This window comes from Netta rufina, assembly GCF_964035555.1.
Source record: "Netta rufina genome assembly, chromosome: 26".
Lineage (NCBI taxonomy): Eukaryota > Metazoa > Chordata > Aves > Anseriformes > Anatidae > Netta > Netta rufina.
The window spans coordinates 4,863,331-4,971,564 of record NC_140150.1 but is presented as its reverse complement, the minus strand read 5'-3'; the positions used below and the strand labels follow the sequence as shown (position 1 = coordinate 4,971,564).

Below are 108,234 nucleotides of genomic sequence, written 5' to 3'. Positions count from 1 at the left end.
CCTCTGGATTTGCAGCCGTAAAACAGAGCGAGATGAGGAGCTGCGAGCGGGCAAACCGCGGGGGCTGCGGCGGCTGTCACCGAGCAAACGCTCTGCAGCGGGGGCCATCGCTCAGGAAAAACCCAATGCTCACTGATGGGATGAGGTGGGGGATTCCTGGGGGCTCCCCGGACCCCTGGGCAGAGGTGTCGGGGATAATTCCCAGCCGACAGGCATTAAGGATTTGACGTGGTGGAGCATCGCTCGCTTTTACGCCGAGATCAAGGCTGGGCAGGCTCTGGGAGAAGCAGAATTGTCCCACTTGGTGCGGGGGAACTGAGGCTGAGGCTTTGCACAGGTTTGGGGGGGGCTCAGCCGGTCCCTGCTCTTTGCCCACTTAAATCTCTGCTGCATTTTGTCCTGGCAAAATAAAATAAAATAATTTCCTTCTGCCCCGTAGCTGCGTTCCTGCAGGCACAGCTCCCCAGGACATGCATCCTGCAGGAGAGCCCCTTCTGCACGGCGATCATCATGGGCTGGCAGCGACTCCCCGGGCTCTCTGCCGTCTCTCTCTCTGTTTTTTAAACATTGCAAAACAACTTAAATGAGGCATCCGGGCTTGCTTACAGAAGGAATTGGGAATCCCTTCTATTTATCTATCCAGGAGCCTGACAGGCGGGGTTGCTCGGAGCGCCCCCAGCCTGGGGCACAGCGGGATTTCCCCCCTCTGCACAGGGTGCCCAGGCTGGCAGGGGGTGCAAATATACCCCATGTAGGGCTGAGGATCGTGTCCTTGATGCTAGAGACCACGAGGGGCAGGAAAATGGGGGTAGCAAGGGGAAAATCTGCCCTCAGTGTTGTATTGAGAGGTGGCTCGCCATAAATCCCTCGCTCTCCTCTCCCGGTGCCCGTGCCCGTCCCAGCAGCATCCCCCCCGCGTCCCGCTGGGGCCCCTCCACCCCTTTCCCCACAGATGCCTCCACGCTGAAGCAGCAGAGGAGCTCGGAGCTCCTGCTGGGTGCGAAAACGCTTTAAAAATATAACATTTAGAGGCGTTCTCCCATCTGCGCGCAGCTAATATGTGTCTCTCGTGATAGGTGTGCTGGTCCTGGAGCCTCCGCACTGTGCAAATGAAGCCGCTCGCGGGGACCTCGCCGGGCGCGGGGGAAGAGGTGCAGGGACGTGCCCAGGGGCGTGCGGCGCGGCAGCGGCACAGGAGGGGCTGCCGGCAGAGCCCCCCGGCTCACAGGTAGGGGCACCGGGGGCTAGCGGGTGCCAGCGGGGCCACCATGGGGCTGGCAGAGCCGGCTGGTGGCACCGGGCGCCGTTTGGGCGCAGCAGAAATTATTATTATTGTCTTTTTCTTGCTAATCCTGGGGACTGACTTGCAGGGAATAGCTCCACTGAGCCCTGTCCGGAGCCTGGAGCAAGTTTTGGGGGTGCAAACCCCTTTTCTAGCTGCACGCTGGGCTCTTGCATGAGCTCTTTGCACAGCAGCCCCTTAATTTCCACGTGTGGGTGCTCCAGCGTCCCTGGCCCCACCGAGCAGGGATGCTACAGAGCTGCCGCACCTCCTTGCACCCAGGACAGGATTTTGGGGAGCGTGCGCTCATGCTGAAGCCCTCTGTCCCCACGGCGGTGACACGAGATGACTCCTGGGGGCCCTGCCAGCAGCTGCGTGTGCCGCTGTGCTTGCGAAGAGGCCAGCTTGGCAGCCGGGGCGCAATAAATGTGCTGAGGAGGAGCGCGGCCGCGGGCCGGTGACTCAGAGCTGGCTGCGAGCGGCTTCGGCAGCTCCTCTGCAGCGGCTGCGGGAGCAGAGGGACAGGGGGAGGCTGCGCCCGTGCCGGGGCCAGCGGGGACGGAGCGGGCTGGGGAGGATGCTCGGGAAGGAGCCAGGTCTGGGGCAGCGTGGGGGTGGGATGTCGGCTCTCCCTCTGGAGTTTTTTGGGGGTTTAGTGGAGTTTCTTTGGGGTTTACTCGGGCTCCTCTCCGCAGGGAGCAGCAGGCAGAGCCGGCCGGGCTCCCCGCGTCTCCGGATGAAGGTAAGGGCAGCGGGGATGGGGGGAGAGGGGTTGTTTCATGCACCCTCCTGAGCAGCATCGCGTGAGTTTGGGAAGGGGGCCCCTCTCCCTGCATCTCAATGCCCCCTCCAGCTTGGGGAGCATGAAGGGGTCCCCTGAAGCTGCTCCTGAGTGCTGGGGATATCCTTAAAAATGTGGAGGTGTTTTGGGGGACACCTGCCAGCCTGTGCCTGCTGGGAAACTCCTGGAGTTTTTGTTTTTTTGGGGGGCTCTGCCACCCCGCTGCCACCACCCTCTCTGTCCCCAGGGAGGATGAGCAGTCCCCAGGGACACCCAGACGGGGTCGTGGCCGGGAGCAAGCAGAGCACGGAGCGCGTCAGCGAGGTGAGAGGGACGGGAGGGTGCCGGGTTCGGGCCCCCGGAGCCACGCGGTGATGCTCTTTTTGGGATGCCGTCCAGCACCAGGAGGGGGTTGCTCCGACAGCACCCTTGTCCCCCTCCGCAGGAGCCAGGCAAGGACAGGCAGGAGCTGGCCGTGCGCACCGGGGACAGTGACGGCACCGAGGAAGGTGAGTCCCCGTCCAGGTCCTGGGCTGGGTCCCCTCGTGGTGGGGCTTGAAGTGTCTGGGGTGTTGGGGTCCGATGGGTTTTCGCTCCCATGGTGGAGACCCGGGGACTGGTTTGGGGGATGTGAAACCCTGCTGGTGCTGGGGGAGGGATCGGGACGTTCTCACGCTGGGACAGGAGGGCAGAGGGAAGAGGAGAAGCAGACCAAAGCCTCCACGAGCGGTCTCTCCAGCGGTGTCACTGCCTCCCCGCAGATGCAGAAACCCTGGAGGAGCCGCTGCTGAGCTTCCCCGGTGAGCTCCCGGTGCTGGAGAGACTGGGCCTGCAGAGGTAAAAGGGGCGAGCACCGGCATCGCTGCTGGGGGGCTGCAGGACGGGGGGGGGGGGTCCTGGGGCACGGCGTGCTCCGGGGATGGGGCTTCCCATGGCACGAGAGCCGCTCTGCAGGCAGGGGTCCCAATTCTGGAGGTGGCCAGCATCCAAGGGAGCAGCCCAAGCGTGTTTTCGGCGTGCAGCCCCCTGGTGCCACCACCCCTGACAGCACTTCTCTTTTTGCAGCGTGGCTTTGACGGAGCAGGACGTGGAGGTGAGGGCTGCTGGGGGCCGGGGGTGGGCTGGGGAACGGGGACAGGGGACAAGGGACAGGGGACGGATGCCGTGTGCCCGGCCCTGGCACCGCAGTCCCTTGGCAGTCGCTGCACGAGTCTCTTTCGTGGTGACGCTGTTGGCACTCGGAGGCAGCCGCATTTCCGTGGCGAGACGAGCCCGACCTCTGCGCGCCCGCAGTCCTGCAAAGCGCTCTGCAGCTCGCCCTCAGCCAGGGAGGCAGCAGAAGCCACGTTAATAAAACTAATTGGCCTGCGAGTGCCAGGGCTTGAGGCAGGCTCTGCTGTCCGGCGTGTTGGCTGCGAGGGCTGGCATCTGCCTGGCACGCTCCTGCCAGCAGGGTTTGGGATTCCCACGCATTATCAGCTGCCTGGAGCTGTGTCTCAGGCCCATAGCATCTCCTGGGGGCTGCCCCCTGCGTGCAGCAGCTTAATGAGTGCTGGGGAAAAGCAAGTGCTAATTGCCCTCAGCACCAGCCCTGTTTGGTGACATGCTAAAGGGGGCTGGCTGTGCCATGGGGACAATGGTCCGTGGCCTTCCTGTTGTCCCATGTCCCACCTGTGTGCCCTCCTGCCCCCCAGGCAGCCTTTGCCCACCTTGCCCTGGCTTTTCGCTGCGACGTCTTCACCCTGCGGCAACGGGTGCAGGTGGAGAAGCGGGCACGGGATGCGGCGGAGGAAAACATCCAGGAGGAGCTGGGGCAGTGCCGGGCTGCCCTGGAGGTAGGCAGCACCGGGGCAGGCTGGCATCCGCTGGGGACCTCCAGCTCCGGAGGGGTTTGGAGGACTGGAAACCTCGTCTCCAGCAGCCCCCATCCTCCCCCTGTCCCCCCGCAGAGGCTGGGCGCATCCTGCTCGGACGCGGGCTGCAAGGAGACGCTGGAGCAGCTGCAGCACAGCCTGGCCGTGCTGGCGGCCGCCGTGGAGCGGGCAACGAGCGCTGCGGAGAAACTGGGGGCCGTTCATCAGGTCAGTGATCACCCAGGGTGGGGTGGAGGGTGCTGGGGACGCACCGCTGGGCTTGCTGGGGTCTGTCCGTGCTCCTCCTGCTGCTGGTGTGGGAATCTTGCTTGTGAACGCTGGGGTGCAAGGGATCTGCCCGCCCTTGGGTGTGTGTAAGGGATCGGTTTGCACCGCTGTCGGCCCCCGGGGGTGGTGGGGACACCGGGGGGCTGTAGGGACAGAGGAGCTGGGACCTGATGGCCCGTGCCGCCCGGCTGCAGGAGGCGCGGATGAGCCGAGCGGCGGAGGTGATGGTCCAGCACGTGGAGAACCTGAAGCGGCACCACCTGCGGGAGCACGCCGAGCTGGAGGAGATGAAGCGCCTGATCCAGCAAAACTCCCGCAACCGGCAGCTGGCCGAGACCCAGGGTGAGGTGGGCTGCGGGGTTTGGTCCTGAGCCCCTCGGGTGCGTGGTCTGGGGACGGGGGCGGGTGACAGCTGGGGCCGCAGCCGCCCGACCCGATGACAAGCACGAGGGGCCCCGTAACGGCAGCCACGGAGTGGGAGCAGCTGCTGGTGGCCGCAGAGCTGTCAGCCCGCGGCTCAGCGGGGAATGCAGGGCGGGGGGGGCACACAAAGGACGCTCTGTCCCCAGCCCCCGGCCCTGCAAACCCCACGCACGCTCCGAGCGAGGTCTCCCCAGCGAGGGCACCCCTGGGACTCGTGCCAGGCATGGGGCACGGGGCCCTGCTCGCCTTCAATTGGGGGGACGTTTGCATTTTCCTGCACATTAGCCCCCATTTTTATTTTTATTTTTGTATTTTGGAGGCAATCTAAGACTTCTTTCCCTTGCTCCCAGATGACACGGAGCCACGGTTGAGGCCTCACCCCCTGATGCGATCCTTCCAGCAGGTAACCGGGCGAAGCAGCCCCTCCGCCAGCCCCCAGCCATCGTCCCCGTGCCCTGCCACCGTCCCTCACCCGGCTGTCCCCGCGCACCCGCCACCCCCCCGGGCAGCACCACCCTTCCCAGCCGCTTGCTGCGGGCGAGGTCTGCTAGAAACACCGGGGATGGGGGCAAAAATTAGGGGCGGCCACGGGGGAGATGGTGTCCGGGGTGTCTCAGGCAGGTCCCTCTGCATTGCAGGGCTTGGCTGGCAGGAGGCCGTTCTCTAGCACCAGCTCGAATTCGGCACTGGTTCCCCTCCAGCTCAAGAGGTAGGGGAGCGCTCGGGGAGGGGTCAGGCAGCCCCGGTGGCACGGCTCGAAGCAGCAAGGACAGGCACGATGCTCTTGGCTTTGCCCTTCCCTCTCCTCACCGGCTTCCCCCCGTAGCAGCAGGGCTGGTGGGAGGCTGGCAGGATCCTTCCTCCTCCTCCTCCTCTTCCTCCTCGTCCTCCTCGGTGCCCCCTTGCCCGTGGTGGGGAGGTGGGAGAAGGGGCTGGGGGGCGCGGGGAGGGGGCGTGATGCTGACCGCAGCCCCTCGCTTCCCCGCAGGCATCTGCCCGCCGCAGAGTCAGCATCGCCGTCATCCCCAAGCAGCTCTTGGTAAGGACCCGCACAGCACAGCGGGGACAGGAGGGGGCTGAGCCCCCACCACAGGGCTCGGTGCCATCGGGGGGCTGCTCAAAATCCCCCCTTTTTGTGCCCAGCCAGGTGCCAGCACGGACGGCCGAGCGTCCCCCGCCAGCGAGCCGGAGGGGCCCCAGCGTCCGGCCAGCACCCAGAGGTACCCACACTGCGTGGTGAGGGGACCGTGGCCCCGTCTGCCACCGTCCCACGGGGGACAGCACAGCCTCCTGCCTTCTCCCTCCCCAGGAGCGAGCTGGAGCCACCGGGCCGGGGCAGCACCGTGAGCGGGGAGCCGGCAGCTGGGGCGGATGGCAAGGACACGAGCGCAGGGGGCGAGGAGCCGGAGCAGCTTGGGCTGATGTGAGCGCACCCCGCGTCCTCCCTGCAGCCTTTGGGGGGGGGCTCTGTGGTCCCAAAGTGGTCGGCATGTAGGGATGGAGCTGGGGGGCTTGGGGACGGAGAGCAGGGATGGTTCGTGGCTGCCTCATCTCGCCCCTGCCTCAGTTTCCCCGTGCGTTGCAGGTCACCTGCACCCTCCCCAGCCTCGTTTCGTTTGGGGTTTGCAAAAGGGCCCCTCATCCCTGCTGGGGCCGCTTTAGGGTGACGAGCGTCCCCTGTCACCTTCTCCCCAGGTCCAAGGGGTCCCCGGCGGAGCTGTGGCGGCCGTGGCTCTTCCTCCCGCAGCACTACTGGGTTCTGTTCTGGCTGCTTCTCCTCAGTGTCGCCTTCCTCCTCCTCCTCCGCGTCCTGGAGCTGCAGCGGCTGCAGCCCGCGGCGTCGCCCAAGGCCTAGCTGCAGCGGGGGGGAGGCGGCTGGGGGGCACCCGCTCTCCATCACTGCTCCTGCCCCCCGCCACGAAACACAGAGACCCTAGAGAAATAAAATCGGAGGCAGAATCGGGGAGTTTTTGGATGGAGCAGGGGGCGATGCCCGGTGCTAGGAGCTGAGGGGGGCTGGAGCCAGCTTGCGGGCATGAAGCTGCAGCAGCCCCCAGCCCTGCCAGGAGGTTCCTCGTTCTCACGCCACGCTGAGGGCTATGGGGATGTGCCCACGTGTCCCCTTTTCCCTGGGGACACAAAGCAGGCTGCCTGGGGCCAGCAGGTTGGCATTAGAGCTGTGTCCCTGCTGTGCCATTGCGGTGGCACACCCTTGCTCCCTGGGGGCACTCATCACCAAGGGCTGCTGCTGCTCTCCTCCTCCCCACGTTTTGGGGGCCGCCACCACCTCCGTCCCTGTCCCCAGCCCCGGCGTGGGCACTCCAGGGGCACTGCAGAGCAGCCGTCGCTGTGTGCCTCTGCTTCTTCTGCCACCGTGATCAAAAGCGAGTGCTGCTTCCCAGCAAGTTCCCCCCGGGGGAAAGAAACCCGCGCCTGGAAGGAGCCGAGGAGCGGCGAGCCGTGTTCGTAGCGCCAGGAAGGGCTTGCAAACAGAGGGAGCTGTTTCCGACAGCTCCCGTGCCTGGGAAAAGTGCCCAGCTTTCCGCAGCCGCCCCATTTCCGTGTCCGCCCCGGCCTCTCGCGCCTCCGAGCCGCGGGTGGGCTCCGCAGTGCCTGCACCCGGGGGATTTGCACGGGGTTGGGGGGCTCGAAACACCCCAGTCTGGTTACGGGGAGGCTGTGGGTGAGGGTCCTGCACCAGGACCCCCGTGAGGACACCCCAAAGGGCTGTGGGGAGGAGGGATGGAGGTGTTGGGCCGGCTGTCCCGCGTCCCCGTGGCCGCAGGCAGCGCCGCGAGTGACTCACAGGTTGCCGACGTAGCCCCGGCTCCGTGTGCCAGCTCGCCCCGTGTCCCTGAGTCACCGCAGCCTCGTGGCAGGTTGTCACCCTGCGTCACCGCCCCGCGAGCCCCTTCACCCAGCTGCTTGCCCCAGTATGGGGCAAGCGGCCAGCAGCACCCCGAGGAGGCCACCGCTGGACAAATCCCCCAAAACACCCGGCCAGGAGCAACCTTCGGTGACCCAGCGGTTCCACCCTCTGCCCCAAGGTACGGTCACCCCCCTGGGATCCTTTGCCCAAGGTGGAAAATTTGTCCCCAAAGTTTCCCCGAGGGCAGCAGCGCTCGGGGATGCGGGGGGGCTCGTTTGGGGACGGGGCTGAGCGCATCCCCCTGCGCGGAGCAGGACCTGGTTCCCAGGCTCTATTTCTGGGGGCAGGAGGGAAGTAGGGGATGGGAAGCGAAACGGTGTGTTTCAGCGGCGGAATCTTGTGTTTTGCTTTGCCAAAAGGCTGCTTTCTCAGCCCAGAAGTCAAAAACGCGGCAGGGGTCGCGCTGCGCATCCCTGCGCCAGCGCGGGGCTGGGACCCCCAGGCTGGGGAGGGGAGGGAGGAAGAGGAGGAGGAGGAAGGAGGAAGGAGCTCCGGCGCTGCAGCCTCCGCAGCTGCACTCAAAACCCACGCTTGCAGCTAAAAATAAATAATTAATAGTAAAAAAAGAAAAAAAAAAAAAAAAAAAAAAGCAGCAGCACAAAGCCGGGCAGCCCCCGCGGCCGCCCTGCCCCTCCTCTCCTCGGCTGGGCTGTTCCCAGCGCCGCCTTCCAGCAGCCCGGACCCGCGGTGGGGAGGGGGAGGAAGAGGAGGAGGAGGAGGAAGAGGCCAGGGAAGCGGGAGGAGAGAGGAGGGGACGGGGCAGCCCCTTCCTGCCCGCCCCCGGCCCCGTGTTTTGTTTTTTTTTTGCCTCAGTTTCCCCGAGCGCGGAGTCCTGGAGGTGAGTGGGGAGGGGACGGGCAGAGCATCCCCGGGGGAGGAGGGGAGGGGAGCACCCCAATGTCCCCTTCCCAAGGGACATCCCGGACACTAGCATCGCTCTGCCAGTTGCTGAACCCCCGAGGGGTGATTTTGGGGTGGGGGTGCGCACTTGGGGGGTGCACCAGCAGCGGTCCCCAGGGTGCCTTGTGGGGCTGCTCGGTGGCGGTGGGAGCGCTTTGTGTCCCCCCGAGGGGTCTCCATGAAGCCCCTCTGAGTGTCCCCAGGGGCAGCAGGGTCCCCCCCAGTCCTCGTTTGCAGCCCCTCGGCTCTGCCACCACGGGGCAGAGAGCAAAGGGAGCAGCCCCCCCCCTCCTGGACCCTTCCCCAGTAGCACCAGTGCTCCCAGCACCGAGCAGGAAGAGCTTTGCAAAGGGACAGGGGCTTCCCCTATCCCAGGAGGATGCTCCGTGTGAGCCTCTGCTCCATCTCCCTCCACCCCGTTGTGTCCCCATCCCTGGTGGTCCCAGCCCCAATTTTTGGGGTGCAGAGCCCCCGGGCTTCACGAGCCCGCCGTCCCCCCAAGGCACAGCTGCTGCTGCTCCGCAGGCAGAGCATCCCCAGCAGCAGGAGGCCGGAGCAGAGGCCGGGCTGAGTTATTTTTGCCCAGCCCAAGCGAGAGGCTTCCCGGAAACGTCTGTCGGTGCGAAACTGCGTCAAGGAGAGGGACAGAGCTGTCCCCGTACCCTTGGCCGCGGTCAGATGGCCCCACGGGGACAGCTGGGGCTGGAGATGAAGGAGAAGCAGGAGGAGGAGGAAAGAGACACCAGGGCTGGCTGCTCGCTGACTTCCTCCCGAGCACGGCTCGGCTGCAGGAGGCTCCTTCTGCGCGCTCCGAGGGGGTGGCGCTGAGCGGGGGGACGAAGGCGAGCCCCTGGCACCGAGCAGCTCAAAGGCTGGGGGAGTGACACCCCCGGAGCCACGTCTGACGGGGCTGGGCTGTGGTTTTGGGGATCCCCTGCAAAGGACGGTGCCAAAATGCCCCGAGAAGGGCGTGCTTCTGCTGGTGGTGGCCACAGGAGCCGCAGCTGGGACCTGCCCGTGGTTGGTACCCTGGGGATTTTGGTACCTTGGGGATTTCGGTACCCCAGGCTTTCAGCACGAGCTTCCCAGGGATTTTTTTTTTGCAGCAGCCAGCCCCTCGCTGTGACCAGTGATGGGTTTGTCCCCGTCCTTCACCCTTCTCCCAGCAGCTGCACCCCGGGGAACGAGGGGGGCTCGGGCACTGCTGCAGTGCCCGGAGCTGCCACGAGCCAAGGGTTCGGCCAGGACGTGCCCACACACCCACCGACCCGGCCCCAGCTGGAGCAGCCGCCTGATTTTTCTCCTTCCTGCAAGGATTAAAGCAGGGCCAGATAAGGGCTGGCTTCTGGGCGTTGGCTGGGGCCATCTCCCTGCCCGAAGGCATGCCGGGGAGGAGGGCGCTGCTCCCCCTGAGCACGGTGACGGGGATGGGAAGAGCACTGCCCGCTGCCTTTACCCCTTCCAGCAGCAGTGCGATGGGACCAGTTGCCAAAACCAGCAGTTTGGCGTCCCTTCCGGCAGCAGTGCAATGCCCCAAAACCAGGATTTGGGGCTGCCCCATTGCGTGGTCCCGAGAGCTGCTCCATCCCACCCATGGCATTTTTGGTCGACCTTGAGACCCTGGAAGGACCTTCCCGAGGTCCAGGCTGGGCTGAGCAGCCTGACCCTGGGCTCTCCGGGCTGGATCCCAAACCCAGAGCAGCCCGGTCCGTGCTGGGAGCCCGCTCACCAGCGAGGGGAGAGGCCCAGCTGCAAGGGAATCTGCTGCTGCTGCTGGAAACCCTCCCAGCCCGCATTAGCTCACCGCGGCCCCGTGTCCTTTCCCACCCTCTTTCCATGTGCCTGGAGGACACGTCTGGTTTGCTGGCAGCCCAGAAACCCCACAGCAGCTTCCCTGCCTTTTCCTAGCGGGAGAGGACAAGGTGGGGGGGTGACCCCGTAAGCGAAGCGGGGCACCCCTGCTGTGGGGTTGCTCCGTGTGCCCCGGCCCCCGGTGACGTCCCCGAGGGCTGCGTTTCTGCAGCCGCCCCAACCGGAGCCACCACGAGCTGAGTCAGGGCTGGCTGCAACCCCCACCTCCTCCCTCTGCCTCGCCGGGGCGGTTTTGAAGGCAGAAATGCAAAAAGCAGTCACACTGGGGCGTGGGGAGAGCAGAGCTGGGGGGCAGCAGGCTCAGCACCGTGCCCCCCTCCCCGGTTGGCACCAGCCCCTGCGGGCTGCAGGCTCGTTCTTTGCAGCAGATCTGCAGGAGCTGAGTATCCGGGGAGGTTTCTGCCCTTGCTTGAAATTATCGTGGGGGGGGTTCAGGCATGCCAGAGGGGACGCGGAGCGCCAGCCCGAGCATCGCTTCCGTTGGAAACTCGGCGTAACACAAGGCTGCTTGTTCTGCCTCCTCCGGGCTTCCTCGCCGAGCCCAAAGCGCCGGGGCTGGAAAAGTTCCTTGGCACGGGGAGCTCCCGTCCCGGGGGGGAACCGAGGGGTGGAAATGGAAGGGGTGCTCCCAGCGTGGGTGCTTTATGGCCCCCATCCTGCCCCGTGCCTGCGGCGGTGTGAGCTCCCCGGGGAAAAGCCGCAGCGCCCGGAACAGCCTCCTGGGGAGGAGGAGGGAAGGAAGCTGTGGGCTGGCGTGCCTGCCTGCTCCGGTCAGGTTGGCAGCGCTGCCTCAGTTTCCCCAGGTTTTTCTGCTCCTTATTTCCCCCTGGCACCGTGCGGGGGATGCTCAGAAACCCGCCCCCGCTGCCACGAACGCGTGGCTTGTGCCCTTCGTCCCCGCGCCGCCACCCTGGGGACCCGTGGGCACCTGCTCCAGCCCAGCTGGCTGCTTCGTCCTTGTGTCTGCCCAGGCAGGAAGAGGTTAAAATGCTGAGGTTTCCTGTTTGTGATGCTCGGGAGGTGCACAACCACTTTGCGTCCTCTGAGGCACTGCTGGAAAGAGACCGGGCTTGAAACCCAGCCGGAATTCGGGCTCTCCAGCGCCAAAACGCCTCTCCCTGCCCTGCCGAAGGCAGCGCGGCTCGGCTGCGGCGTCCTTCCCCCCTCCGGCACCTCGCTGCAGAGCCGTGGGGCCGGCCGCTGCCTTCGGGGAGCTCCACGTGAGGGCAAAGCTCAATGGTTCAAAGGTAGGAGCGCGGCGGCTCCTGGGCGAGACTTTTCACCGGGCTGCTCCTCCTCGCTGCCTTGGCCGGCTGCTCTGCGGGGCTGGGGAGGTTTTTCCCAGCCCCGGGGTTTGGCGAGGATTTCCCAGCCCCCGGGGTTTGGGGCTGGCTGGAGAGGGCAAAGCTTCGTGCTGCGGGCTGTGCCAGGACAAGGTGGCACGGGATGGTGCTCGGCTTGCGGTGGCACCGGGGTTTGGGGACGGCGCCGGGCGCTTGGAGGCTGCAGGGAGCGCACGGGGAGAAGCTGGGCACGGGGAGGGTCTGGGGGATGCTCTGCACCCCGGCTCTCGCAGAGAAGATGACTGCTGGGGCCATCGGTGCCGTGGTTTGCTTATTTTTTATTTCCCCCCCCCTCGTTGCTTCCTCCCTGCTCGTCTCTGCGTGCCTCGAGGCTGGCAGCTTCCGCCCCGCCGGGGCAGCAGAGGCGGAGGTGGGCGCGAATCTCCCCTCGCTGCTTTGCAAAACCCATCCTGCTCCTTCCTGCCCCGTGGGTGCTGAGCAGCCGGGCTTTGCTGCTTTTTGGGGCAGCTGCTAAACTGGGGCCCTGCGGTTTGTCCTGGCAGCCGGGGCCCCCTTTGACTGCCCCGTTGTGAGGAGGAAGGAAGCGGCCTCGTTGCTCCAAACGTCCCCGCTCTGCTCTCGCTCGCTGCAGGTACACGCAGCACAGAGGAAGCCGCTCGCCACCCGCAGCCGTCCCCGTCCCCTCCCCTGACGTCGCCCGCTGCAGGGTGACACCGTGGCTCGCTGGGTGCAGCACCCAGAGGAGGCTGAGCCAGGCGTTGTCAGAAAGAGGACAGATTTTGGCGTCCCCCTCACCCAAATCGCCGCGGGGTCCGCGACGGCTGCAGCACCCGCTGGGAAACCTCACGCCGAGACACCAGGTCCTGCAGCATCCCCGGGAAGGATGGGGGCTCAGGGGGTCCCCTGCTTGTCCCCACTGTCCCTGCTGTCCCTGCTTACCCCCGCTGTCCCACCAGGCTGCCAGCTGAGGCAGGATGAGCGTGCCGGACGGCGAGCCGGCCAACCCGGCCCATGCCCTGTTCGAGAGCTTCCTGCGGGCCGGGCAGTGCCAGGAGGTGCTGAGCTGCTTCGAGGAGCTGTGCCAGCAGCTGGGGCTGCAGGGCAGCGGGCTGCAGCTCTACCACGGCCTCAAGGCTGGCCTCAACTACTGGAGTGCCAAGGCCCTGTGGAGCAAGCTGGATAAGAAAGCCGGGCACAAGGACTACGACCAAGGCACGGCGTGCGCCAACACCAAGGTACCGCTGGCCGTGGGGTGTGGGTTTGGGTCCCTCCGTGCCCTGTGCCACGTCCCTGGGGTGAGGGCATCCACTGGGACGTCCTCACTCGCACACTGAGGATGCGGGATGTGCCCTTTGGGGTGCTGCTGGGGCTGTTCATTAGCCCTGCTGCCTCTCCATGGCGTGAAGGGGCCAAGGGACATGCCGAGCCCTTAGGGTGCCAGCACCGGGTGTCCCCCTGGGGCTGGGGATTCCCCTCCTGCCCTTCCAAGGGCTGACAGCTTTTGTCCCTGCTGTCACCTCCCGGTTGGCGGCACTTCAAACTTCAGAGCCCGATGCTGGTGAAAATTTCCCCGTTCCTCATCTGCTGCAGAGGGGAAGCGTGGGCGCCTTATCTCGGCCAGCACTGAATTGCTGCCGTTGCAAATCGCCACCGTGCAAAGGTTCAGCCGGGGGGGGGGGGGGGGGGGGCGGGAGGTTCACCCCGCAGGGCCCCCACTTTGCAAGGAGCAGCACCGGGGAGCAAGGAAAGGGAGCGGGGAGGGCCGGATCCTGCACTGGGACGGGGAAGGGGGGAGATGCTGAGCCCCGAGATTTGCCCCCATCCCACCGCCCGTCCCCTCCGCAGTGCCTGGTGGTGGGGGCAGGCCCCTGCGGGCTGCGGGTGGCCATCGAGCTGGCGCTGCTGGGCGCGCGCGTGGTGCTGGTGGAGAAGCGCGACGCCTTCTCCCGCAACAACGTCCTGCACCTCTGGCCCTTCACCATCCACGACCTGCGGGCGCTGGGGGCCAAGAAGTTTTACGGGCGCTTCTGCACCGGCACGCTGGATCACATCAGTGAGTCGGGTGCTGGGGGCTCCCTGGGGACCGGGGTGGGGGACACGCGGATGTGGGCGCAGCTCCCGGTGCTTTCTGTCCCCCCCGCAGGCATCCGTCAGCTGCAGCTCATCCTGCTGAAGGTGGCCCTGCTGCTGGGCGTGGAGGTGCACATCAACGTGCAGTTCAAGGACCTCCTGCCCCCCGCCAGCAGGGGGGACGACCAGGGTAAGGCACCGGTGCCGTCCCCGGGGACAAGGACAGGGCTGCGGCGGTGGCTCTGAGCCCTCCGGGGAGGGGACTAGGCGCAAATGGTGCCCCCAAAAGCCCAGCCCCACGCCGTGACCCCCCCCTATCCGCAGGCGGCTGGCGGGCTGTGCTGCAGCCCAGCTCCTCTCCCCTCAGCCACTACGAGTTCGACGTCCTCATCTCGGCCGGCGGCGGCAAGTTCGTCCCCGAGGGTTTCAAGAGGAAGGAGACGCGGGGGAAGGTGGCCATCGGCATCACCACCAACTTCGTCAACCGCCACAGCCGGGCCGAGGTGGAGGTGTCGGAGATCAGCGGCGTGGCGCGGATCTACAACCAGAAGTTCTTCCAAAACCTCTACAACAAAACAGGTCGGTGGGCCCCGAGCGGTGACAGAGGGCCTGGGGGTTCCCATTTATCCCCTGGTGCACCCAGGATGTCCCCCCCGGGGTGGGATGCGTGTCCCCGCACGGTGCCCCCACGCAGGGGACGCTTGGTGGCCCCACGCGGCTCCGCTCAGCCCCTTCCCCATCGGCAGGTATCGACCTGGAAAACATCGTCTACTACAAGGACGACACTCACTACTTCGTCATGACGGCCAAGAAGCAGAGCCTGCTCAAGAAGGGGGTCATCCTGCAGGTGAGGCGGGCAGGATCCGGCCCCAGGAGCTGCCCGTCCCCCTGGGCTGGGGGACAAACGCCACCGCCCGCAGCCTGGCCGCATTCACCCCGTCCCCATCCCCGTCCCCGCAGGACAAACCGGACATCGAGAGCCTCCTGGCCGACGAGAACGTGAACCGGGACGCCCTCCTCAGCTACGCCAAGGAAGCCGCCAACTTCTCCACCAACTACCGCCTGCCCGAGCTGGAGTTCGCCCTCAACCACCGGGCCCTGCCCGACGTCAACATGTTCGACTTCACCTGCATGACCCGCTCCGAGAACGCGGCGCTGGTGCGGGAGCACAACGGGGCGCGCCTGCTGCTGGGGCTGGTGGGCGACTGCTTGGTGGAGGTGAGGGCCGTGCCTCAGTTTCCCCTTTCCCAGCGAGGGCTGCCTGATGCGTTTATTGCATTGTGTTCCCCATCCCTGAGTGCTTCTCGCCCCCGTCCCCACGGGCACGCTCCCCAACAGCGGAAGCATTTGGGGTGCCCGGTAGCGGGACGCTTTGGTGGGGACGGGGTCGTCCCTTCTGCATCCCCACCGGAGATTTTCGGGGTGGAGGAGCAGCCCGGCTCCTCCCCAGACGTGACTGCATCGGTGGCAACGTCTGGCTGCAGCCGTGGGGCTGGGGAGGAGACGTCTGTCCGTCCGCTCCCCGCGCGTCTCGCTGTCTCTCCCCGCTTTCATCTCCGGCCAAGCCCGGCAGCTCCGCGCCTCCTCCCAGCCGCCCCGACCGGCTGCGTGGCTCCAGCCCCGTCCCTTTCTCCAGCCCCATCCCTCTCTCACCTTTTTCTCCGCAGCCCTTCTGGCCTCTGGGCACCGGTGTGGCCAGGGGCTTCCTGGCCGCCTTCGACGCGGCGTGGATGGTGCGGCGGTGGGCAGCCGGGACGCCCCCGCTGGAGGTGCTGGCCGAGAGGTGAGAGCCCCCCCCCAGCCTGGCTGGGCTGATCCCAAATCAGGATTTCTGTCTCCTCGGTGGGGTGGCCAAAAAGGGGCCGTGTCCCCGCGGTGGCACCCAGCGCTGTTCCCTCACGCCCAGGGAAAGCATCTACCAGCACCTTTCGCAAACCTCCCCGGACAACACCAACAAGAACGTCAGCCAGTACAGCATCGACCCCGCCACGCGCTACCCCAACATCAACCTGCACGCCATCAAAGCCAACCAGGTACCCGGCCCCGAGCTTTTTTTTGGGGTGCAGAGCCCCGGGTCTCTGCTTCCCAGCCCCGCTCAGGCACAGAGGAATCGGCCATCCTGCTTAGCCCCCATCGAGGGCTGGGTGACACCGGGTGACACCGATTTGTGAGGTCCCCTGTCCCCCAGGAGTGTCAGGCTGAGGCTGCAGGTCCCCAGGGAGCGTAACGCATTTCCTGTTGGGGATGCAGGTGGTGCTGGGAGCTGGGGGGGGTCTGGGTGTCCCCCTCACCAAGGCCACCTCCCGGCACGGTGCCAACATCTTGGTGCGGTTGGTGACCTGCGTGTCCCCGCTGGCAGGTCCGGGACCTCTACCTCGTGGGCACGGTGGAGGTGGACCACAAGAAGAGGAGAGACAAGCGGCTCAGCACCGGTAGGAGCGATCGGTCCTGCCCCAGCCCCTCCCCGCCACCAGGACCCCCCTGGCAGCCCACGGCGGAGCGGCTCCTGCCCTGATTCCCCTCCCTGTCCTCCTCCTCTCGTGCCGGAGCCCTGGCTGGTGCCCAGCCACCCGCTGCGCTCCTCCCAGCACCGCCCGCGTCTCCATCCTGGTGGCACCACTCGTATCCGTCCCTTCTACCCCCGTGGGGACACGGCCCCCCCGCTGCCTTCTCCAACAGCAGGAGGTGTCCCCTTCCTTCTGGTGCCGAGCCATGGAACACCCACGGGTGCTTCACCAACCCACTCCTTGGGCTTTGGGGTGGCGAGGTTGCACGGGGGCGGTCCCCGGGGGGCTGCATTTAAAGCTGAGGGAGGGGGGCTTTGCGGAGGGGGTGTCCCCGGGGTGGGATGGGGACGCGTGTGCTGCCTCCCCAGCTGTCTCCGGAGACGCCTACGAGGAGCTGCTGCGGTGGTGCCAGGCCAGCACGGCCGGGTACCGCGGCGTGGAGGTCACCGACTTCACCAGCTCCTGGACCAGCGGCTTGGCTCTCTGCGCCCTCGTCCACCGATTCCGCCCCGACCTGGTGTGAGTGCCCGGCCCCCGGGACCCCCGACCTGCAGAGCCCACCCTGACGGCGCCCACCCTCCCCGCAGGGATTTCCACGCCGTGGACCCCCAGGATCCCGTCGGGATCCACCAGCTGATGCTGGACACGGCGGAGCAGGAGCTGGGCATCCAACCCGTCCTCTCCAGCACCGAAATGGCCTTGATGGCGGAGCCCGACCGCCTGGGGCTCATCACCTACCTCAGCCAGTTCTATGAAGCCTTCAAACCTTCTCCAGGTGAGGGATTTCGGGGGGGTTTATCCCACCCTCAGCCCCCCCCGGGGCCGGCTGGGTGCTGCCCGCTGTCAGGGTGCGTCCCCAGCACGTCCCCTCTGCGCAGCGTCGGCGGAGGTCAGCAAGAAGCCGATGTCCCCGCGCGGCACAAGGGGCGCCATCCTCTTCCTCAGCAAGCTGCAGAAGAGCCGCACTCTGACCCACAAACGTGCCCAGGTGAGCACCCCAGCACCCCCCAGCCCCTCGTGGCACCCCACGGCCGTGCCCCCCCAGCTCCGAGCCCCCCGTTTGTGTCGGCAGGAGAGCGCACAGAAGGACCCCGAAGCCAAAAAGATCCACAGGGACGCCGAGGTGGGTCCGCACCGCGCACCACGAGGGATGCTCTGGGGGGTGCAACCCACGGGGGGGCAACGGGTGCTGACCCCCCCACCTTGGCACGCTCTTAGGTGGACGCAGCACTGGACGGAGACCCTCTGGATGGTGACCACAGCCAGCCACCAGCCGCCACCGCGGACCCTGTGCAGGTTGGTCCTCGCTTTGCCCCGGGGAGGGGACCCTCGGGGTGGGCACGGGGGGGGTGGTGGCACCGCGGCTCCTCCTGCACATGGGCACGAGCCAAGGGCTGGGACCGGCGCTGCGCAAGCGGCCGCCCACGGGCTGACTGCTCCTCCCAGCGAGTTTCCTGACCCAACTGGTTTTCCGGAGCCGAGTCCTGCCGCTCCCTGCGTGGTGCCAGCAGCGAGCAGAGAGCGGGGCAAAACCCCATGCCCCCCTCCCCGGCGCCCGCAAAGCCCCGGGGCCGGGTGGGTGCCGTCACCCCGTGCCCCCACAACCCTCCCTCTCCTTCTGCAGCCGCCGTCCCGTGGGGAGAGCAGCGACGCCTGCTACTTCTGTGGCCGGCGCGTCTACATCCTGGAGAGGGCCAGCGCCGAGGGGCACTTCTTCCACCGCGGCTGCTTCCAGTGCTGGCAGTGCGGGGCCACGCTGCGCCTGGGCGACTACGCCTTCCACGAGGAGGACGGTGAGCAGGGCTTGGGGACGGGGTTCTTGGGATGAGGTGCTGGGGACGGGTGGCTTTCTGCTCTGCAATCTCTTTGCTCGCTCGTCACACGCTCGTGCCCCCGCTCCAGGTCATTTTTACTGCTTGCTTCACGACCCCAACGCCCCCGGTATGGATATGCCCCCCAGTGAGCCCCCGGTGCTGCCCGATGGGGTAAGTAGCCGTAAATCCCCATAGGTGAAATCGGGTCCCAGAAATTTTGGAGGGGCGTGGCTGCTCGTTCTGGCCCCACGGTGCACCACCCCTGGCTTTGCCCTAGGATGTCAATGCCAACCCCACGTTTTCGGACGCTGAGAGCCCCTGTGCGTCCCCTGAGGGCGAGGAGGTGCTCGGGTCCCCACAGTCCCCGCTGGCAACCCCAGAGCTGGGGGAAGAACCCGGGGCGGAGGAGGATGCTGCGGACACCGGAGAGGTGGAGGAGCGGGAGGTGGCACCCTCGGGGCCGGACGATGTCCCGGAGGAGGACGAGGGTCCCGGCGCAGAGCCCCAACGGGAGGCAGAGGAGGCTGAGGAGGGAGGAGGCAGGAGGAAGATCGTCCTCTCGCCCCTGGAGAAGCTCAGCCTGTCCACGCTGAGCCTCACCGGGGATGCTGAGGCTGAGGCGCCCCCAAAACCAGCCCGGCTGCGGCTGCAAGCGGCGCCCGAGGCCCTGCCTGCCCTGTGGCCGGGGCTGGCTGCCTGGCAGGAGGAGGAGGAGGAGGACCACGAGGTGGACATGGAGGAAGGTGGGTGGCTGCCTGCTGGGATCTCTGGGGCCCTCCTGCACCCTGCCATGCCCCACTGCTGCCGCGCGGCCTAAAACAGCTCTTATTTTTGGGGGGGTGCAGATTCAGAGGAGAGTGACAGCGAGGAAGAGGAGGAGGAGGAGGGGGCAGAGGAGGAAGAAGGCCTGGACCTGGGCACCATAGGGGAGTCTGTGAGTGCTGTCCCCAAACAGCGGTGACCCCACTGGGCTCTCACTGGCCTGATGCCGAGGTTTTGGGGCCGGCCCTGCCTGACCCCCTGCATCCCTTTGCAGTGCCCGATCCTCGGGGACCTGAAGTACGCCACCTGCAAGCGCACGCTGCCCCGCCGGGTGCGGGAGGCACAGATGAAGCGGTTCTGCAAAGCACAGGTAGCCCTGATGGGCTGAGCCGGGTCCCCATCCCATCCCCATCCCCATCCCATCCCCATCCCATACACTGGGAAGCCCCGGACCACGTCCGAGCGCTGCTCTCCCCTCGCAGGCCATCCAGAGGCGGCTGGAGGAGATCGAAGTGACCTTCCGCGAGCTGGAGCAGCAAGGCATCAAGCTGGAGAAGTTCCTCCGGGATGAGGGAGGTAAGGACAGGGTGCCGGGCCCCCCGTGGTGCCCAAGGTTGGGGTCTGCACCCCACTCATCCCCCCCTTGCTGCCCCACAGGCAGCCCGGCCGACCAGAAGACGCAGTGGATGAACCAGCTGCTGTACCTGGTGCAGAAGAAGAACAGCCTCATGTCCGAGGAGTCAGACCTCATGATTGCGTAAGGCCGAGGGAGATAAAGGCTGCCTGGGACCCCCCCCCCCAAATCCCCGACCCCATGCCCAGAACCCCCCCACCCTTCCCTCCCCGCAGGGTACAGGAGCTGAAGCTGGAGGAGCAGCAGTGGCAGCTGGACCAGAAGCTGCGCTGGTACATGGAAAAGGAGGGTAAGCGCCCGTGCGGGATGGGGGGGGAGCGGGGCCAGGCTTGGGACCCCCCCCACCTCGGCCCCACTGCAGCCCCCTGCTCCCGCAGAAGCCCTGAAGACAGCCGAAGACTGCGTGGCCGAGAAGGAGACCCTGGCGCAGCTGCTGGACGTGGTGAACAAGCGCAACGCCCTCATCCAGATGCAGGAGGAGAAGCGGCTCAGCGAGCTGCACGCCTGACCGACCCCCCGGCTCCTCCCGGGGGGGCACGAGCAGACCCCCCCCGGCCGACCACCGCCCTGAGCTGCCTCGCGGGCAGCTGCTGCCGTGGCAAAGCCAGGTCCCCGCTTGCCAAAAGCTGCTGCGGAGGGGCCAGACCCGCTGGTGGATGCAGGCGGGGGTGGCACCGAGGAGCACCCCCCGGCTCTGGGGCGCGGAGAGGGCGTCCCCGCGTGCGGCTGGAGCGCCTTCGCCTTGCGCTTGCTTGGAAATGGAATTTGCAGGGGGCATGAAACGCGTGGGCTGCAGTGGCTCTGCACAGAGCTTGCTAGAGGAGAAAAAAAAAAAAAAAAACAACAAAAAACAACAAACAAAACAAAACATGGGTTATTGGGGTCTCGCCCGGCGCTGGAGATCCCATGGATGTGACCCCTGCGAGGAGGACGCTGCCCAGACCCAGCCAGTGGCGTCGGAAGCTTTTGGTCCTGCAGAGCCCCTCGTGCTCGAGCTGTGTTGCTGCTTCAGGACAGGCTGTGCCTGGTCCCAGCGGGTGAGGGGTCCCCAGCGGCACCCAGCCTGCCCTGTGCCTTGGCCCTCCCGGGCCCCAAAGGACTTCGCTCCCAGCAGTGAGGACGTGACCACGGCCACCACAGGGAGAGCTCAGCGGAGGTGCCAGGTGTGGAGGGGCAGCATCAGGAGCAGCCCTGGGAAGCCACCAGAGGACATCCATCCCATCCCGGGACATCCATCCCAATGTGGAACATCCATCCCGTCCCAGGATATCCATCCCAACCAGGGACATCCATCCCAGCTCAGGTCATCCACCTCAACCTGGGACGTCCATCCCAACCTCGAACATCCATCCCAACCCAGGACATCCCTCCTGACCCAGGACATCCATCCCAGCCCGACACATCTGGCTCTACAATTGGGACCAGCAACGGCCAGAGCGGGCTGAGCGCACAGCATCTCTGCTTTTGGGTGCCGCCGTCCCCATCCCCTGCAGGAAACCAGGGTCACAAACCTCCACGTGACTTTAGGGGGACGGGGACATTTAACCAGCTGCTCTCCCGGTGGATTTTGCCCAGGGCTGGCACCAGGTGCGTGTGACACAGAGGACAAGAGCCGCTGGTGGCTGTTTCCTCCTTGCCCCTTTGGGGCTCTTCCTGCTTGCCGATGCCAAAGTGCCCTTCGCACCGATCTCTCGGACCTTTAAGGAGTCTCCAGGTGCTGCAGGGCCGTTCCCCCTGCTGACACGGTGCTTTCTGCAGTCCCCGGCTGTGTTGGGCTGTCATAGGGGTGCTGGGCGCGGGCTCCTCCGTGGCTGCCCTCACCCAAAGGTTCCTCCTGTGCCCCCACACCTTCCCGGCTGCATTTCGTTTGGCCCTGCTGCAAGCCCCCTCCCTTTGAATAAAGCCTCCCAGACGCGGCCCTAGGGCTCAAACACCGCCTTTATTTTCTCTATGACTCAAATCCGGCTGCTGGGGTGGCCCAAAGCTCTCAGGGGGAGCCCCTGGGGCTGTCCTGGGCAGGGGGAGGCCGAGGTGCTCGCACACCCCGGGGTGTCCATCCAGACAGAAAGGGCATATTAAAAAAGATAATTAAAGCCTGCCTCCACCGTGGTTCCCACGGGGGCAAACCTTTTGTCCCAAAACCTTAATTCCACCCCAGAAGGCGGCTGTGGAACCCGCGCTACTGAGCCTGCCGCAGCACTGCTCACCAAAATCCCAAAGTCAAGGAGAAAAAGGGGCCTGAGCCGGGTCAGGATGGGGCCGGGGATGAATCCCCCCAAGCCCCCGGTCAGGAGCGTCCGGGGCGCTCCTGCAGCACCCCCAGCGCCATCCGCATCTGCTCCTCGGTGCCCTGCAGCATCTTCACCTCGATGGTGTGGAAGAGGTGGAGGCCGGTGGCGAGGAGGAGGACGCCGAGGGCGAGGAAGGCCAGCAGGGCGAAGGACAGCTTGGGGAAGGGCTGCCCCTCCGCCAGCCCCGCCAGGGCGCCCAGCGCGGCCACGGCCTGCAGCAGCAGCAGCAGCAGGGCCAGCAGGGCCATCCTGCCCGAGGAGTAGCGCTGCCGCCGCGCCGCCTGCAGCCCCACGCGCACCTCGGTCCGCGCCTCGCTCAGCACCTCCACCAGCGCCGGCACTGCGGGGACAAGGCGGGGGGGCTCAGTGAAGCGGCACCCCCCCCTCCCTACCCTTTTTTCTCCCCATCCCCGCGCCCCTCCGCCAGCTCCCTCCCCGAAAGGGGACGCGCTGGGAAGAGGAAGCATCCCCAAAATTTCCTCTCCGTCTTTCACCAGGATCCCCCAAAAAGGGGGGTGCTGGGGGGGTGCCCCCCTCCTTACCGGCCGTGCTGGGGGTGACACCCGCTGCCTGCCCCGTCCTCTGGACGTGCAGCGTTGCCATCACGGCCTCGTGGTCCGAGTAGGGGATATCCATGCCCGGGGCTGTCCCCGTGGTGGTCTGCAGCTCCTCGCACCTCACCGTGAAGCCGGAGCCAGCCTGGGCAGGGACACAGCGGGGTCAGGAGGTGTCCCCCTCCATAACCCCCCCATCCCAGCCCTGGGGGGTCCTCATCACCTTGTAGAGGATGTAGTCGATGCGGATGCCCAGCGGGAAGGGCTGCAGCTCTGAATTGACGGTGAAGCAGTTGTTGGGGATCAGGGTGCAGCCGTCCTCGCAGCCCTGCGAGCAAGCACCATGTCCCGGCATGGCCCAGGACCCCCCCGGACGTGGGGGTGTCCCTCGAGCCCCCCGCTCAGCCCGTGCCGCTCACCTCGAAGTGCTTGGTCTCGGTGAAGGCGTCCCGCAGCCCCGTCCAGCAGCGCAGCAGCCGGATGCCCACGTCTTGGGGGTGCATGTTCAGGTCCCCCCCCAGCAGCACCACGTCAGCCGCCTTCGCCGTGTGCCTGCAGGGACGGCACTGGCTCAGCCTCCCCCGCCACACCCCGGGAGAGGGGTGGGGGGAAACTGGGACCCCCCCCGGTACCCCCCAGCCACAGTCCATGGCCGCTCACCGGATGAACTGCAGCAGCTCCCAGGCTTGCACCACGCGGTGCGGCAGGTAGGCGTCCTTCTCCCGGCAGTACTCGGCGTGCAGCTGCCAAAAACAGGGGGGCAAAGGGGCCGTGACCTCCCTCTGCAGCTCCAGGGCTCCCTGCAACCCACCCGGCCCCTTTGGGGGTCTCTCAAATCCCGTGGCTGCTGGCTGACCCCACCAAAAGGACCCCCACCCCATTGCACAGCCTGGCTTTTGGGACGCAGCCCCCCCACCCTAGGCAATATCTCATTAAATTGCCGCAGGGAGGGGACAGCAAAGGCCACGTGGCCACTCGTGTCCCCCACACCGAGGTGCTCACGTGGGTGACGTAGACGTTGAAGACGATCCCGGAGATGTTAATGACGGCGAGCCCCACGGACTTGCCGCAGAACCAGTCCCCGTGCTGGAGCTGGAAAAAGGGAAGGGGAGAGACGGGGTCCAGCGCGGCTCCGTGGGGTCCTGGGGGTGCCGCGTGCCCCCCACCCCACTCACCATGTAGGGGTAACCGTTGAGCGAGTACTGGTAGAGCAGCGTGTCCAGGATGGGGAACTTGGAGAAGATGCAGAGCCCGCTGCCGATGACACCGCTGCGGGACGGGGGGTGCAGTGAGCATGCGCCCCCTCCCCATATCTCCCTCCCTCTACCCTGGGGTCCGCCGTGCGTCCCCATGCGCCGCGCTCCCCGGTGCCACGGGGCCAGGACACCAACAGCACCCACACCGTGGGCTCTCCATGGGTTAAACCCCCCCCGGCACAGCCCTGGGGACACCCGGGGGGGAAAAAGGGGAGCAGCCTGGCCCCCCTCACCTGCGAAAATAATGGGAGAAGGGGCAGCAGCCTCCCAGCTTCGCCTTCAGGTCGCTGTAGTCCTGCTCGCTCCATACCTGCGGGACAGCGGCACGGGCGGAGGACGGGAGCCCCTGGGCTCACGGGGCTGAGACCGGGCGCGCTCAGCTCACGCGTGGCCTCACCTCCTGCAGGAGCACCAGGTCGAAGCCCTCCTGGCACAGCCTGTCCCCGATGAGCCGGATTCGCTCCTGGCGCCGCTTGCTCAGGTAGCGGATGGCCCTGGTGGAGAGGGGCAGGCGGTGACAGCTCGGGGGGGTTGGGGAGGGTTTGGGGCACGTGGGGACACAGAATGAGGGGGGAGAGGGTGCTGGTAATGATACGGGGCAGGAGGCAGCTGGGGGGAAAGGGAGGGTAGGGAGAAAGGGCCTTGTGGGGACATGGGGACAAGAGGGGCGTGCAGGGAGCCTGCTTGGGGACAGATTTTCCTGCCTGCAAGGTGAAGATGCCCACCCCCAGATGGAGTGGAAATGGGGGGCCCTTTCCTGGTGGGAGAAGGGGGAGTGTAAGTGGGGAGTGAGGACAAGGAGCACTGCCCAGCCGAGCACCTCACAGCCTTTTGGGGCTGAGAGAGCGGTGCGAACCCGAAATAAAGGGGGCAGGCAGGTAGCCCCATGGCCAGGCCCCCATCCCTTGGGGTGGCTGTCCCCGTCTCTGTCCCCGCATCCCCGGCGGACTCTGGACTCACCAGCAGTTGAGGTCGAAGACGCGGAGGCGCAGCGCGGGGTCCCCCTCCATCGCTCAGCGGGGCTCGGCCGGGCGGCACCAGGCAGAGGGGGGGTCCTGCAGGGAGCAGCCTTGGGGTGACGGCGCCCCGAGAGCCGGGGAAGCCGCGCTGCGGTGGCGGAGGGGCCGAGGCAAAGGCCGTGAGGGAGGAGCAGACGGGGTGCCCAGCCTCATCCACACCCTCCCCTCCACTGGGCCTATCCTGAACCCCAGATTCATCCCCGGTGACCTCTCCATCCCGAGAACAGGGACAGCGTGGGCACAGGGCCAGGGAAGGGGTGCAGGCACCCAAACCCTCCGGTCCTGAGCTCACTGCACACACTTTAACCCTGCCACAAAGCACAGCTGCGAGGCAGGGCCCCCCCCACCCTTCCCAGCTCCTATCTCCAGGACCCAGACCCTGAACCGGACCCAACCTCGCTCCTCCACCGATCGCCTCCTGGGGAGGTTTCAAAAGTGCAAAAAGCAAACCCGGGGACACGGCTGGATGTGAGCGCTCCAACCGCCTGTCCCGGGGGGGCTGCCACGGGACCCCATGGCCACGACCTGTCCCGAGTGGGCCCCCCCCCCAAAAAAAAAAAGGGACCCCTTGGCCACGGCTCCGCTTTGCCTTTCCCTGGCCAAAAGCTCCCCACGAAGCCCCCGGGAAGGTGAGAGCAGCAGCTCCGTGCTCCTGCCCCGATGCCTGCAGCGGGGCTGAGCCCCCCCGAGGACCATCCCCAGCCCCCCAAGGACCATCCCCAGCCCCCTGAGTACCATCCCCAGCCCGGGGGGAGAGGGGTGGGTTTTGCTTCGCGGGGGGAGCGCAGAAGGGCCGGGGCGCGGAGATGGAGCGGAGCTGGGAAGGGGGCACGGAGCAGGGCGCGGAGCAACAGGGGGGGCGCGGAGCCGGGTGCGGGGCGAGGAACCGGGAGCGGAGCCGGGTGCGGAACCGGGGGCTGGGAGAGGAACCGGGAACGGGGCGCGGAGCAACAGGGGGAGCGCGGAGCCGGGAGCAGGGCGCAGAGCTGGAAACAGGACGAGAAGCAACAGGGGGAGCGCGGAGCCTTGGAGAGGGCCCGGAGCCGGGTGCGGAGCCGGGAGCGGAGCCGGGTGCGGAACCGGGAGGTGGGAGCGGAACCGGGAGCAGGGCGCAGAGCTGGAAACGGGGCGAGGAGCAACAGGGGGAGCGCGGAGCCGGGTGCGGGGCGAGGAACCGGGAGCCGGGCGCGGGGCGCGGAGCAACAGGCGGGGTGCGGGGTGCGGAGCGGGGCCGGGGGGGTGCGGAGCGGGTCCGGGGGGGGAGCAGCTCGGGACCGGACCTGGCCGGGGCCGGCAGCCGCAGGACTACGAGTCCCGACGGGCAGCGCCGCGGGAAGGGGAGGGAGGGAAGGAAGCGGCCGGGGCGGTGCGCGGGGCTGTGGGGAGGGGCAGGGAGCGGGGAGGGTGAGGGGGGGGAGCTCCGGGACCTGGGGGGGGGCAGCCCCGAGACCCCCGCTCCGCGGCCGGCCTGGGGCTGGGGGTAGCGGGGTCCCGCAGCCGGGGGCTGGGGTCCCCCCCTCGGGAGGCACCGGGCAGAAATAAATCCCTGGGGGGGGGTGTGGGGGGGTGATGGCGTGAGGGGCGGTTTGGTGTGGAAAAAGAGAAGTGGTGGAGTGTTAAAGGGCGTCCTCAGGGCCCCCTCCTTCTGGGGCTGGGGGTAGGATGAAGCCAAGGGGTTGCGGGAAAGGGTTTAGGAAGGAGGTCGCACTGGGAGCGTGGGTTCAGCCCTCCAGCACCTGATGGGCAAGGCTGCGACCACCCAAAATACGGGTCTGTGACCCCAGCGAGGGATCTGGGCTCCCCTTGACCCCGATCTTGGGGGTTAAGGCAGGGGAGTGTGGCTGTAGGGGAAGGCAAACCCAGCAGGCACCCAAACAACCGAGCAAACCCATGGCAAACCCAGCAGGCACCACCCAAAGAACCAAGCAAACCCCTAGCAAACCCAGCAGGCACCCATCCTACCGAGCAAACCCATGGCCAGTGCTGCAAACCACTGCCAAAATCTGTAGGATGTGCCCCAGAGCCCGGAGCTGGGGCTGTCACCCACCCCTCATGGCCCCTGCTGCCAGAGCAAACCACAAGAAATGAGGAGAAAAAAAAAAAAAAAAAAAATCACACCCCCAAAAAACCACCCCAAACCCAAAAACCAGGAACTTCAGAACCGCTTGAGCCAACCCATGAACAAATAATTTTAATGGTTTTTCAGCAGACTGCAGTTTTCTTGGAGCTCCACAGTCTCCTCTCTCTGAAGTTGGACAGATACAGTAAACACAACAAATATATGATACAACCCATCACAGCTGGATTAAAAAAAAAAATACACAAAAAATATAATACATAAAAAAATGGATTTTTTTTTTTTTTAAACATTGTGGACTGACACAGCTCTAAAAATGGTGATCGTAACCCTGGTAAGCTTTACAAAGTCTTTTAAAAAAATAAAACAGTACTTCATGTGAAATTCATAAATACACTGGAGGAGAACGGAGGGGGTCGGGGAAGGGGCGAGAAAAGTGGCTCTGGGGTCGTGGCTGAATCCCACCCGGGGCCGGGGGCCTGCGTGGGCGTCCGCGTGTGCGTGGGCTGGGGGGGGGCTGGAGGGAAGGAGGGAGGCACAAACCGGTCCAGTTAACCAAGAGCTTCGTCCCCTGGGGGGGGGGGGGGGCAGAGGCAAGAGGCAGGGCAGGCGTGTGTGTGGTGGCGGGGAGGTTTGGAGCTTTAATTCCCAGAGTTTTAGATCGGTGAGAAAGGAAAGGAAAGAAGAAAAAAAAAAAAAAAAAAAAGAAAAGGAAAAAACAAAAAACAGACAAAACCAGGAAACAACAAACAAACATGCTACATATGAGAACGCAGCTGGGCGGCGCAGCCTTGGGATGGGTAGGGGGGGCTGTGGCTTTCCCCATTTTTCCTTTTTTTTTTTTTTCTTCAAGCAGGACATGGGCATGGGGGTGGCTTCTCCTGGCGGCGAGGTCAAAGTCCCCACGCCTTGGGGGACACGTGGAGCTGTCCCCGCGGGGCTGCAAGGCCGATTCCTGAGCTCTCTGCGCTGTTCCTGCCCCTCCGCGCCCGGCACCATCGCACCCCAACACCCCCCCTGGCTCCCCAGCCCCTGCTCCCGCATCCCAAATCCCTCCTGCCATCCCGCAGCACCTGGCTCTGCACCTCCCGCTGCCTTCGCTCCCCCTCCGGCACCAAGGCCAGGGCCAAATTGTCACCTCCTTCGGGTCCCTGTCCCCTGCCACCCTGCTCCGCGCCACCTCTGCCGCTCTGCATCCTTCCCGGGGATGCTCTTGCAGCCGCCGCCGCAGGACCGGGCACGCTGCATTGGGTTATTTTGGGGCTGCAGCCCCAAAAATGCTGCAGAAATACCCAGTCCCGTGTCCCTCGTGTCCTCTGTCCCCGCTCTGTCCCCTCTGCCCCGACCTCTGCCTGCTCACAGCTCTGCACCACGCGCTCCTCCCTGCCCAAGCCAACACCCGGCCGCTCTCTGCGGGCTGCCAGGAAAAGCCGACACCAGAATTGTCAACACAGAAAACAGGCAAAAAAGGGCAAAAAAAAAAAAAAAGGGAAATTTACATATGCAAAGTAAATCAGGCAAATCCACTGCACTGTTCTCGTTACACCTCAGCAAGCTACACCAGGGGTGCTTGGCACTGGCAAAGCCCCCAAGCGTAATCCCTGAAAGCGCAAGCACAGCCCGGGGCTCCCACTGCCACGCACGAACCCGGCCGCACTCTGCAGGGACCCCACGTGAGTGTGGTGACCCCAAACCTTCCCCGTGCCTGCCTGAGCCACGTAATTTTGCCGTATGGCTCCGACCCAGTGAGCTCGGCTCTGCCACCTCCTCTGGCCACCGGCTCCGGGGACAGGCAGGGAGCAGGTCCCCGGCACCGCGGAGCAGCACAGGAGGGACAGATCCCGATTCCAAGCACGGTGTCTTTTTAAAAAGTATTAAAAAGCACTTTAATTAAAAAAAAAAAAAAGGAAAAAAAAAAAAGAGCCATAAAAAATTGCTTTGCGTCATCGATGCCCTCCCACTCCAACACCACCAGACGGGGTCGGACGAGGAGCACCCTCCTTGGGGTGAGGGACCCGAGACGCAGCTTCTCCCATCCCTCCTTTTTAAGGCACCCAAGGGTGCCGCTTCCTGGGATGCAGCAGCAGCAGCACCCCCCCTCCGCAGCCCCTCTCCTGCCCTGCTCCTACCTGCTCCCACCTCGGCACTTCTGCCCTGGCCTTGCAGGGACGTCCCCACGTCCCCGCCGCCACCCCCAGCGCCGGGCTCTGCCACGCCGCAGCCACGCCGCTGCCCTGGGGACGATGCCGAGGGGCTGGTGCCACCGCGTCCTGGCCGAGCCACCGTGCTCCTCCTGCCCACTCGGGATCGGGGGGGGGGTCATCCTCCACTCCGACGTCCCACTGGGGGCGGCACGGCACGGTGCTGGCCTTCATCGGTGCCACCGAGGGCTGCTCTGTCCCCTTCCATCACCGGACATGGGTTCCTTTCTCCCTACGGTTCCTTTCTCATTCTTCTTTTTTGTTTTTTTATTTATTAAAAAAAAAAAAAAAAAAGGAACTGTTCCTAAGTAGAAAACATCTGCGATCGCAAGTCAGTCTTTTTTGGCTATTGTTTTTCTTCCTCCTCCTCCTCCTCCTCCTTCTCTCTTCAAATGACTTCTCACGAGGCCGGGGGGCACGGGCGGCGTTTCTGCACGGCCCCCCCTCCCCGCGCCCCTCGTGCCCCCGCCCGTCCCAGAGGGCCCCTAGTCCTTCACCAACTTGTACACGTGGTGCTGGGCGCCGTGCTCGCTGGTGGAGACCTCGAAAACAAAGGCTATGCAGAGCAAGGTTTCCTGGGTATCCCTGTTCGTAACAACCTGCGGCAAAGCAGAGAGCGCAGTCAGGAGAGAGCCCAAGGAGGGGGGTTGCTTTTATGTAGGGGGGGGGATTGCATAGGTTCAGGCACAGCCACTTCGTTTGCACCAAATTCACGCTAAATTTGCACTCTGTTCCTCAAGGGGCTGCACAGAACAGGCACAACCGCTTTATTTGCGCCACCCAAAATCTTCCTACCCCTTATTTAGGAGGGTGAGCGCGTGGGCTTGGTCTCAGCCACTTTTTACATCATTGACACCATCAGGATTTGCTCCCTGCAGTTTGGAGGGGAGGGGGGGGACACGGCCTCAGGCACAGGCACTCGGTTTGCACCGTGCGGATTTGCTGCCTGTAGGTCGGGTGGGTTGGGGACGCACAACTCCAGGCACTGCTTTCATTGTGCCACCAAAAATTCACTTCCCATTCTTTGGGAGGTTGCACGGGCTCCAGCCCAGCTGCTTTAACTACACCATGGAAATTTTGGTACCTATTATTCAGGGGAGGCATTGCATGGCCTCAATCCCAGCTGCTGCACTTGTGCGGTCAATACAAAGTGCCCTGGGCAGGGGACCCCTGGTTTGATCTGAGGGGGATGCGGGCAGGTACCTGCAGGATGGTGAAATTCTCCAGGACGCTGTTCATCATGTACTTCTCCGGGAGGTGCTTGAGTTTGTGGATGAAGTTGATCATGTACTCGCACATGGGGGACCGGTGGATGCGGTAGACGAACCGCCCGTTCTCCAGCCGCGCGTACTCCGTCTGCGGGGACAGCCAGGGCGTCAAAATTGGGGAGATGAGGGCAGTGGCCAACAGGGACATCGTGGGGATGGCCCAGGATGGTGCTCATGGGCCAGGGATGAAAGAACCACAGCCCGGGGTGGTACCCTCATGTCCTACACCCCGTCCAGGGGGTTTGCCCATCCCATCCCCATCCTGAGCCAGGACCTGCGGCGGGGACCCCGCTCCCACCCCGTCCCGCAGGACTCACCTCCACCTTCTCCACGACCTGCTTCCCGAAGGAGCACACCTTGGTGGAGACCGTGATGGTCATGTTCTCCGCGCTGCTGTACTGGCTGCTCACACCGTAGAAAGTCCCCGGCCCGTCCTGGATGGTGCTGTTCAGATCCGCCTGGGGGGGAAGCACGCGGGGAGCTGTCAGGAGCCAGCGCTCCCTTGGGGACGGGGACATCGGCTTCAGGAGCCTCTCGGGACGCTCGCCAGCTCCTGAAAGCAGGCAGAGCCCGAACCCAAGCTCGAAAACCGGATCGTACCCAAAACTTGACGAGGAAGAAGGAGTTCTGGGGGCCGCGCTCGTAGAGCTCCTTGAGGCCGCCTTTCTTCTCGGGGAACTTGTCGTAGATCTGGCGGATGTCCACGGCCTCCAGCAGCGGGTCGCTGTACGAGGGGTTCGTCTGGCCGATGTGCACGAAGAGGTGTTTGCTGTACTGTAGGGGGACCAAAATAAACCGGGGGGGGGGGGGGGTCAGCCCAAAAGCGAGGCGCCACCGAGGACGGGCACGGCCAGCCCCGAGCCAGCCGAGCGAGCCTTTTGGGTGGCCCGAGGGGGTCGGGGTGGGGGGCACGGTTACCGTTTCGGCGTCCCGTGGCACCTCCATGAAGGCGGAGTACTCGAGGAGCCGGAGCTTGGCGGAGGCGATGGTGCGGTCCTGCCAGACCGGCACGGCCGAGGCGGCTGGTGGGAGCGGAGCCAAGGGCTCGTAACCTGGGGGGGGGGCACCCGGAGCAAGGGGGAGGGGGGCAGCGTCAGCTGGGGAGAGCCCCCCCCACCCTGAGCTGCGGGGGGATCCGATTCCCTCGCCGTGCCCCCCCCCACCCTCCAAAATCTCCTGGGATGGCCCCGTGGGGATGCTGCACCCCCGTAGGATGGGGTAAGTGGGGATGGGGTCCCCGTCACCGGGGGGGGGGGGTTTGGTTGGGTTTAAATCCCAGGTTTTCACCCCTGTGGGGCTGGGATGAGGACCCTGGGGGGGGTGGCATAGGACACAGGGCTGGGAGAGGGGGGGCCCCGGAGCTGTTTTGGGGTGCGAAGCACGGCGAGGACGGCACTTACTGGCTAGTGATGGAGGCATGGGTGGCTGGATGGGGTAAGCTGGTTGTGCAAACGGTTTAATGCTGCGAAACGAAGCAGGTCGTTAGCGTAACGAGGCCGGGGGCCCTTTTGTCAAGGTGTGTGGGGGGGGTGGGCGCTGCCCGGGGTGGGGGCTCCTACTTACTCCTGAGAGGGTCCAGGCTGTCCTGGGATCGGCCCACTCCAAAACTGGAACAGCAGAGGGAACAGTCAGCGGCTTCTGACCCCCCCCCAAGTCCCACACCGAGCCCCCAGAGACCCCCAGGAGCCTGGTGGGACCCCCCCCAAGTCCATACATGGGGTCTGATCCCCCTCCCACCCCCCCCAGCCTGGGGTCCGCGGAGCCTTCCTCACCCTGGGGGCAGCAGAGAAGACGGCCTGAGGAAGAGGAGGGGGGGGGCTGAGCTTGTTCTGCAGGACGCTGGCCGACACGATCTGCGCCGAGGACATGGAAGCCATGCTCTGCAGAGCCTTATCCTTCGAGACCTGGTCCTGGGGGGGGGACACAGAGGGGAGACGGGGGTGACACAGAGCCCCAAGCAGGCTGGGACCCCCCCCCCTCCCCAAGCAGGGTTTGCAAAGCGAGGGATCAGGGGTGAATGCCCCAAATACCCCCCCCAAAATACAGCCGTGTTCATTAATGCCATCATCTTGCACGTGTCCCCTCTGTGCGGGACCCACCAGGTCCCCAAGCTGTCCCTCCCCCACCCCCCCAGGGGGCACCAAGGGTGTAGCAAGGGGTGGGGGGCACAAGGTGACGGGGCGATAAAGGCAAAGCAACCAGCACAAACTTACCAAGTTCATGGCCTGTCCACAAAAGAAAGGAAAAGAAATGGTTAGAGCCTGGGCGTGCACCCCCTGAGCCGTGTAACCCCCCCCCCCAGATTGTCACCGCAGCCTGGGCTGGGGACAGAGCCCCCCCGACCCATCCTTTTGGAGGGGGACACCGATGTCCACAGCTTGGCCCTGCTGGGATCGGGGTGTCCGAGCCCCGATATTTTGGGGGCTCAGCACGGCCGCTGTGCGCAGCAAGCCAGACCCACGCCTTTGCGGGCTTCCCAACGAGCTGCACAGCCCAACCCTCAAAAAGAAAAAAAATTAAAAAAAAGAAATCCGTAAAGGAACCCATTTTTTTCCTTTTTTTTTTTTTTTTGTTTGTTTTTGGTTTTGTTTTTGTTTTTTCCTTTTTTTTTTTTTGTTTTTGTTTTTTTCCCCTTTTGCTCTGGAGGGCAGGAGCTGAGGGCACCGCGGTGCCGCCCAGGTCCCGCGGGCTCAGCCTTTGCTCCCTCCACCTCTCCCGGCTCACGGAGCCACCACCGCCGGGTGATTTGGTGATTTGTGTTCACCCTGGGCACGGCAGGGCTGCGGCTGCGAGGTCGATAGCTCCCCACTTATCCCCCAGCCAGAGCAGCCCCCGGAGCCTCTCTGCTGCTCCTGCACCCCCCCGCTGTGTTGTGCAGCAAGAAAAGCCTTTTTTTATTATTATTACCCATTGCAAAGGCTTCTGCTGTAGCTAACCCTGCCTGGCCCATCTCCCTGCAGCCCCTCCTGGGGTCTGGTTTTGACAAACAAGCCCCGAGCAGCAGCCCCGAAAGGTTTGGGGTGCCCTCTCCTGGCTTCTCCCAGCACACAGCCGGGGTTTGGGGCCCTCCCGGCACTGGGGTCTGCCACAACCTGCCCTGCACTTTCAGGGGGCACAGCCTGGTGGTCCTCGAACCCTCAGGGGCCAAAACCCCAGGGTAAGCTCAGGACATGTCCCAGGCTGCCAGCTGGTGCCCTGCACCAAGAGGTGCCCCGTCCCAAAAAGGTGGTGACACTTTGGGGACTGAGCGAGCCTTGCCCAGAGGTGCTGGGAGCGAACCCCGTGGGCTTGGTGCCGAAAGCTTTCGGGCCCCAAAATCCTCTGGAAGGTGAAAGGAGGAAAATCCCTCCTGGATCTGGCCCAGGGACCGGCAGGGGGGAGATGCTCCCCGGTTTAACGGTGCAGGGATTAAATCCGGAGCATCCCAGGCTGTGCAAAGGGGACGTCCCCAAAGGGGGGCAGCCCATGGGGACCACGCCGTCCCCCGCTTCACACCGTGTACACCAGGACGGGATCCAACCCCAGAAGGGCTCCGTCCTTGGGGCACGGCCCCGATCCTGCCCGTGCCAGCCGTGCCCACCTCCCACCCGCCATCCCCACCCTCCCCACCACCACCACGAGGAACGGTGGAAACGGTTACGGAAAGGTTAGTCGGGCTGCAGTTAGAAGGAAGGAAGGAAAAGAGAAGCCAACCAGAGGAGCGGGCGATCCAGATTTTCCTTGCTCGGCTCCCTTGGCCCCTGGAACCATGGGGCTGGCCCGGGACCACCCGGGGGGGGCAACATGCCTGCACCTCGGCACGTGCTGCAGCGTGAGCAGGCAGCCTGCAGGGACCTGGGGACATTGCTGCTTCTGTGATCCCCTGGCATGGGACATCCCCTGGCACGATCCCAGCGGGACCACGCTTGTGACCAGCCCGGCTCCGGGGGTCCCATTTTAATTTTGCTTTACTGTGCTGGCTGCGCTGGGCTGGGTCCTTTTCCTCCTGGGAGAAGCCTGGCTGGCCCAAAGGAGGAGGGCAGCGCTTGTGCATCGCCGGGGGAGGTTTAATCCTCCCCTTCCACGTGGCTGGGTCCGGGTCTGAGCAAAAAGAGGGGTTTTCCCCCCAAAATTCACTGCTCTGAGGGAGAGAAAAGGGCTCCGGGCACCTCGACCGGCCCTTCCAGCTGCACTTTCCTCGGGGCACCCCAAAGCGATGCCGCTACAAAACCACCGGGTTCCAGGAGCGAAGGGAGGGGGGAAAGAAAAAAAAAGCCATCCAAAGGAGAGAAAGCAGCACACCAGAGAGCGGAGAGCGTTAGTGGTCAGCGGCCAGGCGGGGAAGCGGGCGCGTACCTTCAGCTTGGACTGAATCTCCCGAGATTTCCGCCGGGCAAGAACCTGCAAGTGGCTAGAGACCTGCAGAGAGAGAGCAGGAGAGGGGAACAGCAGAGCCGTCAACCAGAGGAAAAGAAGAGGAAGGAGAGGGGCTGCCCATGCTCAGAGAGACACCGCCGGGAACACCTGGGCACGGGCGCCAACGTACCTTGATGCCAACCTGGTACTCCCGCACCTTCTTCCGAGCTAGAACCTGGATGTGGCTGGACACCTAGGGCCCGCCACGCCGTTCGGAAAGGAAAACACAGAGAGCGTGAAGACATGACCCCGAAAAGTGTGCCGCCGCCGTCCCAGGGGGAAAGGACGTGCGGAAAAGAGGGGGCGCGGGGCTGCCCCCGGGTGCTCCTGGAGATGCCGATGCTCCTGCGGCGGGGAGAGCTAGAGAGGGAGGAAAAATTGGGGGGACCGCGGGACGCTGCGCTGGATGCTGCCGGTGCTGCTCGGAACGAAGCCTGTGGGCTGCTGGGGGGGGTCCCGAAAAGACAGCCCCCTCCCCGGTGTGAGTGCAGGGGCTTTTCTTGCAGACAGCCCTGAGGGTGCTCGCTGGGTGCCCCCGTAGGGTGCCTCAAGTGTCCCCGAGGGGGATGTGGCACGGAGAGGCTGGTTCCCAGAGCTCCAGGTGGGAAAGGCGAGGAGAAATTTGTTTTGTCCAGAGCCCTGTGAGTGTGCAGGGTCCGGACAAAGGGGCTGAGCTGCTGACAGCCGCCCCCCGGGGTGCATGGCCCTGCCCCAGCTCTGTGCCCACCAGGCACCAGGGCTCATTTTGGCACGTTCCCTCTCCCAGCAGGCTGCACAAGGCACAGGAGGGGACGCCACCACCACATGTGCTGTCCCCTGTGCTTGGGCACGTGTGCGTGGCCCAGAACACCAGTTTTGCCCTGTGCTCCATCCTTCCCCCCATGGAGAGGGTCCAGGTGGAACAAGAGAACAGAGGACGTAAGGACCGTGGCCGGACCCTGGTCCCTCTCCTTCCAGCAGCAGCCCTGGAGGAGTTTTTCCCCGCAGCACCTGGGGTACAGGTATGCCCATCCCATATGGGGACGGTGGCACGGGGTAGTCCCAGCACGAGTGACCCCAAAACACCCCAAACCCATCCATACCCCTGTGTGGGAGATCTCCTGCTCCCCAGTGTCCCCTCGGGGACAGCCACTGAGCCCACCAGGACACACGGCACGGCCACGGCGGGCAGGAACGAACCACTGGACGTGTTACAAGCGGATGCACCTCTTGGAGGGCTCCAGTGCCATGCAGCTAAAAGGGGGGGGGACCACAACGTCCTCCCCGACCCACTGGCATCCCTGCCTGCGTGCTGCCAGCCCCGGGTGCTGGCACATCAGGGCAGCGAGCTCTGTGTCACCCCGGGCTGCCCGAAACCAGCACGGCACAGCCTGTCCCCTGGCTGCGATGAGGACAGCTCGGTCTCAGCCCGGGGCTTTTGGGGGTGCCGTCCCCACAGGGTGTGCCACGAGGGGCACGCAGCAAGGTGGGGACGGCCTCTGGATCCAGGTGGAAAAGCAGAGGGAGGCGCACGCCGACGGACGCACAGGCTGCTGCGATGGAGCTGCAGCTCCTTACGGAGAGCACGGAGCCGAACCAGCACGAGGAGGAGGAGGAGGAGGAGGAGGAGGAGGCGAGGACGGCGCCCCCGGGAAGGGCGGCACGGCACAGCCGGATCCCGCCGGGCTCACCGGGCACCCCCCATCCCGATCCCCTACCCCAAAAGAAAAGCAGAGCCGTGGTCTCACCTGCTTCCTCGTCCGTGTCTTCCCCGTCCGCAGCTTGATGTAGCGGGCGATCAGTTCGTTGCGACCTGCCGGGGGAGCGCAGCCGTCAGCGTGGGGAGACAGCGGGGACGGGGGGGGACAAGGGGACAGCAGGGGACAAGGGGACAGCCCCAGGGGACCCGATGGCACCGGTCCTTAACGAGGCCGGTCCTTAATGAGGGAGGCTCTGCCGGGAGATGGCGCTGCCTCGACGGCTGGCTGGCTCCAGGGGACACCAGGGTGGCCCCAAGGGGACATGGGGGCGGCCGCCCCCCAGCCAAAGCACGGGGACCCCCCTCTTTTAGCCCCTACCCTCAGGGCTCAGCAGCACCGTGGGGCAGGGACTAGGGGTTCAGCGGGGGGTGGCAGCCACCAGGGACCCCCCCCACTGCTGTGCCCCCAACACCGGTGGCCAAGGACCCCCCAAAAATCTGACTGCAGCGGGGGAGCCAGCCAAGCCCCCTCCCGCAGCCCTTCCCACGGGGGTCCTGGGGTCCCCCCCCCCGGCTCCCCGCTTCCCCCCACAAGCGCTCGCGAGCCATGCTGGCCTTTCCACCAGTATTTCCTAATGTCCTGGGCTTAATTCGAAGCAGAAGTGCTTTTGCGCCACATTTTACGGGCCAGCTGTGGCCAATCTACGTTCAAACGTCAGAGCAGCTGGGAGCTTTCTTCTCCCAGCCCCGTCCCCGTCCCCCCGCCGCCTCGCCCCCCGCGCACGGGGGCGGGCAGGCACGCCAGATTTATTTTAATGGACCAGATGGTCGTGGTTGGAACTTGTCGAAATGCCCTTGGAGCGGGTTTCGACTTTAAAAAAAAAAAAAAAAAAGAGCACTCTTTAAAATTAAATAAATAAATAAATAAAAAATAACCCCCACCCCGGGCGTCCCCTCCCAGCCCCGCAGCAACTGGGCGCTCCGAGGAGGGGGGGGGGACGCGGGGGGAGCGACAGGGCCAGGTGCTGCGGGGACGGCTGCGCCTCGGGGTGCCCGCAGCGGGCAGGGGGTGGTGGCCGGGGGCCACCATGGGTCCCCTGGCAACGTGGGCACACCGAATGCAGCCGGCGAGGTGTCCCCTCGTTCCGTCCTGTCCCCTCGTAGCACCCATGGGTGCCCCGGTGCCACCCCGCAGCAGCCCCGAAGCACCAAGGTGCCCCGGCGTGTTGTCACCCAGCCTCGGCTGCGGTGTGAGTATCACCGTTTGGGCCGCCTTTTAATTAGCCAGCAGCTCCTAACGAACCACCTGGGCTTGCTCGCTCTCGCTTGCCGAAACCTCAGCGTGGATGGAGCCGCGGCCCCGCGCCCGCCCCGGGCACCCCGCGCCCAGCCCTGCCTTGCCCTGGTCAGCACCCAAGGGTGCCCGGGTGACGTGACGCCCTGTAGTGGGGCGCTGCCCGGCCCTGGCTGCGGGGAGATGCGGTGCTGGAGCACGGGTACGCCTTCCCCGAGCACCTCGGCGTCTCCCTGCTCCCGAATCCCATCCCCATGCTCAGCCCTTGGGAAATAAATCTGGGAAATGAAACCCGGCTGCGATTACGCACCCGAGCGGGGCAGCACCCTGTGCCCAGCACCCTGTGCCCAGCACCGGGCATCTCCCCACACCTCTCCCCGCACCCATCCCCGCCTCACCCCGCATCCCGGCACCACCCAGGGCCGGCTGCACCCTGCAGCACCCATCCGGGTGCCCACGGCCGTCCCAGTCCCCCCGTGATGATTCACCCGGGGCCGTGCCATTCCCTCGGCGAGGGCACGTCCTCCTCCATATTACCACATTCCCCGAATTCCTCTCCCCTGACACCACCACGTGAACCAGTTGGACGGCCCTGTTAAAAATAACCCAGTGGGACACGACGGCGGCCGACGAGCGGCGCGAGCAGCGTGCCCGGCCCGGCCCCGCGGCTCCCACCTGCTCCTGGGGCACGCGTGCGTCGCTCGCCCCAACCCTACGGGACGCTGGCACCCACCAGGCCCTGGATGTAGGGTGCTGGGCGCAGGGTGAAGCCACCCATCTCCGGCTCCAAGCTCTTTGGGTGCTGCCAAGGGGCTCCCCAAAATATCGCTCCCATCCGGGTGCCTCGCGCGGGGATGTGCAGCCCCCAAAAGAACCCCAGCGCCCTCCCCGGGGTTTTGGGGTTTTGCCAGCCCCGATTCGGGTCGGACCCTGCTTTCCACCCCCACGTTGCTTGCAGGAGAAGGGCCCCCTGCCGTGCCCCACCAGGGCTCAGCTCGGCCCCCCGGGGGTCCCCAGCCCCTGCGCAGCCCCGGGAGGAGGTGGGGAGGCTTTTGGGCGCTGCGGAGGGCTCTGGGGGGGGGGGATGAAAGGCGGCGGGGGCTGCTGCCTCTTTAAGCAGCTGCCAGATGTCTCCAAAAGGCTGGAAAAACCGGTCTGCGCCCGGGCGTGCTGCGCGGGGCCAGGCTCCCGGCGGCACTTCAGCTATTCCTGGAGAAATCCAAAAAATGCGCCCGCGCGGGAAGCCCTGCGCTCCCCTCGGCCGCCAGCCCCGGCCGGGGGCCCCGGCAAATGGGGTGGCACGGGTGGGTGGCGCGGGGATGGGGGTGGCTGCGGTGTGTCCCGGGCACCACAGCGTCGCACACGGACCCCCAGATCTGCCCGTCCCTCTCTGCTGTGTGTGGGTGACGGCGGTGACACCGGTGGCTTTGGGTTGGAGGTCAGGGGTGGAGGCACCGGTGCCGTGGAGATGGCACCGAGGTCACCGGTCCTGGGGGTGACAGCACCGGAGGAGGAGGAATCCCTGCTGAGGCAGGGATGGGGACACCGTGGCACCTTCCTCCTCGGTGTCACCAGGCGCCCCTGCCCGCATCACCTGCCGCCAGGACAGAGGCGTTTGGGGGGACCCCAGAAAATCCATCAACCCCATTTCACCAACGGTGGCACCGAAACCAGAACCGGGAGCTCGGGGCGGGCCGGTGACCCCGGCCACGCTTCTTTTGGGGTGCTCCCCGCCGCCGGGCTGCGGTCGGGGAAGGTTTGGGGAGCGGTGCGGAGGGGCGCGGGAGGGAGCCGTGCCCGCTCCCTGCCTCACGGCTTCGGCTCCACCAAACCTGTCGGTCCGGCACGGCCGAGAGAGGGAGGGCGCGGGAGGGAGAGCCGGCACGCAGGGAGGGGACGGCCCCGGCACCGCCAAGGGGACACGGGTCACCGCCGCCCGCCCTGCTCCCAGCAGCTTGGGGAGGCGCTTTTGGGGTCGGGGGAGCTCCCCAGACGTGGTTTCGGGGCAGGAGGCTTCGCTTCAGCCCCGGTTTGTAACTCCAAGCCCGGCGCCGGGTGCCGTCCTGTCCCCAATACTCACCGTACATCTTGCCCTCATCCGAGAGGATGATTTTCCGCCGGCCGCAGGGGGGGTAGATCGCCAGCGCCTCCTGGAAGCTCTGCTCGATGTCCGGACTCCACACCCCCTCGGCATCATTGTCCAGACTCTTGTCCATGCCGTCCTGGCCATCTTCCCGCCCCTCCCCGGGGCTGCCGCTGGCGTTCCAGCTGTTGGACGCTATGGTGCTGGCTGCTCTGGGCTCCGACCCCGAGCCCCCACGGACACGCGACAACCTGCGGGGACAGAGGGACACCCGTTAGACCCTGCTACCCCTGCTCCTGGGTGCCGGAGGTGCGGGTGACAGCGTGGCCCCACGTACGGCCCCGCTGCCCGCTCGGTGCCTGCTTGCACCCGGGGAGCTGGGAGCGCACCCCGGTGCCGAGCACGCGATGCCAAGTGGTGTGCCCCGAGAGCACGGCTGCACCACGAGCACCCCAAATTTTAGTGGGGCCGAGCCACCGAGCAAGCACCCTGAATAAGATTTGGGGAGGGGGCAGCCCGGACAGCACGCTGTCTGCACGAGGCGCTCGGGCACACGGTGCCACCTCGGGACGGGACAGCAGCAGCCCTACAGCCCCCAACGCCGTGCCAGCACCCCGAGGCTCTCCAGCCCCTAAAAACCCCGCTCTGTCGCACCCCGCTGAAGGCAGGGCAGCGACTCCACGGGCTTCCCCAGCCTGTTTTGAGCCACGTTAATAGGAACCAGGCGGCCAGACCCCTCCGGCAGCCCGACCCCTGCCACCGGGGCACCTCTCCGGAGCGTCCCCCACCCCGAGGATGCTGCGGGGGCTGCCGGGGGAGCCCTCACCCCCCCTCCGGGCCGGCTCCCAAGCGGGGTTTTGCAATAACACGTTCGGTGGGGAGCGAGAGGTGTCTCCCTGCGCCGCGCTTCCCGGACGGGCTGGGAGTGTGCAAAGGTCTCCAGCGCAGACATCTCCTTTTAAAGGAACTGCAGCAACCCGCTGGCTCGAGCAGCGCGCTGCGAGGCTGGTTTGTGTTGTGCGGTTGGGTGTTTTTTTTTTTTTTTTTTTAAATAAAAAAAAATAATTTATTTATTTCCCCCCCCCCCCTTTCTCCCCCCCCCCCACCCCTCCACCTCCTTCCCCTCCTCTCCTCTCCCCCCCCCCCCCCCCCCCCAGCCCCAAAGCCCAAACGCCACCCTCGGTGTGATGTCAGCCCCCTCTGGTCCCCGCCGCCCGCCCCTGCCCGCTCCCCCCCTGTCCTCCCCCCCCCCCGCCCGGGCGCTCCCCCTCTTGCCGAGCAGTGTGGCCAAATAAGGAGAACTGGATTTGTAGGATGGAGCCAGCGAGCCCGGGGAGGGATGGCGGCAGCGGTGCCGGACGGCCCCCAGCGCCCCCCGTGCCCCCCACCGTGAAGCCCCGGGAGCCCTGAGGGCCAAGGGGGGGGGGTTGAGAAACCAGCGGGGCAAAACGGGGTGGGAGACGGAGAGCTGGGGGGGGGCACACATGGGGATGGGCCCCCCCCACCCTGTGCCCACCCTGTGCGTGCAGTGGGGTCGCAGCGGGTGCTGCTGGGGGCTGCGGCTCCCCCTCCTCAGCCTGATAAACCCCACAGCACCACGACCCCACAGCCATGTAGGGGCCTGAGACCCCCCCACACTATCATAACACCCCCCCACAGCAGCCTGGGACCCCCCCAAGCCCCACGGCACCCCGATAGCCCCCAGCTGCCCTGCGGCAGCCCAGGAGCCCCCAGCCTCGAGACCCCCCCCCAGCAGCTCGGGAGCCCGCAGCCCCGTGGGGTTGGGCTCAGCTGAGCCCCCCAGGGGAAAGCCCTAAGAATGGGTGTGGGGGGGCTTCACAGGGACCCCCAGATCTCCCCCCTGTACTGTCACAGGGAATTATAGGGTCGGTGGCACCACTGCAAGCCAAGTGACAAGTGACACGGCCACCGTCCCCAAGTGTCACACACACGGGGGGTGCTGGCCCCTGCCCGCCGCACACACCGGCCCCTTCCCAAGGGCTCTCAGCCCCCCCAGCCCTCCCAAATCCCTCCCACCCCACTGCCTCCCCCCCCTCCCCAGCAGGGAAATCCCTTTTTCAGGGAAGCAGGGGAAAAACAGGGCCCTGGAGAGGAGGGAGGGCGAAGCCGGGGCCCCGGCCAAGGTGCGAGGAAGCAGCTCCTCCTCCTCCTCCTCCTCCTCTTTCTCCTCCTCCTCCTCCTCCTCCACCGAACCTGCTTTTTGCCAGGCCAAGAAATTTTATTTCCTGGAGGGAGGGTGCAGGCAAGTCACAGCTTTGACGTAAGGGGCGCGGGGCCGAGCGCAGCGCTCCACCCAGCCTTACAAAACAGCAACAAGAGGAGCAATTAGGAAACCAGCACGGCTGGACCGAGGTACCGGCCTGCCCGACCTGATCCAGGCAGGGAGGGGACCGGACCTGCCGGAAAAATCCTTATCATCCTCTCCTTCCCTCCGGCTTCTCCCCAGGCCAGCGACGGAGCCCCCTCCCCTGGGGCGCGGGGACCCCCGGCACGGATGCGCCCCGGAGGGCGAAGCCCCGCAGGCGGCTTTTGTGGGGTGCCACGTCCTGCCCCCAAAGGTGCTGGCCAGCAAGGAGAAGGGGAGCGCAGCCCTGGGGTCCCCGAGAAGGGGGAGCGGGATGGGTGCAGGGGAGGATGCGGCCGGGGCAGCTCCTGCCCTTATCTCCCGGAGAGGCCAAGGTTACGCCGGGAGATGGAGGCGGCGTTCCCACGGGCTGTGCGCTCGCCCCGAACTCGGCCCCGCTGTGGATCAAGGCTGGCCAAGGTGGTGGGGGGCTGCAGGGAGGTGCTCGGGGCTGGGGAGCCCGGAAAGGCTACGAGGAACCCCTACAAAAGCCTGCTTTGGCCAGGGAGGAAGGATGCTTGGGTCAGGGGAAGGGAGAGGTGTGGATGCGGTGTGGTGCCCAGGTGAGGAGCGGGGCCCTGTAGGGCACAGCGGGGCTGGGACCAGCAGAGCCAGATGTGGTAGGGGCTGTGGGGATGGGGATGGGGATGGTGCTGCTCAGAGCCCCCAGGCGTGGGGTGGCACCTCGTCCCCAGCAGTGGCACCGAGCTGGGGGACGCCGCGTGCCCTCCTCCCCAGCGTGCCGGGTCCCAAAAGCGCTGCCCCATCCTGCAGGCCGTGCATCACCCCAACCCCGTGTTGTACGGGGTGGAAAGCCAAGAATTGGGGTCTGCTCCACGCAGAGGAGCCACATCCCATTACCCGCATTGCCCAGCCACCTGTCACACCACTGAGCCTGGCCAGAGGCAGGAGCTGTCCCGTGTTGACCAGCGTGACGCCACGGGACCAACGCCTTGCCCCAGCTGTCCCTGCCTTCCTGGTGGCACCAGGGTGGCCCCGATGCAGGTGGCAGCGTCGCCCCCACCCTGGCTGCAACCTCCGGGCTGCTGCTCTCTGCCCCTTTGCAAATCGGGGTGCAGGTGGCTTTGGCCACCACATCCTCCCTGACTCACCGGGGACGCACAGCACGGCCACCGGTGCCAGCACCCACTGCCCAGGGGGGGGACACTTGGGCACAGCAGCCCCGAGCTCCCCCCTTTACCCAGGGCTTCCCTGACCCCATGGGGAGCAGCACCAGGACCCCAAGGGTTGGGGACACTTAGGGATGGGGGTGAGCAGAACCAGCAAAAAGAGGGATCCGGCCGCCACCCCGCTCCCCGCCTGCCTTCCCGCACGGGGGCCCCGAGGCGAGCCAGCCCTGCCGGCCCCCCCCCTTGCTTGGACCCCGTGGCGAAAGGATAAAAGTTCAGCAACAAGCCCGGGCAGGCGGCGGGGCCGGGCGCAGCCTCTCACCTGCACAAGCAACCGCTCCGGCACCGCCGCCCCGCTGGGGGACGGGAAAGGGGGGACGGCACCAAGACGGGGCCACCGCCGTCGGTGGCACGCGGGAGGCACCCGCACCCCGGTGCTGAGCATCCAGCCCCCACCTTGGGCTGTGCAACCTGTCCCGGCTCGGCCCCGCTCTGAAACTGGGGCAGGATCAGTGCGCCGTGCCCCGAGGAGGACGCTGGGGGTGCCGAGAGGGGCCGCCCCGTTGCACCGGCTCTGCAAGACCCCAAGCGAATAAACCCCGAAGCGGAGCCTCGCGGGCGGCCCCACGCACTGCAGGAGCAGGCTGGGGGGCTGGCGGGAGGACGCAGTTTGTAGGCACACCAAAATCATTCCTGCTGTGCTCCTTATGACCCCGCTGCCACCTCTGCCACCCCCCTGTGACAAGGCCCTACCTGGAGGGGACCCCAACAAGGCCACGATGCACACGGGAAGACGCTTCCCAGTCTGCCCGTGACCCCGTGCCGTGCACCAAGCCCGAGCATGACCCTACAGCAGGATTGTTTTTGGCACCAGCCAAGAACCCGACCTGGCCTTTGCAGGAGCCGGGGGTCCCAAGCTCCCTCGGGGACCACCCCGCACCCTGCCAAAACCCCCTGAGGGCACGGCACAGCACTGCCTTCACCTCGCTCCTCTTCCAAGCAGCTCCGGGGCTGTGCCGAGGAATTCCCCTGCTTGGGGAAGAACGGCCTGCCCCCTCCCACCTGGGGCCTCACCGGTCACTGCGGGGCCACCTCGTCCCCCAAGGGACACCGAGACCCCGGCCAGCCTCCCCCCGGCACGGGCTGGGGGCCGGGGAGGCAGCCGAGCCCCCGGTGCTCCCCGCGGGACGGCCTGACTAATTTCCTTTCCTCTATCGCTTCCTGTCCCTTCCGGCTTGGCGGGCGGCTCAGGAAGCAATCGGAGCGGGGAAACCGCAGGAGGCCACGTGGCAGCGTCCCACCGGGGTCGGCGGCGCTGCCGGGGGGCACGGGGGTGCCCGCTGCTCCCCGACCCCAGCCCCGAAACCTCGCGGCCGCTTCGCGCCCAGCAGCGCGAGGCTGAGGGATGCTCAGCGCCCCGGTCCCGGAGCGGGAGGCTCTCCAGAGGGCAAAGGACGGGGGAACCCGAGTGATTTGGCCCTAGAAAATTAGGGCACGGAGCAGGGACAGGAGGTGAGCAAAGCCCGGGGCAGTCCCAGCCCCACCGGGCGAGGTGCTCCCTGCTAACGGCGCAAGCGGGCGTGCGAACAAACCCCTCCATCTCCTCCTCTTCCTCGGGCCCCGGCAGAGCTGGTTTTTGGGACCCGGGCTGGTTTTGCTCAAGGCTCTTGGGGCCGGGACGTCAGGGCAGGGGACAGACGGACACCTTACCCCGGCTTCCCTCCCTGGCCCAATTACCTCCCGCCCTGCCCAGCCGGGGCGTTTCACCCAGCAGCGCATAAATAGAAAGCTTTTACGGCATTAATTGCTCTCTGTGTTATGAAACGAGCTGGAGGGAAATAACAGGGTTGGAGCTGCCTGCTACGGACAGGCCATCATGACGGCCACCCCATGACCCCCCCCCCAGCACCGGGTGGCCCAGGGGCACGGCCAGCAGCATGGCACGGCCCCCACACGTGCTCGAATTCGCTTTGCTCCTGCACCAAAATATTCCCATCCCGGGACCAACCTCATGTTGGGCCCCCTGGGACCCCCAGCTCGCCCTTAAGGGGAAACCAAACCCCACCATGGGCAAGGGAGAGCCGCAGGAGCCAGAGCAGGGATGGTGTCCCTCTGTCTGGGTGGGACAGACATCCCGGGGACCCTACAAACCCGTGGCCATACCCCTGAGAGGAGAAACACCTCCGCGGAGCAGTTCTGGGTGCTGCCGACCCCATTGCCCGGCCACCGCAGCAGGGGCGAACGTCTTCCTGGGGCCAGCGGCTGCCAGGCGAGGAGGAGGAAGAGGAGGAGGAGGAAGGCTGCAGTGGATTTCACACCCACCCCCGGCCCCGGCCGCCTCCGCCCCCGCGAAACCCAACCCTGCCCGGGAGCAGCTGCGCCCGCTGCCTGCGCCGGCACCGCCAGAGCCCGGGGCGCCCGCGGCCGGGGGCGAGCGGCACCGCGCTGCCCCACCGAGAGGGGTGCCAGGGTTCACAGCAAGGGGGGGGGGGCGTCAAGAGCTGATCCTCCCCCCCAAAAAATAAAAAAAAAAGCACATGGGGGGAAGCCTGCAAGGCCACGGGTATTTTTGCAGCCCTTCCTGCCCCGATCCCAAAGGTTGGTGCCATCAGGGCCGGGGTGTTCCCGTCCCGGCGGAGACGCGGAGATGGCTCCGGCTGCCCGCGTCTGGGGCAAAACGTGACACGGAAATGGCACTGGGTTGTTGTCGCCCTGCGAGGAGGCGCGTTCCCCTGCCCTCCCGAAGCGAGTTTATTTAGCTTGGGAGAGCCGACAAGCCGAGGCCACGCAGAAGCTGCATGGCGCAGGCTGCGCTGGCGATTTCTTCCCAGAGAGGGGTATTCAGGGATAGCAGCGTTTTACTGCTCGCTGCTTGCCAGTAAACAAACTGGGCAAGCAAAGCATCCTCCTGCACACCCGTGGCAGCGCATCGCCCTCTCCCCAGCACCTCTCGACGCTGCCTGGGCCCCCTGGGACCAAGCCCCCCCCCAAGCAGCCCCGGGGCAGGGCAAGCCGGGGAGCGGTGCGTGGGGACCGAGTGCTCCCAGTGCCACAGCAGCAGCCTCTCGGCGCTGAAAATGGGCAAAGCAACTCCCGCTCCTGCAGATTGTAAAATTGCTCTGGAATCCTTGGGGAGGAAAGTTGCTAAAAATACACGAAGGCGGTATTATTAGTAAAAGAAGGAGCTCCAGAGAGGAGCGTTGGCCCAATGGCTCCGGGGAGCCCGGCGCAGCGCGCTCAGCCCCCGGCACGCCGACACACAGACGTCGGAGCAGGACCCTGACTCTCTGCGATGCCACCCAGGCGAGGCTACAACGGGGCACAACAGCCACACTGCACAGCAGCCAGAGCCCAAACTCATGCCAAAGCTGAGCACAGGCGTTGGTGAGCACCAAAAGCGTGCACCAAGCGTGCGCCCTGCCCAGCTCGCGTGCCGACACTCGGGGCTGCTCCGGCAGGGGAGACACCTCATGGGGAGAAAACGGGGTCCTGCCCAGGAGCTTCGCTTTGCAGCGGGGACCACGGAGCACCCCAGGTCCTCCTGGTACTGGAACTCACAAGGTTTGCTTCGCGCGGGGGCTCGTGCGGCTGCGTGCGGGCGCCGCGGCGTTGCCTCCGCCTGGGGAAGGCAGGAGCTGGCAGGCGCTGGGGGAGGGCGGGCGAGGGAGCTGGCATGGGAACGGCAGCCCATCCTCCACGCACGCCGCGTCTGTAAACTTTGAACATCTTCCGGAGAGAAGTTAGTGGCTATTGTGAACAGCTGGATCTAATTTTATGAGGAGTGAGGAGGAGACAGTCGTGGGGAAATAATAAGGCTTGGCGCTCCCAGGCGAGGAGCCCCGAGCCTGGCCAGCCCTCCTGCCTCCTCCCGCCTCGCCACAGGGAAACTGAGGCACGGAGCTGCCAGGGCTCGGAGGGTCCTGGATAAGCAGGAGCACTGCCCCCGGACCCCCAGCCTCTCCAGCAGCTCGTGCCCGAGGGGCAAAGCCGGGCTGGCAGCACGGGGCCACCCGGGGTCCTCCCGGCGCCCGCTCTCCGCCGAGGTTGCTCGCGGGCATCGCGTCGCGAGACGTCCCCGCTGCCCGGCGCTTCCCGCGAGGCTCTGCCCAGCGCCTAAAATTAGATCCAGCCCTGCTGTCACCGTCCCGTCCCCCAGCCCCGAGACGAGGGGAGCGAGCTGCCAGCTCCGCGTTGCGTCCGTTCTCCCGGCAGCGAGGGCGCAGGGGAAAAGCCAGCGCTCTCCACCGCTCGCACCTCGCTCACCGGCCCCGGCGAGCAAACATTACAGGGCGAGCTGCAGCCATCGTGTGCTGAAGTCACCTTCTTGGCCTCAGGCTCTTAAGAGGATGGCTGAGGATTAGCAGCAGGTTGGCTTTAGCCAGACGGGGCCCAGCGCTTCGCAGGACGCACCCAGAGCCCGCTGCGGGGGTGGCCATGGGGCCGTGCTGGTCCCAGTACGGTGCAGGGACAGCACTGGGGACATTGGAGCAGCGCATCCGTTCACAAGCCGGTGAGGGGCCGGGCTCCATCCATGTCTACACCACCGGGGGGGACATGCTCCATGGGCATCCACGTTTCTCCAAACCCTTTAGGATCAGCGCAGGGCAAGGGGACGGGACAGCAGGGCTCGTGGCCTGTCCCCTCCGCCAGGCTCAGCTATCCACACTCCTCACAACACCCTACAACGCCCTATACGGGGCCACGCTCGCACCCAGCACCTCACCACCCTCTGCTCCGGGTGCACGAGCAACAGTCAAACACCCAAAGGCCGCCTCTGAGCGCACGGGAGCCGCTGCTCCCATTTCCCAGACGGGTAAAACCGCGGCCCGGGGAGCCCCAGCGACCTGTCCGAACCCGCACCACATCGCCGCGTGCCCGCTGCAGGCTGGTGCGGGGCACGGCCCCGACTGCTCACCCCATCATTACCTTCCCTCCCTCCTTCCCTCCCTCCGTCCGAAAAAAACATTTCATAAGACGACACGTGACGGTGGCAACAGCGAACGCCCACACACTTCAGGTGCCTGCCCCAACCACAACACAGGTGCCTGGGCTCGGCCGGCCGCGACTCCAGCACGCTCCCGACGCGCCTGACCCGGGCACCGACCCCAAACACCTCCTCGGATGTTGGTGGCAGAAAAACCCCAGGATAAAAGCTCCCCCCCCCAAACACTATTTACCAGCAGCGGTGCCGACAACGGGGCCGTTCTGTGCAGCCCCACCAGCCCCTTCCAGCCTTGCAACCGTTGTCAAAGTTTTGTTAAAAGAGAGGAAAGCTCCTGGAGATGGCAGCTTTTTGGACAGCATCTGTCCCGCCTGTTGCTTGTATGGCCATAGGGGTGCCAAACCCACAAAGAGCTCTTGCCACGAAACTTTGGGAAGGGTTTCGGGAAGGGTTTCGGGAAGGCTTTCGCAGCCCATTCCCTGACATTCACCTCTAGCCCCACTCCCACCGAAGGAAGAAAAGGCAATAAGGCAGAAACCCCCATTTTTCCCCGAAATACAGCCCAACGTCTCTCCCCGTCCCAGCACCCCCGAGCTCACCTCACGCCGGCCTCAATTGGGTGCGTTTGACGGGAGCAGCGCGGTTCCTCGATTTTTTAACGCATTAATTACAGCTGATTGCCACGGCCACCCCCACCTCCCGAGAGCACCGCTGCGCCCTGCGTGCGCACAGCGCCGGGTAACGCTCCTGCCCTTTGGCCACGGCCCCGGCACCCTCCTGCCGGTGGTGAGCAGGGGGTTAAACGGCGATTAAAGAAGATGCCGTTTCCGGTATCGTGATAAATACTGCCCGTGTGTCATGGGAAACGCTAGCGAGTCCCTTTTATTGTGGGCTGCTGATGAGTTCGGACGGGGTTTGGCGAGGCAGGGCCGGGATACGGCAGCGGGAGGGTTTGGATGAGCCCTGAAAGGCCGTGGCTGATCCAAGCAGACCCCTCGCTCCCAGCCGAGGGTCCTCGAGGCACCCAAAGCGCCCGGGTGCCGTTACGCAACGTGGCTCGAGCCCGGCTGCTCGCAAAGGGTTATTTTGGTTGGAAGAGCCGGTGCCGTGCCAGCCGCGCGCCCGCCACGGGGACGAGCGCAGCCCTGAGCCATGCCCGAGGTCCCCCGAGGTCCCCCTGTGTCACCCAGGAAGGGGTGGCCACGCACCAGCAGCCCTGTCCCTGCTGTCACCAGCGGGGAGCCCAGAAAGGGTGAATCCCTGCTGCAGACCCAAACAGGGGCCAAATCCAGCGCTTTCTCCCCAAGGGACACTCGTGCCTGTCCCCTCCAGCGGGGAAGTGACGGGGACACTGCGGCCAACACCTGCCTGCGAGCAGGGTCCCGGCCCCACCACCCCCTGGTGACCTTGGGGGGGCTCCCCCCAACCATCCTCTTTTCCTCCCACCCCACGGCGAAACCGCCCCAAGAACCACCCCAAAACCCAGGTGCCAGGAAAAGCTTTGGGGCCACCAAAGTGCCCACAGTGCTCGGGGTGGGGGACACCAACCTGCCCGAGCCCCCCCAATTCGCTTCACTGCCACAGCCCAGCTGTCCCCCAGCAGCACCCCAAAACCACAGGGGGGGTGCCGGGGCCCCCCGGGCAGCGCCAAAGCCCTGACTCACGGCGCGCACGTACCCGCGCGGGGTAAAGCGATAGGAGGAGAGAGGACGCCGGAGCCCAAAAATACCCCGGCGCGCCTGACACAGGAGATTATCACTTCGACGGTGGGACGGTCGCCTGGCCCGGCTCGCCCCGGCCCCCCGCAAAGAGCCAAAAAATCCCCAAACCTTCCCCTCGTCCTTTGCCAAGCAGCCAACGGAGACCGGGGGCTGCAGGGCACCCGCTGCTCCAGCAGAGCCACTGGTGTCATTCCCAGCTGGTTTCTCCCCAAAAATATCTTTTTTTTTTTTTAATTTTCCCTTGTTTTCCTCCCCTCTCCAGCCACTCTGGTCCGAACGTGTTGCCCACAGCCCGGTTTCGGGGGGCGGAGGCAGGCGGCACTGCCGGGCTGGGCGTTATTTTTCCTCGGAGGGGATACAAGGGGGGGAAAAAAAAAAAAAAAAAAAAAAAAACACCACCAAAAAAAAAACAACACAACCGAGGGAGGGTGTAAAAATAAAATAATAATAATAATAAAGATGACACACAGCTGAAAATTATACATCTAATTGCTGACTCGTTAGCAATGCGCCCATATGACGAGGCACAAAGTGTTTAGCATACAGTCAGCGCCTGGTCATCCCCTACATGCGTGTGACACACATGGAGCGTGACACGGTGGTGGCCCCGCGACCCCGCCGAGCTGCCCGGGGCTCGGGGTGGGCATCGCGGCCTCGACGCCGGCCGCCCTTTATATAACGTACGGGGCCGCAGCGCGCACAAGGCCTCTTTGTAACCCTATAGCCCGCGCCCCGGAGATGCGCGGCGCAAAGGGGGATTACCAAAAAAAAAAAAGAATATATATATATATAATAATAAATGAATATATTATTTTAGAAGCGTAGAATCACGGCTCCCGGTTGGAAAAGATGAGTGGGGGCCAGGGGGGTGCTGAGCGCTGCCAGGCCTGGAGGGGGTCTGGGGCTGGAAAGTTTTTGGAGAGGGGGGGACGTGAAATGAGGCAGCGGAGAGGGTTTGGGGTGGGGGCACCCTGGGGACAGCCCCGGCACCCAAGGCAAGGCTGACCGCAGGGTTTTGGGGTGGCTTTGGTTAGTGTTTAGGGGGGGTCCCGGTGCTGAACGGGGGTCCCGGAGCTGAGTGGGGGCCCCGGGGGGGGCGAGGAGGGGCAGGGCCGGGGGGGGCGCACGGAGCAGCCCCGGGGGCTGAGGCCCGGGTGGGATGAGGGGGGCGCAGCGGGGGCTGCCGGGGCCCCACGTCCCGAGCCGAGCGGAGCCGTGCCCCCCCCACAGAGCCCCCCCGGCACCCCGCGGGGCTGCCAAGGCTCGGTGCTGCCGGGGGGAGGAAGAGGAGGAGGAGGAGGAGGAGGAGGAGGAGGAGGAGGAGGAAGGGGGCTGGGAGCCCCCGCCCGGGGCGCTTACCTGCTCCGTGCTTCGGAGGGCTGGGCCGGCCGCGGGTGCCGGGACCGGGACCAGGATCGGGAGCAGGATCAGAACCGGGACCGGGACCGGGTCCGGGACCGGGATCGGGACCGGGATCGGGCCGGGGGAGGGCGGCGGGGCTGCGGGAGCGCTGCTGGCCCCGGAGTCCGCGCACGGAGCCAGGCGCAGGGACGGGAAAGTTTCTGCAAGGGAGGAGCAGAAAGTTGGGAGGCAATCAGGAGGCGGCGGGGCAGGGCCGACCCTCCGCCCTCCTCCTCCTCCTCCTCCTCCTCCTCCTTCTCCTTCTCCTCCTCCTCCTCCTCCTCCTTCCTCCCTGCCCGGCCTCCGGCCTCGGGGAGGCAGCGGCGAGGCCCGCCGGGGGTCGGGGCACCGAGGGGAGAGGGGAGGCTGGGGGGGAACGGGGCTCGTTCCCCTCCGCAGGGAGTTTGTGAGCAAAGGGCAGCCCGGCCCCGGCCCCGGCAGCGCCCTCTAGGAGCCTTCATCCACCTCCTCTTCCTCCTCCTCCTCCTCTTCCTCCCGTCCTTACCCCCCCCCGCCCTCCTGCCGGGGGTCCCCCGCTCGCCTTGGTGGCTTGCGGCACAGCTTTTGTCGCCCACCCTGCACACCTTCGTGTCCCCCTGCACCTCCTCGTCCTCCTGGGCTCACCTTCATCCTCCTCCCTCAGGCCTTCATCCCGCCCCGCACACCTTCATCTGCACACCTGCATCACCCGGTGCACGCCTTCATCACCCTCTGCACACCTTCATCACCCTCCTCATACCTTCATCACCCTCTGCACACCTTCATCACCCTCCTCACATCTTCATCACCCTCTGCACACCTTCATCATCCTCCTCACACCTTCATCATCCTCCTCACACCTCCACCACCCTCATGCCCTACCTCACACCTTCACCCCCTCCTCATCCCCATCCCCTCACCCCCTTCCAAACCCCTCCACGTCCCCACGCAGCCCCCCACGAGCCCCCCCCCCGGCTCCCCCCAGTACCCGGGCGGGGATCTCAGCCCAGGCTGTGATTTCCCAAGGGACCCCAGCCAGCAGCGGGGCCGCGGTCACTTCCTACGAGCGAGCCGATGGGTGGTAACGCGCTAAGCCGCAGCCGGCTGATTGCATGCGAGGCCCTGGCCGTGGCCCAGCCCCGCTGCCGGGAGCCGTGGCCCCAATTTGGGCAGCAAGAGGCACAAAACCCCGGCTCCACAGCGCAGAGGGTCTGGCACGTGCCCAGGACGCGGCCACGTTGGGTTGTGCCATGGTGGGATGCACGCAGAGGTGAATCGGGGAGCGGGATCCTCCCGGCGCTCCGCTCGGGGCAGGGATGCTCTTTGCATCCCATCCCTTTCAAAACCATATTTTTCTAATTTTCGTGCCGAACTGGGTTGTAGTCAAGCGTTTCGGGACGAGACAGCCAACGCTGCATCCTGCAAGGCGACCATCTCCGGAGCATCCAGCACATTCAGCAATCGGGGATGATTAATAAAGCCGTATCGCATTCTTCCACCCTTGGCCTGGTGCTAACTGTAAGAATCTGGACCAAAAACTGCAACAAAATGGCTGCTATTCTCCAAGGGCCGTTCTGAGCACTCGTTACTCATCCCTTACTTGGGCAAAAATGACATTGACTGCTCCTGGAGATGACAGACTTAATTGAGTTCAATAGGAGTTTAGGCTGAGTAAGGCATGAGCAAACAAGCGTGCATTAGCCCATGAATAAAAGCCTGATCTGCAAATGTTTAGGAACACATGTAACTCTGCGCAGGGGAGTAACAATGGGGTTACCGCTGCGCCGAGCTCCAAGTGCGTGCAGAAAGCGTCTGCGGGACCGGGCTTCGGCGCGGCGGCGGCGATCCAAGCGCCTGCCATGCTGGGCTGAGCTCCTTCTGGAGCGTGGCAATCCCAGCCCCGCTCTGGCTTTGGGTGTTTTTTGTTTTTTTTTTTTTTTTCAGCCCTGCCGATTAGGATTTTTATTTGTTCCTCCTTCAGAAGTTCATAATCCTGGTTTCTGCTATTCTTTGTCCACTGGTGGGAACAGCGACTTCCTTTCCCGAATTATAATATAAAAGAGCTGCGAGCAGCAATGCCATAAATAATATTTTCTTATGGCCAGAACATCCAAGTCTAGGCAACACACCAAGAACAGCTACAACATTGTAAAACTCCGACACTTCTCCAGAATGGATTCACTAATTAAAAAATGATTCCTTTCTAAAAGCAGTTGAAAAATACTGGCTTCCCCAGCACTGCCTGTCGGTTGCTGTGCCGAGCAGGAGCCCGTCCTGCAAACCCGCAGCTCAGCCCGGCTTATCAGGCACGAGCCTGCCTTCCCACGTGAAAAACATCATGGAAATGAATTTGCAGGAGGGGGGAGCGGAGAGAAAAACACACGTCCCAGTTGCTTCTTTAATTAATTAATGTATCACCACTTCAAAGCGCGGACCAAAAGCCCCGGAGGTTGAGCGCTGCTGTCTGCCGGGCAGGGCACGTGCTGGGAACCCAAGGGCTCTGGCCCTTAAATTTTGGGGTGAGGAGTTTCCGTGTGTTGGGCTCCCCTCTGGTCCCACTGGGATGCTCACATCCCGGGCTGGCATCCCTCCTTTTATCAGAGCAGGATGGGGAATGCCTGGCCACTGCCTGTGGCACTGTGGTGATGTGTGTCCTCGGTGGGATGCTCAACATCGAACTGGGACATTTTTCCCCCTCTTTTCCTGATAATCTTCTCTGCAAAAATAAAATGCATTTCCTGGGCTGGCTCCCGGGAAGAACTCATGTGCTTCATGGGGTTAAATCCAGCCCCGCACCACCAGCCTAACTCCAGCCCCCGAAATTGAAGCTGGAGCAGCCTCAAAGTCTCCGCCTCAGGGTAAAGCTCATCCCCTGGGATTGAGAAAATCCTTTCTCCGAGGAAGATGCACACTTTGGCCTCCCCTGAAGTTGATAAGGCTCCTTCTTCTTTCCCCCTTTTTTTTTTGCTTTTTTTTTTTTGATCTTTTCTTGCAGCGAGCATTCCTTTCACACCCACGCACACATCCTCATCCTCACCCATTGGTCTGCCGGCACATCCGTCACACTTTCCGTCGGCCAAAGTAGATACACATTTCTTGTGCTTCAATTCCTCATCTCCTCTGGTGTTAACAGCCAGCGCAAACAAAGGGCCCGAATATCCATCGCCCTATTAAATTGTTTTCATTTGTTCCTTGTGCTGCAGTTGGTTTGGGTTAGGAGGATTTGTGTGAGCGATTTGGGGTAGGCGGCTGGCGCTGTAATTGCTGTAGGCTGTGCGCCTTCCTTGCACATCGCCTCCGAAGGTGCTCGTTTTGGGACGCGGTGGCATCGCGCCTCACACCCTCTGCAGCTTCGGGCTCCCTTTGGCTGCTTCTGCGGGGCTGCAGGCTGGGATTTTTTTTTGGGGTGCAAGTCATAATGGAAAAAAAACAAACAGGGGTGTTTTAAGGGAGAAGCTCTCAGGGGATGAGTGGTGCTCCCGGGTGGGCGCGCGTTGGGATTTGGAGACCTCCTGGAGCCCTTCAAGCTGAACCCCGCTCCCTGGCTGCATTTTGGCTTTTCGGCTTCCACCGGTGCACAGGAAACGGAGACAAGTGCGGGTGGAGGCAGCCCTCACCCGTCAGCCGATCGTGTCCCAATTTCAAACAGATGTGTGGTTCCCGGCTGGATTTGGGCAGAAAGCTCTCGCTTTCCCCCACATTTGCCGGCCATACCTAGCCAGGAGACGCTGGCCTTAAACCCCAGCGGCTGTTTCTCCTCTCGCTCCCAGGGCCTTGCCGTGTGGGTAAGGGATAAAATCCCGCACAGGCACATGGACAGCCCCATCTGCCCCCCGTGCAATCATCGGATGAATCACGGAGCCCAAATCTGTGCGGCTTTGGGGAAAAAATGGGCTCCTTCTGCAAAGCCACCATGGCAGATGTTGGCCAGCGGTGTGGCTGCTGCCCTGGTCCCTTGTCACCTCCCCACAGTGCTGGCATTGACGGGGGTGTGCAGGGAGCCTGTCCCACCCTGGGTTTGCTTGGTGGCACCCAGGGAAGGAGTCCTCCAGTCCCCGTGCCACTGCGATGGAGGGACGCAGCACAGGGGGTACAATCCTGCACCGCTCCCCGCATCTGGGGTTTTCTCCAACCCACGTTTGCATCGCACCAGGTGTGGGGTCCAGCACGGGCCCAGCACTGCCACTTTCTGCCCCCAGCCCCTTGTGGGGACGGGAGCATGGGGACAATGGGCTCGTGGGGACAACGGGAGCACAGGGACAATGGGAGCATGGGGACAATGGGAGGACAGGGACAGGCTCAGGCCATGGCGGTGTTGCGACACTGCCCAGTGAGGACGAGCACCCCTCTTGCACAACCACGGCTGTCTCATCTGCTTCCTGCTCCTCTGCCAGGCCGCTCCAGTCACCTTTTGTGGCACTTTGGGGGCTCAGAGCACGCCCAGGATTGGGGAGGACCCATCTGCACCCAGGCAAGGGGACCCCAGCTTGTATCAGCATCCCTGGGGAGCAGTCTGTGAGACGAGCAGGGGAGAGAAGCATCATTGGGGTGGCCTTTTGGGACACGCTGATAGGTCCCGGTGCTTCTCATCACTGAAATCATGGATTTAGGACCCTCCATGCAGCCAGATCCTCACCCACCAAAGCTGGGGCGGTGCTAGAAAACAGGGCATGAGCTGCCCTGCTCCCCCCATGCCACCCTTCTCCAGCATCTCCCCTTGCTCAGCACCCATTTACAACCCAGGGGCCCGAGTCACGGGGTGGCACCCCCGCTTTGTCACCTCCGGGGACACACAGAGATGGAGCGGGGGCTCTGCGGGACCGGTCCCCATGCAGCAGCGTGGCTCAGAGCTGCACCACACCTCGTGAATCACCCGATGCTTCTGCCTGCGACCGCGCTTTTCCCTTCAAGCTCTGCTCCTGGGGGCACCGGCTGCCCCTCCGGCACGTGCCCACCCTGCAGGGGCCAGGCTGCTCCCTGGGGACCCAAATCCCACAGGGCTCATGGGCACCCCCACAGCTTGCAGGGACACTGCACTTCTGGGCACATCACAGCCACTTGTGCCAGAGAAAGTGGTGAAAATTGGGGGTTTTGTGCCCATAAGGCACTGAGCAGTGGCGTGCACAGCAGAGGAGCAAACAAAGGGGTGCTGGGGGGCTGGCCCCTGCTGCTGGGCTGGGCTGGGGGCTCCTTGCCCCCCAGCAGTGTTGCACCCACTTGTAGTGCTTAAATGAAATGTTAAATAAAATCCTGGTCCTGGAGGTGGTGGGCGCTGGGGGTGCCGTGGGGTGACCTTGGGCAGAGCCTGGCCACGCGCCCGCAGGGGGACGAGGAACCACCCCAAACCAAAGGACACCACCAACCCCCCCTTCTTGTTTAAAGAACACGCTACAAAATACAAAACAGACCAAAAAAAAAAAAAAAAAAAGAAAAGAGGGATGAGTTTCCAGGATTCGAGTCCAAGAAACGTCTCAAAGGGATGAAATCGGGATCACAGGCAGCCTCATCTGCTAAATATACCCCGGGCTTGACTCTGCCTCCTGCCCGGGACCCGCAGCCGGCCCCGGGCGAGCCGGGGATCGGGCGGCTGAAGTTGGGTGAGCGAAAAATGGGGAGCGAGGGGGCGCAGGGGGATGGGGGGGAGGCGCGGGGGCTACTCGCAGGCCAGCTTCCCGTCGAAGCTGGAGAGGGCGATGGCGAAGGCCTGCAGGGCGCACAGCGGGTAGTTGTAGTCCATGGTGAAGGCGTCGTCGGCCACGCGCCCGAACTGCATCACGATGTAGTCGGCTGTGGGATAGAGGGGAAGGGCGCGTGGGGTGGGAGGGGGACGGCTCCTGCGCCCCCTCACTGCGCCCCCGTCCCTTTTCCAAGGGGATTTAAAGAGCGGCGTGGCAAAGCAGCCACCCTGCGCCCAGCTCCTGCGCCCTGTTGCAGCAAAATTTATCAAAACCCAGTATTTTCCCACTGTATGATCCAGCAGGGTATAGCGGGGACGTGGCACCCCTCAGCCCCCCCCAGCGCCCCTTCCCCATGTAGCCAGAGCCCGCGGAGGGGCGCGGATCCCTCAAACCCCCGTGGGACGCCCGTGGCGTGGCCGCTGCTGTCACCGGAGCGCGGGTGACAGGAAATCTGTAAAAATAACCGGGGGCCCCCGGCAGGTTTTTTCTGTCCTGTAACCCAACACCCCGGGTGCCGATGGCTTCTGACTGTGCTGGACAGGTGACGAGCGGCCGCGGCCGGCTGCTCGCACCGGGGCTGAGCTCTGCCCCATGGCAGGACCCTCACCGTGGGGCTGCATCCCGTGGGGTGCGGGGTTTGGGGGTGCTGTGGGGTTTAGGGGTGCAAACCCACCCCAGAGCCACGGCCGGGCCCTGCATCGGTGATCGCGGACACCCCAAGGGACTGTCCCCGAGGTGCCACGTGCCCCAGGGGTGTACATATCGGCCATGTGGGGTGCATGCTGGAGGGGGGGGGTGCTTGGGGTGCCCTCGTGGCGTGGCACTGGGCTCAGCACCCTGCAGGATGGGTCCCTGCCCTAATCTGCCCGGCAACAGGTGACACGCGCGCTCCCTCTGCCGGACGCAAGCAGGGCCCCCAGAGCAGCCCCGCGAGACAAAAAATAAATAAATAAAAATGCAGCAAAAAGAGCGCTTGCAGGGGTGCCGGGACCCCAGCCAAGATCAGCCCCCGAGCCGCCCCCGGCTTACGGTCGCTGCCGTGCACAATCTGGAAGTTTTTAACGGAGGCGTGGGTGACGCGGCCGTGGAAGTTGAGGACGTAGGACTGGGTCTCGTCGTTCCACACCGGCGCCTTGTTGTGCAGCTCGATCACGTTGTCCATGTTCTTGTTCTGCCACCTCATGAGGAGCCCGTCGTTGTCCTGGGGAGGGCGAGGGGGGAGATGGCAAAGGGGAGGTGTCCCCCGGAGCACCCCGGAGCACCCCGGAGCCCTGCCACCCCCGTGGTATTCCCAGCGGGATGCCCCATCCCTGGGTGCTCCCCGACACGCTGCCCCATGGCAGGGCCCTGCTGGGAAAAGGGAGACAGCCCGGAGAAAAATATATGGACACTGACACTCATCTCCGCCTCCCAGAGGGGCGCCTTCAACTTTAGGAACGCCTCAAAGTCTTTCTGTCTTGCCCCAAACTGGGTAAAAACCCAAGATAATCCCCAACAAATCCAGCCTTTGGGGGAGGTCTGGCCCCATCCCTGTTTGGCCCTTGGCTGCTCCGACTTACGTTTCGGGGCCGGATGGGCACCCTCTCGTTATCCGAGTTCATCCCAGGGATGATGACCGTCATCTTGCGGGGCCCTTTGAACCCCAGGACGTTCGTCTCCTGCAAGAGAAGCCCCGGCCATAAAACCAGCGACCACCGTGGGCTGCAGCCCCTCCCCAGCATCCAGCCTGAGGGCTCGGGGCCGGATCCAGCCTACCCCACAGGTCCACAGCCCCCCCCCGGGGCGATGCCCTGAATGCCCCATTTGGGGCCCCCTGGGGTCCCTGCTTACGTAAACCACGGCCGAGAGCTCCTGCCGCACGTTGGACCAGTCGGCGTTGGCCCTGTCTGGGTTGGCCCCGTTGTCGAACACGGTGAACTTCGTCCCCATCAGGTTGGACCTGCAGCACCGGCACAGGACGTGACCACAGCCGGTCCCACCAATTCCCCACCTTTGTTCCCCCCCTCCCGCTGGCCACTTTCTGGCCCGGGCACCCTCTCCTCAGTGCAATGCTCGTGTAGGGTTGGGGTGCTCAGATCCTGGGGGGATGAACCACCCACCCCGCAGCATCCCTGCACCCCTCCAGCCCAGCCCAGCATTGCTCCGACCTCAAAACCCGCCAACCCCTCCTGCTTCCCCCATCCAGCCCCGAGCACGAAGGCTGCAGCGCAACCAGCACCCAGCCTTGATCCCTTTATCTCCATTGTCCCCATTTCAGGGCACCCGTCCCCCAAAACCGGGGGGTGGGCTCGGAGGCGCTGCGGCACGGCGCCGGCGGCTCGGCGGTGCAGCGGGCCGGGGCTTGCCGCGCTCGCCGGCGCTTCTGCTCGCCTCGAGCTGCCCCACGGGAGGAACCGGCCCAGCCTGTTCCCCCTCCCTGCCCCCCGACACTCCTCAGGTCACAGCCAACAGCGGCAAACACCGAAATTCAGCCAGCCGAAGCCTTCCTCCCGCACGCCAAACCCACTCCCGGCCCACAGCCGGCACGGGGAGAAAAATAGGGGTGCCGGCAAAACGGGGTGCCCGCCTCACCTCAGCTTCCCGATGAAGTTCTCGCCGCCTCGCGACAGGTCCGTGGGGTCGATGGAGATGAGGTAGTTGGAGGTTTTGCTCTTCTTGCGCTTCCTCCCGGCGAGGAGGAAGACCTGGGAGGACGGCGGGGCCGGGGCAGTGCCATCGCCATTGCCCCGCCGTGCCCTTTGCGCAAGGTTTTGCGAAACAAAACCTTGTTTGGGGACACGGCCGCGACCTTGCGCAATGTCCCCGCAGCCAAGACGAGCCCCAAAACACCGCCGGTGTCCCAGCCGGGGCTGTCATTAGTGTGACCATGGCTCCTAGCCACCGCGGGGCATTCACCAACGTGGGACATTTCCCAGGAGGAACGACAGGGATAGGAACACGCAGGAGCAGCGGGACGTGCACCAGCATCCACCCCAAATCACCAGGGTGCTCCCAGGGTGGGTGCAGAGCCCCGTGCTTTCCGCCCCCCCGCCCTGTCTCACCTTCTTGTCGTTATCCAAGTGCAGGTAATAGGTGGGGTACAGCCCCCGGTCCATGCCCTTCTTGTCCCGCGTCACCCGGCACTTGATGGTCACCCCCTGCGGAGCCGGGCGCAGCACGAACTCCTCCAGGTTGTCCACCTCGATGACGGGTGACGGCGGCCTCTCCTCCTTCTGTTGCAAGGCCAAACCGGAGCCCTTTGAGCTCGTTTCCTCGTGCACAGCACCCAGGGGGCTTCCCGGAGAGCCCTCGAGCCCTGCCCATGCCATGTGCCACCACCTCCTCTCCTAGATGACAGCTCCTCAATCCCAAAATCCCCCCGTGATGTGGCACCGCTTTGGGGACAGCACGGATGTCCCTGCTGCTCTCCAGACCCGCTGCCCACCCCAGGGGATGCTCCAAGCCCCCCCAACCTCCCCGCAGGGAAAATCCCCACACCTCTTTTTTTTATTTTTTCCCTCCCATACCTTCTTGGATTTCTTCCCTTTGCCCTTCTTGTTGGAATTTTTCTGCGGTGACTCCAGGGTCTCCTCCTCGCTGTCAGCTGCTTTGGGGGGAGCTGTGAGCAGAACGGGGCAGGAGCACGGAGGGAACCCCGACACCATTGGTAACAAGCCCCCGATAGCCAGGGGTGCCCTGTGACCCCGAGAGCCCTTCCAGCCTCACTACCTCCCTCTCAGAGCTGACTCTCACCTTTCTTTCTGGTTTTCTTCTCCTTGGGGGGGTCCCCGCCGGTCTGGAAGAGGGACACGGGGTTTTTCTTCTTCTCCGACCTGATGGGTTTGGTGCTGGAGTCGGAGTCGTCCTCCTCATCGCTGCCGGTGGCGGCTGGGGGACACGGGGACACCGTTACGTGGCGTGGGTGCTGCTGGCCAAGGGTGCCACCTGGGGGCAGTGGGGCTGCCCACCCCCCTCACCGGTACCTTTCTTCTTGCTTTTCTTCTCCTTCTTCTCCCCGTTCACCTGGAACATGGCCGTCGGCTCCTTCTTGGTGCTCTTGGAGGGTTTGGCTTTGCCATCGGGGTCACTCTTGTCTCCTGGAGGGATGGACAGGGAAGGGGACAGAGGACAGGGAAGAAGGGGTGAGCAATGGAGACGATATATGGGGAGGGGGCGATGGCCCAGAGCCCCCTGCCCCCTGAGCCTCCTGGGACAGCGATGGGGACAGGGCTCGAGCAAGTGACAACGGAGCTGGGCTGGAGCCACCCCCTGCTCGCTCACCCTTCGCCTTCAGCTTCTTCTCCCGTCCTTCACCCGCGGGGGGCTCTTTGGGCACCTTCTTCTTGAGCTTTTTCGGCGGATCTTTGTCCTCCACCTCCTCTTCCTCCTCCTCCTCATCCTCCGAGTCCTCGGCCGGCTCTGCCCAGCGGGGTCACAACGGCGTTGGCGATGGGACGGTTTCGCCGGGAGCAGGTCCCCGCAGCCCCCAATTTTTCCAGCAGGGACCGTCCCCCCCCCAAGCACCGGCTGCCGTGGGCACGGTCCCGGCCGTGGGTGGTGGCGGGGGCGCGCACGGCCACACCGCCCCCTCGTGGCTGCAGCCGCGGGGCGCACACGCGCGACGCGGGGGCGCGCGTGGGGCCGGGGATTGGGGGTCCTCGTCCTCCTCCCCGCGCCTTTAGAGGATTTGGGGGACAAAAAGCACCCCAGGGGCGTGCAGAGCCGCTGCAGACGCACCCCATGGGTGGTGGGGATGGGTGCTGCCCGCCGTGTCCCCCCCCCTCACCTTGCTGCTTCTTCGGGCCCTTGGCCACGCGGGAGCGGGGTGCCGGGCTCTCCTTCTTCTTTCGGGGCTCCCGGGTGGCTTTGGGGCAGCGATCCTTGTCGCTCTCCTCCTCCCCTTTCTCCTCTTTCTTCTTCCTCAGCTTCTTCACCCCTGGGCATTTCAAGCAACCCCGTGATGGAGAGCGCCGTGGCTGGGGGGCCTGGCGTGTCCCAGGGCAAATGGCAAAGCCCCCACACGTCCCCCAGTTTCAGGGGGACTGGGGCTGGCAGGGGGACCCCCAGGCTGCCTCATTTACCCTGTGCCGGGGCAGGGGGCTCCTCTGCACCCCCCGACTCGCCCGGCTTCTTCACCCGCAGCCGCCGGGGCTTGACTTCGGGTGCAGACTCCGGTGTGGGCTCCTGCCGCTTCTTCTTCAGCTTCTGCCCTCATTGATGGTGCTGCCGAGACGAGATCACCCCAGGGTGAAATCCCTGCTCTTACAGCAGCCGGAGCCCTTTCTGAAATGCCCCAGATGTGGGCATTTTGTGGGAGCAGGGGTGCCCGAAATGTGGGCAGGGGAGCAGGGATGCGCTCACCCCATCCAATGGCGCCTTACCGTGGGGCAGCCCCGCGGAGGGAAAGCAGAGGGAGGAAAACCAAGAGGGCTGTTAGCACACAGACAGGAGAGAGGTGACACCGGGATGTGCCAGCCCAGGGGACGAGGGACATGATGCTGGCATTACCATGGGGATATGGGGTGGCTTTGTATGGGGAGCCACCTCCCCCCGTCATCTCCTGGGGACAGGGGACACCCTGGGGGACCCCAGCTGGGACAAGGGGCATGGGGACAGGCGGCACAGCTCCGTGCCCCTGTCTCCTCTCACCCACACAAAAGGTGCCCGTGGAAACCTGGCTGTGGGTACGGAGCCCTGGGGCCGTGGGGAGGGCTGGGGGATGTCAGAGCCTCAAGGATCGAGGTCAGTGAGGAGCGAGGCGGGAGGAAGCGGGGGATTAGAGGCAGCACACCTAATCCCCTTTAACCTGGGCTATAAATAACGCTGATTTACCCAATACAGAGCATGTGGTGCAGCGCCGAGCTGCGGGCAGGGGACGTTTGGGGAGTAGGTGCCAGCTCCGCGCCCCCAGAAGGTGCAGCAGTGCTGGTTGCATCAGGGTCCCCACCCCAAACAGGGCTTTTCCCCCCTTGCCAGGGTTTTGCTGCTGGTTGGGTCCCTCCTGGGCAGAGCCCCCAGTGCAGCAGCACCGCAGGGGGGTTGCAAAGGGCCGGATCCAGCCCCCAGCACCAACATTTTGCCTTCTCCTAACGTGCATCCCCAGGGGACTCCTGGTGGGGCTGGAAACCCCAGGTCTTTCTATCCTCAGCTTGCTGCCCACGAATAGCTCCTTCACCCCTTTAATCCCTTAAGCAGCGCGGGAGACCGGCCCTTTGCTTCGTTACTTAACGAAGCCCTTTGAGGAGGGGCTGCCAATTAAAGCAGGCTGATTACATCTCTGCGAGACCCCCCTCTGCGGGGGGCTGACCCCCGGGGGCTGTGCCGAAATGCAGCCCCCCCCAGAGCAGAGGGAGCGGCTGTCGGGGTCACAGCCCCTGGAAAGTGAGTCACCGCTGACAGCTCAGCCGAAAGGCTTAATGAAAGCACTAATTAGGAACAAAGAGCCCACCTCATGGGCCCTGCGGAGTGATGGAGAAGGGCTTTGGAAGGATGCATGAGGGAGTGGGGGGTCCCAAATTTCGGCCCCCAGTTGGGGCTGAGCACCCCGAGGGAGGACCTGATCCCATCCTGGTGTGGGGTTGGGGGCTGGGGGTGTCCCCGTCCTCAGTCCCTGGGGAAAGCCAGGACCTGGGGGGGGGTGGGGAAGGATTCATCCTCACCTGCTTTGGCTTCTGCTGCTGGGGGCTCCCCGACTCCTCGCTGGGGCTGTGGGGGCAGAGGAAGGAAAGGGGTGAGGGCTTTCCCCAGCTCTGGGGGGTTTGGGGGAGAACTGAACCCTACACAGCTTCCCCGGGGGGGCGAGAGCCTCCTGCTGGGGCCGGATCCTGCTCAGGTGAGAGCTGGAAGGTGGGGGAGGGGGGGGGGAGCCTCCCCTGAAACCCTCCCAAAATGCTGCTGTTTCCTCGGAGCTTCATCCCATTTTGGCCATGCCAATACATCCAGTGCCACCAAAAATAAATATTTGAGCCTTTTCCTTCCCCAAACCTTCCTATTTTTTAAAAGGACACAGCGAGGAGGAGGAGGAGCGGGGTGCGTGTGCCAGTATTTTGGGTCTCACGTCTCGGCTCCACTCATTTTGTTTTGTGACATTGAAACCTTTCCATCACTTCTGCATCAGAACGGGTTGAAATGGCCATTTTTGGTGGTGCTGAGTCAAAAGGCACCCCACTTTTCCAAAGCAGCTGCCCCCATCCTGACCAGGTCGAGCTCATCCCTCCCCGCCAGGCAGCACAGGACGGGGTCTGCCTCTGCCAAGGCTGACAGCAACGAGGTTAATTTGGCAAAATCCGCCCTAATTAACTCCTTCCCTCTACAAGCCATCGAGCATCCTCACACCCACCCTCAGAACAATGAACCTAAACCAGAATATCACCCCACAATTAAATAGGAAAAAAAGGAGCCGGAGCAGGCGAAGCGCACGGGGGGAGCGCATCGCACCCCGAGGACCTCATCCTGCCCGGCCCCGCTCACCTTTCGGCCGCCCAGACCTCTCGTAGGATCTCCGTCTGCAGTGGCATGGCCCCGACCTGCTCCCCAAAAGCAGCCCCCGCAGTCGCTACCGGCCCGGGGCCGGCTCCATGGGCTCAGCACCGCGGGCTCAGCCCCACGCCGGTTCCGCCAGCCCCACGCCACCACGGAGGACGAGCGAGTGGAGGATGCGATTAACTTTTTCTTTCTCTTGCAACTGGGTAATAGGATTTCAGGGGCTGCCGGCCAGCCCCGTGGGGAGAGGCAGAGCGCGGCAGCTGTCGCGGTAATCCCAGAAAACAGGGAGCCCGTGGGAGTGGGGCATAAAGCAGACCCTGAGGGGCTTTTAGGGTGCATGGTTCCACCCGGTACCGGCTGTGGGAGCCCTGCAGGGCAGGCTCCATAGCTTCCCAGGGGATGCCACCTCTTCTTTTTAGGGATACTTCCCTTTTTTCCACCTCCAAATGGCATCTTGGTGTCACAACGAGGGGAGTTGGGTTGGTTGCACGATGCGTGTGTGGGGGAAGCCCATGCAGGGGCGATGCCGGGGGGGGTCCTCTGCATGCCCTAGGGTGGTGCTGGTCCCTGCTCTGCTCCGAGCCGTGGCCCTGTGCTGGTCAATCTCTGCTCCAAGCCCTGGTCCCACTGGGTGAGGGGACCCAGCCCCTGCGCGATGCTGCTCCTGTGTTGCCTCCCCGCTCCCCCCAGCCCACTTCCCCCTGCCAGGGCTGCCTGCAGGTTCTCCCTGGTTGAATGCTGGACAAAACAAAGCTGCACAAATCCCTGCTGGGCTCAGCCTGGCCTTGCCCAGCCATGCACACGCCAAACCCCATCTCAGCCTCCCTTCCCAGCCCAGGCCCACTAGATGGCATTTAAACACCGTGCGCCCAGCAAAGGGCGTCCTCGACGCACCCTGAGCCACGGAGAGGGACAGACAGCGAGACCCTCGCCTTGCAGAGCAAGCAGCAAGGCTCTGAAAAGCCTAAAAAGCTGCTCTGGGTGAATAATTGTCTCCCATTTCTGCTGAAGAGAACAGCAGCCCCTCTCTGCGTCGCTGCTCGGGTTTATTTGCAGCTCGTGCACGGCGCTCGGAGCTGCATGAAACCAGCACCAGGGGTTTCGATGCCTTGGGTGTGAAATGCTCCCAGTAACCTCCCAACTGTCCTCGTCTGCCCACCTTCAATTTTCTCTTAAAAGGAGGAGAAAAGTACGAAGCCTCGAGAAGCCAGCTGAAATAAAAACATGCTTAAAAATAGGGGGGAAAAGCCCAGAAACGGCAAGTTTCCACAGAGCAAGCCAGGGGTGTTTCATAAGGAAAACATGGCTTGGGCTGACCCAAAATGGCTTTTTTTTTTGCACTGCTTTCATAAATAAAAGCCAGTTCTTTGCAGAGCCCCTGCTTCCAGCACTCCTAGCAGCAGCCTTTCCTCCCCAGCACCCACCCTGCGTGCCACCGATGCATCCTGCAGCTCCAGCCCCGAATCTCCCAAATGAAAAAGGCCTCAGGATAAAGCTGCCCAGGAAAAGCAGCCCTGCTGAGATCCCAAACAACACCCCCTGTAAAACGGGGGACACCGATAATTCCCTAAGGAATAGAGCCACCACTAGAGCTGGTGCATCCCCACCCGTCACCCCCACGGCTGCTCACGGCAGGATGGAGAAAAGAGGAGCCTTTTTTTTTTCCATTTTTTTTTTTCTTTTCAGTTCTTTATTTTCAAGCTTCAAAAGGGGTATTACAAAGAACAGACAGTAAAAATAAAAAACAAAACCAAAAAAACTGAAGGCTGTTCTCCAAAGGTGGTGACAGCACCCAACAGGCTGGAGGAAGGCGACGGGCGAGGTCGCAGCAGCAGCACCGGCACGGGGTGCTCACCGACGAGCCCGCGGTACCGGCTCAGTGACAACACCTATCTCGCTTCCTGCCCCTCGAGGTGCCAACCTGCTGCTTCTCTTTTTCACCTGGGCCCCAGCTAAGCGATAAAACCCCCGTTTAAAAATCTGAGCCCACTGCCGGCTGCGATTCAGGCACCTGCGAGCAGCAGCGCTGGAAAACCCTTTTTTCACCCTCCAGTGAAATAAAACACAGCCTCTTAAAATAAAAATAAATTCCCCCAATGAAACAGTGCTTTGAAGCCGAACTGTAAATCCCTAAGCAGAGGGGTCACCACGGATGAGAAACGCCTCCGCAGCCGCAGGAGGGGGAATCGCCTCCCCCGAGGGACAGGAGGTGGCCGGCACGCAGGAGGCTTTCGTTCTCGTGCTGCAACACCCTCGGACACGTGCAGGGGACCAACAGGAGAAGCCTGAACCCACCCTGACAGAAAACTCAGCGAGCACAGGGGGCCAGGGTGCCAGGTCCCTGTTGCAGCTCCCCTCCCAGCCCTGGGGCGAGGAGGAGGAGGAGGATGAAGGCAGCGCAGGAGGAGGCTGCTCTGCCTCTGCCGGTGCCGGAGGACTCGGTCGCATCCTGCCGAAGCGCTCCCACGTCCCAGCTCGTCTCGGAGGACGCAGGCCGTGGCACAGCCAGCCGACACCAAGTCCAGCAAGCTGTGAGGAGCTGTCTGCGCAAACCTCCCGGGAGCCAAGAGCTTCCACTTTTATTTATTTTTCCCCCCTCCTTTGGAAAGCTGTTTGTTCCGCTTGCGGTGGTCCCACGCCGTCCCGCTGCTCGCGCCCAGCCGTGAGCGTGCCCGCGGCAGCAGGACTGGGTTTGTTTTTCTTTGCGAGGCGCTTTTGCTTCCACGATCACACAAACTGTAACAAGCTTTACAAGAAAACACTGGCGAGTCCTTGAGTCCTGGCAAAAACCGTTCTCTGTGCAGGCTGAGGGCAGGAGGCTCTCCCTTCCTCCTGCCCCTCCATCATACGTGGCCTTCGGCCTCTTTGCCTTCAGCACCGGCCGTTTCCAGCCCCTGTGCACAAGTCGCTTTCTCTGCCTCTTTTTCTACCCCGGTTTTGCTAGCCGCTTCCTGCAAAAAAGCAAAGGAACCACAGAGAGTCAGGAATGAGGTGAAATGATGAGCAGCCGGCGGCAGCGATGCCAGGGCTCGGAGGTGAGGCTGAGCCCAGCAGGGCAGAAGAGACCCCCCTTGGACCCCAGCCGCCTGCTTTCCTGGCTCGGCTGCTCGTGGAGGTGAGACCTCGTCTGTCCCAGCTCTGGGTGAGCCTTTGGGAAGGATGGGAGCTGCCCCGATGCTGCAGGGCACTGGCACAGCGAGCCCAGACAGACAGACACGGTGCCACAAGGAGAGGAGGTGGTGCCCTCGGAGGGGAGACAGAGGGCTGAGCTACAGCTGCAGCCCCTACACTGGGCTATACAGCTACAGCCCCATCTATGAGCTACAGCTGCAGCCATTACACAGGGATATAGAGCTGCAAACCCATATATAAGCTGCAGCTGCAGCCCCTGCACTGGGCTATATGGCTGCAGCCTATAAACAAGCTATAGCTGCAGCCCATATACATACTGTGTGTGCAGCCCATAAACTGGGCTATAGCTGTAGCCTATATATGAGCTATACCTGCTGCCCATACACTGGGCAGCCCATATATAAGCTACATCTGCACTCCATACATGAGCTACAGCTGCAACTCATAGACAAGCTATAGCTGCAGCCCATACACAAGCTATAGCTACAGCCCATATAAGAGCTATAGCTGCAGCCCATATATAAGATGCAGCCCACAGCACGAGGCCCCTGACAGCCCGCAGCCCCATAGGCAGGACTGCTCCCTGCCCGCAGCACTCACTTATTCCACCGCCTCACTTTCAGGCACCGGTTCAGAAGAGATTATACTAAAAATTACCCGTACAGAGTGTTTGCAAAGCTGTGTCCTCTCCCGTTACAGTACACCGTGCATCGGTTTTTGTTTGGAGGAATTTTGGATTAGAGCCTGTTACGCGAAAGCGATCTCTTGTACGAGCAGAGGAGCAGGGCGTTGGGTTACAAGATTCAGGAAATCCATACTATCATGTCTCAAAATACCCTTGGCCTTGCCAGGGGGTGGATGACATTTCACTTCACCCAGGCCGCCAGTGGCCAGGAGGTCATCAACGGCCAGCGGCTACGGCCGGCGGAGCGATGTCCAAACACCAAACCTGTCATCAGCTGTCGAGAGCCCACACCATAAATGCTTTTACTGACAACCTGACAGCAGCCTCTGCGTCCTCTGCTGACCAAGAACCAACCAGCTCCTTCCCACCCAGGCTCTATCAGCTGGAGGCCGTGCTCCCAAACCTCAGCATCCTCAACCCGATGTCCAATTTCCTCCGTTTTAACCCTTCTTTTCTCCCCACGAGCCTGCTGAGCATCCCTCAACGTGGCCAAATCGGGGCGCCCGGCCGCTTGTGCAGCACCAACCTTCGCGTCCCTCTCCGCAAACTTGGTGAACATGTTGGCGTATATCCTCCTGTCCCGCTCGTTGTGCTCCTTCGTCTTCTTCTGGCAGACGGAGATCTGCGACCTGGCGGCCTTGTTCTGCGGGTTCACTTCCAGCACTTTCTGAAAGTCACATTTTGCCAGCTCGAACTCGTTCATCAGCAGCCTGGCCTCGCCCCGCCTGTACAAGCCCTTCTCGTTGTCCTGGTCCAGCCCCAGCGCCTGGAAGGACAGAGTTCGCCAGAGCCCAGCACCTCCTCGGGGCACACACATCCACAGCATGGCCACAGCTACCACGTGCACCAACGTGGCTTCACGCCTCGTGTCACCACGAGCAGAGGTGCAGAACCTTCCCCTGCCTGCAAATGCCATCAGCTCCTTGCAAGGGAAGATGCTCCCCAGAAGCAGCTCCCTCATTTTGCAGCACCAGTGCTGTGTGGGCACTGCTCGTGCAGCCCCGTGCCCTCCTGGTTTAGGTTTGCTCAATGGGTGGCTTTCAAAGACCTCCTTAAGCTCAAAGCCTCACTAAAAGTGCTCAAATTAGGACAAAGGAGAAGGCTCCGAGTCTCCAGAGCATCCTGCTCTGCAAGAATTCACCTGTTTCCATAACCAGTTGGCAGCTATACATGTATAATTTATATACTTTATATACTTTTATGTAATTTTTACTGATATATTTTAGCTGATTAAAATATCTCCTTGCACAAGACCCCGCTGCGGGTGGCAGGGTCAGCAGGAGAGAAGCCCCCACAGAGCTGGAATCACGCAGGAACGCTGCACGTGGACCCGAGGATCTCCTTCGGATTAAACAGGTTTTTGTCTCCCTGCTTCCTGTTATTTTATGAAAGCTTCATGTCCCAGACACGTCTCACGGGCGACTTACCATCCTGCTTAAGGCAGCCAGCCTTACGTGATTAAGAACCTTAGGCAAGCTCGTTAAATGCAAGCCCTTTATCGAAGAATTAATAATTTCCTGACACAGACGCATGCAAAGGGCGCAGGAGGCACGGTGGGGATGCCAACAACGCGCTGCTGTTTGCAAACTGCTGCTTGCACACGGACAAATTCGATACGGGGGGGGGAAGAGTAAAAGCAAACCCGCGGCCCCGCACCTTGTCACAGCACTCGACGGCCTTGGTGTACTCGCGCAGCTTCAGGTAGCACATGGCCAGGTTGAGGAAGGCAGCCAGCAGGAAGGAATCGGAGGCTTTCGACTCCTTCTCGGACAAGCCGTACTCCATTTCCAGCCAGGACACGATCTTCCCGTACTGGATCACCGCCTGCAGGTATTTTCCTTCCTGGGATGGAGCAAAGAGGGAACCTGAGCTGGGGAGGCAGAGGATCTGTGCCCGAAATCACCGAGGGCAGGGAAGGGGCGGGCAGGGGCTGCACCTCCCATGGAGCTCATCATTTATATGGGGAGAGGGACGGGGAAAGTTTGGGGGCACATTTCTGACATTTACACCCCTTCAGGGGTGCCTCTGGATGTCCAGGATTTGCTCCGAGCTCCCCGCTCGCGTTTGGGTGTCACCACGCTCACAAACCTTGAAGTACATCGTCCCCTTCTCCTTGACGATGGCAGCCTGCTCCAGCTTCTCTTTGGTGTCCATCTCCCACGACTCTTTGGCCTGCAAAGAAACGCTCAGAGCCACGGCCGTGGGGCACAGCACCCACCAGCACGCCGGGATGGAGGCACCGCGCACCTCCAAACGCCGGCCCCACCGGCACGCACACCCTTGGAGAGTGGTGAAGCGAGGGAAATGAATGGGATGCTGCAAGCCAGGTGGATCCACGAGGCTTTCTGGGGTTTCTTTTTAATGAGTGGAGCTTGTCAGGGTGGTGTTGCATAGGGCAGAGGTGGCTGCTTGTTAAGTTTGAGGGGCTGGGTGAAAGGGAAGAGGAAAATAGTTGTGGCACATGTGGGGTGCGTGCCCGGAGTGCAGAGGACCCCTTTGCACCAGGTAAATCACTGCTGGGTGTGGGATTTCCCCTGAGCCCAGTGTTACGGCACAGTCCGTCCACTGCAGTTCATCCACTGCAACCTCACAGGATGAAAAATCCCAGCATAAAAATAAAATAAAGCCCCAAAATATTAAATAAAAAAAAAAGTGGGTAGGAAGAGACCTCCTCAGCAGAGAGGGCAAGCAGAGGGTCCTGCCACCATCCCCTGCTCCAGCTGGGGCTGGGGACCCAGCAGCACCTGCCCCGTCCCAGTGGCACCTCCTGTGCTGTCCCCATGTCCCTGTCCCTGTCCCCAGCCCCTGTGTGCAGCCCCCCCAGTGATCACCCCGGCCCTGGCTGCCCCGGCTGGCTGGTGGGACACAAAACTTTTCTCTTTTTTTTTTTTCTTTTTTTTTTTTTTTTTTTCTGTGCAGCCCAAGGAGGGAAAAAAAAAAAAAAAGTACAAAAGGAACAAGCCTAGGAACAAATAAGAGAACCAGCCTTGGACCCCGGCCAGAAAAATAAAACAAACCAACACACAAGAACAAATTAAGAACACAGCGATCCTTTGCTGACGTCTCTGCTTCAGCAGGGGCCGCGGCGCAGCCACGCCAGGGACAAAGGGTGAATGCTGCAAGAGGAGCAGCTCCCGGGCACCCCGGGGCCAGTCCTGCCCTCACCTTCTCAAAGTTTTTAAGCGTGACCTCGTACACCAGCTCCGCGTTCGCCTGGATGCCGTACTTGGGCTTCCCTGCCTCGCCGAAGCCGTACCTGGAAGGGCAGAAATGGGGAGAGATCAGAGGGGCTGCGCTGGGGGGCACCCAGGGGACAACGGGCACACGTTGTCCTCAGCCCCATGCGCCCTCCACTGCCTGCATCCCTCTCCTCTCCAGATATCCTCCTTGATGAACCGGCACCTTTAAAATGCAGGTGGAAAAGCCACCTAAAAGGAGCCCCTAAAGAGCCCCCAAAGAGCCCTGCTGTGTGTGGGGCTGCGCAAAGGTTCCCCAAGGGAGCTCAGGTGTACCCAAAGGCTTCCATTGGGAGCACTTTTTGATGGGAGAAACTGGCTTTGTACGTGTTTTTTAGGGTCTTAATTAGGGTTAGGGTTGTTAGGGTTTGGAGAGAAGTCCCTAAATCCTCATTTTGGCAGGCTTTGGCCATGAACACGCACCCGAGGTGCTCGCTCTGCTTTCACATCTAGCTCTACACTCACTAACATTTTTGTGTGATACAGCAGCAAAGATGTGCTGCTTTCTATGTGCATTACACACGTGGGACCATCCTCTCCAGATGCACCCGGGGGCCATCACCTCTGTTTTTTTTCTACACCTCTCCCTACTTGTGCAGGAAAAAAGCCCTGCTGAATCTTTCCTTCCAGCCACGGGAGCTGGATGCAGCCCCTGCCACCTCACCTGCTTTTAAAACCGTCTCCAAATTCCTGCCTGCGTGCCACTCGCCCCTCTGGCTGGCCCTGCTGGCGATGCTAACCCGAGCCTCTCCTGGAAGAGCCCTCCTGCCGTGCTTGCTGTCTTCCACCAAGGCTAAAGCAGCCGCAGAGGTCGGAAAAGCTTCAAGCCGAGCTCCTGCGCCCCTTACCGTGGCCCGAGGTAGAGGACGCAGTGCTCTCCCCGCTGCATCTTCTCCAGCGCTTTGTCGATGCCGATGGGGATGTCGTGGTCCTCCCCTTCGCCCACCACGAACTTCACGTCCTTGCAGTCGAAGCGGGTGCCACCGCAGAAGCCCTCCAGGTGAACTGCAGGGCAGAGCGAGCCCCATGTGCTGCAGGCAGCTGGTGCCGTGCAGGACCCGAATCCCCGGCTCCCCCCAAAAAAAGCCTTTCCCAAAGGATTTTGCCCATCGGCGGCGCTGGCTGCCTTAGGGAGCTGCTTTTAGCAGGGCTGGGGGCAAATCTGTCAGGTAACCACACGTTCCTCAAGCTCCCAAAATCCAGCAAAAGCCCCCGGTCGAGCTGGAGCCCTGGAAGCAGCGGGAGGATGCTGGAGCACGGGGGGCACCGCCTGACAGCCGAATGAGCCCCCGGGGGACAGAGAGGGGCAGGAGGGCTCAGGAAGGAGCACGGCTAACGAAGCAAGGCAGCCGTATCTTGTCTAAGCAAGGAGCAGACAACAGATAAACATAATGACTAATATGTTCCCCTCGTGCGCCGCTGCGCGAGTCAGCCTTACTGGAACTGGATATTGCTCCTGGCACGCCGCCACGCGGAGTTTATCACGGCGATTACAAGCCTCCTATACAGCGCCATACCCTTGCCTTATACCTCAAAAACAAGGCCGTGTTCTCCTGCCTCTAAGAACTGCAAGTACAAGATAAACATTTTTTTTTTTTTAATTTTTTTTTTTTTTTTTTAATCTTCAACCAATGGCCGCGCTGTTCCAGCCCGGGGAGCTGGCAGAGGCGCAGCCGGAGCGGACAGCGGGTACCTGGCACATTCGCCACCTGGTGCTCCTGGCGTGATTTCCACGGCGAGATTGTTCTTTACTGATTTGATCCCGAGGACGCTGCACGCCTGGGCGGGGGGCACCGCGTGTTCTTTGCCCTCCCAAGTGCACGCGAGCGCGCAAGCAAATGTAAAGTAAAAGGGATTTCATAAGAAACTCCTACCTACCACAGAAAATCCCAAAAAAAAAAGCTTCTAAGAGGAGAGAAATCACAGCAGGCAATAACGCTGTCAGAACTGCTTAAAGAATCTGCAACCGTTTGGGCTGGTGTTGGCAGCCCCCAGGGTGGGAAAGACCCACACCGGACAGCCACGAGCTCCTTTGCACGCTGCAGAGCTGAAGCAGGAAGGGTTTCTCGTGCCCATATAAATGCTGGCAAAATGGGGAGAGACCCTGGGAAAGCAAACAACCCTGTGCCCAGCTGGTGATGGTCTGCTTTCCATCCTGCACCTTGGTGGTGCAGCGTTCGGTGATGCCTCTGCCCTTCAAACGTGGTGCTGCAGATCAGGGAACGAGTTTCCCTTAAACCTCTTGCAGGGAATGCCCCAAACGGCAAAGGGCGAGCCACCGAGGGACCCAAAGGTGACCTGGTGGCTGCAGGATGGATCCTGAGCTACTGAAGGGTGCAGAGCACCTGGCTCTGGATGTCACGGGGAGGTGAGCACCAGCACCAGCATGAACACGAGCAGCTCCAGCACTCAGGTGCTAAACTCTGCTCGTCACTGATGTGCCTGCAGGGCCATCCCATAACATCACCGGAGGATGCTCTCCTCTGCAGCCTGCCTGTGTAACGCCAGGTCCCCGGCACAGCACGGCACAGGGGTGGCAGAGGATGCTCGCTCCCTGCAGCACGCCGGGACGCATCCTGCATCCCTCAGGGGCGCACAGCAGCGAGGGGACACATGCTGCACGCTCTCAGCCAGCTCAGGACAAGGAGCACAGCCACGACTTTCAGCAACCTGCCACCGGGCTTCAAGACTACGTGGAAAACCCTCCAGCAAACCCACCTCCGGGGCTAACCCCTGCTTCATCTCCTTAGGTGCAGGAAAACGGGACATCCAGCCCAAAACGGGCATCCCCATGGCACCATGCCACCCCCCTGCCATCCAGGTGCCTTTTCTGGTGAGCCTGAGCCGTGCCCACCGCCTGGCCCCAAAACGAGCACCCACCCACATCTCCCCAGGGTCACCCCATCACCAGCGGGACGCGGCAGCACCCCCACGAGCCCGCTGCTTACAACAGGCTGCCGGGGAGGATGCGAGCTCCCAGCCCTTGCTCGGAGGGTTAAAAAAAAAAAAAAAAAGAAAAACAAAAGCTTTCCTTCCATTTTAATCACACGGAAAGCAACGGGGAGATCTCTGCGCTGGTTTCCAGGAGCGTTTGGGCGCTGTGTGCAGCAGGTCAGCTGGCTGCGGCTGCTCTTGGATTACGGGGAGAAAAGCCCCCGCTGGGCCGCCGCACATCCCTTCGGCTGCCGCGCTGACTTATTGTTCTCCCGGTGCCTGCAGCGATTTTGTTTTTGAAGAGCTCAGAACACAGTGTACCGAGCGCGGCTGGCACACGAACTTGATGTGCTGACAGCAATTTGTACTCAGATTAAAATGGAGAAGAGGAGGGGGGGAGGATGGAGGGGGGGGGGGGGGAAAGGTTGTAACAAAAGCTGGAATGCGGGATTTCGGCTGCAGCCCGCGTTTTAGGAATCGGAACCGCGAATTGCGGTCTGTACAACTCAAAACCTATATAAAAAAAAACGCCTGCAAAACTCCAGCCAGGGGATGCTCACCCCGGTAATCACACGTTTTTGGCCAACCTGGTTATGGTGGCGACGCCGGGCACCTCGGGGCTACTCCCAGAGCTGACACAGGGTTTTGGGGGGAGCGAGGCGAGGGGCAGCCCCGCACGGAGGCGGCTGGGCTCACAAAACCCAGGGCTGCTCCTCGGGGTCCCACCTTTGGTGCCAGGAGCAAAGCTCCGAGGTAAATAGCGCTGCATTTGTGGGAGAAAAAAAAAAGACAAATAAAGCCTATTTGCACCCCAAAATGCTTCCCAGGTTGTTTTTGCTGCTCCTTTCTCAGTGAGACACATTTAGGGGTCTGTGACCCCTGGTGTGCGGGGAGGCAAACGAGTTACACACCGCTCAGAGCATCGCAGCGGCACCACCACTGGGACCAGCCCAGAGCTCCCCATCTCTGCCCTGCACGAGCAGTGCCCGTTTCACGAGGCTGCCTCCGAGGGCACTCAGCTCGAGTATTTGCACTGTGCGTGTGCGCCCCCAGCTCTCCGTGCTCGCTTAGAACCAAGCATTCACTTGAAATAGGTTGGGAACAAGCGGGCTTTGGGGCGGCGGGCACCCCAGGGGAGCCCTCCCCAAGAAGCCACCTCTGTGTCCTTTGGGAGAAACCACTTGCTGTGATTTCCCTCTCCCTGCCTCCAACCTGCTCCAAATTATCGCGCCACCGTTGCGTTTGCCAACAGCTCAACACGAAGGAAAAAGGAGGAACACTCCCCGGGCACGCCGCTGCCCGCCACGTGCTCGCCCCCAGCAGCCTCTTTAGATAAAAAAATAAATAAAGAAAGAAAAACAGCACTAAAAAGGCAGGTGGGAATTGGGCTGGTTTCAATTATATTTAGCCTGTCTCTTCGGTTAACCTTGGAGACGGTGAAGCCAGCCTGAAACCCTACTCCAAGCCGGGTCCGGCGACGACATCGAGCATGTGACGGGCGGAGAGATCAGTGTGGGACAAGAAAATCTCCTTAAAAAACCCTGGGAGAAGAACTGGCCGTTTCAGGCAGGGAGTTTTATGAGTTCAGATCCAATTTCTCCTTCGCTAATGGAAGTTAATTGGACCCTCTTTAGCGAACAGGAGCTCTGAAATGGGGAGAAGAAACTGGATGCCTTCTGTACCGCGTGGTAGCTCTAAATCTATGGCCGAGTTGTTCTTAGGAGGAGAGAGAAAAAAAAAACCTGGCTCTCACCGCCTAGGTGAAATGTTTGCTCCAGAAACGTGCCCAGAATTACTGCGTCCTGCTCTTGGAGAAGGCTCTGGGAGCAAGGAGCTGCATGGGATGAGCTCCTCGTCACCCAGCCGGCTCCCGATGTGGGTTCAGAGCACAGCTGGCTCCACAAACCCCTTGCATTAATTCATCCCCTCTGTCAGCGGTGACCAGAAGCCTGCAACCGTCCCCTGGCCACATGGGAAGGAAAAGGCAAGGCTCCGTGCCGCGGCAGATGCGATAGAAAGCCCCAAACCAACGATCAGCATCACAAGGAGCCCAGGGGAACTGCTGAAAAATTCCCACCAGGAGGCAGAGCCTGGGTTTTTCAGCATCCCCCACACTGGCCCTGGACGCAGCCACTCAGGCAGGGACGCAGGAGGGGTAAATGTGCAAAAAGGAAGGGTCTGACCCCAAAACCCTATGGGGCTTCACCCTCCCCGGCAGCCTCGCAGGCCCATGTTTGTCCTACGGCAGAAAGGACCGGGAAAAACAGAGCGCGGGTTGTCCTCGCCCGGCCGCTCCATCACCAGCTGGCTGCTCCCGCGCCTCGAGGTTTTCCAGTAAAACCCTCGGAGCCAGCAGCCCTGGAACGGCAGCCGCGGGCCGTGCCAAGGGCAGCTCCTCGGAGCTCACCAAAACCCCAAAAGTTAACCGCTGCCCTCCCTGCTCGGCCAGAGCCCGGCGGCGTGCGGCTCTGCCCGCGGAGCCCGCTACTCACTTTCCACCGTGGCGCCTTCGTTGGGGTTGGAGTAGCCTTCCCCTTTCCTCTTGATCCTCCGGATTATCCCCCCGTCCTCAAACAGGTCCTCGCCTTTGAAATCGAGCAGCTCGACCTGAAGAATTAAAGGGAAGGTAGGCAGAGCTGGGGGTGGAGGGGAAGGAGAGGAGAAAAACAACGGGGAAGCCACAAAGCAGCAGTTCAGCCCCGAGCCGGGGAGCCAAGCAAACTAATTCTCCGCTCAGCTGACGAGCAGAAGTTGCCCATAAAAGCCAGCTCCAAAGCCACAGCATAATACACCCGATTTATTAGGAATTGGGCCACGGCCAGCACCTGAAGCCCAACACAAAGTAACAGTAAAAGGGAGTTCAGGAATCCTGCAGGCAAGGAGGCAACCGGGGCTGGAAGGTGCGAGGGGGACGGCTCCCCAGGCAGCGCGGGAGCAGCGCCGGGGAGGGATTTTTCAGCCCAGGGAGGCATTTCCGAGCTGTTTTCCCCTTTTCGCCTGCCTTTTTAAAGCAGGGCTCTGCTCGCTCTCCCCGCGGGGCTGCTCCCCGGCCGCAGCCTCTCCGGCTCAGACACACATTTCTGAGAAAACACTGGCACCGGTTCCTGGAGCGGAGGGACACGTTTCAGGAATCCAAGCTGTTTTGTGCTTTTTTTTTTTTTTTTTTTTTTTTTTTTTTTTTTTTTTAGGAGCTGGCTGGCAAGGCAGAAGGCAGCGAGCGAGCTGTCCCGCGGCAGCCCGGCCCCGTACTTGCCTCGAAGAAGAGGGTGGCGTTGGAGGGGATTTTGGGGGCGCTGCCGGCGGCCCCGTAGGCGTATTCCGGCTTGCACAGCAAGTAGCACACCTCGCCCTTCTTCATGGTAGCCACCCCGATGTCCCACGCCTTGATCACCTGGCCTGGGAGAGAGGCAGACATCACACACAAAACCCCAAACCCAAAAAAAACAATAAGGGAGGCACACCCCAAAAAAATAACACCGTGCTGGTGCTGTCCCTTAGCGCCATGGGAGCGGGGACCCCGTCCCCTTACCCTTGCCCAGGCTGAAGACGAAGGGCTCGTTCCGATCGCGGCTGGAGTCGAACTTTTTGCCATTAGCCAGCTTGCCTTTGTAGTGCACGTACACCTTGTCCCCGATCATCGGAGACTCGTCATCGTTGCCCGGCCTCTTAATGATCTAAGGGAGGGAAAGCACCCATGAGAACGGAGCCACGGAGACCTCAGGCTGCATAAACACCCATATATTAAATAAATACATTATATTATATATTACAGTACATGTTTATACATAAACACACGCCCCAAAGGTGCCTTAAGACATGGGGAGGTCGGGGGGGAACCATCCCTTTGCCCCTTCCACCATCCCCTACAAGCCAGCCCCACACAGAGCCGCGTTCAGCCCGCGGTGCGGAGGTGTCAGCACCAACGGGGAGCGATCCCAAATTCCCCGTGCTTTCAGCCCGTGCAGATTTCACTCGCAGGGGTGTGTCGTTTCACTACTCGCTTCTTGTCAACACTTTTTTTTTTTTTTTTTATATTGCTACAGCCTGGAACAAGCAGTTCCCAAGCTGAGGATGGAGGCAGGGGAGGATGCTATTATTAGAGGAAGGTCCTATTCAGCTGGAGAAGCGCAAGTGCTGGTGAGCAGAACTATCCAGAAACGGCCCTGAATATGAAAAGAGGGGCTGTGGAGCAGACTGGATGACCTAAGTAATGCGCTCTTTCTAATGTCTGTGAGTCACACACAAAAATGCTTTGTGGATTTGCAGCTAATAATCCGATTAGAAGCACAATCGCAGTGAAAATTCATCGAGCGGGCTGAATCTGCGCCGCGCTCTCCGGCTCCGTGAGCCACGCTCGCCCCTTCGTCACTCCCCGCGGCACTGATGCTCGTCCCCTCGTGCCACGAGGTGCCCCGAGGGCTGTGGTGGCCGTGGGACCCCGCTCACCTTCAGCACGCCGCGGTCCTGAGCGGGCGTGATGTCCTCCCCGCGCTCGGCCAGGGCGGCCGCCTGCACCTCCCCTTCGGGCTTGGTGGCCTCGTCGGTCGTCATCGTCCCCGGGCTGGAGCAGCAGAGCTGGGGAGAGAGCGGGCAGGAGGCAGGGGAAAGGGTTAAAAGCTCGAGAGCCCTGGTTCTGCTGGCCCTGCAGGAAGTTTAGAGAACATCTCAAGCATGCAGAGCGGAAAATCCCTTCCCAGGGGCCACCCAGGCTCAGCGCCGCCGAACCACCACCACGAGCACACGCAGCCCCGTGCCGTGTCCCCGGCGTCCTGCCCGGCAGCGGGGACAGCCACGGGGATGCTCTCACCTCGCTGAGCCCCCCGGGTCATTGCCACACCTCTCCCGGTGCCGCAGGGACTCCCCCGGCAAGAGTTGTACCAAAAACCTGTGCCAGCAGGTGAGCACGTGCTGGCCGATGGATTCCTGGCACGCAGGGACTCATCCCCGTACCCAACCTCTGGGACCTCCCGCGACGATGCTGGCCCCAGTGGGAGGCTGGATTTCACCCCAGGGAGCACCGAGAGCCACCAAAGGGACGTCAGCACAGGGCTGCTGCTTGAAGGCTGCTTTGGGGCAGCGGTGATGCCAGGAGAGACCCCGATGCTCAGGGGCGAGCAGCAAAGCCCCCTGGGCACACGCCGAGGTGCCCAGCTACGTTGGCTTAGAAGCGTTTGCACCAGCCCAGCATTGTGCTCCAAAGCCATGACACATCGATGAGGATTATTTTCCACGAGGAATTACTCGCTGTTTCGTCAGAGGCTGCATTATTCTTAAATCAACAGCTCGACCACAGGCACGCCTCGTTTCCTCTCGCTCACCAAGAACACCCAAAAAAGTGCTGAGGCTACGCGTCGCCGCGGGGTCTCTCCCCAGGCGGGAAGACCTCCGGGCACAGCACGCAGCTCTAAAAACTACACAAAACCCACCACCGAAAGAATCCCAAAAATTTGCAGAAAGTCCCTAAGAAACGGCTTTTTTGGGGCAAAGCACTGCCCAAAACAAGAGCCATGTGGGAGAGGCGCTGGCCACAGCCGGTGCACGATGCGAGGTACGGGGATGTGCCCGCTCTGGTGGCCAGGAACGCTTTGCTGACACACAGCATGAGCAGCACACGAGGATGATTATTCTTTTTTTTTCCTTTAAAACGGGTGTGGAGCCACTCGTGGGAGTCTGTGGTGGCTGTTTGCACGGGGAAGTGTCACGAGGATGCAATGCAAGGCCGGGGCGGGTGAAGCCCGTGCATCCTGGCACCCCCTGGCCGAACGCTGCCTGGTGAGAAAGGAATGGCCTCAAGTTGGGGAAAAAAATATTTCCTGATGATTTCCTTCGGATCGTTGGACTTGTTTTGGTAGCCACACCGCTGCGCAAGACGTAATCAAGGAAACATGTGACACAGAATTAGAAAGCAATGGTTTTTGAGACATAAAACAGATCTATTAAAGTCCCTATCGTTGCGAAACTTTCCCACAGCCCTTGGTGTGGAAGCTGATGGTAAGCAGCAGGAGAAATCGTCCGTTCGGGGTTTCATAAACAGAAAAGAAAGGATGCTTTCAGCTCCAAGGGCAGCTAAGTCAGGCTGTAAGAATAATTGCACTCCTTGCACCCAGCGCTGGGAGGGACGAGCCGAATTCCAGCCTCCCCTCGGCGCAGGAAGCCAGCGAGACACAAAGGGCTCTGCGTGGAAGCTGCAAACAGGAGCGAGGGAACTGCTTGGGGCCATGCCCAACTACAACAAGCTTCGGGGTAACGTTTAATGAGACTCCGAGATTCTGGGTCCAAAAGCACCGATTTTGTGCTATTTCCAGCGGATTTGGGAACCGCCGCGACTCGGCGCCGCCAGGATTCAGCCTCCCACGAGCATCCCGTGCGGCACAACCAAAGCTGGATGCTGCATGGCTCAGGGAACCCCTTTTTGCAGATAATTATGCCCAGGAGGAGCCCGAAAGCGGGGTGCTCGCCCAAGCAGAGGCACCTCTCAGCACACAACCTCCCAAGGGCCACGAAGCGTCACCGCGGGGATGGGGAAGCCGGCTCCGGAGATGCCAGCTCCACATCGCCGGTTGCTAAATCCCACCGAGAGACATCTAAAAATACACCACCCGCATCCTCCTCGTTATTTTTCGACGTAAGCAATTAGTGCAGTCATCCAGGGCAAGCATCCAACGCAAGGCAGGGGGAGAAGGTCTGCGTCAGCAGCGGTTGGGAGGGACGGAGCCCACAAGAGATGCTGTCCACGTTGTGAAAGAGCTCGAAGAGCCTTCGCCTACCCCCCCCCAAAAAAAAAAACACAGCCGCAGTCGCAGGGAAAAGACCGCTCTGCTCCCGCTCCTCTCCAGCTCGGAGCAGCCTTTCGGAGGCACAAGTGCAGCCGGGGGAGAGCTGGAGGGAATCCAAACTTCCCATTAATTTCAAACAAACAGCCGGAGGAAATGTGCCGCTCGCTGGGCTTGGCGCATGCCCGCGGGCGCGGGGAGCGGGGGCTCAGTGGCACCTCGCTCGCCATGCCCCAGCCGGACGTTTCTCCTCGTGGAAGCCAAGCGTGAAGGCAGGGAATTAATTACCCAGCGCAAAAGCTCAGCGTTTCTGACAGAGCTACCCCAAGCACGGCCCTCTCTCCCGTCGCTCCATTAGCCACGACGGTGCCGCGAGGTTAATGGTGTTTAATTAAAGCAAACGAACCCCTGCAGCGGGGCGCGAGCGTGCGTGTGGAGACTTCAGCACCTCGGCTCCGGCGCCGTGGTCCACCAAGGATGTGCCCGGCCAGCGATGCTCAAAGAGCAGGCAAATGGCATCTGGTGGGCACCACGGGAAGGGGGTCACAGGGATCCACACTGTGACCTGAGCCTACATCAGGGCACTTCTGCACACTGCAGCTCCGAAAAAAAGTCCTATGCGAACCCCAAAACAGCTCCAGAGCCCCTGTCCCAGCTCTGAGCACAGCACTGGGACACCCACAGACGCCGGCCCTTGAAACCAGCCCCCCCAAACCCTTTTTCCCTGGTGCTGCAGAGTGGCAGAGCCATTTCTGAGCTCTAAAAGCAGAGGGTTTGTTTGGGTTTTTAACTTGCTTTTGGTCAGCCGCTGCTGTACCAGCTGACCTGATAAACAGCTCCGCTGATAAATCTTTACTTGAAGAGCTTGACCAAACAAGTTTTAAAACCAAGATAAATCCAGAGGCTTCAGCATCCGGATGCAACCTCTACTTAAACGCTAATTAACGTGAAATACACTAACGAGCTTCTGGCAGAACAAGAGGAAGCAAGGATGCTCACAGGCTGGGGACACCCCGCACATGAGGATGCCCAAAGTGAGTCAGGAGGAGCTGCCGCCCACACAAAACCCTCGAGCTGCTCAGAAGCAGAGCTGCTGCCCCCTCCTCATCCCCACGCTCTCGTTGTTTCCCCATCAACACGAGCAGGGGAAGCATCGGCCGGGGCCCAGCTCCATGCTGCTCCCCAGGGAGCGCAGCCGACGGCACCCATGGGCACATCAGCACCGCCAGCAGCCCTCACCGGCATTATTTCAGCTGCTGCTTCACAAAAAATGCATTTTTTACTGTATATTTAAGAGCAAGCATAACAAAAGTGTTTTGTTTTTTTTCTTTCCTTTTAAGCTCTGCATGGTTGGGGGTGCCTTCACCCCTAGGTGCTGGCCGCCTTCGCTCCCCTGCAGCACCGCTCATGCGCTCGCCAAACAGCCCGCGACGGTCGGAGGAAGCATCCTGAAGAAACTCCCTTGAACAAAAACCCCACAGCACCAAATCAACGCCCCAGGAGAATGGGCAGGACACCAGCGCTGCCCCGCACCGAAATCCACCCCGTAAAAACAAGCCCTTTGGTTTCACAACCCCCTCTCCGCACAGCTGCCGCTATCATCCAGCCTGAAGAAAAAGGAGAAAAAAATCAGAGCGGGGAATGGGACGCAGATGTCTGACCCGGGGCTGAGGACAGGCAGGTATCCCACGTGCTCGAGTTTCACAAAACCCTGCTGCGCGACCATCCCGGGCCACAGTTCCTAGAAATCGGCATTCCGGGAACTTTTCAGCTGCAAAAGTCAAAACTTCGCCCCGCAGATCTCCCCCACGGGTGGGTGAGAGCCCGGCTCGTGGGGTCCCAGCTTGGCACGGGGCGACGGGAACCGGTGTCCCGAGCAGCTGGGAAGGAGAGGGGGGGGGGAAATAATAAAAAATAATAAAAATAATAAAACCAAACCCCACGCTTCACTCTAAAAGAGGATTTCGCAAGAAGGGAGAAGTGAGGCTGTGGTTTTAAGCCCCGGGCACATCCCAGCCGTGTCGGACCCTGCCCTAGGGCGCACGGGGTCGCATGTGTTGCTGTCACCAAACCCATCCCCACGATGGGGACCCAGGGGCAGCTCCCCCTGCCCCGAGCACCCCAGGTGCAGGCTGCAGAGCGTGGGCACAGCACGGAGCCGCCGAGCACAACGCTCTCCTGCAGTGACCGAAGGGCTGGTTTCGCTCACTGCTCCCATCCCGCGCCATTCGGCATCTCAGCATCAGTTTAGGAAAAAAGGAGAAAAAAAAATACGCCTCTGTTCTCTCCAACTTTTTTATTGCCCGTTGCTGAAAGTCACGGCGTGGCTCAGCAGAATGGAAAAACGAGCACTGAGCGTCCCGGGGTTTGTTTTTTAAGACCCGCTCAGCCCAGAGTGCTTTCGCTTCCACGCCACCGCGCCGTGGCTGCAAGTTTCGGATTGCAACACTTGCTTCAAAATGCAAGGGTCAGGCTGGGAACCAGCAGCAACAGCCCCGGGGCTGTCCCCGTCCCTGTCCCCGTCCCCAGCGCACCGGTGCAGGGCGAGGAAGGACGACCCCAGCTGGAGCATCTCCTCACCACTTCACCGCGGCGTCGCCTCCCTGCGATGGGGAAAAGGCTTTCCTCTAAGAAAACAAATACTGAGCAAAATGTTTATGTGCGGCAGGAAGGAAATAAAAAACCAGCAATTTTTCCCAGGTGAGAGGCTCCAAGACACCTGCAACCGAGACCGAGCAAGAGACCGAGCAACCAACAACGGGGCCGGCACCCGATGCCATTTGGGATTGTTTCGGGGTGAGCAGCGGGATCAGACAGGAGCCCGGCTCCCCGCACAGTGAGCCGGCCGTTCGGAGGGATGGATGAGCCCAGCCGGCCTCAAACGTGACGAAGAGGAACCTCCAGGGCCCTGCTGCTTCGTTAGCCGCTTGTTCCGAGATCCGCCCAGCTTCCCACGAAGGCACACCGCGTCCTTCCCCAAACCACCGCAGGCTCAGAGGCAGCTCCGAAGAAACCTCGGCTCAGCCCCGGCACGGTCCCAGGGCAGCCACCACATCCCCTCCACCTGGGGCTCTGCCTCCCTGCCTCGCTCTTAAATCACAAATCTGCCCGGATTCGGGACCGTTTCGCACATCGCTGCTTTCGAAATGTGTCACCGCTTCAATTAAAAATTCACTTTTTTTTTTTTTTTTTTTTTTTTTAACCCTAGCCACTTCACTTCCCCCACCCTTTTTTTTTTAATTTTTATTTTTCATTATTTTTTTTAAATCAGCGGCCCGAGCAAACCTCCCGGGGGCCACGTTGTGCAAGGAGCGAGCAGCGCGGGGAGCCGGGCATGGCAACTTTTTCTTGCGAGGAAAAACAAAACACAAACAGAGGCGCTGCCGCCGCCGCCGCCGCGCACGCACCCTGCTGAACCGTCCCCGCGGAGCGCGCGGGGTGAGCCATGACTCACGGTGGACTGAAGCGAACTCGAACTCGGTGTACTGCCGCTGTGAGCTCACAGCCCGCGGGTGGCATTAACTCCTTCTGTCCCCGAGGCTGTGGGGACATCCCGGCTCGGGGACACCCCCCGGTTCTGTCTCGCGGGGAGAGCAGGCGGCTCCCTGCGCCCCGAGTGTGCCCCCTGTTCCTGCTGCCACCTCCCAGTGCCACCAGCCCCACGTCCCCTATTGCCACCAGCCCTATGTCCCCCATTGCCACCTCCCAGTGCCACCAGCCTCTTTTTCCCCGGTGCCACCTCTCAGTGCCACCAGCCCCATGTCCCCACTGTCACCTCCCACTACCACCAGTTCCATGTCCCCCAGTGCCACCAGCCCCATGTCCCCACTGTCACCTCCCACTACCACCAGCCTCTTTTTCCTCAGTGCCACCTCCCAGTGCCACCAGCTCCATGTGCCCCATTGACACCTCCCAGTGCCACCAGCTCCATGTGTCCCATTGCCACCTCTCAATGCCACCAGCCCCATGTCCCTGCTGTCACCTCCCAGTGCCACCAGCCCCATATCCCCAGGGCCACCAGCCCCATGTCCCTGCTGTCACCTCCCAGTGCCACCAGCCCCATATCCCCAGGGCCACCAGCCCCATGTCCCTGCTGCTAACTCCCAGTGCCACCAGCCCCATGTTCCCACTGCCACCTTCCAGTGCCACCAGTCCCATGTCCCCCAGTGCCACCTCCCCCATATCCCCCATTACCTACTCCCACTACCACCAGTTCCACGTCCCCCATTGCCACCTCCCAGTGCCACCAGCCCCATGTTCCCACTGCCACCTCCCAGTGCCACCAGCCCATGTCCCTGCTGTCACCTCCCAGTGCCACCAGCCCATGTCCCCCAGTGCCACAAGCATCATGTCCCCCATTGCCACCTTGCAGTGCCACCAGCTCCATGTCCCTGCTGCCATCTCCCAGTGCCACCAGTCCCGTATCCCCCATTACCTACTCCCACTACCACCAGTTCCACGTCCCCCATTGCCACCTCCCAGTGCCACCAGCCCCATGTTCCCACTGCCACCTCCCAGTGCCACCAGCTCCACATCCTCCAGTACCACCAGCCCCGTGTCCCCCAGTGCCACCAGTCCCCCAGAGGGAGCTGCTCCCTCCCCTCCCGCACACCGGGGGGATTTGGGAGCGCGGCACCAGGCGGCTTTTAGGCGACGAAGAGCGCAGGGAGGGGGGGAAGGGAACTGCTGCACGCGGCTAACTCGCGCCCGATGGCATGTGTTCCTCTCACACTCGCTTCATCATTTCGCCTCGCTAATATTTTTCAGCTTCTGAAGTGGTTTCAGCGAGGATCCAGCTCATAACTGATTTTTTTTTTTTTCCTGTTTCAGACATAAGAGGCTGCCCTCGAGCCTGGGGTGCAGCGGGAGGAACAAGTGAGCAGGATGGCTCGCTACCCTTCGCCCCCTGCCAGAACAAATATTTCGGCAGAAAAGGGTTTGTTTCCCCCCCCCCCCCCCTTTTGCTGCAGCTTACAGTGTGATATAAACCCGTTAAAACCACTCTGGCTGCTCGGCTGGCTATCCAGCAAGGCACCGTAACCAGCGGACACGCTGCCCCCGAGGAGATCCTGCATTTTTTTTGCAATCCATCATTTTTCCAGGTCGCCTCCAAGAGAGATCTTGCACAGACCGAGCTCGGCTGCCGCAGCCCTGAACATCCCGGAGCCACACGCAGTGCCCAGCCCTGGAGCCCAAACACCCTGAGCTCCGACACCAAGTGCAAAAACACAAGAAAACACCGCCAGAACCTTTTTTTTTTTCCTCTTTTTCCCTTCCTTTACTCCAGAAGACAAACATATAGTGGCGAAAGCAAAAGCCCATAAACATTTACGGGCTGTCGGCCTTCAAAGGGAGGAGATTCCCAGGGCTGGAGGCAATCGGGAGCTTTGCACGTGGATACATCTCGCCCTCGGAGCCCTCGTGCCCTCGGTGCTGGCACGCTTTGGGGATGGCCACCGGCACCGACCCCGCTCACCGGGACAAATCCTGAGCGAGGCACGGAGCAGGGCTGCAAGGCACCGTGCCCCAGCCCCCTGCTTGCTACATCTGGGTGGGGGACACGACTTCAGACGGTGACTTTTTAAAATATATATTAAAAAAATTGATATAGATAGGTATTAAAATGGATATTAAAATATACCTATTAGAATATATCGATTACAATATATATTAAATGCATTAAAATATCTAGGACACATTTATTCAAATATATGTTGAATATATATTGAGATGGATTAAAATATATATTGAAATCTATGTTAAAAGTATCATTTAAAGCCATGGAGTTATGGATCCGGGCTGACACCACCCTGCGGCGGAGGCTGGCGCGGGGCGAGCCCGGTGGCGGTGGCACGGGGCCGGTGGCGGTGCGAGGGGAAGGCGATCTCCTGCAGCTCTCCTAAGGCAGCATTATGTAACGGGGGGGGGGAGGAAAAAAAAAAAGCACTGCTTCCCAGCAGGTTACATAAACCGTCCTGAAAAAGTGAGAAAGCTCTCGCCAGCCCGCTGCCCGCTGCTTGGCACCCGCTCCCCGCTGCGCTGCCATCGGGAGGGAGCCGGCAGCCTCCTCTCGCCGGGTTTCCTCCCAGCCCAGGGAGAAGAAAAAAAAGAATATTAATAGAAAAAAAAAACATATATGTAACAGATTTGCTTCTGTCTGCATGTCAAAACAGCAGCCACGCCTATGGGTAAGGAGGAGCCGAGCTGCCAGACCTGGGTGGGATTTTCTGGTGCCTCCGAGCTGCTCCGGCCACCAGCCCCGGTCCCCACGGGGTGACAGCACCCGTGCCACCGCCGGGCAAGGAGGAACTCGTATTAATTTAACACGGGGTAAGCAAGAAACTTCTTGTTTTTTGCCAGTTCTGCTCCAATGTCGTGTTTTCTCCAGGATAAATGCAGCTATCAGACTTGGATTCTCAATTCGTAAAAGCATCGAACGAAAAAGCCTCGAAAAGCCTCGACAAATACATTTATTTTCGGCCAGGTGAGCCTCAACCACAGCAACCCCCCGCAGTGACAAAAACTCTGTGTTAATTTATTAATTACTCCTCATCCTCAGCAGCCTTTTGAGAGCACGGGTGTGAAACCCAAGCGGGCTGACCCTACATCGAGGGTCCTGCACGCCTGCAGGGGGGATAAAACCCAACCTCTGCCTGCAGCCGCCCCGGGTGGGCACAAATCAGTGCTGGGGAGGATGCACAACATTTTTTGGAAAATAATTTCCAAGTTTATTATCGTGTCCCGTTTGCAAGACTGCAAGCTGGAGACCCCCACCGAGCCCAGCACAACGCCCTGAGCACCAAGTACCCCTGCACACAGCCTCTGGCTCGCTCCGAAATCGCAGCCCCGCTCCAAGGGGGCTTGCTCGGAGAGGGCAGGGAAACGCCACCAGTGGTGACCCCAAGCAGCCCAGTGCAGATAAAGGAAGGTGGCACGGGGAAGGCAGCCAGGATGGCTCACAGATGGTGTAAGATGCGGGGTGTTGGTCCCCCAGGAGTGATTTCTGGGGGCTGGTGCCCCCCCGACACCGCAGGGCCAAGAGGAGCGCGCGCGTGCCGGCGGCATGTGCGAGCCGCACGCTGCTCGAGAGACCAAGCCAGAAACATCACCGCTTGCAAGCGAGGAGAGGCGGTGCTTCCCAGAGCTGCCCTTATTTAATTAACCGATTAAATTTAACCGAAAGCCCCAAATACTTGGAATGGGAATCCTTCTAACGAGGCTTATTTCCTAAGAGCGGCGCTGCTATTTCCGAACACGGAGCATCGCAGGCACGAGAGGGTTGAACTGCCACCTCTCTCCATCCCACCCCCGTGCTGCCAACGGTTCCTTTACAGCCGTGTTCCCAATTTTCTAATAAAGCCACCCAAAAAAAATCAGGAATACTTACTGCAGCCACCACCACTGGTTCTGGAGAAAGCCCGTCGGCCCCACGACAAACAAGTTACGTTAACTCATGCACTACAGCACTCAAGGCCATTTCTTTACACCCACTAACATGCAGCATTAAAAAAAATAATAATAAAAAAAAGAGAGAGAAAGCTAATAATTCATTATTTCCCTGTGACACGGATGAAATGGTGGGGCTCCTTCCTGAGCTACGAGCACCCAGAGCCAGGAGAGGTTGTGGTGCCGTGGTTTGAAGACCACCTTGCATGCTATCCCCAATTTTGGGGATTTCAGACCAGCTTGCACATTATCCCCAATTTTTGGGGACTTCAGGCCATGCCCGCTCTGTCCCGGGGAGGTGTCCGAGCCTTTTCCCAGAGCAGATTAAAGAATAACACGCTGCCTTGCGTGAGCGCCAGGGATGCTTTTGAAACGTGTTTACCCGGCTCCGCTCCTCCTGCACCCCGGGACCACCCCCAGGGCTGTGCATTGGGGGGGGGGGGGTGAGGTTCAGGGGTAATTAGCTGGGAAGGTAACGAACGAGGTGACATCAGCACAGCCCACCAGAGCTCCTGGCCTCCAGGCCCTCCGCCAGCACCCACCGCACCATTTGGGTGAAAATGTTGGGAAAAGCCAATGCCGTGCCCCCCCCCCCCCCGCTGTTAATTAACCCCTGGTCCTTAACGAGGAGCAGCGGGAGCACCGTGCATCAGGAGGTGCAGGCTACTAATTAACACCCAGCTAATTACCTGCTGGGGATGCTCTCCAACGACAAGGCCGGGGGCTGCCTCTCCAGAACCCCCCCGTGCCAGCAAGGAAAGGTTGGGGTTGGGAATTGTCCTTGGGGACCGCCAGGTCCCTCCGGCACCGGGTCCCATGCTGCAGCCACCGCCGAAGGCCACCACCAAGGCCACCATGGGGGCCACCACGGATGCCACCACCGAGGCCACCTCCTTGTCCTTCCTCCCTGCCCCTCTCCTTCAGCCTCGTCGCCTTCCCAGCCCCGACCCGCGCCACCACGTGCGCTCTTCCCTCCTCGTGAGCTCCGGACGATGCGCAACTCCTCCGCGGGTACCCGCTCTCCTCCTGCCACCGCGCGTCTCCTCCTCGCCGCTCCTCCATCGGGCTCATCGGGGCCTGGGGAGCGTCCCCAAAACCACATCCCGGGGCTCTAAAATGCTCAGCCCCGAGCGAGCCGGTGGTGCTCAGCGCCGGGGGGCTCCGGGTTAACCCTTGCGAGCGGCGGCCGTCATTTCCTCCGCGCCGCCGGTGGCTGCGTGCCCCCGGATGGCGTTAGCCCATAAATAGGTCACCGCCTTGGAAATAAAACCCAGGCACTGCGAACGGCAGCCTTCGACGTGTCAGCCCCGCGTCCAAGCGCAGACGCCACCGTTGGGTCAAAACGCCATCAATTCGGGAAAGGTCTGATAAAAGCCAGATATTTCGGCACCTAGCGGATCTCCCGACGGGCTCCCCCGGTTGTGGGGCAGGGACGGGGATGGAGGCACCCGGCTTCGGGCAGTTTCAAGGAAGGAGCAATTTGCATTTCCAACTTGTTTTTTTTTTTTTTTTTTCTTTAACTTGCCATCCGTTTGCAGCCCGGATTCGGTGCCCCAGCGATGCCCCAACCGCTTCGACGGCCCCTTAGAGAGGGAGACGGCTCCAGCACCACCCACAACACCCCCGAGTGCCAGCTCTGGGGTTTTTCCTTCCCTCTTTGATCCATCCCACTCATCGAGCAGAAGGAAACCCCAAAACCGAGGTGCCCCAGCCACAGGGCTCTGTGCCGGGGACCCCAAATCGCCTGCGGAGCTGGGGCCACCCGTTGAGCCCCCAAATCCTCCCCCCGGGCTGAGCACAACGAGCTCCGGTTTGGGCACGGCGAGCTTACCTGAGGATGTGCTTTGGGTGGAAAAAATCTAAAAATAAAGCTCTGGGAGAGCTCCGTGCCCATGGAAGGGGGGGAGAGGGAGCTCAACGGGATGCCACGTTTGTGGGGACTGCTGTCCCTGCCCCAAAGGGAGCCCCAAAAGGGCTGCAGGGGGGACACCGGAGGGAACCCAAAAGGGAGCCCCAAGGCAGAGGGAATCCCAAAGGGAGCCCCAAGGGGAACTGCAGAGAGAACCCCAAAGGGAACTGCAGAGGGAGCCCCAGAGGGACCCCAAAGGGACGCCAGAGGGGACCCCAAAGGCAGCCCCAGAGGGAACCCCAATGGGAACCGCAAAAGGAACCCCAAAGGAGACCCCAAATCCAACCCCAAATCCCTCCCCCCACCCCGGGGGCACACTCTTGGGGGCTGCCCCCTCCCCATCCACATTTGGGGCCAGCCCAGCCCCAGCCGCACCCCCAACGCCCCCCAGCACCCCCTCCCGCGTGGGCTCCCGCGGATTTCCACGCAAAAAAAATAATATAAAAATAAATAAAAAACGGGGAAACCCCACGGCAAAGGGGGGGGTCCCCGGCCGAGCTCGTGTCCCCCCGGGACCCCTCTCGCCCCCCCCCCGAGCCCCCCACGCGTGACACGATCGCTCCCCACCTGCGCGCCGCCGCCGCCCGGCTCCGAGTGGCTCCGAGCGGCCCCCGCGCGGCCGGGGCTCCCCCACGCCCCCCCCCCCCAGCTCGATTCCCATTGGTTCTTACCCCCGCCCGTCTTGCGGGGAGGGATTTTTATTGGTCGAGGGGGCGGGGATATGCAAAGCAGAGGGGGTGGTGCTCGGGGTTGGTCACGCCCCGCTTGGCCCCGCCCCCGCGCCGAGCACTTGCTGGGGGCAGCGGGGTTGGGGGTGTAATGGGGGGGGGGTGCAATGGGTTGGGGGGGTCCTGGCCCTGTGCAATGCCCCCGAGGGGGGTCTTGTCCCGCTGCAGTGTACTGGGGGGGGTCTTAACCCCATGCAATTCCCCTTGGGGGGGTCCCATCCCCATGCAATTCTCCCCGGGGGGGTCTTATCCCCATGCAATGTCCTGGGGGGGGGGTCTCAGCCCCATGCAATATCCCAGGGGGATGCAGCTCCTTGCAATGCCCTGGGGGGGGGGAGTCTCGTACCCATGCAATGCCCCCGGGGGGGTCTTATCCCCATGCAATGTCCCAGGGGGGTGCAACACCCCCGAGGCCACCCCAGTCCCGGTGCCCCAAAGCCCCCCCCCCGGTGCTGCCACAGCCCAGCCCCCGGCACCAGTGGCTCCATGCGATGTCCCTCCGGGGACCCCAGCCCCAGAAATGTCCCATGGGCACCCCAACACCCTGGGAAAATAAATAATAAATAATAAATAATAAATAATAAATAATCAGAAATAACACCCGCCAGGAGCTGGTGCTGGGGGGCGTTGTTCTGGGGGGATGTGCCGGCCGTGGGGACAGGCAGAAATGTTCCCGTTCGCGGTAACCCTGATAAGATTTTTCCTACAAGCTGCCTCAAAATACCCCTTTTTTTAGGGAAAAATGAAGCGCGTTGGAAACGTGGAGCCCAGCGCCACTTTGGCCTGGTCAGGAAATTGCAGTGCCTGGACCAGGAAGTGCAAAAAAAAATGGACCTTGGGGGGATTTTAGCCCTGGGCAGACTGAAAACAGGGGTTTAATGACCGGGGGGGTGGTTATAACGTGTGGGATTTTATTGGGATTGTGCTCGACCCGGTGCCCCCACTCCCAACCTGCTCCTTACGTCTTGACCCCATAAAATCCCCCATGGGCTGTGGCACCAAGGTGCTCCCACAGGGCTGGCCCCTGATGCTGAACTAGGCTTTGCCAGCTGTAATTTAGATAAAACCGGCCCTAAATGGCAACACGGATTAAAAACTAAAGCCCGCCTTCAAAAAAAAAAGTGGCAGATTTGGTTCATTTAGGAGGGCTTTTCCTCGCCTAACGTGACCCCTGTGGGTCCAGCACTCCCAGCACTGCCCGAGGCACTGCCCCAGCGCCTGGATCCGGGCTCTGGCCTCAAATATTTCCTGCCCGGCCTCTGACAGCTTTCAATTCCTCTTCACCGGATCAATATTTGGGGTCCCAGCTCCTTGACTGCATACTGGGGGCAGAGGCCGAGGCCCTGTAGGATTGCACCAGGCCGGCAGTGGTGCCGGGGCTGTGGCCTGCTTCACACCATAGGAACAATGAATGTGTTTGAAGAGACAAAAATAAGAAAATATATGGGAAGAAAGCACAGGAGGGTTGTTTTTAATAAGTCTTTGCAGTGGCTGCGACACCAGCACCGCTACGGAGCCGCAGCCCCGTCCTCGCCCACCCCGATGTCGATGTCGCAGCCCCGCTCGCAAGGAAATTTGCTTTGAGGCGTGAAAGGAGCGGGGGCTGACGTCGGCTTTGGGAAGCCAGGAAATTCACCGTTCCAGCTCCGGCCTCGCTTCACCCGCCCGTGCCTGGGTGTTGCAGCACAGGCGTTGTGCAAGACCCCACGCTGAGCTCCGACCCCGCTGCGCTCCGGAGCCGCGGGGCCGCGGAGCTGAGCCGGGATTTTTCTCTGGTTGCCACCCGTGGAGCCACCGTGGGAGCCCCGGAGCCCCCCGAGACCACCCGGTGGGGCTGGAGGTGACAGAGGGAAGGGGAAAAGATGGGAGAGGGGCCACGGTGGGGCTTCCCCCGGGGGGGACGAGGAGCCTGAGGTGCTTGGGTGAATGACGGGGATGAGGCCACGGTGCAGCGCGGCACCGTGTGCGCTTTGCAGCAAGGGGAAAAATAAATTGCCCGATTTGGGGGTTTAACCCAGAAATCCGTGCAAAATGCGCCAAATGCAGCGCTGGGGGCTGGGTGCATGACCCCCACCCCGGTGCCCTGTCCCTCCTGTCCCGTCCCAGGAGGAAATGTGCTCCTCGGGAGCGAAATGCCATAAATAATCCCCGAAGGCGCTGCTGAGGCTGCCAGGGGCACTGCTTGTTCCCCTCGCCATCCAGCTGGCCACACGCGTCCTGCCTGAGGCCGGAGCCCGCGCTGCTGTCACTGGTCCCCGAGGGACAGGGACCGGAGGAGACTTCACCCCTGGCCGAAATTTGGGGGGGGGGGGGGCAGAGCCCCGACCCCCACCCCGAGGCCGACAGCCGTCCTGGTGGTGGGCCCCGGGCACCTCACGCGATGTCGGGGAGGAGGCTGCAACAACGGGGTGGGGGGGAAAAAAAATAAAAGTAAAATAAAATGGGAGATATTTTTATTCATCTGTGTCTTCTAAAAATAACCGGCGCTGATCTGCCTCGCGAGCGGGGAGGAGCGGCGTCCCCGCTGCTGGCTGCGGACCCGCAAGCCGCAGCAGTGAAATCTCCCGAGCGCGTTGGAGATCAAAGCACTTCGCATTTCTCCGGCTTCCTCCCGCGCCCCGGCTTCCATCGATCCCCTCCCCGGGGATCCCCTCCCCGTATGGTCCCCGCTCACCGGCGGGACCGAATCCATCCCAGCCTCCGCTGCTCGGATTTCAGCCCCGAGCCTGATTTTGGGGAGCAAAGCGGCTTTTTGTCCCCCACCCTCCACGGCACCCCTCAGGGTGTGCCCCAGTTTTGGCCCCAGATGCGGGGGGGTAATGGGGAGGCGGCGGTGGCGGCGCGGGAGCCGGGTGTTTACGGAGGCGCAGGCGGCGTTGCACAACAGGCAGCACGGGTACACCGCGTCCCCGCTGCCGGAGGTGCAGCTGCGCCCGCGGCGGGGACGGGAGGGTGCTGGGGACGTGGGGACCGGGGGGGACGTGGGGACGGGGGGGGATGTGGGGACACGGGGATATGGGGACACGGGGATGTGGGGACATGGGGATGTGGGGACTGGGGGGGAAATGGGGAAATGAGGACGTGGGGATGTGGGGACATGGGGAGTTGGGGACATGGGGGACACGGGGACAGGGGGATATGGGGACACGGGGATGTGCGGGACTTGGGGGGGACGTGGGGACGCAGGGATATGGGGATATGGGGACGTAGGGACACAGGGATGTGGGGATACAGGGATATGGGGACATGGGGAAGTGGGGATACAGGGACATGGGGACACGGAAATATGGGGACTTGGGGATGTGAGGACATAGGGACGTGGGGACACGGAAATATGGGGATGCAGGGACGTGGGGACGTGGGGATGTGGGGACACAGGGGAAGCAGCAGGGCCAGCACACCCGCTCAGTGCAGAGCTGCCTGACCGCAGGGGACGCAGAACTGTTTTCTGCAGGAAATCCCCCCAAATTCTTCCTACCGGCGAGGTGGCCGGATGCGTTCATGGCCAGATCCGGCCCTGCGAGCCTCCTCGCCTCGCTCTGACCCCGGTTCCTGCAGCAAAACTTTGCTGCTGAGCGGGGACGAGGCACCCGCGGCACCCACACACGTGGGGACCCAGCGCCCTTGCTTGTGCCCCTGCGCCACCGCAGGCCGGATCCTGCCCTGCCACCTCCGACACCGCCAGCCCTGGGCCTCTCCACGTGCGTTTCAAACCCCAAAATTTCCAGGTTGGGATCCGAACGTGCATCGCCTCCAGCCGGGGCTGGATCAGTGTCCCCAGCCCCGAGGCCGGCGGCGTTTCCTTCCAGCAGCTCCCACCGGGACGGCTTTTCCCCGGCCGCAGGACGCGCATTTTGCCCCGGGTTCTCCCTCCTCCAGGGGAAAAAAAATTAAAAACCCGTATTATCACTAAACATGACGCGAGTGTTAACGCATTGAGAGAGGGGGGAAGGGTCTGAGGCTCCCTCCTGCACCCGGCGCGGGGGGAAACCGCCGGAGATAACGCCCCGAGCGCCGGGCGCAGGATGCAGCGGGGCCGGAGCGGGGAGTATAAATAACGTCCGGCCCCGTAGTGCTGGCTGGGGGCCACTGGTAGCACAAAGTACATTCCGGCCGGGACGTAACGAACTGTACCAGCCTCTGCCGGGCTGCCGGGGCCCCCTGGCCTCGTCCCGCAGCGAGGAGTTGGGTGGCGGGGGGCTTAAAGGGTGCACAACCCCTTGGGGATGCGCCGTGGGGTGGGGACGCATCGCCGGACCCCCCGATGTGCCCGAGTGGTTATAGGGCCACCTCGGTTACGTTGGGGTTGAATCCCACCCCCCAAAAAAAAAAAAAAAAATACACAAAAAACACATCCCTGCCCTGCAGCTCATGGCTTGGGGAGGGTGCTCGGAGGGGGTCTCCCAAGAGAAGCCGGACCCTGACCCCGCAGCGTGCGGCACCTCGCGGGCGAGGCGGGCAGGCGGGCGGCGTGCCAGGCGCCCGGCGTGGGGACGCGATGTACCGGGCGCGGGAGAGCAGGGAACAGCCTGAGTCAGCAGCCGGGGAAGTGGGTGTGCGAGGGAAACCGCTCCGCGGGGCTGCGGCCAGCCCTGGCTCCTGCCCGGGGTTGGGGGGGGGGAGTCCCTGGGGGGGTTCCCTGGGGGGTAAGGGGGGAGCTGCCTGCTGCCTAGAAGGGGGTTGCAGGGAGGGATTCCCCTCCCCGGTGCTGGAAAGGCCCCGTAAAGGGGATGGGTCCCTGCTCAGGTCACCATGGATGGTGTCGCCCCCTCCCCAGGTGGCATCGCCCTCGGTGTCACCCCAAGCATTGGCCCCCATTTCAGCAGCCCCCCCATTTTGTCCCCCCAGTCTCCCCCCTTTCAGCTCACCCCCAGCCTCGTACCCCACTCCAGCAGCCCCCAGTTTTGTCCCCCACCAGTGTCCCCCCCCCAGCATAAGCCACCAGCATCCCCTTCAGCATCACCCCAAGCACAGCCCCCCGTGCGCCCCCCCTGCACACCACCCCTGGCACCTCACCCAGCCCCCAGCATTGCCCCCAACCCCACAGAATTTGGGGGAATTTTTCCTTTTTTTGCCCTTTCCAAGCAGCAGCGAGTTGTGCCCTGCTCCCGGGGGGGGGGCTCGGGGCCAGACGTGGCACTGCTGGGCACTGCTCGGCCCCGTGGGGTGGTTTTGGGGTGTCCCCATCCCTTTATCCCCTGGGATGTTCCCCTGCTTTACTACACGCAGCAGCCCTAAAGGAGGGGACAGGAGGGGGGGGGACACCCAGGCAGGGCCAGCACCCGTCCCTCTTCCAACTCTTGGGGGGGGGAACCTAAGAGCAGAAAACCCCGCGAGCGACATTGTTCCCCCTGCCACATGCGAAGGCAAAAACAGGAGAGGCCGGGAAAAAAAAAAATAAAAAAAAAACTTCAACAATTGGTTTTGGCAAGAAGAGGAAAACCAGAGAGAGCTTTTCATGAATTTTTCTTTTTTTTTTTTTTTTTTTTTTTGCTAGAAAGGTTGTTTTTCCTCCAGTGAAAGTCCAAAACGCCGCCACCGTGGTGCCAGTGCCAGCCCCGAGCCCTCTCCCCGGGGCTGTGCAAACCCCCCCGGGACTGAAGCAAACCCCAAAAAGGGGCCGGAGCCTTGGGGGGTTGCCCCATGGGTGCAGGATCGGCCCCCGCAACCCCCGCTCGGGTGCTGTGGGTGCGTGGAGGCGGAATTGGGCAGCGGCCCAAGGATTTGGGGCTTCCCCGCATCCGGAGGTGGGGAAAAATCAGGCCCGGCCCCAAAACCCTCCTGGGGCAACCCCGGGGTGCACCCATGACCCCCCCCTCGCACCCTTCATGGAGCCCCCGAGTCCTTTGGGACCCTCGAACCCCGATGCCACGGGGGCTGATCCCATCCCGCTGCCGTCCCCGTGCTCGTTCTGCTCCTGCAGCAGGATCGGGCCCCTGCCCAAGGCTGGGAATTGGGGGGGGGGGCACCCACCTGGGTGCTAAAATCCTTCTGGGGGGGGGGTCCTCTGCAGGGACTGGGGGTCTGGGGGGGTTAATGCCACCCAGGAAGGATCCCAGGGGGATCCTTGCGGGGCGATTTTGGCGAGGGACGGCTTCAGGGGGTGTCCTGAGCCCGGTGGGGAGCCCCTGAGGGGGGGTTGGGGGGGGTGGAAAGGGAACCTCGAGGAAATATTGCTCATAATAATAATAAAAGTAACAGCAATGGTGGTAATAATAGCAGGAGTAATAATAATAAGTGTAGTGGTAAAAATAATAATGATTATAGTGATAGTGATCGTGATGGTAATAATAGTAAGGGTAAGAATAATAATAGGAATAATAATAATAATGAAAAAAAAAACAAAAACAGCCTTTTTGCAAGAAAAAGGGTTAAAGCGGCGCGGCGAAGACGAGGTGAAGGCCATGGGGCCGGCAGGAAAGGGGGGGGGGAGCGAGGGAGGAGGGAGGTTGGGGAGCGGGAGCGAGGCTGTGCAAGAGCGAGCAGAACATCCTGTACCCTCCTGTCAAAAACAGCCCCGGCGGGGGGGGCACGGGGGGGGGACACGGGAACATCGCCGGGTGTCCCCCCCCCGGTTCCCCCTCGATTGGCTTTAAGGGGGCGCGGGGTGGTTTTGGGGTGTGGGGGGGGGAGCGGGGTCACCCCGCTGTGAGCATCCCGCTGCAGGGCAAAGTGGGGTGCGTGGGGTTGTTTTTTTTTGGGGGGGGGGGGATTTATGGGTTTGCCCCCGTTTGATTGCATTGCCGTGCAAAGTAGTGAGTGTTGGAGGTGGGGGCATCCCTCAATCCCCCCCAGGGCAATATTTTTTTTTTTGGGGGGTGGGGGGGTGCCGCCGCGTCCCCCCCCAGCTCCGAACGGAGCTGGGGGGGGACGCGGCGGCACCCCCCCACCCCCCAAAAAAAAATAAAAATTCCATTTTTGGGGGGATGGAAGCACCATCTGCCAGCACACGGCTGCTCTGTGCATGCCCCCCCCCCAAAAAAAAAAAGCTCGGGGTGCCCCCCCCGGGGCTTGCAGCACCCCACAGGCGCCGGGGCCCCTTCCTGTGTTTGTTAACGCCGTGACTCAGGCGGCCGCGGGGAGCTGCCAAAATCGAGCCGCTGCTCACCCATAAATAGGATGAGGGTTTGAGGTTTTCATTTTTTTGGGGGGTGCTGCCACCCTTCCCTAACCTCCCCCCCCCTCCCTCAACTCTCCCCACCTCGCCAGTATTTCCTTGCCAGGGCCAGGAAGATGTTCCCACCCTAAAAATAACTCCGTTATATACAGGGCACGGCCCAGGCTGTGCCCCCTCCCAGTGGTCCCCCCCCAATCTGGTAAAGGGTGACCCCAAAAGAGGGGCTCAGGGGGCACCACGGGGCCCCTAAGGCTGAGCATCCCCCCTCCCCATGGGGCTGGGGGGGTCCGCAGGGCTCTGGGGGGTGCTCGGGGAGGTGGGGGCTGCCCTCTGCTGGTCCTGCCTGCGCTGGCCGCATCCTGCCCATGCCAAGGGTGCAGAGCCCCTGGCGGCGCTCCCAGTATGCCCAGTATGCCCAGTAAGTGCCCTAGGGGGGGCAGCACCTCCCTGCTAGCACCTTGGGGTGCTGAGCCCCGAGCAGGTGGCAGGGCTGGGGATATGTGCCACGTCCCACGGCCCTGCCATATGGCACATGTCCCCTCCCCATGTCCCTTCCCCATGTCCTGTGTCCCTTGTCCCCTTCCCTGTGTCCCTTGTCCCCTTCCCTGTGTCCCTTGTCCCCTTCCATGCGTCCCTTGCCCCCTGCCATTTGTCCCATGCCTCCTGCCCCATATTCCACGTCCCCTTCCCTATGTCTCTTGTCCCTCACCATGTGTCCCCTGTCCCCTTCCATGCGTCCCACATCCCCAGTCCCATGCTCCTCATCCCCAGCCCCGTGTCCCAGCGGGTGCCCAGGCACAGTGCCACCCCCCATGCCGGGCTCAGAGGGGCAGGACCCCCCCATGGGACGCGGGTGCTCCCCTGGGCTCACCCCACCCCACATCCCCAGCTCAGTGGCTTCGTGTCCCCAGGCGGTGTGACAAAGTGACAGCACGGGGAGGGGTCTCCAGGATTCAGGGGGTATCGGGGACCCACGTGCGCCCCGTCCTGGTGCTGCCCCTGACCTCACAAGGCTCCGCACCCCGGGGACGATTCTGCTTCCAGAAGCCGCCCCGGTCCCGTGGGGCTCCGGGGGCTGCGGTGCCGGGGATGGCGGCGTGCTGGGGGACATGGACGGGGCGCCACGTCCTGAGCGTGGCCACGGGCGCCGGGGCCATCTACCTCCTCTACAAAACCGTGGCGGACGGGCTGAGCGGCGCTCCTGACAGCACCGAGTGCTACCGGCTGGAAAGCCCGGACCACCGGGAGGGTGGGTGGGAGAGGACCGCCGGGGTCCCTCCTCTGCCACCTCCCTGCCTCAGTTTCCCCTCCTGCGGGACGTGAACCCCAAGTGAAATTTGGGTTCCCCATGGGAACCATGTGCCGCCCCGGTGTGACCGTGGTTCCCCGCTTGCTCACAGGGCTGCCCGTGGAGGAGGTTCTGAACAGGAAAGTCTGCGAGGAGCTGCTGGAAATGCTGAGAGTGCAGCAGGACGGCCGGTCCCGCAGCGCCATCCTGCGCAGCATCGCCCGCTGCATCTACCTGATGGACACGGAGGTGAAGGGGACACAGTGGGGACAGCACGAGGGCACCCCGCTGCGCTCCGGGGTGCTGCGGTTCCCATCCCCATCCCATCCCTATCACCACCCCATCCCCATCCCATTTCTATCCCATCCCATCCCGGTCTGGTCTCCCTCCAGAAGCCCACCTGCAGCCCGGAGCACGTCGAGCTGGTGGCCTCCTGCCTGGACGACCACAACCGGGACACCAAGATCCAGGCGCTGAACACCCTCAGGGCTTTTGTCACCCGGCCCCTGTTCACTGACAAAGTCCGGGTCAGTGCTTCCCCCCCTCACACCCCCTGTTGCCCCCACCGTGGCCGGGTGTGCACGGCTCCCTGATCACCCCCCGCCCCATCCCTGTAGGATTACTACCCCAAAATCCTGGATATGGTCAGCTGCTCCCGGGACATGGGGGTGCATCTGGCGGCGCTGCAGCTGCTCAACGCGCTGCCCGTGCCCCCCAACATCGAGCCGCTGCTGCGCCGCACGGTGCCGAACCTGCTGGGCTTCCTGCAGCTGGACAACTACAACATCCAGGTACGCTGCCCCCCGTGCCCGGCGGGGACCCCCCCTGCACCGTGCCCACCCTCCCAGCCTCATCCCCGGTGTTTCTGCAGCTGCAGGTCCTCAGGCTGCTCGTCACGCTGTCCCGCAAGGAAGAAATCCTGCCCGACATCCTCAACTGCCAGGTACGGCCCCCGGCCCCGCGCCCGGTGGGATTTGCAGGGGATTTGCATCCTCGTTTCCACCCTGGGGCTGCCCCAAGCCTGGCCGCTGTCTCCCAGCATTTCCTCAACCAGGTTCGGCCCGAAATCCTGAGCATCTTGAACAACTCGCAGCCGGAGACGCTGCTCTCGGAGATGCTGCTGCTGCTGGAGGTGCTGCACGAGGGCTGCTCGCAGCCCCGCCGCCCGAGCAAGAGCCCCAAGAGCGACAGCTGCTCCCTCTACGAGGTCCTTTTCGGCGAGAACTCCAACCTGGCCAACCGCCTCATGGTCATGTTCGTCCACCCCGACCTGACAGTGCAGGTCCAGGCGTGCAAACTCGTCATGAAGCTGCAGTTTCACAAGCTGGATGGGGAGGTCGCCGCTGCCCTGAGCAGGCACAGAGCGGGCAGCGCCGCCTTGAATCACATCTTGTCCTCCGTCAAATCCGCTTCCTAGGGGACGTTCACAGCCACCACACTCGCAGAAGCAAATAAAACCCAGCACAGCTCCCTCCCTGCCGTCCCCTGCACCCTTTTTCTGAATGCTCCCGGCTTATCATTCGGCCACAGCGCTGATCAATACCCCTTTTCACACGCCAAACACAAAGCCATCTCCCCGCGGCTTTCCCAGGACCTTCTGGCCCTGCTGCCCCTGCCCCGTGCCAGGACACACGGAGTGAAAACGTCGGCTTGCGACAGCAGAAATGCTCTTTACTAGAACCCCCCGACCGCACCAGGCTTGTTCTGGGGGTGCCGGGGGGGGGCTCACGTCCTTCACCGCGCCGTGTCGTTCTTGTCCCTGCAGATGCCGAAGTCGCTGTTGGTGATGGAGCCCACGATGCTCCTGTCGGCGTCGCAGGTCAAGCCGCTCTCACAGGGACACTTGTAGTAGACCCCATAGAGGCTCTGCGGGGACGGGGGCACGGTAGAGGGACCATCCCGGCCCCCCCACCTTGGAGGGGTGACCCACGGGGACGGGTTGGGGACACCGCGTTGCTCAGGCACCTACCTTCGGGGAGCAATCCTGGAGCTCGGCCGCCTTCGGCACGCACCGGGCCAGGCTCAGCCCGCTGTTGCGCTGGCAGCAGCCGCTCTTGCACTGGGCACTCTGCAGGCACAGCTCCCCGGTGTCCTGCAGCAGCGAGGGGAGGTGTGAGCCCCACGTTTGGCTCAGATCCCCCCCCCCCCGAACTACAGCCGCGGAACCAGGGGGTTGGGGCAGGTGTTGGAATCGCTCTGCCCTTTGGCTGGGGCTGGGGCAGACGCAGCAGCATTTACTCATTCTGGCCCAAAATACGGCCCGCCGAGGTGCTGTTTTCTGCCCAGCTCATGGGGTTAGGGCTGAGATGCTGCAGGGAAGTCTTTCTCCCCCCATATACCCTGCAAGGCCCCCCAGGGAGAGTCCTCACTGACACAAAGAGCCTCACGCCTGTCGGCTTACAGGCTTCCCTGCCTCTCTGCAGCAGGAGAGACCCCTCACAGCCCTGCAAAACCCAGCACACCATCCCGTCTGCCTCAGTTTCCCCAGCTGCAAGTGAGTTTTGCTCTCAGGGGTGCAGCCATCACCTCGGGGCACCCCCACGGCCACCGCCAGAGACCAAAACATCGCGGCCACCTCCGCACCCCAAGCGCCACGCTCCCTGGCTGCAGCGAGGACAGGGTTTTCTCCTCTTACCAAATTAAAGATGAGCCCTCGCTCAAGCGACGCGGCCAGGGCTGGGGCCAGGAGCGTCAGGGAGAGGAGGAGGCCGATTTGCAGCGTGCTTGCCATGGTGGGCTCACTTGGGGCTCTGCTGCGGGTGGCCGGGCACTTTATAGCCGGCACCTCTGCCAGCTGACGCAGCCTCTCCTATCACAGCCAACCTTCCCCAGGCTGCCGTGGAGGAACGGCGATGCCCTCGCTGCCCGGGGTGCAGTGCCAGCGCGGGTGGCGGCACGGCACAGAGCTGGGGATGATGTGTCCCGTCCCCAGGTGCCCTTCCTGCAGGGGTGATGCCTCCCTGCCATAAGGCAGCGCCTTTGGCCAAAGCAGGTGTGGAATAACAGCGCTGGGATTGCCACGGTGGGACCAATCCTCCCTGCAATCCTTCGCCCTGAGCCCTGGGGAGCTGGGATGAGCCACTGTCTCCTAACTGCCCTGCTCACATGGGGCTTCAAGGGCAAACCGAGCCCCGATGCAACAGCAGGAGCTCTGGGAAAACACCAAATCCCAAGCCCAGCTGCTCCATCGACCCAACATCACCACCAAGAAACCCGCTTAAGGAAACCCAAAGCGTGGCAGGAGCGAGCCCACCCCCTGCCAGCCTCGCTCGGGGCCTCAGAGCCCACCGAGGTCCCCCCGGCACCCCCTGGATGTTTGTTCTTGGTGTTTCAGCGGGTGGGGCATTTGGCTAATGAGAGGAAAATAGCTCTGGGAATGGCACAGCTTTTAGCACCCACGTCAACCCGGCTGCTCTGGGCAATGATTAACGCCCGGGCAGCCCTGACCTTCGGCAGCCACGGGGGTGAGGCTCAGGCTGGCCCTGGCTGCAGGGCAGTGCCACGGTGGCACCTGGCAAAAGGCCCCGAGGTGCCCACAGGTGCCCTGGGGGGTCCTGGCACCTCGTCCCCTCCCTGCCTGCACCCCACCAGCCCTGCTGGCTTGGGGCTGGGACCCACAGGACCCTGTGTGTGCTCCAGTGGGGAAAGGACTGAGGTGATGCTGGGGAGGGCGGAGGGGAGCAGCCTTCGGCACACAGCTGGGGTGCACAGAACAGCCCAGGACACATCCTGGGACACAACAAGGGGTGCACAGCACATCCCAGGGGCATCTCAGCACGTGTCCTGGGGTGCATCACGCATCCCAGTGTACTCAGCAAGGACCTGGGGCATACAGCCGGGGCATGAAGCACATCCCCAAGCACAGAGCATGTCCTGGGGTGCATCCCCAGGCACGGAGCACATCCCAGGGGGGACCCTGAGAGCATTCTGGGGTGCACAGTGGGGTGCAGGACACATCCTGGGGCATGGGGTACACGCTGCGCTGCACATGAGGGCACTGGGCACATCCAGGGGTGCTTGCTGAGGCACATTGTGGAGGTACAGGTGGTGTCCCAGGGGTGCATCCACGGTGCACGTCTTTGGTATGAACCCTGTGCCCACCCTTCTTGGGTTATAGAGGATGGAGGGTGCATCCCGTGGGCACACGGGGGGCAGGGGGAGCACAGGGCACAGGTAGGGGGCACAAAGCACATCCCAGGGTCGCATCCTGGGGACACGGGGCACATCCCGGAGGCACAGCCCGGAAGGGGCACGGTTTGGGCACAGGGTGCGTCTGAGGGGAATGGGACAAATCCCAAGGACACCGGTGCACGACTGGGGGCACATCCCGGGGACACATCCAAGGGGCGCGGGGCACATCCCAGTGGCACCGGGGTTCACGGGAAGGGCACGGGGTACATCCCAGGGGCGCATCCCGGGGCCGTGGAGCACATCCCGGGGGCGCATCCCTGGGGCACCGGGGCACATCCCAGGGGCGCATCCGAAGGGCACATCCCGGGGCCGTGGAGCGCATCCTAGGGGCGCATCCTTGGAGCGCATCCCTAGGACACCGGGGCGCATCCCGGGGGCTCATTCCAGGAGCACCGGGGCACATCCGAGAGGCACCGGAGCGCATCCTTGGGGCACACCCCGGGGGCGCATCCCTGCCTCCTTCCCTCCCCATCCCTGCTCGCTGCCTGGGGTCTCGCCACCGCCTCCCGGGGCGGTCCCGGGGAGGGGGAACGGAGGCGGGGGGGGGGGGGGGGGGCGCGCCGGCGCAGCCCGAGCCTCCCCGCGGCGCCGCCGCCGCTCTCGGCCGGGGCGGAGCGGGGCAGGGCCGGGAGGGGACCCCGGGAGGAGACCCCGGGGGGCGGCGGGGGCCGCTGGGGTCCCCGCTCCGGCCATGCCCAAGCTGCTGCCGGCGCAGGAGGCGGCGCGGATCTACCACACCAACTACGTGCGGAACGCCAGGGCCATGGGCGTGCTGTGGGCCCTCTTCACCCTCTGCTTCGCCATCCTGATGGTGGTGACCTTCATCCAGCCCTACTGGATCGGCGACAGCATCGACACGCCCCAGGCCGGCTACTTCGGCCTCTTCTCCTACTGCATCGGCAACGCGCTCACCGGCGAGCTCATCTGCAAGGGCAGCCCCCTGGATTTCGGCACCATCCCCTCCAGCGCCTTCAAGACGGCGATGTTCTTCGTGGGCATCTCCACCTTCCTCATCATCGGCTCCATCCTCTGCTTCAGCCTCTTCTTCTTCTGCAACGCGGCCACCGTCTACAAAGTCTGTGCCTGGATGCAGCTGGCAGCAGGTGAGCAGGGCCAGGGAGCGATGGGCAGGGCTGTGAGGGGTCCGTGGGGAGCTGCTGATCCCCCTCGACTGTGTCATGGTGGGGCTGGACAGGAGAGGGACAGCAGCACAACCTCTGTGCCCGCTCCGCTCCCTTGGACGGGTTAGAGAAGGAATTTGCAGTGGGTAAAGCAGCCACTGTGCAGCTGAGACCCGATGGACTCGTTGCATGTGAGCGCTGATCCTGATGCAAAACCTCGTGGGATGAGGGACCCAGCCCCTGGAGCTTCCCTGCAGCTGCTGGTGGCCCCAAATCGCAGTGGGACTGGTGCTTCAGAGCATCCCTGGGGGAGCAGGGCTCCATGCTCCGAGCATTAGGGATGCAGCAGGGAGATGGAGAGTGCACTGCTGGGTCCTTTTGTGCCTCCCCTGTCCCCTGCAGAAGCTGCCCTGAGCATGGGGCAGATGTGTAGGTACTGAACACAGTCTCAGTGCCACCCCCGCCCCCCCTTTCCCTCTTCTCTCATCCTCACACCTCTCCCCCCCCTGCTTTTCAGCCCCCCTCCAGCCCCAGACACCTGAGATGTCGGTAACCCAGCCTGATCCAGCGCCGCTGAAACCCAACCCCGACCTGTGCAGCTCCTGAATCATTGATGCAGGGACCAGCCGCTGTCCCCACGCTCCCCAGGTGTCCCATGGGAGGGCAGGTGGCAGCAGCGTGAGGTTGCTCCAGTTCCCAGCTCAAGAAACGAGCTCAAGCGAAGATTTAGATAAGAGGCTTGGGGCAGCTCAGCCTCCCAGGGAGAGCAGGGAAAGGCTTTGCTGCTGTATTTGGGGCTTTTACCTACATTTTTGTGCTGGATGGGGAGAAAAGCACAAGTGCAGGCAGCTCCAGCCACGTGGATATGCCCAAATCTTCCCTGCTAGTGACCCCCCAACCTCTGCTTCAGGCTCCTCGAGGCAGAGGCTCTGAAACCTACTCCTTAGGGTTTCAACAGCATCTTCTGTGCAATCCCAACCCCATCCCTCATGGATGGAAAGGGGGAAGATTGCTGCAAGGTTTTGGCTCTACCAGATCCAGCAAATCGAGGGGTTCATTCCCTGCAGAGGGTGTGCAGGGGTACAACCAAGGGGCTCTGCGTCCCCCCAGCGCTGCTGCTCTTCCTTTTGCTCTTCTACAGTGCCGAGGGCTCCAAATCACAGCTTTCCCCCTGCACCAGGGGATGCAGAGGCTGCTGTGTTAGAAGAGGGAGCAGGAGCTGAGCAGATCCCACCTTCAGGTTTGCTACGTGCCAGGGTTTGTCTTCCCAGGAGAAGCAGTTTCCTTCCAGCCTCCCCTGTCCTTGTGCCCTTCCTCACCATTACCTACAGCAAAGAGTGATTAAGCACACGAGAGGCTGCCTGCTTCTAGATGAGGAAAAATGCTCCGTGCTGACCTAGGAAGCTTCCCGCTGTCCTTGCTGCTCTCCTTCCCCTAAGCTAGGGGAATAAAAACCCTTAGCAGAGCACAAGGCAAGCACCCGGAAAGGATTTTCAGGTTGACCACTGCCAGAAAACCCATGGATAGGGGGCAGGAGGTGGCCCTTGGGCAGCTGGTGGCAGGACTCCCACAGCAAAGCTGCGAACACTGCAGGCAGGTGGCCACATTGGTCACCGAGGTCAGGCAGGGAGGGCTCCCAGCACGGGCAGCTCTCAGCCCTGGCTGGAACCAGCGCAGCTGAGCAAGCAGAATTCACCCGCACACAAAGCTGCTGCTGCTGACAGTGGCTCCGGCTTGGCAAACCCAAATCCAGCCGTGCACAGAGCAACAAAATTCTCCACCTTGCACAAACTCGGGTTGGTTCGTGCAAAACCAAAGTGGTTTTGCTTGAAGGAGGCCTTATTTTGGGGCAACAAGGCCAGTGCTGGAAGAAGCAACAGCGGTGTAGGAAGGCAGCGCCGTGCCCACGCTGCACCATCCCCAGCTCGGATGGAGCACAGTCCTGGGGAATATTTAAGCCTTGCTAACTGGTTTTAGCACTTTCCCTGTAATACTTGTGGTCGTGGCCGTGCTATTCCCTGTAACCTCCCCGCCTGCACGTGCAGTACCTGCGACGTTTCCCCCTCCTTGCAGCCACGGGGCTGATGATCGGCTGCCTGATTTACCCCGACGGCTGGGACTCGAGCGAGGTGAGGCGCATGTGCGGGGACAAAACGGACAAATACACGCTGGGCGCCTGCACCGTGCGCTGGGCGTACATCCTCTGCATCATCGGCATCCTCGACGCGCTCATCCTCTCCTTCCTGGCCTTCGTGCTGGGCAACCGGCAGGACAACCTCCTCCCGTCGGATTTTAAAGTGGAGAGCAAAGGTAAAAGGCAGCCCGGGCTGAGCACGCATCCCCAAGGATGGGGGTTATTTGGGGGGTTGCTTCCTGGGGTGACCAGGACAGAGGCAGCACGGGGCAGCAGGGGTGGGAGCAGGACTTCACTGAGCCCCTCACCCTGCAAACGTCAGGCAGAGGTACCTGGGTTGAGTCTAGAGCAAAGAAACCCCATGGGCTCTTCGTTTTTTTTTTTGAGCTTTTTGGAAAACAACCCCAAAAAACAAACCCCCAGAGCACCTGCACCAGTATTATTACCACATCCCATTAACACCGCATTAACACTGCAATTACTTTTTTGTTTTACAGAGGAGGGCAACGACTGACAGCCGACCACCACGTAAGTGATGCCCACGGGGATTTCTGACATTTCCTGCATGTGCAACACTGCTGGGCTTTGAGGATCGATGAAGGACTGGCAACGATAGCTCCTGGTGCTCTATCGAGGGGTTTTCTTTGCGGTTAAATGAGGAATTGGCTTTGTTTTGCCTCCCAGAACTAGGAAAACATCACGCCTTGCCAAGTGACAAAGAGCTTAAAATCGGGTGTTTTGCTATGGTTTAATGGTGGCAACAGCTGACCTTTTCTTTCCTTTCTTCCCAGGGACTCCTAGAACTGCTCTCATCAGCTTCAAGAGATGTAAGCCCTTTGAAAATGACTTCTTCAGGAGCTCTACATCTGCCCCCATAATTTTTTGGGTTTTCTACAGTTGTTCTTTTCACACGAGGGTCGGCTGTCAGCTCACAGCTCTCACAGGGTTTGATGGGAAGAGCCCTGTTGGACATGGGTTTTTTTGAGCCCATCAGCAGAGCCAGGGAAAGAGAGGGAGGAACAGGGAGACGATTTGCTGCTCCTTGGGGTTTGTACACCACCTTCTTTCAAGGAAATGACTTCTGAATAAAAAAGGTAGCGTTTTGGATTTCGTGCTGGTCTCCTTGAGACAGGGAAAAGCCTTGACTGTCACACATTTTCCCTGCGACCTTTTCTTTGGAAATACTGAGACGGCCAATTCCTTGCAGAGCCCCATATCAGCTTCTCACATCACCTTTGGACCCCAGCAGGGAAAAGCACAGCACCACGCACACCCAATTAATCCCATTTAGCCCTAATTCCACATCCCATCCAGCAGCCCCCACC

At 62.6% G+C, this 108,234-nt stretch overlaps 9 protein-coding genes across 15 annotated transcripts; 4 read left to right on the top strand and 5 right to left on the bottom strand.

The window, feature by feature from the left end:
* Positions 1 to 1,109: 1,109 nt before the first annotated feature.
* LOC311219008 (uncharacterized protein) lies at positions 1,110 to 6,482 on the top strand (the record flags this gene model as incomplete). The annotated part of the gene is made up of 14 exons (XM_084301954.1): positions 1,110 to 1,228; positions 1,978 to 2,024; positions 2,311 to 2,387; positions 2,509 to 2,572; positions 2,825 to 2,900; positions 3,129 to 3,156; positions 3,758 to 3,898; positions 4,013 to 4,144; positions 4,399 to 4,546; positions 4,978 to 5,030; positions 5,616 to 5,666; positions 5,771 to 5,847; positions 5,937 to 6,050; positions 6,323 to 6,482. 14 exons carry the CDS (start codon positions 1,110 to 1,112, stop codon positions 6,480 to 6,482), a joined length of 1,287 nt encoding a protein of 428 aa, XP_084158080.1.
* A 1,078-nt stretch (positions 6,483 to 7,560) lies between these two features.
* On the top strand, positions 7,561 to 21,322 carry MICAL1 (microtubule associated monooxygenase, calponin and LIM domain containing 1). 3 transcript variants are annotated; one of them, XM_084301878.1, is made up of 26 exons: positions 7,561 to 7,674; positions 11,300 to 11,575; positions 12,264 to 12,492; positions 12,589 to 12,867; positions 13,478 to 13,685; positions 13,776 to 13,892; positions 14,027 to 14,281; positions 14,449 to 14,549; positions 14,663 to 14,920; positions 15,370 to 15,485; positions 15,609 to 15,735; positions 16,062 to 16,134; positions 16,578 to 16,728; positions 16,797 to 16,984; positions 17,088 to 17,197; positions 17,282 to 17,332; positions 17,428 to 17,505; positions 17,834 to 18,002; positions 18,112 to 18,194; positions 18,301 to 18,766; positions 18,869 to 18,957; positions 19,060 to 19,155; positions 19,268 to 19,361; positions 19,443 to 19,542; positions 19,635 to 19,708; positions 19,797 to 21,322. In XM_084301878.1, exons 4-26 carry the CDS (start codon positions 12,607 to 12,609, stop codon positions 19,925 to 19,927), a joined length of 3,396 nt encoding a protein of 1,131 aa, XP_084158004.1. In that variant the 5' UTR covers positions 7,561 to 7,674; positions 11,300 to 11,575; positions 12,264 to 12,492; positions 12,589 to 12,606; the 3' UTR covers positions 19,928 to 21,322. The 3 variants fall into 3 exon arrangements, with proteins under 3 accessions (XP_084158004.1, XP_084158005.1, XP_084158006.1); XM_084301879.1 differs by having other exon boundaries at positions 7,566 to 7,674; positions 11,304 to 11,575; XM_084301880.1 differs by lacking the exon at positions 11,300 to 11,575 and having other exon boundaries at positions 7,572 to 7,674.
* A 195-nt stretch (positions 21,323 to 21,517) lies between these two features.
* Positions 21,518 to 25,839, bottom strand: SMPD2 (sphingomyelin phosphodiesterase 2). The gene is made up of 11 exons (XM_084301881.1): positions 25,820 to 25,839; positions 24,481 to 24,575; positions 23,918 to 24,014; positions 23,754 to 23,830; positions 23,440 to 23,533; positions 23,267 to 23,356; positions 22,925 to 23,007; positions 22,684 to 22,816; positions 22,488 to 22,592; positions 22,253 to 22,409; positions 21,518 to 22,050 (listed from the first exon to the last, which is right to left on the bottom strand). Exons 2-11 carry the CDS (start codon positions 24,528 to 24,530, stop codon positions 21,707 to 21,709), a joined length of 1,230 nt encoding a protein of 409 aa, XP_084158007.1. The 5' UTR covers positions 24,531 to 24,575; positions 25,820 to 25,839; the 3' UTR covers positions 21,518 to 21,706.
* An 865-nt stretch (positions 25,840 to 26,704) lies between these two features.
* Positions 26,705 to 51,249, bottom strand: TEAD3 (TEA domain transcription factor 3). 3 transcript variants are annotated; one of them, XM_084301912.1, is made up of 14 exons: positions 51,053 to 51,249; positions 39,533 to 39,786; positions 36,208 to 36,272; positions 34,611 to 34,673; positions 34,421 to 34,483; positions 32,299 to 32,310; positions 31,858 to 31,995; positions 31,649 to 31,692; positions 31,486 to 31,547; positions 31,004 to 31,137; positions 30,686 to 30,859; positions 30,403 to 30,543; positions 30,021 to 30,173; positions 26,705 to 29,416 (listed from the first exon to the last, which is right to left on the bottom strand). In XM_084301912.1, exons 2-14 carry the CDS (start codon positions 39,666 to 39,668, stop codon positions 29,303 to 29,305), a joined length of 1,299 nt encoding a protein of 432 aa, XP_084158038.1. In that variant the 5' UTR covers positions 39,669 to 39,786; positions 51,053 to 51,249; the 3' UTR covers positions 26,705 to 29,302. The 3 variants fall into 3 exon arrangements, with proteins under 3 accessions (XP_084158038.1, XP_084158039.1, XP_084158040.1); XM_084301913.1 differs by having other exon boundaries at positions 31,004 to 31,107; XM_084301914.1 differs by lacking the exon at positions 34,611 to 34,673.
* Positions 51,250 to 56,490: 5,241 nt separating this feature from the next.
* Positions 56,491 to 64,247, bottom strand: TULP1 (TUB like protein 1; the record flags this gene model as incomplete). Its single annotated transcript, XM_084301805.1, is given in 16 exon segments — positions 56,491 to 56,860; positions 57,781 to 57,952; positions 58,311 to 58,409; positions 58,582 to 58,690; positions 59,323 to 59,435; positions 59,793 to 59,963; positions 60,258 to 60,349; positions 60,484 to 60,618; positions 60,714 to 60,879; positions 60,881 to 60,921; positions 61,012 to 61,149; positions 61,517 to 61,666; positions 61,812 to 61,941; positions 61,945 to 61,953; positions 63,390 to 63,435; positions 64,201 to 64,247. Coding segments are annotated over 16 exon segments (1,752 nt in total). The 3' UTR covers positions 56,491 to 56,726.
* A 1,630-nt stretch (positions 64,248 to 65,877) lies between these two features.
* On the bottom strand, positions 65,878 to 90,984 carry FKBP5 (FKBP prolyl isomerase 5). 3 transcript variants are annotated; one of them, XM_084301873.1, is made up of 11 exons: positions 90,898 to 90,984; positions 78,649 to 78,777; positions 77,732 to 77,876; positions 77,456 to 77,598; positions 76,695 to 76,809; positions 72,117 to 72,273; positions 71,198 to 71,288; positions 70,121 to 70,204; positions 69,689 to 69,874; positions 68,559 to 68,798; positions 65,878 to 67,166 (listed from the first exon to the last, which is right to left on the bottom strand). In XM_084301873.1, the coding sequence occupies exons 2-11, from the start codon at positions 78,751 to 78,753 to the stop codon at positions 67,059 to 67,061; spliced, it is 1,374 nt and encodes a 457-aa protein (XP_084157999.1). In that variant the 5' UTR covers positions 78,754 to 78,777; positions 90,898 to 90,984; the 3' UTR covers positions 65,878 to 67,058. The 3 variants fall into 3 exon arrangements, with proteins under 3 accessions (XP_084157999.1, XP_084157998.1, XP_084158000.1); XM_084301872.1 differs by lacking the exon at positions 90,898 to 90,984 and adding an exon at positions 90,253 to 90,330; XM_084301874.1 differs by lacking the exon at positions 90,898 to 90,984 and adding an exon at positions 89,621 to 89,624 and having other exon boundaries at positions 78,649 to 78,780.
* A 1,842-nt stretch (positions 90,985 to 92,826) lies between these two features.
* Positions 92,827 to 100,880, top strand: ARMC12 (armadillo repeat containing 12; the record flags this gene model as incomplete). Its single annotated transcript, XM_084301953.1, has 6 exons — positions 92,827 to 92,898; positions 99,576 to 99,712; positions 99,856 to 99,990; positions 100,081 to 100,254; positions 100,335 to 100,406; positions 100,518 to 100,880. Exons 2-6 carry the CDS (start codon positions 99,629 to 99,631, stop codon positions 100,878 to 100,880), a joined length of 828 nt encoding a protein of 275 aa, XP_084158079.1. The 5' UTR covers positions 92,827 to 92,898; positions 99,576 to 99,628.
* A 317-nt stretch (positions 100,881 to 101,197) lies between these two features.
* On the bottom strand, positions 101,198 to 102,194 carry CLPS (colipase; the record flags this gene model as incomplete). Its single annotated transcript, XM_084301831.1, has 3 exons — positions 101,198 to 101,329; positions 101,433 to 101,555; positions 102,099 to 102,194. The coding sequence occupies 3 exons, from the start codon at positions 102,192 to 102,194 to the stop codon at positions 101,198 to 101,200; spliced, it is 351 nt and encodes a 116-aa protein (XP_084157957.1).
* A 2,151-nt stretch (positions 102,195 to 104,345) lies between these two features.
* LHFPL5 (LHFPL tetraspan subfamily member 5) lies at positions 104,346 to 107,831 on the top strand (the record flags this gene model as incomplete). Its single annotated transcript, XM_084302000.1, has 4 exons — positions 104,346 to 104,757; positions 106,849 to 107,085; positions 107,407 to 107,437; positions 107,701 to 107,831. The coding sequence occupies 3 exons, from the start codon at positions 104,346 to 104,348 to the stop codon at positions 107,421 to 107,423; spliced, it is 666 nt and encodes a 221-aa protein (XP_084158126.1). The 3' UTR covers positions 107,424 to 107,437; positions 107,701 to 107,831.
* Between the last annotated feature and the right edge of the window lie 403 nt (positions 107,832 to 108,234).

What these genes read in the sequence shown, in the direction of transcription:
- MICAL1 (XM_084301878.1), top strand. Translation starts at nt 12,607, where the DNA reads ATGAGCGTGCCGGACGGCGAGCCGGCCAACCCGGCCCATGCCCTGTTC. An exon ending in ACGCCATCAAAGCCAACCAG is followed by an intron (nt 15,736 to 16,061) that starts GTACCCGGCCCC and finishes CCCCGCTGGCAG; the next exon opens with GTCCGGGACCTCTACCTCGT. An exon ending in TGACCCACAAACGTGCCCAG is followed by an intron (nt 17,198 to 17,281) that starts GTGAGCACCCCA and finishes TTGTGTCGGCAG; the next exon opens with GAGAGCGCACAGAAGGACCC.
- SMPD2 (XM_084301881.1), bottom strand. Translation starts at nt 24,530, where the DNA reads ATGGAGGGGGACCCCGCGCTGCGCCTCCGCGTCTTCGACCTCAACTGC. An exon ending in TCAACGGTTACCCCTACATG is followed by an intron (nt 23,357 to 23,439) that starts GTGAGTGGGGTG and finishes CCCTTTTTCCAG; the next exon opens with CTCCAGCACGGGGACTGGTT. An exon ending in GAGCTGCTGCAGTTCATCCG is followed by an intron (nt 22,817 to 22,924) that starts GTGAGCGGCCAT and finishes CCGTCCCTGCAG; the next exon opens with GCACACGGCGAAGGCGGCTG.
- TEAD3 (XM_084301912.1), bottom strand. Translation starts at nt 39,668, where the DNA reads ATGGACAAGAGTCTGGACAATGATGCCGAGGGGGTGTGGAGTCCGGAC. An exon ending in GGATGAGGGCAAGATGTACG is followed by an intron (nt 36,273 to 39,532) that starts GTGAGTATTGGG and finishes CTCCCCCGGCAG; the next exon opens with GTCGCAACGAACTGATCGCC. An exon ending in CAGCCTGGACCCTCTCAGGA is followed by an intron (nt 31,548 to 31,648) that starts GTAAGTAGGAGC and finishes TTCGTTTCGCAG; the next exon opens with CATTAAACCGTTTGCACAAC.
- FKBP5 (XM_084301872.1), bottom strand. Translation starts at nt 90,315, where the DNA reads ATGGGCACGGAGCTCTCCCAGAGCTTTATTTTTAGATTTTTTCCACCC. An exon ending in AGGGGACGATGTACTTCAAG is followed by an intron (nt 69,875 to 70,120) that starts GTTTGTGAGCGT and finishes GCTCCATCCCAG; the next exon opens with GAAGGAAAATACCTGCAGGC. An exon ending in CCGTCGAGTGCTGTGACAAG is followed by an intron (nt 68,799 to 69,688) that starts GTGCGGGGCCGC and finishes CTGTCCTTCCAG; the next exon opens with GCGCTGGGGCTGGACCAGGA.